Source organism: Amblyraja radiata, chromosome 23 (genome assembly GCF_010909765.2).
Source record: "Amblyraja radiata isolate CabotCenter1 chromosome 23, sAmbRad1.1.pri, whole genome shotgun sequence".
Taxonomy (NCBI): Eukaryota; Metazoa; Chordata; class Chondrichthyes; order Rajiformes; family Rajidae; genus Amblyraja; species Amblyraja radiata.
In genome coordinates, this window is record NC_045978.1 from 17442567 (window position 1) to 17586745 (window position 144179).

The 144179-nt window shown below is 42.4% G+C and overlaps 1 protein-coding gene across 5 annotated transcripts; it reads right to left on the reverse strand.

Annotated features, from left to right (window-relative positions):
* Positions 1-14164: 14164 nt before the first annotated feature.
* LOC116986263 (ankyrin repeat domain-containing protein SOWAHC-like) lies at positions 14165-91591 on the reverse strand. 5 transcript variants are annotated; one of them, XM_033041630.1, is made up of 14 exons: positions 91324-91591; positions 87109-87170; positions 83066-83386; positions 69676-69822; positions 61362-61424; positions 58762-58806; positions 53147-53248; positions 51968-51979; positions 49120-49122; positions 36225-36311; positions 32394-32396; positions 25647-25719; positions 22688-22783; positions 14165-16094 (listed from the first exon to the last, which is right to left on the reverse strand). In XM_033041630.1, the coding sequence occupies exons 1-14, from the start codon at positions 91463-91465 to the stop codon at positions 15910-15912; spliced, it is 1341 nt and encodes a 446-aa protein (XP_032897521.1). In that variant the 5' UTR covers positions 91466-91591; the 3' UTR covers positions 14165-15909. The 5 variants fall into 5 exon arrangements, with proteins under 5 accessions (XP_032897521.1, XP_032897519.1, XP_032897517.1 ...); XM_033041628.1 differs by lacking the exon at positions 49120-49122 and adding an exon at positions 49645-49647; XM_033041626.1 differs by lacking the exon at positions 49120-49122 and adding an exon at positions 41693-41697 and having other exon boundaries at positions 51967-51979.
* Positions 91592-144179: the final 52588 nt, after the last annotated feature.

Consider the following 144179-nt stretch of genomic DNA (forward strand, 5'->3'; position numbering starts at 1 on the left):
CATTGGAAGGGAAACTGAATTGCAAATATATGTGCCTTAAAATCACAATTAAAACACAAAGTACTTGTGCTGTAACACCAGGATAAGCACTCAACCAAGAAAACCAAACCCAAAGCCAAGTACTATCCAAACTGATTATACAAATTTTTGCTAAGGGCAATAACTAACTCCATATGCATTAACCAGCTACCCACATAAGTACATTAAAATAAAAACTGATCTGTCGAACATGATTATGAATAAGTAATAGAGTTAAGTCTTTTGTTTCATTAGAGTGCAGTATTAGAATTAGAATTAGATTCCTTTATTGTCATTCAGACCTTTCGGTCTGAACGAAATTATGTTGCCTGCAGTCATACACAGAACAAATAAAAACAAAACATACAATAAACACAAATTAAACATCCACCACAGTGAGTTCACCAAGCACATCCTCACTGTGATGAAGGCAAAGTCTTAGTCTCCGTCTCTTCCCTCCTTGTTCTCCCTCTGCGCTGAGGCGATCGATCCAGGCCGGAGATGTCGCCCTCCAGTCCAGCGGAACTCCGTGGTGATGTCACCGCCGCCGAAAGCCGGAACGCCGTTTACGCTCCGAGACGGCCCGCCACAGCATCAGCTCCGGGCAGCCGCCCCCGCTCCAGGTCCCGCAGTCTCCGCTCCGGGCAGCCGCCCCAGCACCAGGCCGCCGCCCCAGCTCCGGGTCCCGCAGTCTCCGCTCCAGGCCGCTGCCCCAGCTCCGGGTCCCGCAGTCTCCACTTCAGGCCGCCACCCCAGCTCCGGGTCCCGCAGTCTCCGCTCCGGGCCGCTGCCCCAGCTCCGGGTCCCGCAGTCTCCGCTCCAGGCCGCCACCCCAGCACCGGGTCCCGCAGTCTCAGCTCCGAGCCTCGCTGCATCAGCCCCAGGCCGCCGCCGAAAGCCAGAACGCCGCACCAGCAAGTCGGGCCACCGCTGCCTCAGTCCCGAAGTTTGGCCAGCCTCTCGTTGGTGAGTCCTGGCTGGCTCTGCCTCAGCAGCCTCGGGGTCAGTCGCAGGCTGGAGGCCGCCAGCTCCGCCATTAGGCCTCAGCGCAGACGGAGGCAGAGAAGGGGGATACGACACGAAAAGTCTCATCTCCCTGAAGGAAGAGACAGAGAACATGTTTCAACCCCCCCCCCCTCTAACACAACCCAACAAACTAAAACTTAACCAAAACAAGACAAAAAAAACAACAGAAAAAAGTAAAGACAGACGGACTGCAGGCGAGCCGCAGCTGTTAACAGCGCCGCCACTTCCGGAAGTTGTCTTCAAGTTGTCTAAAAATACAGTATGTTGCATCACATACGGCAACACATAGATACATAGAAAATAGGTGCAGGAGTAGGCCATTCGAGCCAGCACTGCCATTCAATGTGATCATGGCTGATCATTCACAATCAGTAATGATTGGAGAAAGGCTAACTTTGAGGAGATGCGAAAGGATTTAAAAGGAGTAAATTGGGACAGTTTGTTTTATGGGAAAGATGTGGAAGAGAAATGGAGTACATTTAAAGGTGACATTTTAAGAGTACAGAATCTTTATGTCCCTGTTCGGTTGAAAGGAAATCGTAAAAATTGTAAAGAGCCATGGTTTTCAAGGGAAATTGGACACTTGGTTCGGAAAAAGAGGGAGATCTACAATAGTTATAGGCAGCATGGAGTAAATGAGGTGCTTGAGGAGTATAAAGAATGTAAAAAGAATCTTAAGAAAGAAATTAGAAAAGCTAAAAGAAGATATGAGGTTGCTTTGGCAAGTAAGGTAAAAGTAAATCCGAAGGGTTTCTACCGCTATATTAATAGCAAAAGGATAACGAGGGATAAAATTGGTCCATTAGAGAGTCAGAGTGGCCAACTATCTGCAGAGCCAAAAGAGATGGGGGAGATATTGAACAGTTTCTTTTCTTCGGTATTCACCAAGGAGAAGGATATTGAATTATGTGAGGTAAGGGAAACAAGTAGAGTAGCTATGGAAACTATGAGGATCAAAGAAGAGGAAGTACTGACACTTTTGAGAAATATAAAAGTGGATAAGTCTCCAGGTCCGGACAGGATATTCCCTAGGACATTGAGGGAAGTTAGTGTAGAAATAGCAGGGGCTATGGCAGAAATATTTCAAATGTCATTAGAAACGGCAATAGTGCCGGAGGATTGGCATACTGCGCATGTTGTTCCATTGTTTAAAAAGGGGTCTAAGAGTAAACCTAGCAATTATAGACCTGTTAGTTTGACGTCAGTGGTGGGCAAATTAATGGAAAGAATACTTAGAGATAATATATATAAGCATCTGGATAAACAGGGTCTGATTAGGAACAGTCAACATGGATTTGTGCCTGGAAGGTCATGTTTAACTAATCTTCTTGAATTTTTTGAAGATGTTACTCGGGAAATTGATGAGGGTAAAGCAGTGGATGTTGTGTATATGGACTTCAGTAAGGCCTTTGACAAGGTTCCTCATGGAAGGTTGGTTAAGAAGGTTCAATGGTTGGGTATTAATGGTGGAAGTAGCAAGATGGATTCAACAGTGGCTGAATGGGAGATGCCAGAGAGTAATGGTGGATGGTTGTTTGTCAGGTTGGAGGCCAGTGACGAGTGGGGTGCCACAGGGATCTGTGTTGGGTCCACTGTTGTTTGTCATGTACATCAATGATCTGGACGATGGTGTGGTAAATTGGATTAGTAAGTATGCAGATGATACTAAGATAGGTGGGGTTGCGGGTAATGAAGTAGAGTTTCAAAGTCTACAGAGAGATTTATGCCAGTTGGAAGAGTGGGCTGAAAGATGGCAGATGGAGTTTAATGCTGATAAGTGTGAGGTGCTACATCTTGGCAGGACAAATCAAAATAGGACGTACATGGTAAATGGTAGGGAATTGAAGAATGTAGGTGAACAGAGGGATCTGGGAATAACTGTGCACAGTTCCCTGAAAGTGTAATCTCATGTAGATAGGGTGGTAAAGAAAGCTTTTGGTGTGCTGGCCTTTATAAATCAGAACATTGAGTATAGAAGTTGGGATGTAATGTTAAAATTGTACAAGGCATTGGTGAGGCCAATTCTGGAGTATGGTGTACAATTTTGGTCGCCTAATTATAGGAAGGATGTCAACAAAATAGAGAGAGTACAGAGGAGATTTACTAGAATGTTGCCTGGGTTTCAGCAACTAAGTTACAGAGAAAGGTTGAACAAGTTAGGGCTTTATTCTTTGGAGCGCAGAAGGTTAAGGGGGGACTTGATAGAGGTTTTTAAAATGATGAGAGGGATAGACAGAGTTGACGTGGAAAAGCCTTTCCCACTGAGAGTAGGGAAGATTCAAACAAGGTGACATGACTTGAGAATTAAGGGACTGAAGTTTAGGGGTAACATGAGGGGGAACTTCTTTACTCAGAGAGTGGTAGCTGTGTGGAATGAGCTTCCAGTGAAGGTGGTGGAGGCAGGTTCGTTTTTATCATTTAAAAATAAATTGGATAGTTATATGGATGGGAAAGGAATGGAGGGTTATGGTCTGAGAGCAGGTATATGGGACTAGGGGAGATTATGTGTTCGGCACGGACTAGAAGGGTCGAGATGGCCTGTTTCCGTGCTGTAATTGTTATATTATATGGTTAGTACACCGTTCCTCCCCATACCCCTTGATTCCGCTAGCCCTAAGAGCTCTACCTACAGTAACTCTCTTTTGATTGCATCTGGTGAGGCGGCCTCCATTGCCTTCTGAGGCAGAGAATTCCACAAATTCACAACTCACTGGGTGAAAAAGTTTTTTCTCATCTAATTTCTAAATGGCCTACCCCTTATTCATAAATTGTGGCCCCTGGTTCTAGACTCCCCCAACATCGGGAAAATGTTTCCTGCATCCAGCGTGTCTAATCCCTTAATAATTTTATATGTTTCTATAAGATACCCTCTCATCCTTCTAAATTCCAGTGCACACAAGCCCAGTCATTCCATTCTTTCATGATATGACAGTCCCGCCATCCCGGTCATTAACCTCATGAACCAATGCTGCACTCCCTCAATCGCAATAATGTCCTTCCTCAAATTAGACCAAAATGGCACACAATACTCCAGGTGTGGTCTCACCAGGGCCCTGCACAACTGCAGAAGGACCTCTTTGCTCCAATACTCAAATTCTCTCATTATGAAGGCCAACATGCCATTAGCTTTCTTCACTGCCTGCTGTACCTGCATGCTTACTTTCAGTGACTGATGTACAAGGATACCCAGATCTCGTTGCACTTCCCCTTTTCCTAATCTGACATCATTCAGATAATAATCTGCCTTCTTGTTCTTGCCACCAAAGTGGATAACCTCACATTGAAAAGTTAATCTTTTTTTTCAGTGATAATTTCATCACTAGGTGAAGATATCCAAGCATTTAACAACCTTGTATCACTAGTGGGATAGTCTCGAATGAGGGGAAATAGTTACATGATAAGGATTTGGTTATTTAAAATAGAGGTGTGGGGAGCTTTCTGTTTACACAGGCTTGTCAATCTCTGTCATTTTCTATCCTCGGGAGACTGGATCATGAGAAGTGTTTAAGGTGGAAGTAGAAACATTTTTGAAAGAGGGCTATGTGGAAATGACACAGAGGCTAGGGTGGATCTTAGTGATTGGCAGGGCAGGCTTGAGGGGTCAGATAGCCTGATGCTGCTCCTGTTTTCTTGGGGTCTACAATGTGGAGTAATATCTTGAGTAACATTTCAGTTTAGCAAAACACTGTATATTTTCACATTTTGATGGGTATGTCATTACAAATCTTCAGTCATTGTGCCAAATCAACCTAGTTATGAACAGTGTGTCTGGGCAGAACTGTAAGCAAGACAAGCCAAAGTAATTCCCTAATATAACCTCATGTGCTGTCAGTCAGGACTTTCTGACAGATTCAGGGCACTCAATTAGTCACAACACTTTGGCAGTGAAGTTCCTGTAGGATTGAAAAGCATGTCTTAGACTCTTGCCGAACTCTGTTTACACCAATGAATGTGTGGCTAAACACAACTCCAATGCCATCTATAATGGTTGGCTGAATCACCAGTGGTGATGAATTAGAGTATAGGAGAGAGGTACAACACCAGGTTGAGTGGTGGCACTATAAACAATCTCTTGCTCAATATCAATGGGACCAAGAAACAAATCATTGACTTCAGAAAGGGGAAGTCAGGAGGAAAACGCTTGTTTTTGTGGCAGCTTGGTGGATCCTGTCTGTGTCCAAATGTGCCGCTATTTCATCTTTTATAATTGACTCTTCCCCACCACTGATTTTTTTCACACAGAGTGGTGAATCTCTGAATTCTCTGCCACAGAAGGTAGTTGAGGCCAGTTCATTGGCTATATTTAAGAGGGAGTTAGATGTGGCCCTTGTGGCTAAAGGGATCAGGGGGTATGGAGATAAGGCAGGTACAGGATACTGAGTTGGATGATCAGCCATGATCATATTGAATGGCGGTGCAGGCTCGAAGGGCCGAATGGCCTACTCCTGCACCTATTTTCTATATTTCTATATCAGGCTAACTGGTCTATAATTTTGTTTTCTCTCTCCCGCCTTTCTTAAAAAGTGGGATAACATTAGCTACCCTCCAATCCACAGGAACTGATCCTGAATCTATAGAACATTGGAAAATTATCACCAATGCATCCACAATTTCTAGAGCCACTTTCTTAAGTACCCTGGGATGCCGATCATCAGGCCTTGGGGATTTATCAGCCTTCAGTCCCATTAGTCTCCCCAACACCATTTCCTGCCTAATGTGGATTTCCTTCAATTCCTGTCACCCCAGATCCTCTGGCCACTACTATATCAGGAAGATTGTTTGTGTGCTCCTTAGTGAAGACGGATCCAAAGTACCTGTTCAACTCATCTGCCATTTCCTTGTTCCCCATAATAAATTCACCTTTTTCAGACTGCAAGGGTCCAACTTTGGTCTTAACTATTTTTTCCCTCTTCACATACCTAAAGAAGCTTTTACTATCCTCCTTTGTATTCTTGGCTAGCTTACCTTCATATCTTATCTTTTCTCCCCATATTGCCTTTTTAGTTATCTTCTGGTGCTCTTTAAACATTACCCAATCCTCTTGCTTCCTGCTCATCTTTGCTACGTTGTACTTCTTTTATTTTTATACTGTCCCTGATGTCCCGTCAGCCGCCGTCTCCCCTTACTCCCCTTTGAATTTGCGTGCTACGATTTTGTCCACATCCCAAAGGGAGGCATCCTTCAGATGAGGAGGAATCTCATTGAAACCTACCAAATATTCAACACCCACAGCTCATTTGGCTGGATGATCCAACATTTCTCTACCGTCTGGGTGAATAAGTTACTTATTTTCTCTGTCCTGAATGGCTGCCCCTTGTTTGAGACTGGGTGAAAGGAGCAGTCTGTTAACTCTGGAGAGAGGGTGGGCTTCCCTTCTGACTCGTATCTTACTTGAGCTTGGTCCTCTTGGGAATCAAGCAAATCCCATTTTGAGCTTTGGTTCTGGGTACAAAGCACGTCATCCCTGCTCTGAGCATTCTTTTGACAATATACTTTTGTTTGCATGTGGGATTAACATAAAACATATATTTCAGCACACCAATAGATCACTTTTGTTAGTATGAAAACACCCTGTATACCTGCCTGACGAAAGGCTCCAGTTAGCCCTACATCGGTGTCAATTATTAAAGTGGTAATAACGGTGCATTTGGATAGCAGTAAAAGGATTGGTCCAAGTCAGCATGGATTTATGAAGGGGAAATCCTGCTTGACTAATCTTCTGGAATTTTTTGAGGATGTGACAAGTAAAATGGATGAAGAAGAGCCAGTGATCTGGACTTTCAGAAAGCCTTTGATAAAGTCCCACACAGGTGATTAGTGGGAAAAATTAGAGCATATGGTATTGGGGATAGGGTATTGACATGGATAGAGAATTGGTTGGCAGACAGGAAACAAAGAGTAGGAATAAACGGGTCCCTGTCAGAATGGCAGGCAGTGGCGAGTGGAGTGCCGCAAGGCTCGGTGCTGGGGCCACAACTATTTACAACATATATTGATGAGTCTGATGATGGAATTAAAAGTAACACTAGCAAATTGCAGATGACACAAAACTGGGTGGCAGTGTGAACTGCGAAGGGGATGCTAGGAGGATACAGGGTGACTTGGACAGGTTGAGTGAGTGGGCAGATGCAGTACTATGTAGATAAATGTAAGGTTATCCACTTTGGCTACAAGAACAAGGAGGCAGATTATTATCTCAATGGTGTCAGATTAGGAAAAAGGGAAGTGCAATGAGACCAGGTACAGCAGGCAGTGAAGGAAGCTAATGGCATGTTGGCCTTCATAACGAGAGGATTTGAGTATAGGAGTAGAGGTCCTTCCACAATTGTTCCGCAGAACATCGGCTTTGGCGGCGGCGCAGCGCTGGAGCGCTATTGCGGAGCGGGCGATGCCTTTCCTGGGTCGCCGCGCTGGGACTCCAGTATGCTGGGACCGCCGATAAGAACATTGTGGAGCCGCGGTTCTGTGGAGCGGCCAGCTGCGACGTTGAACTTTACATCCCGGAGCCTGGGATCTCTTGCTGAGATTGCCAGTGTGCGGAGCTCCGTCCGGCGCGGTCTGTTGGCTTGGAAGCCGCGGTCTCCGGTGGGAAGGCGGCCGTTCCTGGCACCCCAAGCCGCTGGGGGTTCTCCCGACGCCGAAGCACCATCACCCGGCGAGACCATCGGGCGCCGTGGCGGCGACTGTGGAGGCCTCAATAGGCCCGACTTTGGGTGGACAAGAGGATGGGGACTGGACTTTGTGCCTTCCCCCACAGTGGGAATCACTGTGGGGGGATGTTTTTGTGTTGAACTTCTTTTTGAATCTATGTTGTATTTTTATTAGTGTGCTGCAAGGACATCAGAATTTCCCCTGAATAAGGGGATTAATAAAGTTTAATCTAATCTAATCTAATCTAAATTGTACAGGGCCCTGGTGAGACCACATCTGGCTTATTGTGTGCAGTTTGTCTCCTAATATGAGGAAGGACATCCTTGCTATTGAACCAATAGCAAGGATGTCCTTGCTTGGTTCACGAGGTTAATCCCTGGGATGGCAGGACTGTCATATGAGGAAAGATTGGGCTTGTATTCACTGGAATTTAGAAGGATGAGAGGGAATCTTATAGAAACATATAAAATTATAAAAGGACTGGACCAGCTAGATACAGGAAAAATGTTCCCAATGTTGGGGGAGTCCAGAACCAGGGGCCGCAGTCTAAGAACAAATGTGACGCAATTTAAAACTGAGAGGAGAAAATACTTTTTCACCCAGAGAGTTGTGAATTTGTGGAATCTTCTGCCACAGAAGGCAGTAGAGGCCAATTCACTGGATGAATTTAAAAAGAGTTAGATAGAGCTCTAGGGGGCTAGCGGAATCAAGAGATACGGGGAGAAGGCAGACACGGGTTACTGATTGTGGATGATCAGCCATGATCACAATAAATGGCGGTGCTGGCTCGAAGCCCAAATGGCCTCCTCCTGCACCTATTTTCTATGTCTAACCCAAAACGTTGCTTCTCTGTTCCTTCAACAGATGCTGTCTGACCCACTGAGTTACACCAGCGGTTTGTTTTATCCTGTACACCTCAGCTTTAACAAGACAGTACACATAAATTAGTAAATTTGGGTGTTAGAAATTTGTTTGAAAGCTGTAATTATTTTATGTAGCAAATTAGTAAACAAATTTGGAATTGTGCATAGTGATTTTTTTAAATTACATTTTAACCAGTAATTTCTTTAGGTGAACATGAAGTTTCTTTCCCCATCACCTCAAATACAAACAAAAATCATAGAGGTCTTCAATTGAATAGAACAATCCAGTATATAGAACTGTAATGCCAGATTTACTCTCAAATTCTGGCTTGATTACAAATCAATTGACAAACTGCTGTGAAAATCATGAGTCCACCTGTCCACAACTTAATCCAGCTGGGGAAGAGGCAGTGCAGATGGAAGAGCTGTAAAAATATTCCTGCCAAATAATTAGATCTGATCTCCTATGACCAAAAGGCTTCACAGTATGTTAAATCAGCTTTATGAGCGGAGGAGATTTTCTGGGGGAACTTTCACTGTGCTGACAAATTGAGTTGTAGCCACCTCATCAGGAGCCTGACTTCAGGGACTATGATGGTTGGTCTCTGAGCCACAGAGCGTTCAAAGCTTTTTTTTTGTTTTGGTAGTTGCATAATCATCAATCACAACCAATAAATGTATGTAGTTACAGTTAATTATGAAAGTTAGTGCCTACCCTGAAATGGCAGCATATTCAGAAGAGAATGTAGCACAAAAGTGGTGCTGTGGAAAGTCTCTCGATTACAACCATATAATCAGTTTGATTGAGAGATAAGGTACCAGGAAGAACTCATCGCCAAAGAATGCAGTGTAATTCTAGTCTTGCTTAATCATGGTTCAGGCAGCATGGAAATGGTTTGTTCAGCTAATTCACTGGAGTTGTATTTCACTGAATTAATTTTAATTTCAATTTCACCTTGTAATATAAGAAAAAATGAGAGATACACATTTTGAAAATGAAATTTTCCATTCTGTTCCTTTTTCTTTCTCAAATGAACGATTTTTTTTTCAGTCCCCTTATTTTATCCTACCTGTTGCTTTGCTTGCTTCAGAGTCCAATGGCACAACTTAGACATTTTGTGTAAAGCTACATAAAAATTGTCTGGCATATAATGGTTAAGAAACAAAACAGCTAGTAATTATTATTAAAAGTCTGTTTTCTCTTCCAAATCACTCTTGAAAGTAGCTACGTTTATTGGGTTATCACTGATGTGCATATCTAAACAATAACTGACAGCATCGACAGGTTATGCGACTGTATGGGGCATTTCAACAGAACTTAATACTGACCTAACCCAACGTTGTCTCCTGCTTCCAGAAGGAGTCATAGGATAGCAATAAGAAGTGGGCACCTTGGCTGACATCTCTATCCCATTGCTAAGTGGCACTGAAGCCATTGCAGCTCTCCTATTGGCTCAATTAAATCAGCTAAACCACATCAGACCAGGGATCAGCGTTTTCCTACTGTTTGGATTCGAGACTTACTGGACACACTTGCTGAGCCACCAGGGGAGTTCAGAGAAAATCTGCTTGTAATCACTTTCAAATTGTGTTTAATTTTGCACCATCTGCCAGCCATATAACATTTTCACGAAAATGGCCGGGGGGGGGGGGGGGGGGGGGGGGGGAGATAAAAAAAACTCTTAAATGTACAACCTGTTTAAAGAGATAAACAAAAGTGAGGGAGGCACAGGGGAAAGTTCATGTAACATGCATGAACAGGAGTCATTGCTACAATGAAATATTCAGACTGCAGTACTCCAAGGCGTTTTCTGATATACACTATGCTTATTGCAGACCGTTGAATTAGATGCCTGTTTGTGCTATGGGTGCATGTTTTAACATTGTAAATGTTCCTAAGAGATTACTTAATTTTTGTGCAAGATTAAGTTCAGTCCAATTTGTAGTTTTCATGTTGCATGTTGCTGTAAGTATTCTCATTCAAGATGAGGCAGCACCATTAGACTGAGACAAACACAGGTAGACATTCCTGATTGTCTTCCAGTGATCTGACTGCTCTCAAAATTCAGGCCTCTGACTGACAGAGGACTGAAATGGTAGAAGCCAGTCCAAAAGTTCAAAGGTCTTTTATTGTCACATGTACCAATTAAGATACAGTGATATTCGATTTCACTATGTCATTGTGACAATGGGAAACTATTCTTCCCCAGCTTATTCAAGCTACTAGATGCAAATGACCATTATAATCCATTGAGGGAAAAGGAATTAATTTTTTTACCAATATGTTTATATCACTAACATTATTAATTAACCTATTTGCATCAACACAGAGAGTCTTATTACATGCAAGGAGGTGTTGGACACCCAAAGACGTACGGACATAGATGAAACTCCCAGGCCTGATCAAATATACTAGAGGACTGTGGGAAGCAAGAGAAGAAAATGCAGGAGTCCTGGATGAGAAATATGAATTGTCATTAGACGTGGATGAGGTGCTGGTAGTCTGGAGGATGGCACATATTGTGCCTCTATTTAAGAAGGGCTGCAAAGAAAAACTTGGGAACTAAAGAGCAATAAACCTGACACCAGTGGTAGGAAAGTTTCTGGAGAGGATTCTGATAGGTAAGATAAACATGCATTTGGAAAGACAGGGATGGTCAACATGGTTTTGTATGCGGGAGATTATGTCTCCTGAATTTGATCGAGGTATTTGAAGTAGCAATCAAGATTGATGAGGGCAGGGCTATAGATATAGTTTATATTGATTTCAGCACACTTTGATGAAGTTGCACATGGAAGGTTGCTCAGGAAGGTTAGATTACATGGGATCAGGGGAGAACAAGCTAAAGGGATACAGAATTGGCTTCATGGTAAGAAGCAGGATGATGGTGGAAGGTTTGATTTTTAGACTGGAGGCCTATGACTTGTGTTGTGCCTCAGGAAATGGTGCTGGGCTGATCACTATTCATCATCTATGTCAACAATTTGGATGAGAATGTACAAGGTGTGATTGGTAAATTTTTGGTTGACACTAAAATAGGTGGCATTGTAGACAGCGAAGATGGTTATCAAAAATTACAACAGGATCGTGTTCAGCTGGACAAACAGGCTGAGGAGAGGCAAATGGATTTGAAATCAAATAGATTTGAAACAATACCTGGTTCAGAGGACAAATTAGTTACTTTGTTGAAACCTAGGGCATTAGCTAAAGGGCTGTCCCATCTGCAGATCTATCGCAAAACAGATATTGTGCTGTAAGTAAATATAATCCAAAGTGATTGCGCCGCGATAAAAAAAGTTTTAAGATGCATTAAATACATTTTATTCACGTTTGAAAATATAGATAAAGTTTTAGATAAAAATAATTGCATATGTGCATATTTAAAAAAGTTATGGAGTTTGAAAAGTAAACTGATCTAACAAAATATAGATGAACAAAACGGAAAAGAGCAGGTTTGTAAGGCTTGTTAAACATCTCTGCTTGAAGTCAACATCCATCATCTGTTGAAAAGGACAAATTGCAGTAGCTGTGAACTTAAGAGTACACCCATTACATCACCCATCCAGCTGCCGAGCAAAAGCTATACTTAATGAACAATTTGATTTACTAAGAGATATTATGTGGAAAAATTAATGCTGGTGGGAAATACCAAGGAAAAGAAAAGATGCAGCAGAGCTATTGAAAATGGGAGTCTCTTGGATGTAACGAGTAAGGCAGAAGTGTTTCTGTTGGCAGATGTGGCAGTGAGCAGATGAAGCAAATGGAAAAATGGCTAGACAGAGATAGTTCTAATGCAGCAATTTTCTGAAATGTATTGCTCGAGAATGGAAGCAGACACAAAAGTAGTTTTCTATGGGAAGTGGATATATATTGGAAAAGGTGGGCTATGGGGAAAATGGGAGGATTGGATTAATTAAATTACCATTTCTAAAGTTGCACAGACAAGACCTTCCTGTGTGTCAATAGTTCTGTCTTTAAACAATTTACTGTAGAATGATACCTGACAACCACTTCTCTGTATTCACCAACAATTTCTGTAATCTTTACAAACACATAGCAAGGCATCATCCCCCATTTAACATTTACCTACAAAATAGATCTGGTATTCAGTAGTACCCAAATAGATGGTGTGTTTCTATACTGGAATTCATAATGTAGAGTTACACAGATTGGGAAACTCTACATTACATTTGAAGACACGCTGTTAATGAGGTACACTTTTATCATGCAGTGAAGCACACTGCTTGTTCATCGTGGACTTTCCATTTGCATTTATTAAGAAAACATGAAACGCAATATATTCTACTACGTATACTACTTTACTTTGTCTTTAATACTGATTAGTTGAGTCACTGCATGATAATTTAAGCGCAGTTGAAACAGCGTATCAGTAACCAAATTCACACAGAAATGGCAATAGAGAAATAGGTGTTTGCCAAAACACACTGCTTTTGTATTGTTTTCAACATAACCAATAGCATTATTGCGATGTGGTTTAACTATTCCCATATTCTTTTATCTGCATTAATTTTAACTACATTTAAATCGTTTCTGAAGTGTTAATCCGCTCTCTGCTTAAATCACAAATCTGACAGGGAATGCGCAGTCTCAAACGTTTCTGTAAAAAAAGTTTTGTATTCCGTTTCATGACTGCCGTGCCCTCTTCATTTTATATGCTTCAATCTTTAGAAACAGCTTCTAATTATTCTGTCCCGTCATTCATACTTAGAAACACCTCAAAATATACTTTTGTCTAATAAAAGTGATTTATTATCCACGATACTTTGTTTTTGTATTTTCTCATTTTAGTGAAATTGTTGCTTTAAATTATTATTCAAACAACTATACTTTGAAAACAACACATATTATAGTTTTGATTTAAAAAAAACATACTTTAGATTTATCAAAGCTTTACTCACCTAAGGTGCTTGTTTTTGTACTCAATGAAAACCAAATTTCTGATCTTTTACTTCACAGGATTTTCCAAGTAAAGACATAATATACCTCAAATTCTGGATAAAACCATTGTGCAAGTTGCTTAATCTACATCAGGTCCTCCAAAGGATTTACAGACTGATAATAGAGTCTCTTTGGGGACCATCTAGAATTACATAAATCTCTGCTATTAACATTAAAGAAAAGAGTGCTAAGTGAAGAGTTTAGAGCCAGCCGTGTAGCAGCTTTACTTTCCACAAATTGTTATATCCTGTCTCCTTCAGAGTGCTGTCAGATGTGCGTAACAATTTGCATGATTTTACTTCATAGCAGTATTTTTAGATTCCTCACCTGCTGATAATTGATATTTATTTTAATTTTAATTATACAAGGTATTTTTCAGTTTGTCTAATCCAACCAGCCATTGGTCACGAGGTTCTAGAGCACAATGTCTTTGCATTAAGATATCACATTCACTTGGGAAGTTGGTTGTTGGCCAAGAAAGTGCTCTGTTTTTGTAAAAACCTGATACTTTACTTCACATAATAACATTTGAAAATGATAAAGTAGAAACACTTTCTCTACATAACCCTCTCAAGTAAAAAGGTCACATCAGCATTCAAGGCACTGTTTCAGATACGCGTTGACTAAACACAAAAATTAAAACATATTTTGAATGAATTCAGATTTACTTTATTTCTACATATTTTGTAACTACAGGTACATGGAACAAATGGCAGTTTGCCAGAATCAGACTTGTCCTGTTGAGCTTGCTATTTAGTGCTTTATGATACAAACAGTTGTGCTTTAATATTAATCTAGATACCAAATAGTTTGATTTTCCCCACTAACCCATTCATTCTCAAAAGTTTTAAGTCACACCCTCATAAGTTAAAAAATACTTCAGTCATCTGGCACTTAATTTATGTAGGTATTTTCCACAAAAGATTTGAAATTTAGACCAACCCAAATGATCTCTTTCTAAATTTAGGTTTGCACACCACACACTGCTGCCTGACCAGAAAAATTGTGCCACATAGCAATGTTTTAAGAGTTATTTTAACCTCCAGTACATGCTCATACTGTATTATTGTAAACCTGTAAAAATCCTGCAATCTTACTATTGGGGGTCATAGCTAAGTAACAATATGTTTTAAGTCCATGAATAAAGTGCATGAATAAAGAAATATATATTGTGAGGTTAGATGGAGGAGTTATGCACAAAAGGTTATGCATCATTCCTGTGAAGCTGCAGTTATATAGTCTGCGAATTCACACAATTGAAAAATAATTTCACGATGAAGTATTGAATTGGATTTTCAGAACCTGAGCTGATGGTAATATCATCATGTAACAAGTAACAAGACAGCAAAGCATACTTGTATCTGCACCAACTTCAATAAGTAATCGTACTAGTCTTCTCACATCAAATCATGTGAAACCTACAGTTGCAAATATTCACAGCCTTAACATGACTGTAGAAATAATAGTATTAACTAGGTATATCATAGCTGAAATATATTGATATCAAAAAGAGAAATTAGTTAAGATTATATGATATGGCAGGGTTGCTCGAAAAATTAGTGTTCAAGAATGAGTTGAGTGGAATTCCAAGAATTCATCTCAACATTCTCACAAATTTAGGGCTTGTATGGGATAACTATCACTTTCAATAGAAAAAGTTGCATGACTACAGATTTTATTTGTGTGCAAAAAAATGAATTTAATTTTGTCTTCCAGGTTTTACTTCAGAGAGCTTCGCTTCCCAGTGTCTGATTTTACTTAAGATATTATTCTGTGAATACAAGCAGCTTTCTCGTACTTCCAAAAATGTATTGAACACAGCATGTGTTTGCACTAGAAATCTGCACTAAAGAACCCAATCACAATATCGCACAAGTGGAGTCAACACTTATCCCTCTTATAAGCATATCAACATCAGTTGGATCTTACTGTTTTGTTTACAAGGCTGTTTATTACATGGATGATTATCCTTGTAGACAGTGAACCTCACCGGTTTACCCAAAATGAGCTTCAAACATGTACTTCCAAGATTAATGATTAAGCATTAAAACCTGGCAGAATACAGGAACAAAAATTGTTGTAAAAATGCTACTTCGAAGCCAACAGTAAGTCCAATGCAAAACTTGCAAGGCATGGAAAATTGAAAACCCAGAACCAACCAACAATACAAAACAGATTAAATAATACTTAGTAAGGAAGATTCCTCTTGTTTGTATCTTGAGTAACATTACGCAGTGGGTGAAGTAGGTGCCTAAAATGCAACTTCAATTATTCTTGCTATTAAGTGTTTATATTAATATAATAAACAAATATATGTGCTGCTTGTTTCGAACAAAAGATTGTAATGGGTCCGCAAACTTCAAATCACAACTTCTCGCTTACACACGCATCCTATCTTGAAAACTTGCGTACTGCTTTGTATGAAGTTGGTACAGACAGGAATATGGAACCATCTTTGTCATCTGTTGTCAGGTACTCTACTGAACCCCAATTCTTTTTATTGCTTCCATAGCTCTTTGGCAGGAAGAGTCCAGCAAGCTTCCGGTTCCGTCGTCCTCCCCGAGACTGTTGGAATTCTAAAACACAAAAGAACAAACAGTTATCAACTAAAAATCAAATTCACTGATAGTATTTGTAATTACCTAATACTAATACATCTAACCACAGTGGCTCAAAAGAATAATTATAGTACCAAAGCAGTTTTCTTTCTTTAAGATTCACCAACCTTTGAGCTTCAGATTCACTGCCCTCTGACTGGGAGGAATTTCTTTCATCAGAGGGTGGTGAATCTGTGGAATATATTGCCACAGGCAGCTGTGGAGGTCAAGTCAATGGATATTTTTAAGGCAGAGATTGCTAGAAACTTGATTAGCATGGGTGTCAGGGATTCTGGGGAAAAAGCAGGAGGATGGGATTGAGTGGGAAAGATATACAGTGCATTCTTTAAATATTCAGACCCCTTCACTTTTTCCACATTTTGTTACGTTATAGCTTTATTCTAGAATTGATTAAAAAAAAAATTTAATCATCTATCTACACACAATACCCCATAATAAAAAAGCAAAAACAGGTGTTTAGAAATGTTTGGAAAGTAATTAAAATTAAATAACTGAAATATCACATTTACATAAATATTCACACCCTTTACTCAATAATTTGTTGAGGCAGCTTTGGCAGCGATTATAGCCTCAAGTCTTCTTGGGTCTGATGTTGCAAGCTTGGCACACCTGTATTTAGGTAATTTCTCCCATTCTTCTCTGCAGATACTCTCAAGCTCTGTCAGGTTGGATGGGGAGCGTCGATGCACAGCTATTTTCAGGTCTCTCCAGAGATGTTCGATTGGGTTCAAGTCCAGGCTCTGGCTGGGCCACTCAAGGACATTCACAGACTTGTCATTAAGCCACTCCTGCATTGTCTTGGCTGTGTGTTTAGGGTCGTTGTCCTGTTGGAAGGTAATCCTCCGCCCCAGTCTGAGGTCCAGAATGCTCTGGAGCAGGTTTTCATCAAGGATCTCTCTGTACTTTGGTCCATTCATCTTTCCCTCGATCCTGACTAGTCTCCCAGTTCCTGCCGCTGAAAAACATCCCCACAGCATGATGCTGCCGCCACCATGCTTCACTGTAGGTATGGTATTGGCCAGATGATGTGCGGTGCCTGGTTTCCTCCAGATGTAACACTTGGCATTCAGGCCAAAGAGTTCAATTTTGGTTTCATCAGACCAGAGAATCTTGTTTCTTATGGTCTGAGAGTCCTTTAGGTGCCCTTTGCAAACTCCAAGTAGGCTGTCCTGCACCTATTACTGAGGAGTGGCTTCCGTCTGGCCACTCTACCATAAAGGCCTGATTGGTGGAGTGCTGCAGATATAGTTGTCCTTCTGAAAGGTTCTCCCATCTCCACAGAGGACCTCTGGAGCTCTGTCAGAGTGAACATCAGAGTCACCTCCGTAATAAAGGCCCTTCTTCCCCGATTGCTCAGTTTGGCCAGACGGCCAGCTCTATGAAGAGTCTGGTGGTTCCAAAGTTCTTCCATTTCAGAATGACGGAGGCCATTGTGCTTTTTGGGACCTGCAATGCTGCAGAAATTGTTTTATACCCTTCCCCAGATCTGTGTCTCGACACAATCCTGTCTCGGAGGTCCACGGACAATTCCTTCGTCTTCATGGCTTGGGTTTTGCTCTGACATGCACTGTCAACTGTGGGACCTTGTATAGATAGGTGTGTCCCTTTCCAAATCATGTCCAATCAATTTAATTTACCACTGATGGACTCCAATCAAGTTGTAGAAACATCTCAAGGATAATCAATGGAAACAGGATGAACCCAAGCTCAATTTTGAAGTGTCATATCAAAAGGGTCTGAATACTTACGTAAATGTGATATTTCAGTTATTTATTTTTAATTATTTTGCAAACGTTTCTAAACACCTGTTTTTGCTCTTCATTCTGGGGTATTGTGTGTAGGTTGATGATTAAAAATAAATGAATCTAATCCATTTTAAAATAAGGCTGCAACGTAACAAAATGTGGAAAAAGTGAAGGGGTTTGAATACCTTCCGAATGCACTGTATCAACCATGATTGAATGGCAAGGTATGCTTGATGGGCCAAATAGACTAATTCTTCTCATATCACATTAACCTTTTAAATGGAACCCTTTATTCAGTCAGCTTGTGAACTCAATTATTGAACAGCTCAGTCAAATTCTAGTGCATCTCAAATTAAACATTGGTCACATGATATTGTTTTCAAAAGTTACATAAAATTACCAGCACAGAATGTATCAAATTCTTTAAGATTAACATTTCATCTGGAAATTGATTTTATTATACCGCCATGGAAGATGTTAATCAATGATGTACAGATATTTTATCACATTAATTCCTATTTTATCTTTCACAACGACGCTGTTGGGCAGTGAGTGTCCCTGTTTAGATCCAATGAAGGATTGCTGACATGATTTCAAGAGAGGCTGAAGCACGACTTGAAGGGGAAGCTGCAGGTGGTGGTGTTTCCTTCAGTTGCTACTCTCGTATTTCATGGCAGCACAAGTTAGTGAGGCGCTGTCAGCAGTATCCAGTAGTAGGAATCAGCTACTTTCCTGTCCTCCAGGACCTCGCCTATGGCTAGAGAAGATGCAAAGATCTTCGTCAAGTTTCCCGCTATTTCCTCTTGCCTCTCTCAATAACCTGGAATAAATCCTATCTGCTCCTGGAGCTTCAAGACCCTCAACCCCACCTTATTAATCTCAAGCTACCCCTGGCTGGTTATATTTTTACACCGATCTTACTGTCCTCATCCTTCTCCTTGATGAAAACAGATGAAAAGTATCCATTTAGTACACAGACTACAAGCACAAAACAAAACCATTCCCTCATTTCACTGCACATCCGTTTTCCTATAGTACAGGTAATGAATGTTTATTATATGGGGTACCAATCAAACACGCTCCTTTTCCCAAAATGGTGTGAATGTGATTGCACAGATCTAGCAGGTAGAGAGCATTCCATTACGTTCCTGTCTTAATACACCCGTAAACAGTAGGACCAGGAGCAGGTCACTCGGCCCTTTGAGTCTGCTCCACCATTCTTCTATCACTTTCCTGGTTTTTACTTAATCCTCTTTCTTTACCACTCTACCTGTGCTGCACTTTTAGGGAGTTAGGGGGAACTTGGACCCCAAGATCCATCTCATCAATGATGTTGAGTCATGCCATTAATTGTTTTCCCCTTTCCGACCTCCGAAAGTGCAACATCACACACATGTTAAAATTAAACTACATCTGCCTTTTCTCCACCCATTTCTGTAAATGATCTATATCCCGCTGTATCTTTGACAGCTTTCCTCGCAGCCCGTGACCCTAGTATTTTCGTTGTTATGTGCAAACTTACTAACCTACCCTTCTACGGTTATGACCAAGTCATTTATGTATATTGCTAACAGCAGATATCTCTGCATAACTCAACTGGTGAGGCCTCAGTCTTCTATCAGTACATCAGTTTTGAATCCATATGACCAAGTCATTATTAATCCTATGCATCTTAATTTTCTGGATCAGTTTACCAGTGGGGGACTTTATCAAATGCCTTACTAAAATCCATGTAGCCCCACCCTCATCATCATCTTTGCCATCTCCTTAAAAATCTCAAACAAGTTAGTAAGGCACAACCTGCCATGTACAAAACCATGCTGACTGTCCTTAGTTAACTTCACATTTCTCATTGTACTTTGGTTTTCAATTGTTTTAACCTATTCAACCAACTTATCAATATCTCTCTGTAAATTGTTTGTAACCGCCTTGCAACCTGTCTTACTACATAATTTTTGAGTTACCTACAAACATGGCTACTGTACTTTTGCTTCTTTCTTCCGTCATTAATGCTGTAAATAGCTGCTGTTCTAGTACTGATCACTGCAGCACTTGACTGATGAGGTGGGATATCTGAAAATACCCCCTTTATCCTAACTCACTGATTAGCTGTTCCTCTTTCCATGCTAATGTTACTTCCAACACCACAGACTTTTAAACTCGTGACGTAATCCTTTCTGAGACATTTTGTTGAACACTTTCTGGAAGTCCAAATATAATAAGCGCGGCACGGTGGCGCAGGGGTAGAGTTGCTGCCTTACAGCGCTGGAGATTATCCTTGCAGGCTACGGGTGCTGTCTGTACGGAGTTCATACGTTTTCACCGTGACTGCGTGGGTTTTTTCCAGAGATTTTCAGTTTCCTCCCACACTCCATAAACTTACAGTATGAAGGTTAATTGGCTTTGTATATGTGTAAATTGGCCCTAGTGTGTGTAGGATAGTGTTAATGTGCAGGGATCGTGGTCGGTGTAGACTCGGTGGGCCAAATGACCTGTTTCCACGCTGTATCTCTAAAACTAAATATATCCACTGGTTCTCCTCTATCCAATCTGGTTGAGACATTAGAAACTCCAATTTGTCAGACATTTTACCTTCATGATGTCATATCAACTAATTATGATTATGATTTTCCAAATACCTTGCCATTACTAATTTTACAATTGATTCCAACATTTTTCCAACAGCAGATGTTATGCTAATCGGTCTATTTATCCACTTTTAGCCTCTCTCCCTGTCATTTTGGACGTTTTCCTACTCCCTGGTATTTTTCTAGAATTCAAGGATTTTTTATACAAACAATGCATTAAGCTCTTTTCGGATACCAGAATTCAAGCCATTTAGGCCAGCACTCTTATCAATCTTTATACCATTCTTTGGGCAATATTATTGTATCCTGCAGTAGTGGGAAGCCTTTTGGGGCGCAGGGGGTAGATCATTCACCACTGGAAGCGCAGCCTCAATTTGTTCTTGTTCCCATGCTGTGTGCTCTAACTGCGTTCCCACGTAGTTATGCTTCTGGTCAATTGTAACCTTCAATTATGTTGATGAATGGTGATCCAGAATGGCAGGTTATTTGAGTTGACTTTCACTTGTTGGAGATGGTAATTATGAGTCGAAAATTGCTCAGCATCAGACCACGTTATCATGTTTAAACTGTAATTGTAATGGTGCATCTCATCAAAATAGCTGCCACACCAAACAAATTGACACTACCCTTAACTCTGCAATGCGGGTTATCACAGGAAAGTCAACATCTTTGCAGTAGGTTCCTGTCCTCTCCCATATCGCACCTCCCAGCATACACAGAAGGGAGAGGATGCTGAAAGATTGGCGCACCATCGAGGCTAACCCTTACCTTCCCATCCATGTACAATACTGCTGTAATTTCTACTTGGTGAAATCAAAATGTATAAAAATGGCCTTTATTAAAATCTGACAATGTGCACTTTACCTACATGTGATTTTTTTTCTATTACAAATCTTAAATTGTGGAGTACAGAGGCAAATAAATAAATGATGGGATTTATCCCAAACATTATGGAGGGCACTGTACATGAGCATTGTCACCACATTTTTACTGACTACATTAACAACCCAATGGAATTAATGAGTACTGAGCCTTTGTGCATTACAATTACAAAAAGCTTTATTACTATTTATTTTAGTGATCCCAAAAGATATAAACAAAGTTTAAAGTCATTCAATGTAAATTAAATAAGCGCAGAGATGCACGAGAATAAGTTGACAAGTCTACTCTAGTGAACAAAAAAAGATTGATATAGTCCTTCACGTCCCATTCATTGTGTTCCTAAGCTCTTAATAGTACCAGGTCAAACATTAATTTAACACCAGAAGCACAGCAAAAATGTCCACGAGGTTCCACAAACTCAGATTTCTTTTGGTTATATTATCTGAAGGACAAATATTCTGTTCCTTAAAGTCACATAATGAATTTAGACTTCATTAAAAATGTATATTTTTGGAACATGGAAGGAAACCAACATACAAACTCTGTTCACACAACACTCAAGGTCATACCCAGGTCGCTGGAGCCATGAGGCAGTACCATTTGTTGCACTGCAGCGATATTGGTTGAAAAGTACAATTGGGCCTGGAATGTTGGGGATAATGCCCCACTTTTCTAAGAAATGTCTAAGAAAGAGAAGATTGAGGGGGGATCTTATAGAAACTTACAAAATTCTTACGGGGTTGGACAGGCTAGATGCAGGAAGATTGTTCCCGATGTTGGGGAAGTCCAGAACAAGGGGTCACAGTTTAAGGATAAGGGGGAAATATTTTAGGACCGAGATGAGGAAAACATTTTTCACACCGAGAGTGGTGAATCTCTGGAATTCTCTGCCACAGAAGGTAGTTGAGGCCAGTTCATTGGCTATTTTTAAGAGGGAGTTAGATGTGGCCCTTGTGGCTAAAGGGATCAGGGGGTATGGAGAGAAGGCAGGTATAGGATACTGAGTTGGATGATCAGCCATGATCATATTGAATGACTGTGCAGGCTCGAAGGGCCGAATGGCCTACTCCTGCACCTATTTTCTATGTTTCTACATAGTACCATTAAAAGTTTACATCCATTTACGAGTTCAGGCAGGAACTTAAATTAGCACTACTTCTGACAATACTGTGGCCTCTCAATATTGTAATTACACATCAAATTAAATTTTTGTGCTTAAGTCTTTTGAGTGAAATTTGAACGCCCAGCTTTCTGACTGAGGCAAATGAAATGAAGCACACTCCCAACAAACACAAAGGATCCAGTAATTATCAGCAATATTACAAGTAAAGCTTACTTGAAGATATGTTAGAACAATCTGTAGGATCATCGTTGTCTTTTAGATAGTGGGATGCAAACCGTCCACTATAGTCTCTTACATTTGTTTTTGCACCTGTTGAAAAATCAAGAAATAATTATTATACTGGTCAATTGACCTAGATTATATTTGCATTAGATTCTAGCCGTAGATAGTTATAGCATCAACATATTTTAACATGCTAAACAAATTTGAACCCTCTGATAATGGAAGAAGCCAAGACATGACAGAACAGTAGGACAGATGGCATCTGAAAGAAGAGGAACAGTTAACATTTCAAGTCTGAGATCCTTTATCTGATGTCCTGACACTGGGCACTGTATAATATTTCAGACGTTTTATTTTAACAGGTATAAATGATTTGGAACTGTTCTAATCTTTTAGTTGTGCCTCAGTTGTAATTTGTCCGGGAAAAAGAAGGGAAGTAGGCGGAGCCATATGACTTGTGGGAGAACTGGGAAGCAGAGGAGAAGGGGTGCTGGCTCGAAGGGCCGAATGGCCCCCTCCTGCACCTATTTTCTATGTTATGGGGAGAAGACAGGCACGGATTATTGATAAGGGACGATCAGCCATGATCACAATGAATGGCGATGCTGGCTCAAAGGGCCGAATGGCCTCCTCCTGCACCTATTTTCTATGTTCATATGTTTCTATGAGAAGGAAGGAGAAAGCAAGAGCTATCTAAAATTAGAGATTTCAATGTGCATACCCAAGCTACCCAAGCGAAATATGAGGTGCTATTCCTCCAATTTGAGCTGGGCCTTACTCTGGCAATGGTGGAGGCCCAGACCAGAAAGGTCAGAGTGGGAATGGGAGGGGGAGTTGAAGTGCTGAGCAACCGGGCGATCAGGTTGGTTAAGACGGACTGAGCGGAGGCGTTCAGCGAAGCGATCGCCAAGCCTGCGCTTGATATCTCCGATGTGGAGAAATTGAGACCTGGAACAGCGGATGCAGTAGATGAGGTTGGAGGAGGTCCAGGTGAACCTCTGCCTCACCTGGAAAGAATGATTTGATCCTTGGATGGGGTCGAGGGGGGAGGTAAACCACATTTCCTGTGGTTGCAGGGGAAAGTACCCGGGGAGGGGGTGGTTTTATTTTAATAAAGCAACTGGCTGTACAAAACAGGATCCATCCTCAGCTCGCACTTCATCTCCCGAATAATAGCGGTCTGTATTACCCAATTGTCTGGTTGTTATTAGGGCCATTTCAATTGATTGTAGAGCCCATAGCTCAAGGAGGGGCAAAACGGACAAATACAATTGTTAACTACATCCTTTAAGCTTTGCATGGAGGTTAATCTCAGACTACATTAGAATCAGGTTCAATTTTAACTTTGAACAATATGGTCAATCCCCATACTTACCTCCACTTCTGGATTATGTCTACATAAAACCTACGGGTTGGATCTTCCAGTTAAAAGCTGGTAGTTAGTTACACATGATGCAAAATACATGAATACAAAAATTATTACTTCAGTCTTCCAAAACCAATGCAATCTTGCATTTTATATTTACACTCAATTAGTTTCAAACCCTTCATAAACATCCATTGTTCACAATATATTAAGAACATTATTCTTGCTACTACAGGTGCACAACCTTTTATCCGAAAGCCTTGGGACCAGATACTTGTCGGATTTCGGAATATTTCGGATTTCCGAATTAAGATTTTTAGCGTAGATTAGGTAGGTAGCGCAGGCGGCTTGAAAAGTCTGGAGCGGCTGCCTCCTCCCCGGAGACCGGGGAATCATTGTAAATCATTGCATAAATGTCAGTTAGTTTGGAGGGATTTTATGTGATGGGTTGGGTTGGGGGGGTGTGAAGGGGGAAACTTTAATTCTTAGTCCTCTACCTGGTCGGAGAGGCGGGGAGCGGGCAATGCCTTACCGGGTCGCCGTGCAGTAAGCTCCGGAGCGCTGTGGCCGCCGACTCCCAACATCACGGAGCTGGGGGCTCCGTCCGGCTGCGGGCGGCGCCGGTTGGAGCTCCGACCCCGACAACTCTACCCCTGGCTGCGCGGCGCTCCAAATCCAGCGCCGCCCGCGACCGGACGCCCGCAGCCCAACTCCGCGAATGTTGGGAGTCGGCGGTATCGCAGCGCTGGGATACCAACGGGGAGCGGGCAATGCCTTACCGGGTCGCCGTGCGGTAAGCTCTGGAGCGCTGTGGCCGCCGACACACAACATGTCGGCGGCCACTGCGGTGCTGGGGCTGCGGGCGTCCGGCCGCGGGCGGTGCTGGATTTGGAGCGCCGCGCAGCCAAGGGTAGTTTTGCCGGGGTCGGAGATACAACCGGCGCCGCCCGCGACCGGACGCCCGCAGCCCCAGCTGGGAGTTGGCGGCCACAGCGCTCCGGAGCTTACTGCACGGCGACCCGGTAAGGCATTGACCGCTCCCCGCCTCTCCAACCAGGTAGGGGACTAAGAATTAAAGTTTCCCCCTTCACCCACCCCCCCCCCCCTTCACATAAAAGCCCTCCAAACTAACTGACTACATTTAAGCAATGATTTACAGATGTTTAAGTGTCTCCCCGGTCTCCGGGGAGGAGGCAGCCGCTACAGTAGTACAGACCTGGGTTGACCGTGGGTCGTTTCGGGTCAAGTTTGGCGCCAAACGCGAGCTTTGGTGTGTAGACGACATCCTGGAAAAAATGGCCGGTTTTCGGAGTTTTTCGGTTTCCGGAACTCCGGATAAAAGGTTGTGCACCTGTACTAAACGTATACAGTCCAGCAAAAGATGTCCATACTTTAATTTAAATACTACAAGATTCCAGTTCTTAATCAATAAATGTTGCAACGTTTATTTAACAGCTTTAAAGATTTCTCCACCAGAATTTTGGATAAAATGAACAGTTTATACATGCACATTTTTGAACATCTATCAATGAATACGGCAATGAAATATTACTTCAAAAGCATTCAATTCATCAGGCATCTCACCATAGTTATGAATAAGAAGATCCATGATGTCTAAGTGGGAGTGGAGTGCTGCTATGTGCAAAGGTGTGTACCCCTGAGAAAACAGTTAACCAGTCTTACTTTAAAATAAGATGAAGCTTTGTGGGAAGAAATACCAAAAACTTAATACAACTGTTAAGCAGATCTTTTTGTTTCTTCTATTGAATGTAATGATAAATCAAGTTACAAAATAATTATACCATCTAAAGGCATTATGTTTATTTTATCAACATTTAACAAAAAGTACAGAAAATAGCTAAGAGATATTAATTTCTCAAAAGCAATTGCTTCATCACACAATCAAAAGCATATTGCAATTTCTATACCATCCCATTTCAAATTGACTAAAACCCATTAAGGGTTGTTAGTTTTCAACCACAGATGCTGCCAAACCAAAATAACAATATTTAACTAATTAACTCAGATTTCCAGCATCTGGATTATTTCACGTGTGCTTCAGTGGGACAACAGACTCACTTGTTGCAAAAAAAAAAAATGGCTGATTAAAGAGACTATCTGCACGTATTTTCATAATATCTCTACAAACAGTTAAGAATAAATAAATAGTTCATTTATTTGGGGTAACAAAATAATTTTAAAGATTATCTCTTAGAGAAATGATTACTGATGGAAGAATACACAATTCTACCAACTGAGAATCAAGCTTGCATTTTGTTACTGAAGTGCTAATTGGACTACAAAAGATACATCATCTTTATTGCGATGTTTGGTAATCCTCTCATTTGCTTATGTTACAACAAAGCAGTGTTGATCTGTTAACTTTTAAGCAACACATTAGATATTTTGTCCGTTTTAGCCCACACCCCAAAGTTCTGACATACTTCAGTGCATAATAATAAAGTTAAAGATTGAAAATACAGTGCCCTCCATAATGTTTGGGTCAAAGACTCATCATTTATTTATTTGAGATTTGTAATAGAACAATCACATGTGGTTAAAGTGTACATTGTCAGATTTTATTAAAGGCCATTTTTATACATTTCGGTTTCACCATGTAGAAATTACAGCAGTGTTTGTACATAGTCCCCCTATTTCAGCGCACCATAATGTTTTCGACACATGGCTTCACAGGCATTTGTAATTGCTCAGGTGTTAATTGCCTCCTTAATCTAGGCATAAACCTAGATTAAGGAGGCAATTGGGTAAAAATGAGCTCTCAGCACCTATTCTTTCCTCCAGTCTTTCCATCACCTTTGGAAACTTTTATTGCTGTTTATCAACATGAGGACAAAAGTTGTGCCAATGAAAGTAAAATAAGCCATTATGAGACTGAGAAACAAGCTTAAAACTGTTAGAGACTTCAGCCAAACATTAGGCTTACCAAAATCAAATGTTTGGAACATCATTAAGAAGAAAGAGAGCACAAGAGAGTGACATTGTTAATTCAGAAACAATGGTTCTGAACTTAAAGAAAGGTAACTTTGAGGGTATGAGACGTGAATTGGCCAAGATTGACTGGCAATTAATTCTAAAAGGGTTGACGGTGGATATGCAATGGAAGACATTTAAAGACTGCATGGATGAACTACAAAAATTGTTCATCCCAGTTTGGCAAAAGAATAAATCAGGGAAGGTAGTGCATCCGTGGATAACAAGGGAAATCAGGGATAGTATCAAAGCGAAGGATGATGCGTACAAATTAGCCAGAAAAAGCAGCATACCGGAGGACTGGGAGAAATTCAGAGACCAGCAGAGGAGGACAAAGGGCTTAATTAGGAAAGGAAAAATAGATTATGAAAGAAAACTGGCAGGGAACATAAAAACTGACTGCAAAAGTTTTTATAGATATGTGAAAAGAAAGAGATTAGTTAAAACAAATGTAGGTCCCTTGCAGTCAGAAACGGGTGAGTTGATCATGGGGAACAAGGATATGGCGGACCAATTGAATAACTACTTTGGTTCCGTCTTCACTAAGGAAGACATAAATAATCTGCCGGAAATAGCAGGGGACCGCGGGTCAAAGGAGTTGGAGGAATTGAGTGAAATCCAGGTTAGCCGGGAAGTGGTGTTGGGTAAATTAAATGGATTAAAGGCCGATAAATCCCCAGGGCCAGATAGGCTGCATCCCAGAGTACTTAAGGAAGTAGCTCCAGAAATAGTGGATGCATTAGTAATAATCTTTCAAAACTCTTTAGATTCTGGAGTAGTTCCTGAGGATTGGCGGGTAGCAAACGTAACCCCACTTTTTAAGAAGGGAGGGAGAGAGAAAACGGGGAATTACAGACCAGTTAGTCTAACATCGGTAGTGGGGAAACTGCTAGAGTCAGTTATTAAAGATGGGATAGCAGCACATTTGGAAAGTGGTGAAATCATTGGACAAAGTCAGCATGGATTTACAAAAGGTAAATCATGTCTGACGAATCTTATAGAATTTTTCGAGGATGTAACTAGTAGCGTGGATAGGGGAGAACCAGTGGATGTGGTGTATCTGGACTTCCAGAAGGCTTTCGACAAGGTCCCACATAAGAGATTAGTTTACAAACTTAAAGCACACGGCATTGGGGGTTCAGTATTGATGTGGATAGAGAACTGGCTGGCAAACAGGAAGCAAAGAGTAGGAGTAAACGGGTCCTTTTCACAATGGCAGGCAGTGACTAGTGGGGTACCGCAAGGCTCAGTGCTGGGACCCCAGCTATTTACAATATATATTAATGATCTGGATGAGGGAATTGAAGGCAATATCTGCAAGTTTGCGGATGACACTAAGCTGGGGGGCAGTGTTAGCTGTGAGGAGGATGCTAGGAGACTGCAAGGTGACTTGGATAGGCTGGGTGAGTGGGCAAATGTTTGGCAGATGCAGTATAATGTGGATAAATGTGAGGTTATCCATTTTGGTGGCAAAAACAGGAAAGCAGACTATTATCTAAATGGTGGCCGACTAGGAAAAGGGGAGATGCAGCGAGACCTGGGTGTCATGGTACACCAGTCATTGAAAGTGGGCATGCAGGTGCAGCAGGCAGTGAAGAAAGCGAATGGTATGTTAGCTTTCATAGCAAAAGGATTTGAGTATAGGAGCAGGGAGGTTCTACTGCAGTTGTACAGGGTCTTGGTGAGACCACACCTGGAGTATTGCGTACAGTTTTGGTCTCCAAATCTGAGGAAGGACATTATTGCCATAGAGGGAGTGCAGAGAAGGTTCACCAGACTGATTCCTGGGATGTCAGGACTGTCTTATGAAGAAAGACTGGATAGACTTGGTTTATACTCTCTAGAATTTAGAAGATTGAGAGGGGATCTTATAGAAACTTACAAAATTCTTAAGGGGTTGGACAGGCTAGATGCAGGAAGATTGCTCCCGATGTTGGGGAAGTCCAGGACAAGGGGTCACAGCTTAAGGATAAGGGGGAAATCCTTTAAAACCGAGATGAGAAGAACTTTTTTCACACAGAGAGTGGTGAATCTCTGGAACTCTCTGCCACAGAGGGTAGTCGAGGCCAGTTCATTGGCTATATTTAAGAGGGAGTTAGATGTGGCCCTTGTGGCTAAGGGGATCAGAGGGTATGGCGAGAAGGCAGGTACGGGATACTGAGTTGGATGATCAGCCATGATCATATTGAATGGCGGTGCAGGCTCGAAGGGCCGAATGGCCTACTCCTGCACCTAATTTCTATGTTTCTATGTTTCTATGTTTCTATGGTGAGTTTACTAATCACAAAGGGACTGGCAGGCCAAGGAAGACCTCCACAGCTGATGACAGAAGAATTCTCTATAATAAAGAAAAATCCCCAAACACCTGTCCGAAAGATCAGAAACACTCTTCAGGTGTCAGGTGTGGATTTGTCAATGTCTGCAGAAGACGTCATGAACAGAAGTACAGAGGCTACACTGCAAGATGCAAACCACTGGATTAGCCACAAAAATAGGAAGGCCAGGTTACAGTTTGACAAGAAGTACTTAAAAGAGCAACTACAGTTCTGGAAAAAGGTCTTGTGGATAGATGAGACAAAGATTAACATATATACGAGTGATGGCAAGAGCAAAGTATGGAGGAGAGAAGGAACTGCATAAGATCCAAAGCATACCTCCTCATCTGTGAAACATGGTGGTGGGGGTGTTCTGGCCTGGGCATGTATGGCTGCTGGTGGTACTGGCTCACTTATATTCATTGATGATACAACTGCTGATGGTAGTAGTATAATGAATTCTGAAGTGTATAGACACCTCCCATCTGCTCAAGTTCAAACAAATGCCTCAAAACTCATTGGCCGGCGTTTCATTGTACAGCAAGACAATGATCCCAAACATACTGCTAAAGCAACAAATGAGTTTTTTAAAGCTAAAAAATGGTAAATTCTTGAGTGGTCAAGTCAATCACCCAATCTGAACCTAATTGAGCATGCCTTTTATATGCTCAAGAGAAAACTGAAGGGGAACTAGTCCCCAAAACAAGCATAAGCCAAAGATGGCTGCAATAGAGACCTGGCAGAGCATCACCAGAGAAGACACCCAGCAACTGGTGATGTCCATGAATCACAGACCAAGCAGTCATTGCATGCAAACAATTTGCAACAAAATACTAAACATGACTACTTTCATTTACATGACATTACTGTGTCCCAAGCATTATGGTGTCCTGAAATGGGGGGGGACTATGTACAAACACTGCTGTAATCTCGACATGGTGAAACCAAAATGTATAAAAACGGCCTTTATTAAAATCTGATAATGTGCACTTTACCCACATGTGATTTTTTTTTCTATTACAAATCTCAAATTGTGCAGTACAGAGGCAAATAAATAAATGATGGGTCTTAGTCTCAAACATTATGGAGGGCGCTGTAACTACTTTTTTATCCTAAACAATGTAATTACTTTAAAAAAATCCTGAACAATGTACAGCCTCATTTTTATAGGTAGGTATAAAGCTTTAAGGGTACCGACAGTGTGCGACTTGCACATAGCATCATCAGTATTAGATCAATGATCATGAAAAGCAAATTAAAGCCACAGACCAATGCTTATAATTTATCAGGCAAAGGAAAATAATGAAAAAGACATGCAATACTCACTCCCTGTTGCAGAAGACAATCACCAAAAGCAGAGTGGAAAAAAAAAGTTTAATCAAGCAGTGATTATCCAAGGATTTCATTTACATAAAATATTATTTTTAATTGTCCCACCTCCCAATCTCAGAATTTGCCACCTATCAGAATTATTCCTACTGTACTGACTGATAATCTTCATCTTTACTTGAATTCTGTAATGTTTCTCAATTGACAAAAAATAATATTGATAGAAGATGGATGGAGAAAATGTACACGAATGAATTTAAACAATTTGTTGTACTAATTTTAACAGTAGGGTACCATTTTAAAAATAAATGAAGAATGGTGAAAATTAAGGATAACAGTGTCTGTAGTATCAAACTCTTGCCCCCCCCCCCCAAAAAAAAGTGACTTAATTTCTGATGTCTCTAAACAAACTATTGTCATGTAACTGTTCAAACTGCAGCAATGTGTCCTGGATGTGTAAAATATGCAAGTCCCAAATTTACAGAATGATTTAATGTTACAACTGATAAAAGAGCTGTCATTGGGACTCCAGGATGGATTCCTCAGCATTATACTTGAGCCCAACCACTACGGTGTCCTTGTTGCGGAATCCAAGACTTTAAAAAATATATACGTACTTCACTTAAAAAAAAATCTGTATAGATAGCAATCTTTTAATTTATATTAATCTGTAATTTTTAAACGTCTCCAAACATCAAAAGCATCACAAATATATTAAAGCTTTCGAAGACCACAAGGTTTTATTAGTTGTGAGACCTTTCATGAATGTCGAGAAATATTAAGTGACTGTTAGTAACCAGGAAGTTACAATCTTTCGTGTAGGTATTGTAATATTGCATGATTTTACAATACAAAAAGATTTTTTGATATTTTAATTTTCTTAAAATGTGAAATTGAAATATCCTAAATATTTGAGGCAATTTTGGGGGGAATTTTGATAATTCTTTTTGACTTAAGAACAGGATAAACTTGGGAGAGAGAAATGTAGCTGCCAACAATTATCTCCACAACACTGTCAGTGTTGCTTTATAGGCAAACAGGTGCTTGAGTACAATGGAAAATGCACCTTTACCTATTTTTTTAATTCAAGAATTACCAAAATAGTGATTTGAGGTTTGATTTAATTAAAAAAATCAGAACCATATTTAGCCTACTAAGTTAATAAGTAATCAGCTTGTTTAAACAATATTCCATGCCACCGGTATATTCCGTGCCAGCACTATAACTGTGGTAAAATTTGAGCTGAAGTGGCTGTCGTTGAGTGCTAAATTTAACTCAATTTGCTTGGAGCCAAAAACAAAACAATGTTATTCATTGTAAATTCCAGGGAGTCTTGTTAATACAAATAGTAGATAAGCAAGGTTCCTCATTCAATATTGCCAAAAAGGTTTTTGACTTGCAAAAATAAAATAATGTAGTTGATGAGTGTGTTGACCACAGACAAAGTCATGGTCAACAAGGATCCAATGCTTTTAAGGAGGGGAAGGAAAACCAACAGAAAAATGGCAATTAAAAATATAGTTTTAAATAATAGCATGTCAAGGTTAACAAATTTAAATTTGGAATTAACTAAATTCTGCAAAGTTGTAATCAAATCTCCAGTGGCCACTTGCCTTTTTGCTCCATCATCTGAAATATAGTTTCATCTAACAGAACACAATTGCTCAAAACAAATGATAAAACAGCTTGAACTTACATGCTTTGTTTATCCATCAGTTGGCAGAAAACAGTGAACGAGGAAACAAAAAAATGCTTTAATTACAATTTCACTAAAAATTCATATAGTAAAATGGAAGTAACATAAGGGGTTTGAATATCCAAAGTCAGATGATCAGATCTATATGTTGCACTTATTCAAGAGTTTAGTATGTAATACTGTTGTTCACTCTGTATCAGCCCCCATAAAAGAGGCAATGGTTCAACTAATTAACCATCCTCCTTTGAGTTTGCCATGCCACTTGAATTTTCTTTTTTGGAACATGCAAAGCAGCTATAAAACAAAGGCAGTGGTTCAAACCAGCCAGATATTTGCTAGGCAGTAAGAAAAAAGAATTAAGGATAATTCTCATCAGAATAAATGATGATCTAAAACACAATTTTATCTTTTGTTCTCAGCAAACTTAACTGTGCTCGACAACGAGGAACAATAACAGAAAATATTGTTTCTTAATACAAGAAATAGATTAATCTGTGGATTCACTTTTAGATCTCCTATTCCACCGAGCAGTTTAAGCAGCAATATATCAGCTATTATGTAATGCATGAACAATGAGACAAAACAGATATGTTCATAAGTGTTCAGAGTCATTACCCATGCACTACCATGAGCAACAGTGTGGTCTGGTACAATGTCGGTGAAAGCACGGGCCAATATGTGATCAAAACTAGGGATTTTCCTCATCATTTTGTTACTAGTGTTTATATAGTATGATACACAATTGTGGAATAATGTTTTAAAATGCAGATTCATCATTTATCACATAGGGCTATTATGGTTTTAACAAGATGTTTTTTCTTGCACTCAACTATTTTCCGCACCTGCCTAATTGTCCAAGTATGAATTCTTTGCCTTGTCCATTCTCTTCCTCCAGCTGCCTGTCATGTGCACTGCTATCTAATACCCAAAGGACCACTATATTACTCCAGACTATGACATGCCAGCCACCTAATCGTGACCTCTATAATTAGCTTTGTACATTTGTTAACCTTTATCCACTTCCACCCCTGGTTTTATACTCTGGTGCCTACTCGTGCATTTAGTCGTTTCATGATTGTGTATTCTACAAATGACAACTTTTCCCAGATAATGTGTTTGTGCTACAGAACATATGTAAATGATTAAAATGAATTCCACAATTATATATTATGTAAATAATCATGTCATGTTGGGGATATATAGTAATACTACTTCCCTGAATCAGGTTATTAGGATTGTAATTTGAAACTTTTCAAATATTAAGAATGTAGTAAAGAGATGCAGTTTTCTACAATGGAGAGATTCAAAAGGTTGTAAACTAAAATCATACAGCTTGGAAATGGGCCTTTCGGCCCAACTCGTCCATGTCGACCATGACTCCCATCTAAGCATATCCCTTTTCCCATGCTTGGTCCATATCCCTCTAAACCTTTCCTATCCATGTACCTGTCCAAATGTATTTTAAATACTGTTATAGTACCTGCTTAAACTACCTTCCCTGGCAGCTCGTCCCATACAGTGCCCTCCATAATGTTTGGGACAAAGACCCATCATTTATTTATTTGCCTCTGTACTCCACAATTTGAGATTTGTAATTTAAAAAAAAAATCACATGTGGTTAAAGTGCACATTGTCAGAATTTATTAAAGGGCAATTTTATACATTTTGGTTTCACTATGCAGAAATTAGTGTGTTTATACACAGTCCCCCCATTTCAGGGCACCATAATATTTGGGACACATGGCTTCACAGCTCAGGTGTGTTTAACTGCCTGCTTAATGCAGGTATAAGAGAGCTCTCAGCACCTAGTCTTTCCTCCAGTCTTTCCATCACCGTTGGAAACTTTAATTGCTGTTTATCACATGAGGGCCAAAGTTGTGCCAATGAAAGTCAAAGAAGCCATTATGAGACTGAGAAACACGAATAAAACTGTTAGAGACATCAGCGAAACCTTAGGCTTACCAAAAGCAACTGTTTGGAATATCATTAAGAAGAAAGAGAGCACTGGTGAGCTTACTAATCGCAAAGGGACTGGCAGGTCAAGGAAGACCGCCACAGATGATGACAGACAAATTCTCTCTATAATAAAGAAATACCCCCCAAACACCTGTCCGACAGATCAGAAACACTCTTCAGGAGTCTGGTGTGGATTTGTCAATGACCACTGACCGCAGAAAACTTCATGAACAGAATTACAGAGGCTACACTACACGATGCCACAGGTTTAACCACTGGTTAGCTGCAAAAATAGGATGGCCGGGTTACAGTTTGCCAAGAAGTACTTAAAAGAGCAACCACAGTTCTGGAAAAAACGTCTTGTGGACAGATGAGGCGAAGATTAACATATCAGAGTGATGTCAAGAGCAATGTATGGAGGAGAGAAGGAACTGCACAAGATCCAAAGCATACCATCTCATCTGTGAAACACAGTGGTGGGGGTGTTATGGCCTGGCCATGTATGGCTGCTGAAGTACTTACTCACTTATCTTCATTGATGATACAACTGCTGGTGGTAGTAGCACAATGAATTCTGAAGTGTATAGACACATCCCATCTGCTCAAGTTCAAACAAATGCCTCAAAACTCATTGGCCGGTGGTTCATTCTACAGCAAGATAATGATCCCAAACATACTGCTTAAGCAACAAAGGAGTTTTTTAAAGCTAAAAAATGATCGATTCTTGAGTGGTCAAGTCAATCACCCGATCTGAACCCAATTGAGCATGCCTTTTATATGCTCGAGAAAACTGAGGGAGACTAGTCCCCAAAACAAGCATAAGCAAAAGATGGCTGCAATAGAGACCTGGCAGAGCATCACCAGAGAAGACACCCAGCAACTGGTGATGTCCATGAATCACAGACTTCAAGCAGTCATTGCATACAAAGGATATGCAACAAAATACTAAACATGACATTGCTGTGTCCCAAACATTATAGTGCCCTGAAATGGGAGAACTATGTATAAAACCTGCTGTAATTTCTACATGGTGAAACCAAAATGTATAAAAATGGCCTTTATTAAGATCTGACAATGTGCACTTTATCCACATGTGATTTTTTTTCTATTACATATCTGAAATTGTGGAGTACAGAGGCAAATAAATAAATGATGGGACTTTGTCCCAAACATTATGGAGGGCACTATATACCCACCAGCCTCTGAGTGGAAAAAGTTGCCCCTCAGGTTTGTATTAAATCGTGCCTCTCTCACCATAAATTTTTGTCTTCGTTTTTTTTTAAATTACCCCTACCCTGGGTAAAAGACTCTGTGCATTCACCCTATCTATTCCCCTCATGATTTGAAACGCCTCTATAAGATCACCTCTCAGCCTCCTGCACTCCAAGAAATAAAAGCAAATTTTGGATACTACACGTTTTCACAATGCACGATGCCAACATCCTCGTAAATCTTCCCTGCACTTGTTTCAGCTTAATGACATCCTTCATATATCAAACCAAAACTGAACCGCCTTTTTGGACACATCTTTAAAAAAATAACCTCAGATTCGTGATACACAATTTCCCACATACAAAACCGTGCAGACTATCCCATGTCATCTAAATGCATATGTATCTTATCCCTCAGAATACTCTCTAGTAACTTTGCGACCGTAGATGTTAGGCTCTCTGAACTTTAAACAAAATTACTCCGAAGGAAAATCAAATGCCTCCTTTTCATTATAATTAGCAATGCAGCAAAAAAAAAATCATGTTATCGGCTGCTGTTCCAATGGTATCATCTGCAGATCGTTAACAATGGAAATTTATTTTAAGAGATTTTGGACCTCCTTCTGCAGTATAGTAAATTAAAAAAGGAAAATATGGAACTTACAGCTCTGAGATTGATGTCCACTCCTGCATTTATTAACATTCTTGCCATATTTTCTTTGCCATGTTTTGCTGCCCAGTGTAAAGCAGTCTGGAAGCAAAATAAATTCATTAACTTGATTAACTTAATAATACATTTTACCTTTAAAAATAGTTGTGCATTTCATCTTTTAAGTTTTTAAATACTATTAAATGGGAACATAGAGGCATTGTAAAAACCTGACATCTCTGATAAGAGGATAAAGAAGAACAGATATGCAAAGAGATTATAGAAGGTGCAAAAGCAACAGGGTTGACATAACTTTAACTTCACAAATATTGACTGCATTTGCTCAGTGCAAAAGATTAGATGGAGTAGAACTTGTTAGATGTATCCAAGAGTGTTTCCTGAAACAGTATGTGGATAGTCTAACTTAAGGAGGGGATCATACTGAAATGCGCCTGGTCAGGTGACTAGTGTTTCAATGAAAGAGAACATTTGGAACAGTGATCACAACTCCATATGTTTCAAGATAGTTATGAATAAGTCTGGACATTGGGGAAGGAATTAAATTGGGTTAGGCAGTTTACAACATTATTAGGCAGGAGCCAAGAAGAGTAAATTAGGAGCTGTTGATATTGGGCAAGTCCACATCTGACATGTGAGTCATTTAAAGACCAGCTGATCAGAGTCCAGGGCTGGCATATTCCAGCAAGGAGGGCGGATAAGAATAGCAAGGGAATGTTACATGACCAAAAATGTTTTAAATTTGGTCAAAAAGAAAGCATATGCAAGGTTTGGAAAGATGAAATCAAACAGGTCATTTGAGGAATATAAAGTAAGCATTAAAGAACTCAAGTGGGAAATTAGAAGGGACACTGGCGAATACCACTGGCAAATCTAATTGAATATCTTTTTTAAATAAAAAAGGTTTTATAAACAAGAAGATAATCAAGAATAAATCTTGATTATTCTTGAAAGAAAAAATCCTCAAGGGCGAAGGTGAACATCCGGAAGTGGTAGTGCATGTCGGCACAAACGATGTCGGAAAGAAGGGGATGAATATTCTGCAGCGTGACTTTAGAGAGCTCGGAAAAATGCTGAAAAGCAGGACCTCCAGGGTTGTTATCTCCGGTGTGCTTCCAGTTCCTCGTGCTGGCGAGAGCAGGAACAGGGAGATACGGGACCTGAACGTGTGGCTGAGGAACTGGTGCACAGGGCAGGGATTTAGATTCTTAGATCACAGGGATCTGTTTTGGGGTAAGGGGGAACTGTACAAAAGGGACGGATTGCATCTTAACAGGTGTGGGACCAGCATTCTGGCAGGCAGGTTTGCCACTGCTACACGGGTGGTTTTAAACTGAATAAGGGGGGTGGGGTGTCGAATGGGATAGTGGAGGATGGAGTTAAAGGGAAAGGGTTTCTTAAATGTGTGAGCGTAGAGACAGAGGGGTGTAAAATGAGGGTAGAAGCAATAGGTAGCAAGGTGAAAAGTAAAAGTGGCAGGCAGACAAAACCAGGGCAAAAATCAAAAAGGGCCACTTTTCAACATAATTGTATAAGGGGTAAGAGTGTTGTAAAAACAAGCCTGAAGGCTTTGTGTCTCAATGCAAGGAGCATTCGTAATAAGGTGGATGAGTTGAATGTGCAGATAGCTATTAATGACTATGATATAGTTGGGATCACGGAGACATGGCTCCAGGGTGACCAAGGCTGGGAGCTGAACATCCAGGGATATTCAATATTCAGGAGGGATAGAGAGAAAGGAAAAGGAGGTGGGGTAGCGTTGCTGGTTAGAGAGGAGATTAACGCAATGGAAAGGAAGGACATTAGTTTGGAGGATGTGGAATCGGTATGGGTAGAGCTGCGAAACACTAAGGGGCAGAAAACGCTGGTGGGTGTTGTGTACAGGCCACCTAACAGTAGTAGTGAAGTTGGGGATGGTATCAAACAGGAAATTAGAAATGCGTGCGACAAAGGCAAAACCGTTATAATGGGTGACTTCAATCTACATATAGATTGGGTGAATCAAATTGGCAGGGGTGCTGAGGAAGAGGATTTCTTGGACTGTATGCAGGATAGTTATCTAAATCAACATGTAGAGGAACCAACGAGAGAGCAGGCTATTTTAGACTGGGTATTGAGTAATGAAGAAGGGTTAGTTAGCAGTCTTGTTGTACGTGACCCCTTGGGCAACAGTGACCATAATATGGTTGAGTTCTTCATTAGGATGGAGAGTGACATTGTTAATTCAGAAACAACGGTTCTGAATTTAAAGAAAGGTAACTTTGAGGGTATGAGACGTGAATTGGCCAAGATTGACTGGCAATTAATTCTAAAAGGGTTGACGGTGGATATGCAATGGAAGGCATTTAAGGACTGCATGGATGAACTACCAAAATTGTTCATCCCAGTTTGGCAAAAGAATAAATCAGGGAAGGTAGTACATCCGTGGATAACAAGGGAAATCAGGGATAGTATCAAAGCGAAGGATGATGCGTACAAATTAGCCAGAAAAAGCAGCATACCGGAGGACTGGGAGAAATTCAGAGACCAGCAGAGGAGGACAAAGGGCTTAATTAGGAAAGGAAAAATAGATTATGAAAGAAAACTGGCAGGGAACATAAAAACTGACTGCAAAAGTTTTTATAGATATGTGAAAAGAAAGAGATTAGTTAAAACAAATGTAGGTCCCTTGCAGTCAGAAACAGGTGAGTTGATCATGGGGAACAAGGATATGGCGGACCAATTGAATAACTACTTTGGTTCCGTCTTCACTAAGGAAGACATAAATAATCTGCCGGAAATAGCAGGGGACCGCGGGTCAAAGGAGTTGGAGGAATTGAGTGAAATCCAGGTTAGCCGGGAAGTGGTGTTGGGTAAATTGAATGGATTAAAGGCCGATAAATCCCCAGGGCCAGATAGGCTGCATCCCAGAGTACTTAAGGAAGTAGCTCCAGAAATAGTGGATGCATAAGTAATAATCTTTCAAAATTCTTTAGATTCTGGAGTAGTTCCTGAGGATTGGCGGGTAGCAAACGTATCCCCACTTTTTAAGAAGGGAGGGAGAGAGAAAACGGGGAATTACAGACCAGTTAGTCTACCATCGGTAGTGGGGTAACTGCTAGAGTCAGTTATTAAAGATGGGATAGCAGCACATTTGGAAAGTGGTGAAATCATTGGACAAAGTCAGCATGGATTTACAAAAGGTAAATCATGTCTGACGAATCTTATAGAATTTTTCGAAGATGTAACTAGTAGCGTGGATAGGGGAGAACCAGTGGATGTGGTGTATCTGGACTTCCAGAAGGCTTTCGACAAGGTCCCACATAAGAGATTAGTATACAAACTTAAAGCACACGGCATTGGGGGTTCAGTATTGATGTGGATTGAGAACTGGCTGGCAAACAGGAAGCAAAGAGTAGGAGTAAACGGATCCTTTTCACAATGGCGGGCAGTGACTAGTGAGGTACCGCAAGGCTCAGTGCTGGGACCCCAGCTATTTACAATATATATTAATGATCTGGATGAGGGAATTGAAGGCAATATCTCCAAGTTTGCGGATGACACTAAGCTGGGGGGCAGTGTTAGCTGTGAGGAGTATGCTAGGAGACTGCAAGGTGACTTGGATAGGCTGGGTGAGTGGGCAAATGTTTGGCAGATGCAGTATAATGTGGATAAATGTGAGGTTATCCATTTTGGTGGCAAAAACAGGAAAGCAGACTATTATCTAAATGGTGGCCGGCTAGGAAAAGGGGAGATGCAGCGAGACCTGGGTGTCATGGTACTCCAGTCATTGAAAGTAGGCATGCAAGTGCAGCAGGCAGTGAAGAAAGCCAATGGTATGTTAGCTTTCATAGCAAAAGGATTTGAGTATAGGAGCAGGGAGATTCTACTGCAGTTGTACAGGGTCTTGGTGAGACCACACCTGGAGTATTGCGTACAGTTTTGGTCTCCAAATCTGAGGTAGGACATTATTGCCATAGAGGGAGTGCAGAGAAGGTTCACCAGACTGATTCCTGGGATGTCAGGACTGTCATATGAAGAAAGACTGGATAGACTTGGTTTATACTCTCTAGAATTTAGGTGATTGAGAGGGGATCTTATAGAAACTTATAAAATTCTTAAGGGGTTGGACAGGCTAGATGCAGGAAGATTGCTCCCGATGTTGGGGAAGTCCAGGACAAGGGGTCACAGCTTAAGGATAAGGGGAAAATCCTTTAAAACCGAGATGAGAAGAACTTTTTTCACACAGAGTGGTGAATCTCTGGAACTCTCTGCCACAGAGGGTAGTCGAGGCCAGTTTATTGGCTATATTTAAGAGGGAGTTAGATGTGGCCCTTGTGGCTAAGGGGATCAGAGGGTATGGAGAGAAGGCAGGTACGGGATACTGAGTTGGATGATCAGCCATGATCATATTGAATGGCGGTGCAGGCTCGAAGGGCCGAATGGCCTACTCCTGCACCTAATTTCTATGTTTCTAATAAAGGAGTGAATTTATGCTTGGAGTCAGAGGATATATGGAAGGTACGAAATAAGTTCTAATATATATATATATATATACATTTCATCAAGATGAAGAACATAGAAGACAGTGAGATCAGTGAGGGGCATACCAGTGTGCTTGGGCTACTTGAGATTAAAAAAGTGGTGATATTGGGACTCTAGGAGTATTAAATTCCCAGGCCCTGATGGAATCTATCCCAGGTTATGAAGAGGCAAGAGAGGCGATTATAGTGTTCTTGAGAAAGAACTTTGTATATTTTGTAGCCACAAACAACGTCCCACAGGACTGGACAGTAACCAATGTTGTTTCATCGTTTAAGAAGCAAAACACTCCAGGAAATTTAGGCCGGTGAGCCTCACATCAATGGTTGGGAAACTGTTGGAGAGGATTCTTCAGGATAAGATTTCTTCCCATTTGGAAGTGAATGGGTTCATTTGGTACAGTGTGCCTGGCATTGTCTACATCAAATCATTTCTTACAAACAATTGAATTTTTGAGGTGACCAATGGGAGTAGGACATGTAGGTTGGCTACATGGATTTTAGTAAGGCATATGATAAAAGTCCCTCATGATAAGCTGATCCAGAAGATTAAGATGCATGGGGTCTATGGTGACCTGGTCATTTTTGCCAAATGTGCTGTTAAATAAAAGTTTAAATTGTTTTCATTTTTATATATTAAAATATTTTCCTCATTCTTCAAAAATATATTGCTAAATGTTTATTGGTATAATTTTAGAATATGCCAAAAGTTAAAAACAATTTTAAATGAACGTGTTTTTCAAACATGGATCAAAGATGTCTCTTAAATTAGTCAAAGAAATATGTCAGGCTGTTACTATCTGATGATCATCTTCCCTCTTTGGAGGCCCAGTGTTTGTAGTTCACCGTCTGTTTCATACGGGAAAATTCCTTGAATTTGCCAGCTGCTCACGAGTGTATGTACAACATTTCCTGCCCGCTCGGCCAAGCTAATTACAAAACAACAAACCAAGCGTGCCTCAAATGAAGCCAAGGTGTAAGTGCTTGACAGGGCTGATGATTGATGATGCTTGCTGCAACCCATTGGCTGTGCTGAACAGGGACCTAGTTATGCTCTCACCAACATCCTGCTCACTGGGAATGTCACAACTGAAGCTTAATATTTATGTTAAATTTTAGTGAAAGAAAGAAAACCGGAGTAATTGTAATAGGCTCATTAGACACCTGGGAGAAGAAACTTCCTCCAGAAGTAGATGTATTTTAATGAGACAGTATTATTACCAACTCATTAAAACTGAACAGCTTTGCCGATCGTCTCTTGGTAATCTAAACATTCAATTTGGACAATACACACCTAATTTTAAAGTGTAATTTATAGCAGCACGCACAAAGATTTCATGTGTGTGGCTAAGACATTTCTGCGATTTCACTGACTAATGTATAGATTTGCTTTCTATAGACTTCAATTATCTACATAAAAGGAGTAATCAAATCTGAAAGCAAGCTTCTCTTTTGAGTGGATTATTTAAGGCATACCAAGGACTTTCAGTTACAACCAAACATTCATCAGTCCATTAACCAAAGATGATAGCAGGGACAGTGGTGAGATGGTGATTAAAAAATGAAATTGATCTATCATGGGCCACCTATTGGTTAAATGCACACTAGCCCTTAGAAATATATATAATCTAAAGAGATGACAGGGGCATTGTACTTGCAAGAGTGGGGTTATCCCAGTGGTTCTCAACAATCCATAATGACTGCAAGCAAAGCTTCCCGACTATATGCAATAGCAAGACCAAACACAATATTATTTTTTTCTCCTCTGATCATCGCTCTTCATTAAGTCGAAACAAAAAGACAAGCTAATAAAATTAATATCTACAAATTTAGCAAAAATAAACATTATTTAGCTATATTTCGTAACATGATACAAAAGCGACTTACAAACTATCGTGAAGATCATTTCCGACGTTGAAAAGATAATCCACAATTCAAAGACAAGAAACAAATTGTGAAGAGATAAAGAGAAAAATGTCAATGAGAAAAACTTTCAATAAATCTATTCTACATTCCAAACTATAGAAGGTAGTTTTGTACTGCATAAAACATGGAAAATTCACAACTTATAATTGCATGCAGACCCCAAGTCATAGAGCAATCATAGGCAAGGTTATTTGTATGCACTTTCATTTTTGGTAAGGGATAATTTCAAACATTATTTTATGCAAACAAAAACTTCTTATTTCTCTTAATGAAAGTTTAAAAAAAAAAGCACGTTATCTCTTTTGCATCTTGTTTTTGTAATATATATTGCCATTCATTTTCCCAGAAAATTTGGTGATATTTTGTTATTTATTTCAATTCATTTTCAAGTATTATCTCTCCTTCCATGTTCATTTTCTTGGTAGTTTCTTATCTATAGGTCATCCTCCCATCTGTGCATATCAGTATCAGCCTGTACATTTTCTGCTCAGCCTCCCTGCAAGGTTGATTGACTTTATTCTCATCATACACTATTCTTTCCTAACTTGTATTTGTACCTTTTGAATTTGTTTCACTTTATTTCAACTGTATATTCTGAATGGATGAAGAAAACAGTACATGGTCATCCTGGAGTGGGGATTTGAGTTAAGCTAGTGGCAGGAGGAATGAGTGGTTGGAAGGGAAATTTGGATGCAATTGTGCAGAAAATGTGGAAACAATAAAAGCGCTCTCTAAAGGACTTACTGTAACTGTGCCAGCCGTCTTTGACCTTCCTGTTCATCGGAGCTGTGAATTTCAGACAGCGCTCCCTCGCTTTCCCTGGCCCCCGCCTTTGCGGTGTCTGTGTGTGTCTCTGTGTGTGTGTCTGTATGTGTGTGTGTGTCTCTGTGTGTGTGTGTGTGTGTGTGCGCGCGCAGACAGTCGATCCAGCTCGCGGTTTCATCGCTGACGGTCGATCCAGCTCGAGGTTTTTCAGGAGAGTGTCCTCGAGCTTGAAGTTCGAAGACAGTCGCTGAAAAGTCGCGTTAGTGGGACAGGCCCTTTATGAGGAGTAGATGCCAGTCTCTTGCTCAGAGTAGGTGAATTGAGGATCAGATGATATAGGTTTAAGGTGAAGCGGAAAAGATTTAATAGGAATCTGAGGGATAACTTTTTCACACAAAAGGTGGTGGATGTATGAAACAAGTTATCAGAGGAGGTAGTTGAGGCAGGGACTATCCCAACATTTAAGAAGTAGTTAGACAGGTACATGGATAGGATAGGTTTGGAGGGATATGGACCAAATGCGGACAGGTGGGACCACTGCACCTGGGACATGTTGGCCAGGGTGGGCAAGTTGGGCCTTTTTCCACACTGCATCACTCAATAATTCTATGGAGTGAATGCAAGGTTTGAGCAGCACATCATCAGCTCACAAAACTAAGGGACAACATCAACATAAAATAAAAAGCCAAAAGAAACTCACTTTTTTCAAAAAAGGAAATGAATGCAACAAAATCTCAGCCAGGCCAGTTAAAGGGAAAACAAGGGTCAGCATGGCTGACCTAGAATTATGTGAGCAACTAAAGTGCCTTCTTCTGATTGTTGGAAAGTGTACTTGTGTGAAGCAGGAAGTAAGTTTAGGGTTTGCCCTGACATCCGCAAAGTGAAATTGCCTTTCATTTCGTGCCATTCAAATTCACATAAGAATACTGAAATTATAAAATTAGACTTTTTGAAATGAACCCTGGAAAGATTTATTAAAAAAAGGAATTAACTTGCATAATATAGCCAGAGTAGAATTATGATTCAGAGATGATGTCAGACTTTTCAGAAACATGCCTCTCCCTAAACATTACTGGTATGAGGCTGGTGACCAGAGAATTGTTTTTAAAAATTCACAATTCCTTGGAAATCTGGGTATGGTTCAAAAGGACAGTATTTATAGTTTATCCCGCCTTTCTGAAATGCCAACGCTATTCTGGTGAACGTAACCTCAGTGCATACGCATGGAGATTGCCAAGATTCAGACCCAATCATGATAAAGGACCAGTGTTACATTTTGCAGCCAGGGTAATGAGCAACCACGAAGCAAATATTAAGTTACAAATGCATACCGCATTTGTTCCAAGACAGATGAGTTGATGGCACAAATTGAAGTAAGTTTTGTTTTAAGCTGTTACCAAGATATGACTACATGGTGACCAGAACTGGGAATGATATTTCCTGCTATTTGATGTTCCAAAAGAATATGCAAAAATGGAAAGGAGGAGAAGCATTATTAATCAAGATATCATTGCAGTGATGGGTATTTACATGGGTGCAGTTGTTTGTGATGTGAATCAATTTAGTGCAAATAAGAAATAGCAGAGGAAAGGTTGGTGTTGGGGGGAGGGGATGAGTCTATGGGCCCCAGAGTTGCTTTATAGTAGGACAAAGCATAAATATGGAAACATAAAATGTAGGACAGAATTATCTTGGACGATTTTAATTTATATGCTTGATTAAATTAGTCAAAATAATAATAATAATATTAATAATAATACATTTTATTTATGGGCGCCTTTCAAGAGTCTCAAGGACACCTTACAAAAATTTAGCAGGTAGAGGAAAAACATGTAAGGGGAATGAAATAAATAGTAGAGACATGACTAGTACACAAAGTAAAGACAAAATTCAATACAAAACACAATATGAGGCAATTAATGCACAGATGAAAAGGGAGGGGGACGTGGGGCTAAGGATAGGCAGAGGTGAAGAGATGGGTCTTGAGGCGGGACTGGAAGATGGTGAGGGACACGGAATTGCGGATCAGTTGGGGGAGGGAGTTCCAGAGCCTGGGAGCTGCCCTGGAGAAGGCTCTGTCCCCAAAACTGCGGAGGTTGGACTTGTGGATGGAGAGGAGACCGGCTGATGTGGATCTGAGGGACCGTGAGGGTTGGTAGGGGGAGAGGAGGTCAGTGAGATATGGGGGGGGGGGGGCAGATGGTGGAGGGCTTTGTAGGTGAGGATCAGGATTTTGTAGTTGATCCGGTGGGAGATGGTAAGCCAGTGAAGTTGTTTGAGGACTGGAGTGATGTGATGCCAGGATTTGGTGTGGGTGATGAGTCGGGCGGCTGCGTTCTGGACCAGTTGGAGTCGGTTGATGTAGGTGGAGCTGATGCCAAGGAGAAGTGAGTTGTAGTAGTCCAGTCGGGAGGAGATGAAGGCATGGATGAGTCTTTCAGCAGCGGGAGGTGTGAGAGAGGGTCTGAGTTTGGCGATGTTGCGGAGATGAAAGAAGGAGGTTTTAATGACATGGCGGATGTGAGGCTCAAGGGAGAGGGTGGAATCAAAGATCACGCCAAGGTTGCGGGCCTTGGGAGATGGGGAGACAGTGGTGCCGTCGATGGTGAGAGTGGGGTTATTGATTTTGCTGAGTGTGGCTTTGGGGCCTATGAGGAGGAATTCTGTCTTATCGCTGTTGAGTTTGAGGAAATTATGTTGCATCCAGGTTTTTATAGCTGACAAACAGGAGTTGATATGGGAGAGGGGGGGGTTGTGGGGGGATTTGGTGCCGAGGTAGATCTGGGTGTCATCAGCGTAACAGTGGAAGTCCAGGTTGAAGTGGCGGAGTATCTGACCAAGGGGGAGGATGTAGATGATGAAGAGGAGGGGGCCGAGTACGGAGCCTTGAGTGACTGTGGCTGTAGCAGAAGTGTGGTTGTGGAGAGAGATGAAGTGGGATCTGTTGGAAAGGTAGGAACGGAGCCAGCTGAGTGCAGAGCCTTCAATGCCGAGGTCTTCGAGTCTGGTGAGCAGGATGTTATGGTTCACTGTATCGAAGGCTGCACTCAGGTCGAGGAGGATGAGGATGTTGAGGGAACCAGTGTCAGCAGAGGTGAGGAGGTCGTTGAGGACTTTGAGGAGAGCAGTTTTTGTGCTATGGAGGGGGCGAAAGCCAGATTGGAGGGGTTCAAGTAGGTTATACGCAAGGAGGTGGGAATGAAGTTGTGACGCAACGATACGCTCCAGGGTTTTTGAAAGAAAGGGGAGGTTTGAGATTGGGCGGTAGTTAATGAGAGAGGAGGGATCAAGACCAGGTTTCTTTAAGATTGGTGTAACAGGAGCAGTTTTGAAAGCGGAGGGGACAATGAGGAGTTGAAGAGATTAGTGAGGTAGGGGCAGAGAACGGGGATGCAGGACTTCAGCAGGGGAGTGGGGAGAGGGTCGAGGGAGCAGGTAGTGGGTTTGGAAGAGCTGATGAGTTTGGAGATTTCAATAGGGGTGACCAGGTCAAACTGGGAGAGGAAGCAGTGTGGAGGAGGGGCAATAAAATAGCAAGAATACTGTAAAGGATAAATTTATGGAGTGCATCAGGGATTATTTCTTAGATAATTATGCTACACAAGCCAACCAGAATCAAGCTATTTTACAATTGGTCATACGTAATGAATGGGATTTAACAGATTTTGTAGTTAAGGATCTTCAAGGCAATAGTGATCCCCACATAATAAAATTCCAGATAGTTTAAAGATGAACACCTTTGGTTCAAAAATCAATGTCCTAACTTAAATAGGAACATTAAAAAAAGATTAGTCTAGAAGAGATAGGGAAAATAACCTAAAGGAAAGGTCACATGAGCCATGGCAATTATTGAAGCAGTAAATTAGAGATACCCAAATTAGAGAGATTAATCATCCCTGAGTAACAAAAGATCAAAGACAATCAAAACAAAAACTGAAAACATACAGTGGCAAAATGCACATGGTTGACCACAGGACTGTACTTTTTTCTAGAACCAGCAATGCAGGTCTTAAAAGCTAATAAGAAGTTGGAAAATTGGTTACAAGAGTAAACTGGCAAGTAATTATTAGAAGAAACCACAGGCTTCTGAGGATATTCAAGGGGAAATGGTAGCTAACCATGGCACCCCTGGAGTGAGAGTTTGGTGAATTAGCAAGAGAAATAGTTTAAAGTATGGCAGATAATTTAAATCAATAGTTTGCATTAAGGCAACACAAACATCTCCTGGATAACAGATGACTTGTCTCAAATAAGAGGGAAGAAATTGTAACATCCAATCACAAGGCTCAATGTATTCGAAAATGGGATAAAAGACAGACAAATCCACAAGAACCAATGGTCGGCAACCATGGGTTTTAAAGAAAGTGGATGCAGAGATAGCCGAGCTGTTGGTTAAAACATTCCAAAACTAAACGACCTACAGGAAGGTACATGTAGATTGAAAAGCTGTGCATATGACTGTCTAATTTAAAAACTATAGGTCAGTTAGTTTAACATCTAAAGTCAGAGAGATGCTGGAGCACATAATCAAGTAAAAAACAGCTTGTCCTAAGGAAAAGCTTAATGCAATCAAACCAAGTCGTGGTTTCATGAAATGGAAATCATGTTAAGAAATTTGCACAAGTTCTTCGATATAATAAACAATCGATAGAAGAAAGTGGGGTGATACGACTGAAACATTGGATCCACAGCTGGAATGCTGCTTAAATGTTTCCAAGGGTGGGAATGTTTTGAACAGAGTGAGGAAATCATAGTTCAAAAGACATGGAGGCCATCATTGGAAAAACTGTGGTACACAATAATTTCTCAGATGGTGGTATCACACTGGTAAAGGAAGTTCTCCACCTCAGAGGCCTGTGGAGGCTACATTATAATACTTGAGATATTTAGAGAGAGATATATTTTTGTGCGTTTGAGGAACTGAAGGTCGCATGGAAATTGCAATAAGTTGACGTTTGGTGGAGTTTCAGGCAGATGTGGCATGATTTTATTGAGCTGTGGTGCAGGCTTGATGTGTCTACTTCTTTACCTATTTTCTTGAGTGGAAACCTATGCAAGTCCAAAGCTGACGATGTTCCCCAGCATTTCAGACCATGTTCCTTGGTGGAACTCAGGTTTGGGAGGTTCTTCTGGAGTAGTCATGGGGAGTAAATTTGACACGTTTCTTAAATGGTATATACTATAGCCATTACGTGCCGATGGAGGTGATAAGTGTTGTATGTCTTCAAGCGTACTTATTTAAAATATTATTAATCGAAGTTGCAAAGAGGTAGATGTTAGCAGATAATAATTAGGCAAAGTAATCTCACCCTGATTTTACTAATTGATATCTATGTGGGCAGTTTTCTTCATAGTTTTCTCTTGTCCTAGCATTTTAACAAGTCATTGCTACCACAATTAATTGAACAATTCCGACATGTTAATGACCAGAGGGAATTATTCTTTAAAAATCCAGTTATTCACAAGATGTTGAAGTGTTAGAAATTTAGTTTAGTTTAGAAATACAGTGCGGAAACAGGCTCTTCGGCCTACCGAGTCCGCACCGACCAGCGATCCCCGCATATTAACACTAAACAATTTTATATTTCTACCAAGCCAATTAACCTACAAATTTTTGGAGTGTGGGAGGAAACTGAAGGTCTTGGAGAAAACCCACGCGGTCACGGGGAGAAACTCGAAACAAACTCCATAAAGACAGTACCCGTAGTTGGGATCGAACCCGTAATCGCTGTAAGGCAGCAACTCAACCGCTGCGCCACTGTGCCACCTCAAATGAGAAATTTTACTTATATTCTTCAAGTATTAGTGTCAGGATTGGATAAAAGTATAATTACTACAAAGCGCTACTTTTTTATAAATAAGTTCTATTGTTTGAAAAGGGCCACTCAATGGCATTCTATAGTACGTTTTAAAAAGCATCAACTTCCAATGATAATTCACACATAATCTGAAAGGTGAAATCTCATTATCTTGACCTACAAATCCTGGGGTTAGCAGAATTTGGAAAATTATGAGATAAATAGAGTTGTTATCAATTTATTCCCCCCTTTAGCACATGCCAATTGGAATGCTCTGCCCCCAATAGCTGTGGGGGGATTAATTAACTCACCATACATCATGGACTAAACATAGATCTTCCTTGATCAGTAACAAACAACACACTTTGGCGCATGACCAAAATTATTTCATTGTGGTCATGTACTTACCCCCTATCATCACAGATTGTTTCAAGTTGATTGAATTAATAGGAGTATCAATTACAAAGGAGTTGAGGAGAAAAAAGAAACATTATTTCAGTCTTGAATGGAAACTTCCAAAGTATGAGCAAAATGAATTGAGATCTATTGGCAGATAGTATGTCGTGCAAAATAGTATTTGGTCAATTTGGATTTGTATCTCTTCAATATTTAAAATAATTATAATTGTTAATATTAAAGCAGTTTTACAGGCTATAATTACTGAGTTATGAGAATTAGATATGCATTGCTATTGGAAAAAAGCAAGAGTTTACATGAAATTAACACAATCTTTAACAGTGGTCAGTGTCAAAGGTTAAGATAAATAATTGGGACAGATATTTATAAAAATCCTTAGTAATTTACAAAGCGTTCAGACAGAGGCATATCAACAGTTGTGAATTAATTCCCACATTTCAATGCTGTAAAACCACATGAGTCTTATAAGAACTTGGGATCTTCAAAAGTGTTTTTGCAATTAGGTATTTTAGAAGTTTACTTAGAAAAATCCCCAAAACAGCAATAATATAATGGCTAATTATTTTCTTAACATGCTGTTAGGTTTGAGAGATAAATATTATATAGACATCAGGGATAAATTCAGTTTTTCTTTGTATTAGGGCCATGAAATCGATCTCTTAGGTTGGCATAATTCTCCCATGCCTTTCATCCGCAATGCTTGTAACACGCGAAAGTCTGTGCAGCTGACGTGCCTTCGACACTGCTTAAAGCCGTCAATTTCAAGGCGAGCTGAAGGCAGCTGAAATTCTGCCTTTGCAGCGTGGACTGGGTACTGCGCATGCACAGCAGCCTACAGCGCATGCGCAGCGCAAGTTTCTTGGCGGGTTTGTCAAACATGGATTGTCCTTATCTTAACAGCATTTTAGGAAACAAAAAGAGAAGATTAGGGATCAGGTACAAATAATATGGTAAGTAAATTTATTTGAGCTATATTTTTTTAAATACCGTATTCCCCGGCAGTGAAGACGCTATTTCAAGAACGATGTTGCTGTACTGAGGGATAGCCGAGTCTATCCTTCATTGCTCACAGCTGATGGGAAGCGGCTGTAAAAGGACAGCGCCGCTGGGGGGGGGGGGGGGGGGGGGGGGGGGGGGAAAGAGTCCCTTTCAGTGTGTGGGGAGTCTGGCCCGGGGTTAAGTTGCGGGGAGGGCAGGAGCGTTGAGAAGGAGGGGGTCGGGGATCATGCCGGCAACTCACTTGCCGCGACGCTCCGGTCGCGGAGCCATCGCATTGTGGCCGGGGGGAGAAGTAGCCCGGGTGGCTGCGAGCGGCCGCCACCTCAGCGCCTTCTGCTGGCCGGCTCACCTCTGGCAGTGCTCTCCGGCTGAAAACCTCTCTCCTGCCGCTCGCCGGCCTCGCTCATGTCAGCCGCTTTCCGCAAATCCTTAAATTCCGACAGCACGATCAAGGGACCAATTGAGGTTATTCGGCCAGAGGTGAGCGGGCCGGAGTTGAGCACTGCCAGAAGTTAGTGGGCCGGCAGGCGCTGAGGTACCGGCGGACGGTTCCGCTGTCCGGTCCTGGTGGCCGCTCACAGCCACCCGAGCTGCTTCCCTCCCCGGCCACAATGCGGTGGCTCCACGCCTGGAGCGCCGCGGCCCCCTCCTTCTCAACATTGCTGCCCTCCCCACAACTTTACCGCTGGCCACACTCACCACACGCTGTGAAAGGAACTCTCCCCCCAATTGGTCCCTTGAACTAGTATTGTCATTCAATAAGATCACAACTGATTCAACATCCCGGTGTGCTCCCGTTTTTCCCACCATCTCTCCACCTGCCATCACCCTCCACCCCCCACCCATTCAGTAATTCAGAATGAAGGAGATTTGGGAAAATTGAATTGTTACTTTCCTTATTTTAATTTTTTTGAGTGTGAGAAATTCTATGTCCCACCAGCCTTCTTTCAAAACTTAGCAACTCAAAATGGGGGTGCCTCTTCATTGCCGGGAAATACATTACTTTATTAAGAGATATGGCTTTTGAAGACTTTATAAAATTCGACTGACAGCTTATGGAGAGGAGAACAATCTGCGCATGCGCGGTTTAAGATTTTTTAAAAGCCGACTGACTGCCTACCCTGAGTAATTACTCACGGCACGTGCCTGTTGTCAGCATTGTCAGATCATCTAACTTTTTGTTCAAATGTTATTGATATTGAATAGCCCAATATGGAATGAGCCTAACACGTATTGAACAAGTTTTAAATACTGTACATTTAAATTGTATTCAAAGATAAAAATAAAACCTGGAAGTGACAAGAATGATACTTACAGATGTGAAGTCCTTCAGAATTTCATGGAAGTTTACATAGAAGAGAAAATTTTTTAATGCATTTTCTTGGAGCTTTTACAGAACCGACAAAGAACAGATCTTTAATAACATGAAATTATCTTAACTACATTGCATAATACATCCAATAGATGGTGAATTTGCATGTTAATCCTGATGAGCCAGATTTCCTTTTGAAATTCAGAATTTTTTCAATTCAGAATTTCCATGCTATCTTTCAATCAATAAAAAAAAATCTGCATTTTATTTCCACAAATGCCTCGTCTAGAACCCGTGGAGGTGGACTCCACCAGAAACTGACCGCCAAGGAGTTGGAGCAAACTTTTTTTTTAAGCTTTGAATTAGTTGCGGTCTGATCTGCCACTTCGAGTGAAATTATTTCATTATTTATAAAGGCAATAATTCAGGTATGCACAAGATGAACAGCTCTCACTGGAAACTCCAATCACAGTTCCTGATTACTTGATTAGAATTGATATTTGTGCCAAATGTTACATTAAATACTTAGTAAAACTAATATGCGTGGCAAATAGGTGCAACTCTTAGAGTAAGAAGCCCCGCCTGCTGTTAATATTTGCATACTTACTTGAGTGGCCCAGAATTTTAGCCTTTAACTTTTTTTGATTATTCGGAAATATTTGTAATATAACTGTGATGCCTGAGAGACCCATACCCTTTCAATGGCATAAGTTGTTACCTATCTGTTACTTACGTTACAAGCAACTGCACACTAGGGGCTTAAATTCCTGATACCTGGGGAATTGCCCTGAATATAGAGCAATTACAGGAAACTAGAAACTCCAAGTGTGGAGTAATAACTGAAGGCTGAACACTTCAGTAAGAAAATTTAGTTTCTGCATATATGAATCAGATAACTCAAGTGTGCAGGCCATAGTGTGCAGTTTAAATTTATTTGATCAATATTGATTGGAAAAGTTGGCAGAATACTACTCTCCCAGGTCAGGTCTTAATGCAGCAATTTTAACTTAAAGTCTATGCTAAAAGAATGCTTGAATTAAGCTTCTTTTAAATTAATGCACCAAGAAACTATTGCATTTATCTTCTTTTTTTTTTTTTAACTATTATATTTTGGTTGCATTTATTTCTCCATGTAATTTTTCAGTATCACATGTAAATGAATTAAACTGTGGCAATTGTTACCTTTTTCATTGCCAGAGATGGATCCTGCCTGAGAAGATCACTCAAAGCGGTTAAATGTCCAATGGCAGCACACTTCAGCCACTCCTTCTCCAAAGGATCCAACTTTAAGAAACAGAAGATTGAGAGTTGTCCATTAAACAAATACATTTTCATTTAACAATAGGTTTACTTTCTGTACAGGTTTTCCATTGTTCGGTCCTAAGGGACAATATGTCATGGTCATCCAATTATCAGGTATGGTGATAAAAAACATGGTGTGGTAAAGATATATAATTCCACTTCCAGCACAAATTAGAACTTTGCAAATGAAAAATCTTATGGGATGCAATCGAATAACAACTAGGATATATAGAATCATCCTCTCATCAAAAGGTCACATCTTTTAATATGTTACAATAAATTACTTAGGTTGATAGGAGTTTCTTGCAGCTGGTCTTAACTGATCAGAAACATAACATTTTGTAGAGAGAAATCCTGCAAAGTCTATTCTTGATTCCCATTGTAAATGTAAAGCAAGTTCAGTTACACCCATCTTTTATTACTACCAATAAGTGCAAATTTGAATATACAATTAAAACAAATAATCAATGTCAACACAAAGTTCACAAAATACAACTTCAACTTAAGTATTCACTGTATTTTATCTGCAAGTCCCTTATGATGAATCTAAACAATTACATCCAATTCACAATGACAGTAATTCCACACCACAAACCAGCTTCAATTACATCTACGACATATGGATTGAATGGGGGAGGGATGTGTCTAGGCTGAAAGCAATTACTAACAACATAAAATAAACTGGTTTCTATGTGTGTTTGATATCTTCAGAGAATAAACAGAATCCTGATAAACAGTAACAGAAATGTCAAGGAGCCCTTGGTACGTTCTGAGGCAAACAAACATTTATTACACTGGTAAAAAATTAGCATGCGCTAATGGAAGATGCGCTATTGAAGTCTAAACAAATTGTACTCCGCTTCCAAAATTCAGTTCTATGGAAGTTAGTGGGATGAGCATTGCTGGTTGGAGTTAGTCTGAAACTATGCACTGCCAAGTGAGGAAATCTGAGATTACTGACTGACAGATAGAAATACCTGAAGAAGGGTCTCGACCCGAAACGTCGCCTATTCCTTCTCTCCATAGATGCTGCCTCACCTGTTGAGTTCCTCCAACATTATTGTCTACCTTCGATTTTCCCAGCATCTGCAGTTCTTTCTTAAATGAAATGCATCTGTAATCACATGGAGTCCAGCAACAAGGCAGCCTTGCTGGGATCCAACACTATACTAGGTATATCACCTCTTCAGTCTTAAATTGAATCTAACATTCAAAGTTAATTCCCGGGATGGCGGGACTGTCATATGCTGAGAGAATGGAGCAGCTGGGCATGTACACTCTGGAGTTTAGAAGGATGAGAGGAGATCTCATTGAAACATATAAGATTGTTAAGGGCTTGGACACACTAGAGGCAGGAAACATGTTCCCGATGTTGGGGGAGTCCAGAACCAGGGGCCACAGTTTAAGAATAAGGAGTAAGCGATTTAGAACGGAGACGAGGAAACACTTTTTCTCACAGAGAGTGGTGAGTGTGGAATTCTCTGCCTCAGCGCGGTGGAGGCAGGTTCCCTGGATGCTTTCTAGAAAGAGCTAGATAGGGCTCTTAAAAATAGCGGAGTCAGGGGATATGGGGAGAAGGCAGGAACGGGGTACTGATTGGGGAAGATCAGCCATGATCACATTGAATGGCGGTGCTGGCTCGAAGGGCCAAATGGCCTACTTCTAAGCACCTATTGTCTATTGACATACTTGGCATATATTTATAGACCCATTGATTTTGATCAAAATCTGTCACCTAGAAAGCAAAAGGGTAGGTAGTCTAAAGTCACACAACTTGGTTTATATTTTAATTAATTCCTTAGATGGTTCTGAAGACCCAGGACATTTAAACACTTAAAAACCTTTTAACAGCTTTAACAGGGAGTAGCTCATCTCCAAGTTTCCCTTCAGATAAGTTGATCAGGGGCATTCTGAGCACTTGACATGCACAACCCTACCCAAGGTTTAATTAGGGTCTCGGAGAACAACCGCTCACTTACTCCAGGTCAGACAAGTACAGATAGATAGAAAACATGGACAGTGGCCAGGGCATGTTTACTTCAGGCTGCTATCACCACAACCCAATATTGAGTGCTGGAATAACTTAGCAGGTCAGGCAGCATCTCTGGAGAACATGGCTAGGGTGACGTTTCAGATCAAGACTTTTCCATCGGCGCAGTCTTGGTGGGCCAGAGGACCTGTTTCCGCACTGTATCTCTAAAGTCTAAAGATGATGACCTTGAAAGATAGAAGCTTATGGGGGAAACATGACAGTGCAGATTGTATGAGGAATATTTCACCTTTAGCACAACTTTTAGCACAAGATAAAGTCCAGTAAAGCCAGATTAAGGATAGACCTTGGGTCTATAATGAGATAGATAGTAGCTCAAGACCGCTCTCTAGCTCTAGCTCAGTTGCCTGACGGGGCAAAACTGTCCCTGAATCTGGAGCTATGTTTTCACACTTCTGTACCTCTTGCCTGATGGGAGAGGGGAGAAGAGGAAGTGAGAATCATCCTTGATTATGCAGGTGTCCTTGCAGAGGCAGTATGCCGAGGTTAGACTGGAAGAATTTGATTCTTCAAAATAAAGGCTTATAGGAACGATTTGACCTAAATAGATTTAGAAGTTGTGGCCATTAACACATGTTTCAAGGACCAGAGGTACTGATGCAATATCATTGCCAAAAGACACAAGGAAAAATTATTTAAAAAACACACAGGTTGTTGTAGCTTGTGGAACTCAAGACCTATAGTGATGGTGAAAACAAAATGGGCACTTTCAAAAACAAACTGAATAGACACTTGTTGGGAAAGAGCAGGAAAGAAAATTAAAAGCAGGAACAAATTCAATGCACCAAATGGCATTCTTATGTAAAAACTAATAGTTGGGTAATCAAGGGGTGCAGGCTTCTGTCTGAAAAACTGAGTGATGCCCACAGATTTGACCAGCTATGATCTTAGTGAACGGCTGAGCAGCCACAAGTTCATTGTAAACCTTTTTAAACTAACAGAACAAAAATCTTCATTGAATAATATATCTGTATCAGGAAGGAGAATATAGTAAATAGAATTACATTTGTAGTTTATTACAAATCTTTGTACAAAATCATTTGCAATCATTCAAATCTGTCAACTATTATCTGTCAATATGAATTATTTCATTTGAATTATAGCAAATTGAAACAATGATAAAAACAAGTCTGGAAAATAATAGTTATTAAAATATAGATCTTTGGCAATATCCCAGTCAGATCTAGGCTGTATCTGTCTGATAGATGATTACACAACATTATTACTGGCAGAGTTAAAGTATTAAGGCTAGTTTTTGATGTGCCCAGTAATAAGATCTAATTTGCTGATCATTTTCTGCAATCACAGTTGCTTTAATGTCACCACTTTAGTGTAATTACTTGTTGGAATAATACACAGTGCACATCCATAAGACGGCTTTACACATTCCTAGAATAAAATTCACTTAGTATCAAGGGATTACGCACTGCTTATTCACTGCATCCCTTCCAATGAAGAGTGACCCAAGGCAAATAAAAACAGATCCTGACAGACTATTTAACTGGGCTTAAGCTTTCATGATGGATGATCTCTCAACAACTGCAATCACTCAAATCTGGCATTTACTGTTGGAAATATGCTTCACAATCGATGTAATAAATTAATATTTCCAAAACTACCTTAACACAAGCAACTACAGCAGTCCATTATTTGTATCAAAATTTTGTGATACCACTGTCCATCTGTCTGCATACTTCTATAACTGAGTGAATGGTCTAGATCACCTTTTATAAACATCCCAACATACCCTAACTTGCACTGAAATATCTCCTTCCATTCCTTTTTAAGTGTTCTCAGATGTTTACAATATAGCATACATCACTTGCTTAGTTAGTACATTTATAAAGCTCTGCAGACTGAATAAAATTGCACCTAAATATTTCAGTGGACTTAACACAACATACTGAGGGTAGATGTGTTAAAATTGTAAATTAATGACAGAGATAATTATAGAGGACAAAGGGTTTGTACAGATCATGTATATGCACACAATTTCCAGCTAATGCAGAAAGGTGGCAATCTGTTGAGGCTCCAACAGATCCTTCAAGTGGAAGAGATCACAGGTGGTGCCACTTTCATGTAGCTGGCTACTACCTGATGGGACTGAAGGTTGATAAATCCCCGGGGCCTGGTGATCTGCATCCCAGAGTACTTAAGGAAGTAGCTCTAGAAATCGTGGATGCATTGGTGATAATTTTCCAATGTTCTATAGACTCAGGATCAGTTCCTGTGGATTGGAGGGTAGCTAATGTTATCCCACTTTTTAAGAAAGGCGGGAGAGAGAAAACAGGGAATTATAGACCAGTTAACCTTACATCGGTGGTGGGGAAGATGCTGGAGTCAATTATAAAAGATGAAATAGCCGAACATTTGGTTAGTGGTGGTCTTCTTTGGCATGCCAGTCCCTTTGCGATTAGTAAGCTCACCAGTGCCCTCTTTCTTCTTAACAATGTTCCAAACAGTTGATTTTGGTGAGCCTTAGGTTTGGCTGATGCCTCTAACAGTTTTATTCTTGTTTCTCAGTCTCATAATGGCTTCTGAGCTTCATTGGCACAACTTTGGTCCTCATGTTGATAAACAGCAATAAAAGTTTCCAAAGGTGATGGAAAGATTGGAGGAAAGACTAGGTGCTGAGAACTCTCTTATGCGTGCATTATGGAGGCAATTAAACACACCTGAGCAATTACCAACACCTATGAAGCCATGTGTCCCAAACATTATGGTGCCCTGAAATAGGGGGACTATGTATAAACACTGCTGTAATTTCTACACAGTGAAATCAAAATGTACAAAAATGGCCTTTAATAAAATCTGACAATGTATACTTTAACCATATGTGATTTTTTTCTATTACAAATCTCAAATTGTGGAGTACAGAGGCAAATAAATAAATGATGGGCCTTTGTCCCAAACATTATGGAGGGCACTGTAGCACAATTTGTACACCAGTTGGGTAATAATCCAGTGATTATATCCCCTAAGGTCCTGTTTAAGTTAGCATCATGGCATATATTCCAAATAGGATCTCTAGCCCACTCCATGCTGCATTATTAAATCAAAGTGTGATGCAGGCCTCAATTGTTCGGGATTGCACAGCGCATTGTGCTGTTGCTGAGACATGAGAGGGTGATTGTAGGCCACATAAAATGATGGAATGAAGATGCAGATCAGTTTTGATTTAATGGCAGACATCTGAGATGCTGAGTGGTTTACTCCTGTTGCAATGTTCATACTTTTTTGAAGTAAATTATGAGAGCCACATGAGAGAAAATTGGATTAGAACATGCATCACGAAAGAAAATAGGACAAAAAGCGGATGTGGGGCTGGAGGATCAGAAAAGGCAGCGAAAAGACAAAACACAAAAGACAAAACCATTAGTTAAACCCAATAAGGAATTCAAGAGAAACATCACTATCTAAAGAATACTTAAAATTTGGAACTTACTTCCAATGGGGTGACGGAGACAAACGACAAATGCCCTTGAAATGACTAAATAATTAAAGTAAAAAACAGAAGGATAGTGTAACAAGGCTAGATGAAGAGACAATATGAAACAAACATTAATGAAAATACAATATCATTGCAACGACTGCCAAGTAAAGAAATCTAAGCAACATGGAAAGTATTTAACAGATGAAGATAAAATGAATAAAGAAAAATTCAAACAGATTACATCACCAATGTGAAATAAAAAATCTTGACATAGGATTACTTCATTGAAAACCTCTTCATAATATCAAATTCTTACTGAAGTAACATAGCTTTTCAATATTGGTTTTGTCTATCATTGATAGAAGAGACAATTGCATTAATTGAAAAAACAAATTGTGCAATAGCCTACAGTTCTAATATTGGAGAACACCAAATGTATGTATATATAATTTGAAATATCCAGCAAAGTTTCAAAGCTAAGCAGTTTAAGGCAATGAAAATAGCATTAAAAACTGGTAAATTATGTCACTAATTGGCAGATTAACGAACATAAGCAATATGATCAAATTGCCAACTGCATTCAGCATTACAAATTGGGCCAGATTTTATAGACTAATGCCACTTGTTGTTTTATACTTGTAACTGATGAAGCAATTTCAGGTGAGGAGTCGAAGCAGAATGAAAGAAAATAAACCAGTTCCACGACTGGTTTTGCTGATGTCTGGTGTCGCATTGAGAAATACCAAATACAGGTCAGCAGCTGTGTTTGCAGAGTATGCACAAATCAAACCGGCTGCAGGTATTTAAGGCATGAGCATCCTTTTAACAATGCCATGTGTTAAATATTCTGAATCAATCTTTCTCACATTGGATTCATTTGAATTTTGGGCTGTGGTGGGATGTTCAAATTGTTGTAATTTGACTATTTCTTTCCAGCTTTGATTTTGCCCATTTATTTTTCTCTAAAGGGCCTGTCCCACTTACGTGTCCATGGCACGCAAATTACGCGACCTCGTGGTCACGTTGAGCCGAGACGGTCCTGCGAAGGTCGGGTGCGATTGCATGCGTACGCACAGCCGTCTGGAGCGTGTGACGTCATTTGAAGATGGACACAAAGCTGGAGTAACTCAGTGGGACCGGCAGCATCTCTGGAGAGAAGCAATGGGTGGCGTTTCATGTCGAGACTCTTCTTCAGTATGAAAAGAAGGGTCTTGACCCGAAACATCACCCATTCCTTCTCTCCAGAGATGCTGCCGGTCCCGCTGAGTTACTCCAGCATTTTGTGTCTATCTTCAATTTTCTTGGCGCCGCTCTGGGAGTAGGAGTAGGGGCGAATCCGGATCCGGAACGGCCGTGATCCCCAGGCCGAGTTCGGCGATCGTTTGCCTGCTTCTGCTGCTGTTGAAGGTGAGACGTTGCGTCGCGCCAGGGTCTTGGGCCTGTCTCACTTTGGCTGTCAGTTCCATGACAGGGCATTGGTGCACGAAGATTTCGTTCACTACAAAAATGTCGGAGCCCCGCGTGATATCGCGCACAACTCAATACCCCTCCACTCTTCTAAGTGGGACCGGCCCCGCGCGGCCATAGATGCCCGTGCGCCTCAACGCGACCACGAGGTCGCGTAATTTGCGTGCCAAGGACATGTAAGTGGGACAGGCCCTTAAAGCTTTAACACTGAATGTATTTTCTTTATTTCAACTTGTAGATCAACAGTCTGTGTTTATTTGTCAATCTTTTTAGTCAATTAAAGAGACATCCTACAAGTTCATCTTCTCATTCGGGACCCAAATACCTATTACCATGACTGTAGAATTATCAGTTCATATTTGCAATAGTTTTGTAGGCACTAAATGTTGTAGCAATGAACCAAACTAATAGCAGATGTCATTTGATACAGCAGGATGGCCTTTAATCCCCTGAGATGCAAGTCAAAATCATGAGAAGCACCCATTTGCATTCATAGGTAAACAATCTAAGAATATTTCAGTTTACACTTCACAATTTAACCTATTTTGATACTTCATGACAACTGATAAAAATCTCATATAAAAAGTGAGCAGTCCTTAATTGGTGCCTCAACAACATTTACTGTTTTGAGCCTGACTGAGCAGTGATATTAGTTTCCAATTATTGGAGTGGATTCTTGTGCATTTCAGCACCTTGGTTGTTCCATAAACTTTCAACAGAAAGTGCATAAAAGCTAGATGAGTAAACTGCAATAAAAAAATCAAATTTATAACGTTTTCACCAATTTGAAATCGTCAACTTTTATTTGGTGGTGATGTTATTGTCACATGTGCAAAGTGCAAATGCACAGTGAAATTATTTTCTCACAAACAGTTAGTAGAGTATTATTTGCCATACCCAAGCATATCCCCAATCAGCAAATTGTACAGTAATAGTCCGTTGATCCTGCTTGCAGGAGGCGCCATATTTTGGCGCTTCTTATTCTAACATTAATTTAATCTACAAATATTATTTTGTTCGTGTTACGTTATACAAGTTTTAGTTTTCTGATTTAAATCTAAAAATACAAGTCAGTGACAAATGAAATTATGCAAAAGAATTCAAGTGAAAAGCATTACTAATGTCGTATAAAATTCAATACTTACCGCAACAGATGGTGATCCCATGCTTCCGCTGCCATCCTCAAATACATTTTGTTCCAGTTCCTCCTGAAAAACAAAACATAATACTTCATGGACAAAAGCATAGAACAGTTCAGCAACAGGCCCTTCCGCCCACAATGTTTGTGCCGACCACAATGACATGACCATAACTTATCTGCCTGCATGTAAACCATTCCTTGTAAATCCACGTTCCCATCCAAAAGTCTCTTAGATACCACCATCATAAAGGACTATATCACCCCCAACAGCATGTTATATGTACCGGCCACCCTCTGTGTAATAAAACTTGCTCGACCTTTAAGCTGTGCCCTTTAGTATTTGTTTTTTCCATCCTGGGAAAAAGATTCTGACCATCTATCTTATCTATGCTGGTCACAATTTTATATACTACTATCAGGTCTCCTTGCAATCTTAGGCAATGCAGAGGAAAAAATCCCAATCTGTACAACCTCTTCCAATAGCTAATACATTTCAATCCATGCATCATTCTGGTAAACCTCCTCTGCACCCTTTCCAAAGCCTCCACATCCTTCCTGTAATTAGGCAACGGGAACTGCACATAATACTCCAAATGTGGTCTAACCAAAGTCCAATAAAGCGGTATTTTGACTTCCAGAGAATATTGAAGCAAGCCCCGATCCACAAATGCAAACACATCATATATATTTTCCTTGCTTTAATTTAGCACCTTCCTTCAAGGTCCTGTCTTCTCTCTAATCAAGACGATCTTAAAACGTAATCACTATGCCCAAAATGGGTTTCCAACAAAACACCAGTTGCCTGGCCAGGCTCATTTCCCAACACCTGGTCCAGTATGGTCCCTTTTCAGGTTGGATTATCCACATATTATTTCAGGAAACCCTCTTGGTTATACCTCACAAATTCTACCTCGTCGAAGCCTTTGGCATGAGCAAGCCCCAGGCAATACAGGGAAAGTTAAAAGTCACCCACTGAGACAACCCTGTTGATTCGGCATCTTTCTGTAATCTGTCTACATATCTGTTCCTCTATCTCCTACTTACTATTGGGGGGTTCAATAGTACAATCCCATGAGTGTGCCTGCGCTCTTATTTCTAACCATGCTGCCTCAGTGGCCGAACCCTCCTCTATATCATCTGAGAGCCGTCGTGTCTACCCAATCAGTAATGCAACTCCTCCTCCTCCTTTGCCTGTCCCGATCACATTTGAAACATCAAAACCCCGGAACATCAAGCTGCCAGTTATGTCCCTACTGCAAGCACATTTTCATAATTGCAACAACATTATAGTTCCAACCATCAAGCCAGGCTCCAAGTTCATATACTTTCTCCACAATACGCACATTCAAATAAACATACTTCAGCCCATCAATGTCACCCTATTCCTTCACCTCTCTGTGCTTATCCTTCTTTTGAGACTTACTAGTCCTGATGTCTACCTTCTCATAATCCTTCCAAATTCTGACCAACTACTCTGGTTACCACCCCATGCTTCTCTAGTTTAAACGTTTCTGAGTAGCATGAGCAAATCTCCCTTGAACGATACTGGATCCCCTTCAGTTCAGATGCAACATCTATCTATACTATTACCAAAACTCTCATCTTGACCACTGCGTTGTTGTCTGCGTTGTATTTAAATTTGCGCAAAAACGCTACCCTATATCTGTAGGATTACTCACCACCTTGCACACCGTTCTCCTCTGCTCCAAGCCACCAAGTTTTGTTCCGATCGGTGGAAGATTACAAAAGTTATGAAGGTTTAAAAAATCTAGAGCTCAGCAGATTGGTCTTCTCGCCTGACAGTCACCATGAAGGTAATGCCCCAACGGGTCCCACCTTAGTCTAGTATCTCTTAGGTATACCTGCCCCAGAAGAGATCCCAATAATCTAAAAGTCTGAATACCTGCCCCCCCCCCCCGCACCAACTCCTGGCATATTCATCTGTCCGACTATCCTATCTCTACCCTCACTAGCACGTGGTAGCAGGAATAATCCACATTACTACTCTCAGGATTCTATTTTTTTAAATCTTCACCGGACTCCTTATTTTCACTTTGCAGGATCTCATCCCTTTTCCTACCCATGTCATTTATGCCAATGTGCATAATGACTTCTGGCTGCTTGCAGGTTACACATTACAAATGATTAATTTTCAATATTACTTTTCTCCTTCAAATTATGTCCAATACAATCAATATTAGGCATGTCCAGCTTTAAAACAAAATGATCTAAAAATTCAAGTGTGCAACATAATTTTATTCATTACCAATACATGTGAAACTCTATTAACAGTATTTGCATGGCAATTTGTGCCTCTTCAATAATTTAGTGAGCCACTTCCAGATGCAAATCACACCAATTCCAATGATGTGATTTACGTGTCAGATGGGAATTGACATTACTCGGAGGTGGCACAGTGTCAGCAGTTGGTACTATTGCCTCACAACTTCAGGGATTTGCAATTGATCGTGACCAGAGGTGCTGTCTGTATGGACTTGCACATTCCACCCATGATTGCCTGGGTTTCCACCAGATGTGTCACTTTTATTCTGTTTCTCAAACACATGCTGGGATTATTATGAAACTTTGCTACTGTGAATTGTTAGGAGATGGAAGAATCAGGAGTTGTTTGAGGGCATGTGTAAAGACAACAGTGTGCAGCAAATATGATGAAAGAAAAAATGAAAAATTCAGAATACTTTAATAGTTTTTCTTTCCCTTTCAAATTACAAGGCTCTATAGTTTAAATTCATATTCAAAGACCTCTTAAAAGGTTTACTCTTAAATTACAGGAATATTATATATTCAATGAAAACCTCTCTAAAAGCTGTCATGAAATAATCCACACAAAATTCACACATATTTTAAACAGTTTAATAAAAATGTGGTTATTAAAAGTTAAAATTCAAAAATATGTTCAGTACTGGCTTTTGCCGACTATAAAGATCGAATCATATGGAAGTAGAGTTTGGATTACATTTTCAAACCATAAATTGTTACTATCAATCCATTAATATTTGGGATTATTCATTTATGGGTCGGATAGTAAATTACAGTGCAATGAAAAGCACAAAATTATTCCTTTTGTAGTTTACTAACCTCTGTTGAATCACAGAGCCATACAGCACGGAAACAGACCCCTTGGCCCAACTCGTTCTTGCCGACCAAGATGCCCTATCTAAGCTGGTCCCGATGCCTTCCTTTGGTCCTTCTCCCTCTACTCTTTTCCGATCCATATATCCATCCATGTATTTTCAATGCCTTAATGGTACCTTTCTCAACCACCTTCTCTGGCAGCTCGTTCCATATACCTACCACCCCAAGTGAAAAAGCTGCTTCTCGGGTTCTCCTTCCCCTTTCACCTTAAATCTATGTCGTCTGGTTTAGTTTGGAGATACAGCATGGAAACAGGCCCGCGGCCACAACAACCATCGAACTCCCATTAACACTCGGTCTGTTATCCCACTTTCTCATCCACTCCTTACACGTTCGGGGCAATTTATTAACCTACAAACCTGCATGTCTTTGTGATGTGGGAGGAAACCAGAGCATCCCAGAGGAAACCCACATAGTCATGGGGAGAATGTGCACACTCCACACAGACAGCACCCAAGGTCATGATTGAACTCCTGCTCTGGCATTGTCAAAACTCTCCCTATAGTTCAGCCCATCTAGTTCTGACAACATCCTAGTATATCTTCTCTGCACTCTTTCCAGCTTATGACATCCTTCTTATAGCAGGGCAACCAAAACTAAATGCAATATTCCAAATGTGGCATCACCAAATTCTTCTACAACTTCTATATTCAATATCCTGATTAATGAAAGCCAATGTACTAATAGCCTTCTTGACCACCCTATCTACGTGTGATGACACTTTCAGGGTACTATGGGCTTGCCAGATAAAACTGAATTCATTTTTGTACATTTACCAAAAGAGTGTGAAATGAATTAGAGAAACATTCTAAAATGTTAGATTAGTAAATTGTATTTAATTGTAAATATTTAGGACTGAATAACATCCTTTAAGAATTGAAATCACTCATTCCCTTCTTTCTGCCTCCTTTCACTCTGCCACATTGCTGGAACAAGTGCAAGCAATTTTTTGCTCCTTTCAAGTGACTTATTTCATAAGCAAGTAAATGCATGTCTGCAAGCTGTTCGCGGAGAAATTCTGTCCTTTTCTAGCCACCCAATCAAAAAATGTTAAGACTTTAAAAAGCTGTACCTTGTTTTTGCGAAGGCCAAGGATATTTTCATTACTCATCATGACACTGTAATTTTGCTCCATTAAAACACTTTGTCTCTTTTAATACTGATAAAGCAGTAATAGAACGTTACAAAAATAGATTTAGCAAGGGATACTTTATGATATACTGTAATCGCTTGCCTCAGGGATGCAAATTTCACCAACAATGCCAGCATTTATTCCCTATCCCTAATTGCCACTGAATCATACATAGGCAGCTGAAAATCAGCCACATTGGTGTCACTTATCGCACACAGGACAGATTAATGATGGCACATTCCCTGGATTTTCACAACAATCTTGTAGTGTAATTCTAAAACCAATTCCAGATTTTTAAAATGTAATTACTTACATTTAAAATCCCCAACTGTTATGATGTAATTTAAATGTAATTTAAACTAGGCTGGAGCATGATCCAAAAATCCAATACTACTGTACAAACTGAAAACATCAGATTACCAAATGCCAAAGACTTGCATTATTTTGTAACCTTTTATTTAGTACTCCATGCATCAATAACCCTATTCTGGGGGAAATTAAAAATGGGAAAATATCATAAATTTTAAAAGTAAACTCAAAATCATGTAATATCAAAGATTAAGCATTTTCACAAACATAATTCTGAATCATCTAAATTATGTTTAGAAATTATAATTCTACATTAATTGTGTCAAATAAGTACAAGTTATTGTTGCTGTTGCTGGGACTTTCCTAAAGTTATCACTAAACATCACATTATTAAACTCTTCCATCAAAAACGATAAATATAAATTACTCAAGAAATTATTTAAATGGCTGTGTTATTCTTCATACAGGCTCAATGATGACCACCTATTTACCCATATGCAATGCAGATTAATTTTTACATGAGAGTTTTATAACTCCTTTGCAAGTGAAAAGAAAGTAGGTTTAATATCCATTATTAACTGTCACTCAAAATATCTGGTTATTTAAGTACAATTTTTTTTCCTTCGTCTTGTAGTTCTATTTTGTGAACTGCCAAATTAAAGTAATGTTATGAAAGGAACTTAGTATATCTTTTAAATTCAAGTAGAATGCCATGATTGGTATCAATGCTAGATTTGTACATTAGCTTTACAGCCAAAGTACACATACTGTAAATCAGTCGTTAATATATTATGCTCCTTTGGGAAAAATCACTAAGAGGAAACTTCCACCTACTGTAGACTGAATATTTTTAAAACTTCTCATACTAACTTAGGAATTAACTTTTCATGAACATTGCATATAATGATCAGCATTGTATTTAACTCTCAATGCTTCAGAAAATGACACCAAAACAGCACTTCCCAATGTAGTGCCAAACCTCAGAGCTGAAATTCTAATCACCACAGTAATAACGCCAATGCATTGCTAGCTTTTTCCTCAGAATTGAGGTATGATATTTTTGTGTCATATGGTCCTCATTTGTCATGAAATTTAACCAACTCGACCCTGAGTGGTTCATCAGGCAGGATGAAGTATAAAAATAACCCAACCTCTTCGAAAAATGTTTAAGTTGAAAATAAACAAAATCTTAAAAATTAAAAGGTGTCACCTTTGTTAGAGCAAATGTTAATACTTGCAGGTGAACTCTGTCAGGAACACAGAATTACAATGAAATAAGAAATAAGAAAAGAACAAAATGATGAAGAAGTATAAATGAGAGAAGGCAGTGATTTCATCATCTTCTTCTGTTAAACTACAGGTTATATGACTGATAGAGCTGGTCCAGAGTCAGAGAAAGCACAAATAACAGAAATAGTAGGGTGAGATGGGTCATGTAAAAACATGGAAAGCTTACAAACAGAAGATGCCCCAATTAGAACCCCTAATTATACCCCTAACTTTATTTTCAGACTGAGGTGATGTATGGCCTGGCAATCAAATAGAAGCCAGGTATTCTGCAGGTGTCTGAAACTTTTATGTTGAATTATTTTGCTCTCCTCTTCTTTGATCCTTGGCAATGTTATCCAAAGATATGACATCGGGTCCCCTATGTTTTCTAATAATGTCAACAAATATGTCTCCAATTCACATGTTGTCTCATTGCCGCACAATCATAGTCCTGGATTTTACTCAGTTAAACATCTAGGGGTAGGCAAATAATGGGCCCTTACAATAAATTCTGCTCATTAGCATTAATCCTATTCTGCTCCCTGATCAGTCTCTAATTGCAGCAGGCTATGTACAACCATGACACGTTTGACTCCATGCCAAGCTTCAAATCCAATGTCTTCTCCATCACAAGAACAACACTGCTCTACCTTAAAACTGGAATGGACAGATACCTCCAAATGTGCTGTTTGGCTAGATGTAATCACTGAATAACTAGAGAAAAGAATATCTGTATCAAACATGACTAGGTCCACTTGTCACCATCTCCATAGCTGTAGAGATTTATTATCTGAGTTCACAAAATAACAGGTCATTTTGGCAAGATCGAGGAGGGAAAAAGGCACTTGAAAAAACATACTTCAGTAAGGATTAACCTTCAAATCTGGTGGGGATATACAGGTTTTATACAATGATTGCAGATTTTGAAAAGTGTGGAGCAACATTATGTCGTAGACTATTGATCGTGGCACCAATGGTGGTGTTCAACTCACAGTATACTTTGAGAATTATGAAACAAAAAAAACTATCATGAGTAACAGTGAATGACAATGACAAATTACCATTTTCACAGCAACAAGCCATAACTCAGCATTATCTGCTTTCTACAACCTGGGAACTGTTCAAGCAAAATACAATTACAATTCATGAAATTCAGGGGCTCTCCACACCCCACCCGCACTACTGCAATTTTCACAAAGCATGGAGAACTTATGTTAATTACAAAAATAACCAGATGGTAGAAATTGGAAGACTTTTATGGTGAGGAATGAATAATTAACATTTATAAATAAAATTAGTTGTCCTATTAGTCTTTCTGACAAGTGAGATAGTTAAGTTGTTCCATACAGTAGTATCTGTAATAGTGTAACAAAGGTAAAACAATCTGATTGCAATTAGCTTTGAAACTATGTTGTAATAAATGGCAATTTCCATGTCAGTTTTATCAGACAGAATTGACTTTGCTTCAAATGTTATAATTCTGACCCGCAGTCAAGCATAACTTACCTTTGAAAAAAAAGTGGTCAGATCTGAAATTATTCTGGGCTACATAAACAAACCTCTGCCAAAATGCTAAATCCTGAAGCAATTATCATTCCTTCTAATTCGCTGCAATTTTATACAATTTCATTTAATGTTTGACTATTACAGATTCTTTACCAAATTGAAGTAGTTTCCATGATCCAGTTTTGAAATGTGTATCCACTGATCCGTACGAAAAAACAGCATCACCATACAATTTGTCAATTCAAACAAATTGTTTTTCTCTTCAAAACCTACTCCAATTTAAAACTTTTTCTGTGATCTTTCCCAAATCATTTATATTCTTCCGTGATGATAATGAACTTGATGCTATCTTTAAACAGTCACTTTTTATAGTGCATTCAAAAGTGACAATTTAAATCTACTTCACAATAAGACAATCTTTGGCTATTCTTTGCAACTCAGCTAGAAGGCACCTGCTTTCCATCATACAACAGCTGCAAAAACAAATACTGGGGAAATTCAAGAAACATTAAGGGTCAACAGAATGTTTCTTTGTCCGTAACACTACCTTCAACATTGTAACACCTTTCTTTTACTGCCTATCTCTTCTCTCCCCAAAACAGTCGCCATTCTCTATCATGTAATATGTAGTCCAGAAATATACAATCTAAATGAAATATGAACAAAATATACAATGAATACAATATACAATGGATGTAAAATATACATTTGGAAAGTCATCCTTAAATTATGTTTCAATTTACTATTCATTTTTTTGCTAAACTTTTAATGGCAATTCATACTACTTGTAATTCGGGTACATACTTTCCCTCAGTTTTAGCATTTTTTGGTAAGTTGAACTCTACATTATCAAATAGCCTTTACATTTTTGTATGAAGTACATTATTCCCTCAGGATGATGTCTAACTTCCCCAATTATTGGAGGGACATAGATTTATAAGAATACCTTGAACACAGAGTCAAATTCTTCCTCTTGAGCTTCTTCCACCTTTATTTCAATATTCACTGAATTTGCTGCATTGTTTTTAGACACATCAAACCTTTCATCTTGCCTTTCTTCAGTTGCTTCATTGGAGCCAAGCCTGGGATTTCCCTGCAATTTAAATCAATAAAAAATATCAACAGCCTGTGCAAGCCAGATGTGGGTGGCTTCAGTTTAATGTACCATCTGATGCATGTTGGCTGTGCCCCAACAGCATTTTGCCAGTATTACAATGAATGGATGAAGTTTAACATGTGGACAAAAGAAGATATGAAATTTAATACAATGCAACATACACCAGGGAGGCAAAAAAAAAAAAAAGAAGAATAACAGTCATGAGATATGCAAAACTCCATATAGCTAAAACAAAATAATTTATGAGACGTCACCAACTTTCAACTAAAAATATAACAGTGATTTTTTTAACTGGGGAAACACATGTTGAAATGTTCCTATAGATATCTGCTTCAGAGCTTGAAAATATTGAATTGCAATGGTGATATTTGGGGGCACAGGTTAGAACAAAAATGTTAATTAACTTCAAATTTATCTGCAGAGTAATTTATACATCTCATTGGACGACTTATTGGACATTTTCTATCCAAACAGAGGCCCAAACACCTTTGAACGTTGCTACACAACCAAATATGCATATTGCTACTTCCCCATATCAGACTTTGGTAAATTTGGCCACCTGGCTGCGCTTCTACTACCTGCTAACAAGCAGTAGCTGAGGCATGAGGATCCAGTACAGAGAGTTGAGCAGTGTTGCTCTGAGGAAACAGATTAGATTATTTGTGACTACTTTGAGTCAGTGAACTGGTCCATATCCAAGGACTCTGCAGCAAACCTCGATGAGTACACAGACTTCATCAGCACGTGTGTAGAGGAATATATACCAAAGGCATTTTCCATGTATCAACAGCAAAGACCACTTTCAGGTGAAGTCCAAGTCTGTAACATTCAAATCAAACAATCCCAAAATCTATCCAATCCCAATCTAACTTGATCCAAGAAATCTATCTACAACCTAAATCTATCTAAATCCATTAAGGATGTTAACTGGGAGTCCAGAGGCAATGCCAAGGACTCCGTCGATTGTGGGAGTGCTTGCATATTATAACGGTTACAAAGTCGGGCAGTATTGCTGAAATAACGGGTCCTAACATAAACTCAATGCATTCTATGCTCATTCTGAACAGAAGGTTGGCGGGATAACATCACCTGCCCCGTCAGCCTCGGGTGTGCCTGTACTAACAATCGCTGTGGCAGATTGCAAGATCAACTTTCTTGAGAGTGAATACGCAGTAAGCAACTATCCAGATGGAGTCCCTGGCCTCATCCTCAGGACCAGTGGCAGAGATATTCAGAGCCATCTTTAACCACCCACCATTCTTATGACTCCACCTGCTTTAAGACAATCCAGATGCCAAAGAAAATCAAGATCTTAATGACTACCGTCCAGTGGCTTCGACATTCGCCATCATGAAGTGCTTTGAGAGACAGATGATGGTGCACATTCATTCCTGCCTCCCGGACAGTTTTGATCCACTGCTTTTGCCTACTGTTGCAACAGGTCCACAGCAGATCTAATCTCCCTGGTCTTCAACTCACCTCTGGATCACTGAAGCGACAGCCAAAAATTACACCAGTGTCTCTACTTCTTCAGGAGACCGAGGAAAATCAGCATGTCTCCAAAGACTCTAACTAACTTTTATAGATGAACCGTGGAAAGCATATTGTTAGGTTGCATCATAGCTTGGTTTGGAAACAGCTCTGCCCAAAACAGCAAGCAATCGCAGAGTTGTGGATGTAGTCAAGTCCATCACACAGACCAGGCTCCCCACCATTGACTCTATTTACACTTTGCGCTGCTTCAGGAAAACAGCCAACATAATTAAGGACCTCTCCCACCCCAGATATTCCTTCTTCTCCCAGCTACTGTCAGGCAGAATGTACAGAAGTTTGAATACACGAACCACTAGACACAAGAACAGCTTCTACCCCTCTGTTATTAATCTTCTGAACAGCCCATTCATAAGCTAGGTTGAAGTCCCTTCTCCAACCTACCTTAATGTGGACATTGGACTTTATATCTGGAAATGTAGGTTATAATGCTGAGAAATATATTCTGCACTCTGGAATCTTTCTCTTCATTCTACCTTTTGTACTTGTGTTTGGCATGATTGTATTCATTTGGAGTATTATCTGATTTGATTATATACAGAGCCCTACATAATGTTTGGGACAAAGACCCATCGTTTATTTATTTGCCTTCTTGGCAAACTGTAACCTGGCCATCCTATTTTTGCAGCAAACCAGTGGTTTGCATCTTGCAGCGAGCCTCTGTATTTCTGTTCACGAATTCTTCTGCGGACAGTGGTCATTGACAAATCCACACCTGACTCTTGAAGAGTGTTTCTGATCTGTCAGACAGATGTTTGGAGATTTATTTTTATTATAGAGAGATATTTTCTGTCTTCAGCTGTTGAGGTCTTCCTTGGCCTGCCAGCCCATTTGCGATTAGTAAAGGGCCTGTCCCACGAGCATGCGACTTGCATGCGGCAAGCGCGACCAAACCGGAAATGGGGGCCGCGCGGAGGTCGAGTGATCCCCGTGCAGGGCCGGTCCCACCAGCATGCGCCTACATGCGGTGAGTGCGACCAAACCGAAAGCGGGGGCCTCGCGGAGGTCGAGTGAATGACGTGAAGTTCGAGGGAAGTCCGCGAGAAGTTTGCGCGTGACGTATGGCGTCAAGACGCTGCATACTACGTCGAGACGCTGCGCACGTCCGTCGAGGCGGTGCATATGGCATTGAGGCGGCTGCGGGCCGGCAGGCCGTTGCCGCGCGGAATTTTTGAACACGGTCACTTTTTCGGAGCCCCGCGTGATGTTGGGACCAGCTCCGCACAACTCCATACGGCTCCGGCGATCGAAGTAGGACCGGCCCCGTGAGGCCCTACAGCTCAAGCGACCACGTTAGGTCGCGCTTGCCGCATGGAGTCGCATGCTCATGGGACAGCCTCTTAAGCTCTCCAGTGCTCTCTTTCTTCTTAATTATGTTCAAAACAGTTGATTTTGGTAAGTCTAAGGTCTGGCTGACGTCTCTAACAGTTTTATTCTTGTTTCTCAGTCTCATAATGGCTTATTCGTCTTTCATTGGTACAACTTTGGTCCTCATGTTGACAGCAATAAAAGTTTCCAAAGGTGATGGAAAGATTAGGTGTTGAGAACTCTTGTACCTGCGTTAATGAGTCAATTAAACACACCTGAGCAATTACAAACGCCTGTGAAGCCATGTGTCCCAAACATTATGGTGCAGTGAAATGGGGGGGCGGGACCATGTACAGTGCATTCAGAAAGTATTCATACCCCTTCACTTTTTCCTTATTTTGTTACGTTACAGCCTTATTCTAAGATGGAAATTCATTTTTTTTATCATCAATCTACACACAATAGCCCATAATAAAAAAGGGAAAATAGGTGTTTAGAAAATTTTGCAAAGTAATTAAAAAGAAAGAAATAAAAAAAGTATTCAGACCCTTTACTCAGTACTTTATTAAGGCACCTTTGGCAGCAATTACAGCCTCAAGCCTTCTTGGGTATGATACTTGGCTTGGCACACCTGTATTTGGGTAATTTCTCCCATTCTTCTCTGCAGATCCTCTCCAGCTCTGTCAGGTTGGATTGAGAGCGTCGATGCAAAACTATTTTCAAGTCCCTCCAGAGATGTTCGTTCAGGTTCAAGTCCAGGCTCTGGCTGGGCCACTCAAGGACATTCACAGACTTGTCGCGAAGCCACTCCTGCGTTGCCTTGGCAGTGTGCTTCGGGTTGTTGTTCAAAGGTGAACCTCCGCCCCAGTCTGAGGTCCTGAACGCTCTGGAGCAGGTTTTTAATCAAGGATCTCTCTGTATTTTGCTCCGTTCATCTTTACCTCGATCTTGACTATTCTCCCAGTTCCTGTCGCTGAAAAACATCCCCACAGCATGATGCTGCCACCACCATGCTTCACCGTAGGTATGGTATTGGCCAGGTGATGAGCGGTGTCTGGTTTCCTCCAGACATGATGCTTGGCATTCAGGCCAAAGAGTTCAATCTTGGTTTCATCAGGCCAGAGAAACTTGTTTCTCATGGTCCCAGAATCCTTTAGGTGCCTTTTGGCAAACTCCAAGCGGGCTGCCATGTGACTTTTACTGAGGAGTGGCTTCCGTCTGGCCACTCGACCATAAAGGCCTGATTGGTGGAATGCTGCAGATATAGTTGTCCTTCTGAAAGATACTCCCATCTCCACAGAGGAACACTGGAGCTCTGTCAGAGTGACCATCGGGTTCTTGGTTACCTCCCTGACCAAGGACCTTCTCCCCCAATTGCTCAGTTTGGCCAGGCGGCCAGCTCTATGAAGAGTCCTGGTGGTTCCAAACTTCTTCCATTTAAGAATGACGGAGGCCACTGTGCTCTTCGGGACCTGCATTGCTGCAGAAATTATACCCTTCCCCAGATCTGTGTCTCGACACAATCGTGTCTCGGAGGTCTACGGACAATTCCTTCGTCTTCATGGCTTGCTTTTTGCTCTGACGTGCACTGTCAACTGTGGGACCTTATATTGACAAGTGTGTCCCTTTCCAAATCATGTCCAATCAATTTAATTTACCACTGGTGGACTCCAATCAAGTTGTAGAAACATCTCAAGGATAATCAATGGAAACAGGATGAAGCTAAGCTCAATTTTGAGTGTCATAGCAAAGGGACTGAATACTTACGTATATGTGATATTTCAGTTATTTCTTTTTAATTACTTTGCAAACATTTCTAAACACCTGTTTTTGATTCTTCATTCTGGGGGTCGGGGATCATGCCAGCAACCAGCTCAAGAGGGTCAGCGGGCAATGAATAACAGGACAGCGGGCGGTGGGATTTACTCCTGTGTCAGCGCGAGTAACCTCAATTGGTCCCTTGTTTGCACTGACACAGGAGTAAGCTCCACCACACATTGTCCTGTTATCCATCGCCCGCTGACCCGCTCTAAGATCTTTGCTCTTGAGCTGGTCCCCTCACTGTCCGGTCTACATTGAAAGACACAGACCGGGCAGTAAATGCCATGCAAGTGTCACCCAGCGCAGCAAATGAGGCCATGTCCTGCTCCCAGCAGCAGTCGGAATTTAAGGATTTGCGGGAAGCGGCTGACATGAGCGAGGCCGGCAAGCGGCAGGAGAGAGGTGTTCAGACGGAGAGCACTGCCAGAGGTGAGCGGGCCGGCAGAAAGCGCTGAGGTCTCGGCGGCCGCTCGCAGCCACCCAAGCTACTTTCCTCCCTGGCCACAATGCGGTGGTTCCTTGCCCGATGCGCGCGGCAGCGATGAGTGAGTGGGTTACTGGTATGATCTCCGACCCCTTCCTTCTCAACGTTCCTGCCCTCCCCGCAACTTTAGACAATAGACAATAGGTGCAGGAGGATGCCATTCAATGTGATAATAGCTGATCATCCCCAATCAGTACCCCATTCCTGCCTTCTCCCCATATCCCCTGACTCCGCTAATTTTAAGAGCCGTATCTAGCTCTCTCTTGACAGCATCCAGAGAACCTGCCTCCACCACCCTCTGTGGCAGAGAATTCCACAGACTCACCACTCTCTGTGAGGAAAAAGTGCTGTCTTCAGCTCTCCTTGTCATTTACCCCTGACCAGACTTCCCACACGCTGTAAAAGTAACTCTCCCCCCTATTGGTCCCTTGAACTAGTATTGTCATTCAATAAGATCACAACTGATTCAACTTGTCCTGGTGTGCTCCCGTTTTCCCCACCATCTCCCCACCTGCCGTCACCCGCCACCCCCTACCCACTCAGTAATTCAGAATGAAGGAGACTTGGAAGCCTTGAGCAAATTGAATTGTTACTTTGAGAAATTCCATGGCCCGCCAGCCTTCTTTCAAAATTTAGCGACTCAAAATGGGGGTGCGTCTTCGACGCAGGTGCGTCTTCATTGCCGGGAAATACGGTACTTTATTAAGAGATATGGCCATTGAAGACTTTATAAAAGTCGATTGACAGCTTACGGAGAGGAGAACAATCTGCGCATGCGCGGTTTAAGAATTTTTCAAAGCCAACAGCCTACCCTGAGTAATTACTCACGGCACGTGCCTGCCTATAAGTTAACCTATCAACCTCCTACTCTACAAGAAACCAGTCCTAGTCTATATAGCTTCTACTTATACCTCACACCCTTGAGACACAAATCTTTTCTGCAACCTTTCCAGCTTACTAACATTCTTATTAGAGGCCAGAGACCGAAAACGCACAGAACGCTCTAAGTGTATTCTCATGACTAACTTGTTCAGTTGTAACATGAAGGCATGTTACAACTGTGCAAGTTATTACTCAGTATCTTGATGATGTGCACGTGCTACTTCGCGACTCGGTATACTCATGTCGCCGCTACTTTCAGAGAACTATGTGTCCCTAACCCTGAGTTTCTCTGTTCTACCATTTATGGTGCAAGACCTGCCTTGGTTTAACTTACCATAATACCACACCTCACATTTGTCAAGAGTTAAATTCTATCTACCATTTCTTAGCTCACTTCCCCAGCAAGTTCATAGAGATTTTGTTATCTCAGTTAATCTCCTTCACTACACCACCAATGTCAGAGTAATCTGCAAACTTACTACCCTTCTAACAATATTACCTTCCAAATTGTTAATATAGATGACAAAACTGTGGATCCCGTATTAATGTATGTGACACACAACTGGTCACAGGCCACCAATCTGAATAACAATCCTCCATTACCACCCTCTGACTCCTTGCACCTCCAAGTTTGTGTTTGATTGGCTAGTTTACCTTCGATTTTATGTATTTATGTTTTTTACACAAGATGTACCAACATTTACTAACTAACTAAAAATGTACTAACATATAACATAAATCATATACCATGTGGGACCTCATTAAATCCTTGCTAATGTGCACGTCGGTAACATCTAATACCCTGCCCTCGTCAATCCTCATGATGAACTCTTTAAAAAGATCAAATTTGCTAGATATGATTTCCCATGCACAAAGCGTGCGGACAATCCAAAATCAGTCCTTGCCTTTCCAAATGCTGGTAGATCCTGTCCCTCAGAATGCCCACCAGTAACTTTCTCACTTTGATCTTAGATTTTCCAACCTGTAGTTCTATGGTTTCTAATTTCTCTTCTTAAAAAAAAAAGCCAAAACTTTAACCACTCTATAACCTTCTGGTGCTTCACTCATGGCTAAAGCTGATACAAATATCTCTGCCAGGGCACCTGTAATTTTTTCCCCTAGCTTCCCACCATGTTCATGATATGTCATCTTTTTGCCCACCTGTTTTCTCTCAGAACTGTACTTCAACATTTATTTTACTCCAAGGGATTTGCTTGATTCCCGCTGTCTCTACCAGACATACACCTCCTCCGATTTCCTGCTTCAAAATCCAAAGATAATAAAAAGCTGGATTTAAATTTGGATTCAAATAGGTTTTATATGTTTTGGTTTTCATTAAACTTTCAAAAACTAGTAATTAATGACACAATAACAACAGTTGCTACTGCTGCTACACATCTTCAGCATACCAATTCTGATGTGCTGATTGTACATTTGCCCTGTAACAACATGGATTTCCCCCAGGTATTCCCATCTTCCCAAATCTCAAAGATTTGCTGGTGAGCCAACTGGCTACTGTAAGTTGTCCATACTGTAACAAGGGTGCAGGAGAATCAGTATCATATAGTTCTACAGTGTAGAAACAGGCCTTTCTGCCCACGGTGCCAATGTAAACCATCATGTCTCCGAAAGGAAACTTTGCAGTTGTATTTCTCAGTGTCTGTTCCACCACACTCCCCGGGGCCCAGCCATTCAGTGGATGCCCTGTACTTGTTTGACTTCGCAAAATGTATCACATTGAACTTCTGAATTAAATTCCATCCGCTATTTGTTTGTCCACTTTACTAGTTGATCAATGTCCTGTTGTAATATTAAACATGATTGTAACATTAAATTTATCTTTTTCACTGTCCATAGTAACACCAATTGTTATGTCATCTGCAAATTTACTAATTATGTCACCTATATTATCATCGAATTCATTATCATAAATGACAAGCAATAGAGAACTCAGCACATGCTCTGTGGCACAAGATTGCCACAATTCATTTTTGAGTGTCTCGAAACTGAAAAACAACTCTCCACCACCTGCTACCAAGCTGATTTTATATTCTGGCAGGCTCACCCAAGATCTCACATCTTCTAACGTTTGGAAATAACCCAAATATGGGATCTTGTCAAAGCCATAGACAATGCTCTTCAAATGCTTCAAAAACCTTCATTATATTTGCGAGATACGATTTCCTACACAAAAAGCCATGCAGTCTATCCCTAAACAAATGCAAATGGATCCCATCTCTCAGAATCCCTTCGAATAACATCCCAACATTGATACAAGGAAGCGTTGATGGTTACCAAAGAGAACAGCATACAGGGGGAAAGGGGAGGGGGGGGGGGGGGTGGAACAAGACCAATTGGAATGCTCAGAGCCAACATAGAAAGTACGAGGAATTTTATTTTAAATGAGAAAACATTACAAACATTTATGGTTCAGACAGAGCTTTTATATTCTGAATACTGAATAATCTGAATTTTGCATCAGATTAAAGTCAGACGTGCTAGACAACTGACATGTGAAATAATATTTGTAGTGGTGTTGTCCCTTGTCACATCCTGGCCACAGATGTGAAGTAATACTGATATTGACACATTATTACGAGGTACATTCATTGTTCTCTGTGTTTATTAACTCACACAGTCACAGATTCCATCTTGGCTTACACAGCCCCACCCGATCTGATCTCCAGGTCATCTGATACAGAGGTCATCTTATTTACATATCATCATCATGAGTCATCGTCATGACATTCCTCCTTTACCAGACCTAAACTTTAAATTAACATGTATTCTTCCTAACATACTTCCCAATTAAATTCTTACAAGACATATTTGTGCTTTCATTTGTGTTCCAATAACTTATAAACTGGATGCATTACAACTACAAAACATTTTACACTCTCGTACCGTTAATAACCTCCTTGCTCATAATAAACAATATTATAATAAACAGCTTCATAATAACAGTATTATAATCTACAACACAAAATCGTCGTATCGCTTGGGAATTCTCCTTTCACGTTTTGGTCTACCAGTTGGTACAGAAGCATCAGTCTCTGCTCACCACCTGCATTGCAGCGTGCTGCCTCTGGAACTCTGGTCACCACCTCAGAAATGTTGTCTTGCCACTCTGGATCCGTAACTCTTGGTGAAATTTGGGCTAACTCATTTTGAGAGTCCCCGGACACGTATTTTTTAATGCTCGATACATTCCTCTTGTAGATAACACCTTTTGGAGACTTGACTGTCACCATGCTCCGGCTCCTCGGTACAACATTGTATGGTTGGCAATGGTAAGGAATGTCTATCTTACCACCATCATCTCGCCACACAAGCACATCATCCCCAGGCATTATTTCAGAGTGCCTGGCTCCTCGTTTCGTCGGAATACCATTTTGCCGCACCTTTCTTTTCGGCATCAGTCTCTCATCCCTTGGTCTTCCATAATCTCTCGCTCCTCTGGTATTTTAGTGCAAATTTTCCTTCCAAATAAAGCTTCTGCTGGACTTTTCCCTGTCGTTGAGCGAGTGATCGCCCGATATACAGCTACATATGCTAACAGTGCCTCCTTCCAGTTTTTCCCTTCGGCATGGCCGATTCGGATCCTCTTCTCTATGGATTGGTTTTGTCTCTCTACTTCTCCGTTAGCTTGTGGCCATTTCGGAGTCACCTTGTGATGATGGATACCTGTGATTCTCATGATAGCAAATGTCTCAGAAACAAACTGTGGTCCATTGTTGGAATACAATTTAACAGACAATCCGTGGCTGGCAAAAATTTCTGCTAATGCCTGTACAGTTTTTTCTGCTGTAGTTGACCATCACTGCATACTCGTAGTACCTACTATAGTAGTCTACCACTACCATAATTGATTCACCTGTTGGAAGTGGTCCAAGAAAGTCAACAGCTATGTCAACCCATGGTCCCGTTGGCAACTTTGTACTTCTAGTTGGTTCTGGTCGGTTGCTCCTGCTTGTGATTTGGCATCCATGACATGTCTTAACAGATTTTTGAGCATCTTTCTCACAACCTGGCCACCACACTTTGCTCCGCAAATTCTGTTTAGTACCGACAATGCCTAAATGTCCTTCATGAGCTAATGATGCGGGATCACCAATCTGCTACCTCTCAGCACACACTGACCAATTACACAAAGTTCATATTTTATGGGAACATATGCTTTGTAAGGACATTGATCCCATTGCCCCCTCTGTATACGCTCTCTGATATCTTTGAGTTCAGGATCATGTTCTGATTCCCTTTCAACTTCTTTCGTTGTCACAGCTCCTGGGGTTGACTGAATTGCAACAAATCGCACAAAGTTCTCTGCTTCCCTCTCTAGCGTGGATGTTGTTTCCAGCTGTTCATCTTTCGACAGTCTCGACAGCGGGTCCGCGATGTTTGCTTTCCTGCCAATGTGGGCTACTTTGTACTTGTACTGTTGGAGTCTTAGCACCCAACGTTCTATTCTAGCACATGGCTTAGACCTTGTCGAATAGATAACTTCCAGCGGCTTGTGATCTGTAACAAGTTCAAATTCAATGCCGTACAAGTATGCATGGAACCTTTCACAGGCCCACTAGTCCCAGTGCTTCTTTCTCTGTTTGAGAATACCTTCTCTCCACGCTGGTTAACGATCTACTGGCATATGCTATGATTCTGGGTCCATCTGCATGTGTCTGTACCAACACTGCTCCTAACCCGACCGGACTAGCATCTGCTATGACTTTTGTTGGTGCAGCAGGATCATAATTTCCAAGGATATCTGCACTCATTAGACCCCGTTTCAGTGATTTGAACGTCTGTCTATGTTCACTACCAAACTTGAAAGGTACATCTTTCCTGGTCAACTTTCTCAGTTGATCTGCCAATGTAACAAAAATTGGAATGAATTTTGCACAATAATTGACAAGTCCTAGAAAACTCCTCATCTCGGTTGCATTCTGAGGTTCATGTGCATTTGCAATAGCTTTCACTTTAGCTTTGGCTGGGTTCAGCCCTTCACTTGTGAATCTGTGTCCCATGAAATCGATCTCAGAAACGCCAAATTTGTACTTGTCTTCATTCGCAGTGAGACCTGCTTCATGTAGTTTAGTCAACACTAGCTTCAACCTCCTGTCATGCTCTTCCCAACTTGATGCATGGACAATGATGTCGTCTGATGTTTGCTACTCCTGGTACAGCTTGAATCACTCTGTGGATTTCGTATTGATAGATCTCAGGAGCAGCATTGATTCCAAACATCAGTCTTTTGTATCGGTACAATCCACAATGAGTGACGAATGTTGTCACCTCCCTTGACTCTGGATGTAATTCCAACTGATGATATCCCCACTCGAGATCAATTTTGGAAAACACTTTATTGGTAGCTCTAGCCGCACCTCATCAACCGTAGGAATTGGGTGTCTTTCTCTGATTATTGCCTCATTTGCTCTCCTCATGTCAACGCACAGTCTAATGTCATCATTGGGTTTCGGCACAATCACAACTGGACTCACCCATGGTGTCGAACATTTAACTGTTTCAATAATGTCCTGATAAATCAACTCTTTGGTTTTAGCTTCTACTTGTCCAAATGGTGTTCTCCGCTCCAGTTGAGCTATTTGCTTGACATTTTCATCAATGGCTAACTTCACTTGCCGGCCTTTCAATTTTCCAATCCCTTGGAATACTGAATGAAATTCCTGCCCCGTGTCATATGATTGCACTGAATTGACATGCACTCCGATGTGAAGCACACCCAACTCTCAAGCTGTATTTCTACTCAGCAGAGGTTCTCCCTCCTCTATCACCACAAATTCTGCTTCAGTTTCTCTATCTCCGACTTCTACTTTAACCGTGAAACATCTAATGGTCTGCAATGGTTTAGTTGCGGTGTATGGATATAACTTCCTACTACACCTCCTTGATGTGCACTTGATTTTCTGCAGTTTCAAGCATTCCCAAAGTGATCTGTCAATTACGTTGCTGTCGCTACTAGAATCTACAATCACTGGCACTATAACACCTCTAACAACTTTCTCGTGATGGCTATCATTCAATGCAAACTGATAATTCCTTTTAACAGCATGCATACCAGCTTCATCACTGTCTTCATCACTTCCGACATCACCTTCTACATGACAGACATGAACCTTATTTTTCTGCCAGCACAACAACCTGGCTCTCAATATCAGCAAAACCAAAGAACTGATTGTGGACTTTGAAAGAGGAAGGTTGAGGACCCACAATCCTGTTTACATCAGTGGAGAGAATCGAAAACTTCAAATTCCTGGGCGTGCATATATCCGACGATCTTTCCTGGACCCAGCACACTGATGCAATCATAAAGAAAGCACATCAGCACCTCTATTTCCTGAGAAGATTACGGAGATTTGGTATGTCAAAGAGGATTCTCTTGAACTTCTACAGCTGCACAGTAGAGAGCATACTGACGGGTTGCATCGTGGCCTGGTTCGGCAACTTGAACGTCCAGGAGCAGAAAAGACTGCAAAAAGTTGTAAACACTACCCAGGCCATCACCGGGTCTGACCTCGCCACCATCGAAGGGATCTATCGTACTCGCTGCCTCAAAACGGCAGCCATCATCATCAAAGACCCACACCATCCTGTCCACACACTCATCTCACCACTGCCATCGGGAAAAAAGTACAGGAGCCTGAGAACACGTCCAGGTTCAGGAACAGCTTCTACCCTACAGCCATCAGGCTATTAAACACAACAACCTCATAAGCTATGAACCACAATAGACTATTATTATTATTATTATTATTATTGCACTGTTACTGTTTGTTCATTTTTCTCTCTGAGTTTTTGTTATATTACTTATTATGATTACATATTCTGTTGTGCTGCAGCAAGTAAGAATTTCATTGTTCTATCTGGGACATATGACAATAAACCACTCTTCACTTGACGTTTTCAGTTTCAAAGTTACTGTGAGAAAGATCATTCAAGTTTCTATCAATGCTTTTCATCTCTTGGAATTGTGCATATGGATCTGCACCACAGTGTGCAAGAATTGTCCAGATTTGTTAACGGAAAATGATTAAGAAGGCACAGTACTCCAGGCTCTCTGGATGCTTAGAGTCAAATCTCAGTTAGAACTCTTTGTCTTAAGGGAGGTGGACAAAAGAACAAGAAAGATGGCCAAAACTAAGATAGTGCATACCATACCTGGCTGTCATTCGTTATTTCCAAAGGTACTTTAGATATTGTATCGGATGTTGGTACATCTTGTGTAATCCATTCACATAAATTCACATTTGATGATGTTGAGATTTCTGATGTTTCATTTTGAGACTTTTGCATAAATTGATGGACATCTGAGAAAGAGCTAGTTTGCTTATCTTTTCCAAAATACACAGGTTGGTCACTCTCTAGCATTTTTTCAAATGTTGCTTGCACAGATGTATTCTTTTCTTTGTTGCTGCTGCTGCTATCTTTTTCATGCACAAGATGCCGATATTTCTTTTTAAGAACAATGTATTTTTCACCCTGAAAATGTAAACAAAACAAGTGGATTACTAATAGTTATTATATAACAATTTTTTAAAAATATCAACAATATTTACAGGACCAAAGAAAGATATCCAGAAACCCAGACTGAAACAAAATCTTGGACTGATCGAATAAAGGTTCCCTGCATCTATATTTTCAAACATCTAGTGGTGATTAATAATACACATCATTCTGGCTCTCTTTCGCTTTCAGATTGTATTCTTCTAAGAGGTAAGCACGGATATGGATGCAATTATTGCTGCAAAGGCTATTGAGAGTAGTCAGGGAGCAAGGTTGCTTAACTTTATGATTCGTGAGAGTAGGAAATGTTTTCACTTGGTTTTTTTTTTAATTCAGCTTGACTTTAGTTGCTTCTTTTAGAATTTAACTCATATTCTAATCATACATACTTTGAGGGCTGCAGTGGTTCAAAAAGAAAAAATGAACTAGAGTACATTATATATATGACTGTTTTAGACAGGATACAGAACAATTTGTGTGTAACCTCACTCTGGCAATAGGGGAGGCCCAGGACAAAAATATTAGTATGGGTATGGGAAGGGGAGTTAAAATTGCTAACAACGGGGTGATCCAGTAGGCCTTGGCGGACCAAGCACAAGCAAAACTCCTTCCTGCGAAACTCCTCCAATTTGCAGATACCCACAGCACCTCATATTTCACTTTGGCCGTTTACAAAAGTACCTCACATTTTGCTTGCGTAGCTTACAGCCATGATCATTAAATGACAGAGCCCTTTCCTTTTTCTTATACCCTTCAAAGTATTTGCTTTTTCCACTAGTCCAATCAGACGAACAAAATCTATTTGAATATACTGATAATCACATTGGAACAATGCACTCTACAACACTGACATAATGTTTCAGTTTTCTGGTGTCTATACTAAAATTGTGACTGCAGATTTGCCGGGTCATGGTTCAAATGGCTTGTAAAAAAAATGCGACAGTACATTGTAAAAATACAACTAATGGTCCATGTTTTCAGTCAAAAAATAGCAGAGGTTAAAGCAAAGAAGTGTCTTATCCAGTTTGCGACGCTGCAATATTAAGCAGATATAGGTAATTTGGAAACAGAGTAGAAACAAAGAACCTCAGATGCTGGTTTATACCAAAATTAGACACAAAGTGCTGGAGTAACTCAGCAGGTCAGCATCTCTGGATAAAAGGATGGAGGTGATAAAAGACCAGCACAAATCAGGGCCAGCCACATATTACCTCAGGCAGGTTGTTGCTAGTAGGCCAATTGTTGGCGAGGGAAGATGTTCCAAAGTTCCCTTGGAAGATTCAAGATAAATAATGTGGAAGACTGTGGAACTGTTAAGACCACTCGGGAGGAGGAAGGGAGCAAAGAGGGAGGGGGAGGGGAGGGTGAGAGGAAGTTTCTTTAAATTAGAGAATTTAATGTTCATATCGCTGGGTTGTTAGCTACCCAAGCAAAATATGATGTGCTGTTCCTCCAATTTGCATGTGGCCTCACTCTTGTAATGGAGGAGATTCAGGACAGAGAGGTCAGTATTTAAATGGGAAGGGGAGTTGAAATGATTGGCAACTGGGAGATCCCATAGGTCTAGACCAAGCGTAAGTGTTCAACGAAATGGTCGCCAAGTCTACGCTTGGTCTTGCCGATGTACAGGAGCCCACATTGAGAAAACCGGATGCTGTAGATGAGGTTAGAGGAGGTACATGTGAACATGCAGCTCTTACAATTAATCACACTTGGCTTGGGACAAAAAGTCTAAGTGTTGCATTGCAACAGCAACAATTTGCAAAACTAAATTCAAAGCAACATCTTATGTCCAAAGGTTTTGGACTCAAACTTAGGTTGATAACATGACTGTGACTAGCAAATTCAAGTTCAAGTGAGTTTATTGTCATGTGTCCCTGTATAGGACAATGAAATTCTTGCTTTGCTTCAGCACACAGAACATAGTAGGCATTTACTACAGAACAGATAAGTGTATCCATATACCATGATATAAATATATACACACATGAATAAATAAACTGATAAAGTGCAAATAACAGAAAATGGGTTATTAACAATCAGAGTTTTGTCCGAGCCAGGTTTAATAGCCTGATGGCTGTGGGGAAGTAGCTATTCCTGAACCTGGTTGTTGCAGTCTTCAGGCTCCTGTACCTTCTACCTGAAGGTAGCAGGGAGATGAGTGTGTGGCCAGGATGGTAAGGGTCTTTGATGATACTGCCAGCAATGGAACATTTTATGATATTGGAAATATGCACTAACATTATTGTAAATCTATCAGCAGTGGAGGTAGAGAAGCCCATGGCAATAAAACTATATTAAAAAAAGTTGACCAACAATTCAAAACAATTACTGTGTCAAAGCTGATAGGAATCGGTACGAATTTAGACAGTTTTCTAACTGAGTTCAGTAGAGGAGACAAGGTTGGTTAGAAGAGTACTGCAATAGGCAAGTTGAAATAGAATCCAAGGTTCTTGCTTCTACCTGTTAAAATTATCTAGCATTATAGATGAGAAGTGAAATCTCCAATAGTCAGTTTTAAGGTCTCAGTAGTGAACTTAGTAGTAAACTCAGACGAAAATTTCATACTTTGAAAGGTATACTTTGTGGAAGGCGGCGCGACTCTCGTCAGCAGCGGCCTCTGCAGTCCGTCTGCGTTTTTATTATTTTATGTCTATGTTTTTATGTAGTTTTTGTTATTTTTGTTGGGGTATGTGTGTGGGGGGTGGGGTGGTGGGGGGTTGGGGGTAACTTTTAAATCTCTCCCTGCACGGGAGACCCGACCTTTTCTTTGTCGGGTCTCCGTTGTCGTTGGGGCTGCAACGAGGAGCGGCCTCCAACAGGAAGACCGGGGGCTGTGGTGCCGACTACTCACCTCACCGTCGCGGAGCTGGCCGAGTCCAGAGCGGGTGGAGCTGTGGTGGACGCTGCTGCGACCCGACCCCCGGAGATTCGGTGGCTGCAACTGCGGGTTTGGTGGACGGTAACACCGGGAGCCCGCGGGTCCCTGGAGGGAGACCGCTTTTCGGGGCTTCCGCAGCGGCGACTTCTCCCGCCCGAGTTGCGGGGTTGAAGAGCTCCTGGAGCGGGGCCTTACAGCACCGCCCCGCGCGGCTTGGAATGGCGGCGGGTCTCTGCGAGCGCACGCCGGGGGCTCTAACACCAAGACCCGGTGTGCGACCTTGCATCACCCGGCGTGGCTTTAATGGCCACGGGACAATCGCCATCGCCCGCCGGGGGCTTTGACTTTGACTCTGACATCGGGGGGGGAGAGTGCAGTGGAGAGAGAAGTTTTTTTGGCCTTCCATCACAGCAATGTGATGGATGTTTATGTAAATTATGTTGCGTCTTGGGTCTATTTGTTTGTAATGTATGGCTGCAGAAACGGCATTTCGTTTGGACCTCAAGGGGTCCAAATGACAATAAATTGAATTGAATAACCACTTTTGAAATTAGATTAAAAAGGAATAAATGTAGAGCATAGTGGCTTGCCAGCAACAACTAATCAAAAATTGCAGTGATTTTTGTTTGGTAGTGCCTGCTACCCTTCACAATGACATAATGACACACACTGAATATTTTAATTGGCTCCTCTGTACTGTTATCTCATAATTGATCACCTAGGATTAACAGAAAAATTCAGTTACAAAGCATAAGCAAGCTGTATAACTGGGAAAGGAGACCATGGAAGAGAAGTATAAAATATAGTCAATACTCACATCTTCATGTTTAACCACTGCAATTCGGTTGACAATATCTTTGAAGATGTCACGATATTTAGCTGCGGAAAATAAAATTTTAGTCGTTTTACATATTAACACCACTCTCTGGGACTGTATTTTCTGTATAATTAAATTTGAATAAAATAAATACAATACATGCATCATGCAAATGACATATCATGCAACAATATTTCTACAGTATTTACAGGATATCCCTTTGTTCTGAACAGACATCTCATGGACACGGTACATATGAACAAGCTCCCATAATATTAATAAATTCATGTCCTAGTTTCCATTCTCTCTCCAATATGGTAATTGTTCTTTATCATTATCATAGGTCAGATTTGGAATGGGAGGGGGGAGTTGAAGTGCTGAGCCACCGGGAGATCATGTAGGTTAAGACATTGCGGAAAGTAGAAAGGGGTGGGGATGGGAAGATGTGGCAAGTAGTGGGAACCCGTTGGCGGTTGGGAAAATGTTGGAGCATTTTATAAAACAGCATATAAAAATTATATGCTGTATGCGACAGCTGATGGTGTGAAAGGTGAGGACAAGGGGGACTCTGTCCTTGTTACGAATGGGGGGAGGGGGAGTAAAAGCGGAGCTGCGGGATATAGAGAGCCAAGTGAGAGCCTCATCTATAATGGAAGAGGGGAAACCCCCGTTAAACCCCCGTTAAACCTCCGTCTATGCCGCATCTGCGCCTAGGATGAGGTGTTCCATAATAGGGCATCGGAGATATCTTCATTTTTTAAGAAACGGGGGTTCCCCTCTTCCATTATAGATGAGGTCTCACTAGGGTCTCTTCGATATCCCGCAGCTCCTTTGACCTTTTTGACTATCTACACTGCCCCAATTGGCTTAGTGCTTAACACATTTGCTTTCCCTTATCTTTAACTATATTCTTTCCTCAGGTATCAGAGTGCAATTCTGCAAACAATGATCCCTCAGATTTGACAAAACCAATCCAATGTGAATTAATAATTAATATTTTTTGCAACTGAATACTGAGAAAGTCAGTGTTGTTTTCAATCCCACCCATAAATTGCATTTATACCTCTGTAACATCACCCCACGCTGGCATTGATTCTACTGGTGATCTGTAGACTTGACTATTCCAATACACTTATACTTAGTCTTCCAAGTTTCACAAACGCAAGTCACCCAAATGTCACAGACGATGCCATACCAAGTCATATTGAATCAATTTCACCGTTGCCATGCTCACCAACTACCAATGAAGAATTTATTATAAAACAAGAGACTGTATTAAAATGACATCCATAATACCAATGCCCAAGAAGAGCAAAGTGACATGATTCGATAACTACAAACCGGTGGTACTTACATCCATTGTTGTGATGAAGTGCTTTGAGTTTGGCTATGTCATATCAACTCCTGAAAAATCTTGACAAAATAAGAGAACTGGATTCATGCTCATCCCCATGCAATTGGTTCATCTCTATCAGTGCAAACTGATATTAGAATCTGAAGTTCAAAATACTACAGGAACTCGAGAGCGTATCTCTATCAGTATAAACTGACAACACTTCCTCCTCGATGCCCATCAGCAAAGGGGCATCTCAAGGGGAGTGTGCTCAGTCCCCTGCTCTGCCCCCTCTATACCAATGATTGGGCAGCCAGACATCACCCCAGTGCTAAGCTTAAATTCACTGACAATACCACAGTAGTTGGACAAATAATGGGGAAAATGAGTCAGAGTCAGAGTACAGGTAGATTGTACATTTGATTAAATTGTGCCAGAACAACAATTTTTCTCTCAACATTAGCAAGACTAGGAAGCTAATTGTTGACATCAGGAAGGAAAAGCTGAGGATCCATGAACCTGTCTTCATCAATGGAGCAGAGGTGGAGAGAGTAAACAGCTTCGAGTTCCTGGGCAGGCACATTTCAGAAGATTTGGTAGACACAAATGCTGGAGAAACTCAGCGGGTGAGGCAGCATTTATGGTGCGAAGGAAATAGGCAATGTTTCGGTTCGAAACCCTTCTTCAGACTGATGTGAGGGTGGGGGGGGGGGGGGAAGAAGAAAGGAAGAGGTGGAGCCAGAGGGCTGAGGGAGAGCTGAGGAGGAGAAAGTAAGGACTACCTGAAATTAGACAAGTCAATGTTCATACCACTGGGGTGCAAACTGCCCAAGCGAAATATGAGGTGCCGCTCCTCCAATTTACGGTGGTCCTCACTCTGGCCATGGAGGAGGCCCAGGACAGAAAGGTCGGATTCGGAATGGGAGGGGGAGTTGAAGTGCTGAGCCACCGGGAGATCAGGTTGGTTATTGTGAACCGAGCGGAGGTGTTCGGCGAAACGATCGCCAAGCCTACACTTGGTCTCACTGAGCAGCTAGAGCAGCAGATGCAATAGATTCGACCTGGGATCAGCACATTCATGCAAGCATATAGAAATCAATGTCACTACTTCATTATGATTCAGTATGTAGCAAACTACTCTATCAGCATAGTCTGGTTGCATCACATTCTGGTTCAGTAACTCGAATATCTAAGAACCAAGAAGGCTGCAGAAAGTGGTGACATACGCCATCCTGGCCATGTTCTCAACTTGCTGCTACCATTGGGACAAGGGTTCCAGAACTCAAATACCATGACCTCCAAGTACAATGAACCCATGACTCATTTACATGATTTGTTTTATACAAGTACAACATATTCAATGTCAGAATACTTTAATGGTCATCCTGACAAACCCCAATCAGAACCATAATGAAATTATCAGCATTGGATAGTAGCTACAACTAGAAAACAATGGATTCGTAAACACACTATAATGAAGCCAGCCAAGTAAAACTTCATTGTGATCTGGATTTCTTTTGACCCTTGGCAGCAGCACTCATCCAGTGGCCAGCATGTCTTTCTTCAAATAGCCAATATTATGAGTGCACCAATGAGTTTATATGCCCTAGTATAAGGCTGTAGGATCTTAACCAAATCACATTGGTCCTTTTCAGAAATCTACAAGTCATTGCACTTTCGCTGAGTATGTTGATAACAGAGTAATTATTTTTATTGTGGACACAAAATTCTGGAGTAACTTAGGGGGCAGGCAGCATCTTTGGGGATGACGTTTCAGGTCAAGACCCTTCTTCAGCCTGTGAGTCAGGAGAGAGGGAGTCTAGAAATATGAAAGAGTAAGGCATAGTAAGAGTGGATGCGGAAAGGATGTTTCCATTGGTGGGTGAGTCTAGGACCAGAGGTCATAGCCTCAGAATTAAAGAGCGCTCTTTTAGAAAGGGGGTGACGAGGAACTTCTTTAGTCAGAGGGTAGTTAATCTGTGGAACTCATTGCCACAGAGGCCTATGGAGGCCATGTCAGTGGATATTTTTAAGGCAGAAATAGACACATTCGTGATTAAAATAGGAGGCAGGGGTCATGGGGAGAAGGCAGAAAAATGGGATTAGGAGACAAGGTCAGCCATGATTGAAAGATGGAGATGACTCAATGGGCCGAATCGCCCAATTCTACCCCTACAACTTGTGAACTTATGCAGGCATGAAAAGGACAGATCAAATCAGACGACGACAAGGAAATGTAGAATGTTTAAGAAAGAACTGCAGATGCCGGAAAAATCAAAGGTAGACAAGCTGGAGAAACTCAGCGGATGAGGCAGCAAAGTCCTTCGCTCCATAGATGATGCCTCACCCGCTGAGTTTCTCCAGCGGTTTTGTCTACCTAGGACATGTAGAATGGTTCATTGTCAGATATGGGGAAGATGACAAGGAGGCATACAATCAGTAAAATTAATCAGGACAATGATTACTGATCTTGCCACACACACATGGCCATGTCTGTCACGCCCCTCCTCCCCGTTACCTTCCACTTCACCCCACACCTACTGGAGTAAACCTGACGCGCCCCCAGGACCAAAGATTACAGAGCGGCCCAGGACCACCCACGCCCAGGACATCCTCCTGTGACTGGCACTTGGGATGACGATTCACACCGCCATCAACCCAGACATGCGCGGCATAAACTCCGCCACAATAACCATCGAGGAGTTGGGTTGGAGGAAACTACAGATGCTGTTTACACCGAAGGCAGACACAAAATGCTGGAGTAACTCAGTGGGGCTGGAAGCATCTCAGGAGAGAAGGAGCGGGTGACGTTTCGGGTGTCCAGCATTTTCTTGTCTAACCAGGTGCTTGACCAGCGGACGGACGCTCGGCCGCTCGCTCACCTTTCAGCTGCGGCTCGGGGTCGTTGATAAACGTTTTGAACCTCTCCACCAGCTCCTTGTTTTGGACACGGCCGCCGTTCTTTGCCAAGAAGTCGACCAAAGCATCTTCTCGCAGCTGCTGGCCAGACCCGCACGCTGCCATCGCTTGTGTGTGAGGCGAGTAGACGCCGCCCGCTCGCTCGCTCGCTGCTAACGGACTCGCCCCGCGCTCGGGTGGGACTCGCGCCGCCCGCGTCCTGGCTTCAAACCGCAGCTGCCTTACTCACCGCGCATGCGCACTCTGCAGCCACGCATGCCTATCGGCGCCTGCGCAGAAGCATATATTACCATGCTCATCCCACACTGTTGAGCAAAGACTATAGAGCAGCTCCTCTAGGATCTTTGCTGTTGAGTTCTCACCCAGGGATATTATAGAGTGAAGGTAGACAAAAATGCTGGAGAAACTCAGCGAGCGAGGCAGCATCTATGGAGCGAAGGAAATAGGCAACGTTTCAGGTCGAGACCCCTTCTTCAGACTGATGTGAGGGTGGGAAGAAGAAAGGAAGACCTCTTCCTTTCCAGTGGTCTGTGGGAGAGCTGAGAAGGGGAGGCGAAAGTAGGGACTACCTGAAATTAGAGAAGTCAATGTAAATATCGCTGGGGTGTAAACTGCCCAAGCGAAATATGAGGTGCTGCGTATCCAATTTTCGGTGGGCCCCACTCTGGCCATGGAGGAGGCCCAGGACAGAATGGTCAGATTCGGAATGGGAGGGGGAGTTGAAGTGCTGAGCCACCAGGAGATCAGGTTGGTTAGTGCGAACCGAGTGGAGGTGTTCGGCGAAGCGATCGCCAAGCCTACGTTTGGTCTCACTGATGTAGAGCAGCTGACATCTAGAGCAGCGGATGCAATAGATGAGGTTGGAGGAGGTGCAGGTGAACCTCTGCCGCACCTAGAACAACTGCTTGGGTCCTTGAATGGAGTCAAGGGTGGAGGTAATGCGACAAGTGTAGCATTTCCTGCGGTTGCCAGGGAAAGTGCCCGGAGAGGGGGTGGTACGTGTGGGAAGGGACAAATTGACCAGGGAGTTACGGAGGGAACGTTCTCTGCGGAAAGCAGACGGCAGGAGATGGGAAGATGTGGCAAGTGGTGGCATCACGTTGGAGGTGGCGAAAATGTTAGAGGATTATTTGTTGTATGTGACGGCTGGTAGGGTGGAAGGTGAGGATGAGTGGGGGGGGATGGGGAGTGAGAGCAGAGTCACGGGGTATAGAAGAGACCCTGATGAGAGCCTCATCTATAGTAGAAGAGGGGAAACCCCGTTCCCTGAAGAATAAGGATATCTCCGATGCCCTGGTATGGAACCTCATCCTGGGTGCAAATGCGGTGTAGACGGAGGAATTGGGAGTACAGGATGGAGTCCTTACAGGAAGCAGGGTGGGAAGAAGTGTAGTCCGGATAGCCATGGGAGTTAGTGGGTTTATAGTGGATGTCGGTCAGTAGTCTATCACCTGCGATGGAGATAGTGAGGAGAAGAAATGGTAGGGAAATGTCGGAAATGGTCCAATGTATTTGAATGCCGGATGGAAGTTAGTGGTGAAATGGATGAAGTCAATGAGTTGTGTGTGGGTGCAGGAGGTAGCACCAATGCAGTTGTCGATGTAGCGGAGGTAGAGTTCGGGGATAGGGCCACGGTACGCTTCAATCAAGGATTGTTTGACGTACCCTACAAAGGTACAGGTGCGTCAGAGGTTCACCTGCACCTCCTCCAACCTCATCTATTGCCTTCCTCCACTCGGTTCGCAATAACCAAACTGATCTCCCGGTGGCTCAGCACTTCAACTCCCCCTCCCATTACGAATCCGACCTTTCTGTCCTGGGCCTCCTCCATGGCCAGAGTGAGGACCACCGTAAATTGGAGGAGCAGCACCTCATATTTCGCTTGGGCAGTTTGCACCCCAGCGGTATGAACATTGACCTCTAATTTCACCACTTTCTCCTTCCCTTCTCAGCTCTCCCTCAGCCCACTGACTCCACCTCTTTCTTTCTTCTTCCCACCCCCCACCCTCACATCAGTCTGAAGAAGGGTTTCGACCCAAAACTTTGCCTATTTCCTTTGCTCCATAGATACTGCCTCATCTGCTGAGTTTCTCCAGCATTTTTGTCTACCTTCGATTTTCCAGCATCTGCAGTTCCTTCTTAAACATATTATAGAGTGATACAGCGAGGAAACAGGCCGCTTGCCCACACCGGCCAACATTACCCAGCTACACTAGTCCTACCTGCCCGAGTTTGGTCCATATCCCTCCAAACCTGTCATACCCATGTACCTGTCTAACTGTTCCTTAAACATTGGGGATAGTCCCTGCCTCAACTACCTCCTCTGGCAGCTTGTTCCATACACCCACCACCTTTTGTGTGAAAAAGTTCTGATCAAATCTTTTTTCCTTCACCTTAAACCTACATCCTCTGGTCCTCAATTCACCTAGTCTGGGCAGGTGACTGTTCATTTACCTGATCTATTCCTCTCATGATTTTATGCACCTCTATAAGATCACCCCTCATCCTCCTGCATTTGAAGTAATAGAGTCCCAGCCTACCCAACTTCTCCCTTTAGTTAGTGAGTTCCTCCCCCCCCCCCCCCCATCCAGTTCCTTCCAACCAACATCCACGACACCTCACACACCCTTCAACTCTTCAATGACTTTTATTTTTAAGCTCCCATTGCATCATCTTTACCATGGACGTCCACTCCCTTTGCATTTCCATTCCCCACCAGGAAGGTTTCAAGACCCTCCAGTTCTTCCTTGCACGGAGACCTAAACAATCTCAAATACAAATACTCTCCTCAGCCTGGCAGAACTTGTCCTCACCCTCAACAACATCTCTTGATTCCTGTCAATTTCTCAATTTCTGCGGTATCTATTCCTAAGATAAGGCTTTGTATTCTTGGACATCTGAGATGTCGTATTTTGATAGTAAATGTGGTTTCCCCCCAGCTGTCATCGATGGATCCCTCATCTCCTTTGTGTCCCGTAGTTCTACCCTCACACTCCTTCCGTAAATCCTTGGTTCACTCATCTAACACTCATACCACTTCCTCTCTGGGTACTTTCCCGTGCAACCTCAGGATATGTAATTCCTATTCCTCCTCCCTAACCATCCAGGGACCCCAGCAGTCCTTCCAGGTGAGATAGAGGTTCACGTGCACCCAGTGGCGTAGGGTGGGTTTTGCGCGCCCGGGGCAGTTTAAAATATTGCGCCTCATTAGCGGTTTTTGGTCTCTTCCTTCGGGGGATGCGACTTCTTTTGTCGTATCCCCCGTCTCCGCCTGCGCCGAGGCCACGGGCCCAGTGGACGACAGCGGCGGCTGGGACAGTGGCAGTGGCCTCGGCGCAGAGATCGCTGGTTGGTTAAAATTTGGTTAAAGTTGTTGGATAAATTTTTAGGGGCGCAAAAAAATTGTTAGATAAAAAAAATTATAAAATGGCAAAATAAATTACATTTTATTACAATAATTCAGGGGGAGGCTGCTAAAGAGGTGCAGCGTGCCTTTAGAACAATTTTTTTTGCCATTTTATAAAAAAAAATTTATCCAACTATTTTTTGCGCCCCTAAAAATTTAGCGCCCGGGGCAACTGCCCCTCTGCCCCCCCCCCCCCCCCCCCACGCTACGCCACTGCGTGCACCTCTTCTAACCTCAGCTACTGCATCTGGTGTTCCCAATGTGAGAGAGACCAAAAACTCCCCAAATTCCACCAACATGTCTCCTTCCCCACTAGAGTAGACAAGACACTGGACAAAGTCTACACCAACATGGCTGAAGCTTACAAAGCCATCCCCCTCCCCCACCTTGGTCAGTCTGATCACGTCTCATTGTTCCTGCTCCCTAAGTACTCCCCACTCATCAGACGGGTTAAACCAACTGTGAGGACAGTTAAAGTCTGGTCAGAGGAAGCGGACTTCACACTTCAGCAGTGTTTTGGAAACACTGACTGGAAGGCGTTTGCAGCCCAGGCCACCCTTGACTCCCACACGGACATTGATTCCTACACATCCTCTGTTCTGGACTTTATAAACTCCACCATCAATAGTGTCACCTCCCTCAAACAGGTGACCATATTCCCGAATCAGAAGCCATGGATGAACAGCGAGGTCAGGCTACTGCTGAAAGCACGGGACACCGCTTTCAGGTCAGGCGATGCTCGAGCCTACAGTTCAGCCAGGGCTAACCTGAAGAGGGGCATCAAGAAGGCCAAGCACTGCCATAAGCTCAGGATTGAGGAGCACTTCAACAACAACTCCGACCCCCGACGCATGTGGCAAGGCATCCAGGCCATCACGGACTACAGACCCTCCAACACCACCCCCACATCCAGCGACGCCTCCTTCCTTGAGGAGCTTAACCACTTCTATGGCCGCTTTGACAGGGACAATCTAGAGACAGCCATCAAGGCTGTGCTACCTGCCGATCACCAACCCCTCACACTCACCCCCTACGACGTATTCGTGGCACTGAGTAGGACTAATGCACGTAAAGCTGCTGGCCCTGACGGCATCCCCGGGCGCGTGCTCAGGGCCTGTGCTGCGCAGCTGACAGACGTCTGGACTGACATCTTCAACCTGTCACTTGCCCAAGCAGTTGTCCCCACGTGCCTTAAAACCACCTCCATCGTGCCAGTGCCAAAACACTCCACTGCGGCAAGCCTCAACGACTTCCGCCCAGTTGCACTTACCCCCATCATCACCAAGTGCTTCGAGAGGCTGGTCCTGGCACACCTCAAAAGCTGCCTACCCCCCACACTGGATCCCTATCAGTTTGCCTACCGCAAGAACAGGAGTACGGAGGATGCCATCTCAACGGCACTTCACTCCGCCCTCTCCCACCTCGACAACAGAGACACTTACGTAAGAATGCTGTTCATCGATTACAGCTCAGCATTCAACACCATTATACCATCAAAACTGATCACCAAACTCGGTAACCTGGGCATCGACCCCTCCCTCTGCAACTGGATACTGGACTTTCTAACCAACAGACCCCAGTCTGTTAGGTTAGACAAGCACACCTCTTCAACCCTCACCCTGAACACCGGCGTTCCACAGGGCTGTGTGCTGAGCCCCCTCCTCTACTCCCTCTTCACCTATGACTGCACACCTGTACATGGTACTAACACCATCATCAAGTATGCAGATGATACAACGGTGATTGGCCTCATCAGCAACAACGATGAGTCGGCCTACAGGGAGGAGGTCCAGCACTTAGCAGCATGGTGCACTGACAACAACCTGGCCCTTAACTCCAAGAAGACCAAGGAGCTCATTGTAGACTTCAGGAAGTCCAGGGGCGGCACGCACACCCCCATCCACATTAACGGGACGGAGGTGGAACGTGTTTCTAGCTTCAGGTTCCTGGGAGTCAACATCTCCGATGACCTCTCTTGGACCCACAATACCTCAACTCTGATCAAGAAGGCTCACCAGCGTCTCTTCTTCCTGAGGAGACTGAAGAAGGTCCATCTGTCTCCTCAGATCCTGGTGAACTTCTACCGCTGCACCATCGAGAGCATCCTTACCAACTGCATCACAGTATGGTATGGCAACTGCTCTGTCTCCGACCGGAAGGCATTGCAGAGGGTGGTGAAAATTGCCCAACGCATCACCGGTTCCTCGCTCCCCTCCATTGAGTCTGTCCAAAGCAAGCGTTGTCTGCGGAGGGCGCTCAGCATCGCCAAGGACTGCTCTCACCCCAACCATGGACTGTTTACCCTCCTACCATCCGGGAGGCGCTACAGGTCTCTCCGTTGCCGAACCAGCAGGTCCAGGAACAGCTTCTTCCCGGCGGCTGTCACTCTACTCAACAACGTACCTCGGTGACTGCCAATCACCCCCCCACCCCCCGGACACTTATTATCACTTATTATTATTTATTTAAATCATTTGCTATGTCGCTCTTCCAGGGAGATGCTAAATGCATTTCGTTGTCTCTGTATTGTACACTGACAATGACAATTAAAATTGAATCTGAATCTGAATCTGATGTGGCCTCTTGTACATTGGTGAGACCAAAAGTTGGCTCTGTGACCATTTCACCCAATGCACAGTACGCCAGGTCCTACTAGATCTCCCGGTTGCAAATCATTTTAACCCCTCTTCCCATTCCCATATTTACCTTGCTGTCCTCCATTGCCAGAGTGAGGCCACATGCAATTCACAACTCTTCTATCCTCTTGTCTGACCACTCGAGAACCAGAAGACATAGATTTGAGGGGAAAGATTTTGTAGGAACTTGAGGGGAAACTCTTTTATAACTCATTTTAAATAAGTGGATAACAACATGGCAGATGGCGAAACATGTCAAGATGGAGAGTGTCATGTGTACTTACAATGGAACAAAGAAATTCTTACTTGCAGCAGCATAACAGGCCTGTAAAGACAGTACATAGAGATAACATAACAAACAAGAAATATCAATAAATTAAAAAGCCCAATATTAGGGAAAGCGGGAGGAGCGCTGCCTGAGTGAAATTCACACAGTGCAAAGCGAATATGATACAGACACACACACCGCGATGAACAGGAAGGTTGGCGCTGCAATTAAGACGGTGAAAGCACAGTGTATGAGAAGGGTCACCTAAGTCCTTTAAAAGAGGGGGGGGAGAAGGAATGGAGACACCTTTTAAGAAGCCAGAGATACACGCTGTGTGGCTCGCAGACATTAACATTACCGGTCGGTTATCCTTGGTTCAGAAAACTACTGCTTACGTTTTTTTTCCCAATGAGCCAAGAGATTCACGGTCAGCACCGGCTACAACCTACGAGAACCTATGACACTCTTCGACCTCCTGGCAACCCACTACCACTGCACCTACGGCATGAGAATTATCGCAACTCCATGACGGCTTCATTATGGTCGATGCAAATTTTTCAACACGTTGAAAAATTAGTGGCGACCAGAATGAGGCCTCGACTAGTTCCCAAAATGCAGGAACTCCTCACGACTATGAAGGCAACTACCTGGCAACCACCCACGAACATGTGGCGACCGCATAGTCTCCTGCAGTCGCCTAAAAAGTTGCATAAGTGGGACAGGTCCATTAATAGTTTATTAGTGTTTGGTAGTGTTCAAGAGCCTGATGGTTGTTGGGAAGAAGCTATGAAACTGGAACTTACGTTTTTTTTACTCGTAAACCTTCTTCCCGATGGTACGAGTGAAATATGACCATGGCCTGGGTGGTGCGCTTCTTTGATGATGCCGGGTGCCTTTTGGGGCAGCTCCTCCTATAGATTCCTACGAAGATGGGGAAATTAGTACTCCTGATTGACTGGGTGGTGTCCACCACTTTTTGATATCACTTTCACTACAGGACCATATCATTCAGTGTGAAGGTCCTGCCCCAGTTAGACTTTTCAAAACATACCATTCACATTTATCTGAAGTAAACTCCATTAACCATTCCTCGGCCTACTTGCCCAGCTGTAGTTTTTGATCATCATCTTCACTGTCTATCATACCACTTACTGTAGTGTCATCTGCAAACTGACTAATCATGCCTTGTAAATTCTCCTCAAAATTGTTGATATAGATGACAAACAGCACCAGGCCTCGCACCAATTCCTGAGGCACAGCAATAATTGTAGGCCTCTAGTCCGAAAAACAACCTTCCACCACTATCCATTGCTTCCTATCATGAAGCCAAATCTGTTTTGAGCTAGATCTCCCGAGAACTGATATGACCTAATCTTCCAGAACAGCTTGTCATGCCAAATGTCAAGATGAAGTTCATGTAAACCAGTCTTCCAGCATCTCACCCTTGTCTAACTATGATTCATATGGTTACATGTGAGGCAAAATGTATCTGCAGAAGGTGGGGTGGGGGGGGGTGAAGGAATGGTTGTCAGTTTACATCGTGATCAAAATGGCGGTGATGATGACATTTATCTAAGGACTATATCTTCAATGCTGCGATCTGTTCTTATCAGTTTGCTGAGAGAGGTGGATCCATGCTGGTTTGTGATCAAACCTAATGCCTTTTTTGCAGACAGAGTTGAAACACTTGCTCGTGCACACTCAATGATCATTGCTTATCATTCTGGCTGCACACAGCATTCATATAAAACATGTAGCATGACATGGACAGATAAAGTGAAGAAGGTTGACTGAATATCTATTTATAAAAGGAGTATTAGGATCTGGGGACACTTTCAAGTATAAACAGTTTGAATATTCTGCGTTGAATTTAATAATACTTTGCTTCAGGGGCGGCACAGTGACCCAGTGGTTGAGTTGCTGTCTTACAGTGCCAGAAATTAGACAGATTTATTTTCTTGGAAATGTTTACACTTTTTTGCTTTCCTTCATCACTGCCCGCTTCTTTCCATCATTTTTAAATGAAACAATCTACAGCAAGAAAATGCATATATTATCAACTCTACCCAAAATAGCTATTGTCTATTACCCTCCACAGATGTTTCCTGACCCGCTGAGTTCCTCCAACAGTTTCATTTTTGCACTGGATTTCAGCATTGCAGTCTTTTGTGTCTCCAACAATGTGTATTCAACTTGTCAGAGTTACCTTTCTTTTGTTAGATTCTTAATTGTGCCAATTTAGCTGCAGTGATGTTACATAGTCATAAAGTCATGCAGCACAGAAACTTGCCCAACTTGTCCAACAAGTCCCACCTGCCTGCATTTGGCCCATTTCCCTCTAAACCTTTCCTGTACCTGTCCAAATGCCTTTTAAATGTTTTTATAGTATTAGGTTTAACAATTCATTCCATATACCCATCACACTCTGTGTCAAAAAGTTGCCCTTAAGGTTCCTATTAAATTTTTCCCTTCTCACCTTAAACCTATGTCCCCTGGTTCTTGATTCCCCTATTCTGATTAAAAGACATTCTGGCAACATTCTCGTAAATCTTCTCTGCACTCTCCTCAGCTTAACAACATCCTTCCTATGGTGTCCAAAACTTAACACAATTCTCCAAATTTGGCCCCTCCAACGTCTTATACAACCTTATCTCAGGTCCTCTGGAGAATTGCTGTCCAAGATCCTAGTCCCAGTTAAATCTGACTTTACTACTACCTCCTAACAGTGCATTTCAAAATCCAACAATTATTGTGCAAAAAACCCATCCCAATGGCACTTTTAGTTCTTATGCAAATCACCATTGTTCCATGTCTCCTAGTTTTCGACTCCTTTGCCAATGAGATAAATTATTCCCAATCTACTGTCTATTGCATTAATGGGTTTAAATATTCATAGAAAATGGTAGAAGCAATCAACAATTCAGGTAACATCAGCAGGAAGAAAACAGAGTTGATGTTTTAGGTTAAAAACTTTTTGACTTTTCTGATGAAGGGTCTTCGACCTGAAATGTTTATTTTGTGCCCCTTTCCGTAATGCTAAGTAGTGTTTCCAGTCAATTCTATTTTTATATATCAGATTTTCAGATTATTTTTTTCTCTCACAATTAATGTGTTGACAGGAAGAATGCTGTTATCAAGACAACAGTTATCATGGGTAAATATTGTTATCGACAATTTGCAACTTCTGTTCCAGGGAGAATATTTCCAGCTTTTTCATTCTATCCAGATAACTAATATCTCTCAAGCCTGGAATTACTTTTGTGTATCCCTGCTGCACCTCCTTCAAAAGCTTTCACATTTTGTTTTAAAGTGTATCACCCCGTACTTTGGTTACTGCTGTATTATGAGGTCTATCATATTTAGGTGTCCTTGAGACTCTTGAAAGGTGCCCATAAATAAAATAAATTTATTATTATCATGAATTCCTTGTTTTTGTGCACTATGCTTTATAATGCCCAGGATCTTGTATGCTTTTAAAAAATTATATTCACAACCTACCATATTACTTCAAAAATAAACTATGCACATATACCCTCAGATATCTGTCTATCCCTTTTGAAAATTAGTTCGTTTTGTTTATTGTCACGTGTACCGAGGTACAGGTAAAAGCTATGTGGCATGCTAACCAGTCAGTGGAAAGAGTGCAATGATTATAATTGAGCCATCTACAGAGTACAGATACATGATAAAGGGACACATGAATAATGTTCAGTGCAAAATAAAGTCCAGTAAAGTCTGATCAAAGATAGTCCAAGGCTTTCCAATGAGGTAGATAGTAGCTCATTACTGCTCTCTAGTTGTTGGTCGGATGGTTCATGGTGCCTTCTGTTTATATTCTATCATCTCATTCTTCCTGCCAATACATTACACTTCACATTTCTCACCTGCTCCCTAAACCTGGACTAAATCGCTGCATAAATAAATATGTTTGTGCAGCCTATCAATACGTCCTTGAAAATTATCATTATCCTCCTCTGGGTTTACCATGCCTCCATGCATGCGTCATCTGCATATTTAGAAATCATGCCTTGGACACTCGGTGCTAATCATTATTAATTATTAGAGGAGAAAAAAAAGTTGTTCTGGAACTGATTTAAGGGAATGCCAGTGTGCCTCCTCCAGATGGAGCTACCACTCTCCATGAAATAGTTATCCCGAAAAAATCAGACTTCCACTTCCAGGAAAGGTGGGTTTTCAAAATCAACAAATTTTTATTTTCTGCCACATGATTAGTTTTTGATGAATTGTGTCACGGGATTTCACAAATATATTTCCATGGGTCATTGCGTATGAGTCATGTTCCCTTGTCTCATGTCCCTGGATGTAAATGTCCTTTCTGAAACAGAAAAGAAAGACTTGCATTAATATACAGGTAATACATTTTCTGTCCTTTGATTGTTCCAAAGGTTTTTGTAGACAAAGATTACTTTTGAAATATTAGGAACTTTAACAAGGCATTTCCCATTTCCCCCCATGACCCACTTTCTCATTCCTCTACAAACTACCCAGTTTGTTCACCTTCCCAGTTCACCTTCAAAAGCTGTAATGCTCTGGTGGGAGGAGACTTACCAATGTCATGGACCTATTGTGATGTAATGTATGTGTAATGCTCCTGATGTAGGTTCTTGGTAAAGTGATTCCTTCACAAACAATAACAATTTAAACAAACATGGAAAAGTGTCATTTCTGAAAAGGACATTCTCTTTCTATTTTGGATATCCATTGTTAAAATCTTTAAATGGGACAATGTTCAAATCACCTTTGCTCAAGTAGAAATGTTCAAGGAAAATAAAACAGAATTGGAAAGGTGCTGGAAGGGATGTCGAGTGTTTCGGATAAAATATTGTGAAAGAATATATAGTTCATTTTGTTGTTGGATCAAAGATAATTTCAAAGTAAAAAGAGAGAAGTGTTGAAAGTTGAAATGTTTTAAATTCTCTAGTTAAAGCCTCATATTTTTACAGAAATAGACACAAATATAAACTTATACCAGGCAAACAAAAATATGCCAAGTCAGTATTGCACATTGATGTTGTTTCCTTTCACTGGAGATATTGTGAAGGCTCCAGGAAACACTCTTCCAGGTTGTTAATCTAGTGCCAAACAATACAGGAAGCAAAATGTCAGTATAACATTAGATGGTTTTGTAATGGAGGGCTGCATGGAAACATTAGCACAGTTGTTTGCCAATGTTTATAAAAGTTTCCTAACAGACCATGGTCCAAAGACTGTGCACAATGCCAAAATCTTGCTTTCAGAATTGAAGCTGGGAACTTGGCTTAGGCTCAAGAGCTTTGTGACACAATTAAACATTTTAAAGGGCCACTGTCGTTAAGAGCTTCTGGCTTGTAATACTCCTTTTTAGCTTTGGCAACCTAATTGAAAGAATCAGTGATTCGAAACGCATCAGAAATCAGAACCCTGGCGGCTAGGTTTACAAATCCTCGGGGATTGTCCTGGAATCTCCAGGAATTAAATATTAATCTCCTGAGAACTGCTGTGATCAACACAGGAAAAATAAAGGTCCACAGGAACGGGCTAGGAATTTGTAATGTGCATTGGCCCATGCCTGTTGGAACCAGGCCTGTTGGAGTTCACATGTGGAATACATCTTTAAACCTAATTTTATGATTGCAATGGTGTGCTAGCACTATATACGTGCAACTCAATGTCTGAAGAGGCTAGCAGCAACTGGGCTGGATTGATATAATGGAATCCAAGCCAGCACCCCCCAAAGAGAATATGCATTGTGACTAATGAGCACATTTGGAAAAACTGCAGGAAGATATATAGAAAACGCTGACTCTTTCTTATTAATTACGCTCTGGTGAGCGAGTTGGAGGAGGGATGCACTACCACAAGATGAGAGGAAATCATCAAGGCAAATCGTTAAGCATCAGTGGGAGTAGGTCAGAGGAAGTTTGTGTCAGGAGTCTAACCTGAAGGACCTCGTTCCAGCACTGAAAGAAGACAAAATACCATTGTACCAGTTGAACTTAGTAAACACATCCACATCCTCCTCATCATCAAACCCTTGCACACATTGTTCATAACATAAACTCTTAACTTGCCTAACAACAATCTATTAAACAGGATTTGGAAAGTAACATTCCCTCACATTCTTAACTCCGACAATACCCCTAATTTCCTGCTATTCAACCGTAGGAGAAATATTGCTAGTGTACACGTTAGCACAATTTTCCATCCCTTGTGCCTTTCAAGCCTTTCTTGACCGTCCTCTGAGGGAGGGCTATATGTATGTATGTACTTAATCTATGAACCAATGTTGTATAACGTTAATACCTCCACCAATGTAAAGCACTTTGGTCAACGAAAGTTGTTTTTTAAATGTGCTATAGAAATAAAAGTGACTTGACTTGACTTGAAGTGACTTGTGGGAGAAGATGCCACATAATCACAGATAAGGACAGAAGTGAGGGCTGGACACGGAAACCTGTATCACTCTTAGCCACAAGCTCAACAATCAAAGCTGGGCCTTATATGAATGTTGGATTATAACGGGGATCTGCATGTGGGAGTTGTAGCATCAGATTTGTATATCGTTCAAGAGATTACTCCCTCTAGCCACTAAGTGGACTACATGATTAAGGAGAGCTTTCCGTCAAAGACCTTCAGAGTTTCTTCACAGATAAATCTTCATAACAGTGTTTTGATTAATAGATTATTTATTGTACAGCCAAACCTCTTCCGACTTGTACACTATAATCTTGATCGAACTCTAGCTTATCGCTTTAAAGGTTAGAAAACTCCTCGTGTTGCCGCTACGCTTCGCATGATCAAAGGGCATGCCTTCCTCATGCTGGTCCAAAACTAAACTAAGAAACTAAGAAACTCTGCGCAAGAAACTTAGCTCCAAACACGCCCTAGAGTACGTCATAAATCCCACCCACAATGTAACGGGCAGTCTAAAATTTAAAGACACATGCCATAATTAATGACACATAAAACAAGCCAAATGGCCACTACAGGAGTCGTCAGACATGTTTGAACTGGAGGAAAGGTGAACTTTGGTGTCAGCTTCATAATGCATTGTTCTGCTGTAGGATGCTCAAATAAGAGCTCTGATGAGCAAGGCTACAGTAGAAGTGTATGTAATTTGCCCAATTTTCAAAGTTTTATGTGCAATTTTAGATTATGAAGGCTTTACAAGATAGATCCAGCTTTTACCGGACCTGCTTGCTCATAAACGACTTCAGAATTAGGTCATTAATCAATGTCAAAAATCCTGTATAATTTACTCCTTTCTGCAGCCTACAGTTTTGGGAATGATTATAGTACCATAACAATAAAAGAAGTAGGAAAATGTTATTCAGCTCTGCGCTGCCTCTGCCATGAATTGAGAACATTACTGACCTATTACCTCAACGTTATTCACAATCTCTTAATTCTTTACACATCTGTCACTTCAACTCGTTGAATCTGACGTTCATTCTGGGATGACGTGGTCAGAATTAAAACTAACTCCAATCTAATATTCAGCTGTCGCTTCGTAGTGGTACTCTTGCTATTGAGTCAAAAGGTCATGAGTTCGGACCCTCAAGCACAGAATTTGGACTCAAAATCCAAAAGTAGCTTGTCACGAATTCTGTCTTTGAAATTAAGATTCTATTGTTTTCTTTAAAATGAAAACTCTGGTGTCCCTCAAGCAACGGAATTAAAATTGATTATCTGCTTAATTTTCCATTCTGTTTGTAACATCTTACTGTGTGGAAATTAGCTGCTACACTTTTCTATATTGGAACACTTCTCCATATACTTTATTGGTTGTTAAGTATTTTGGAAGAGTCCTCTTCCTTCGGAAAAGTTCAGTTTAGATGCAGTCACAGGGAGAATGTGCAAACTTCACACATACAGCACCCAAGTATCGAACCCAGGGTTGCGGCGCTGTGAGGGAGCAGATGCGCCAGTTGCACCTTTTGATGTCTCGGCTGAGAGGTGGCTCCCAAGATAAAGCTCCCGATAATCCAGTCACGTCTTTATTGTCAGAATTCTGTGTGGTGCAATGGATTAGGTTGGTAGACAATGTTGGTCTTAAGTGTGAGATCCTTCCTCTCTGGTACTTCATTGATCATGTTGACTATTTAGTCGAGCTGCGATACATTGATAATTCTTACATTTATTCATGCTCATATGTCTCCCCTTCCAACTTCATTCCACTCCCTAATTTACCACCTACCACTCCCTAATTGTACAATAGTGGGGGACTATAGAAGGATGCACGGAACTCTTGCACAATTGAATATATGGTGCATCCAGAGTGCTACCTTGGCTGATCACGATTTACCATAATTGTCTAAGTATATCTATTTTGAACAGGGATCTTTGCCTTGAGAACAAATTTTATAAAGGGATGAACTTTATTTGTCAAATCCAATCACCCTTCTTTCCCAGCAGGCTATACAACTGTGGCAGCAGCACACTTGCTTCTGAATGTGTACACAGATGGGCGGGTGGGACGATGTGAGTGTTGATAGTGGCTGCACCCAAATCTGCTCTGCCAGATTATTGCTCAAGTCATGAAGATGAAAGTTTCCTGCACGTTATTTTAAACGAAATATATAATTAGCTGCAGGTGCAAATGCACTGAAAATGTCAACCAAAGATGAGAGGTATCTGCTATAACAACAAAATATAGGGCATCCTCATGTCCTTTTTATTCATTACTAGACTGTGGGACCCATTGGGTTATGAATAGATAGATAATTTAATAGTTATATGACACTACAAACAGCAACGTGATTTTCCTTCTGTGCATCAGTATTGCAGCAGGTATGGGGATCTGCAATAATGAAATATTTAGTGATAAATCATTTGTAACTGCAGACACGATATGCAACAGTTGATTTTACAATAAAGTCTTGAAAATGGGAAAATCTGTCCCACATGCTACACGGAAATATAACGGGACAATGATGTTTATATAAGATATATTGGCATACTTAACAAATGTAATATATAAAAGACATGGATTGAAGCAGGCATTGACAAACCAGAACCAATGGCACCTCTACAGGGCATTTAAAAAAATACTTTGTTGAGGTATGGTCACCCATGATACTTTGGCCCAGCCCTTTTGCTCGAAGAAGGTGGAAATATCGAGGAATGCTTTCTTGAGCCATTTCAGGGCAAAATTAGTAGTCAACTGTATTTAGAACAGAAGTGAAATGCAGGCCAGACTTATTAGGATTAATTGAAAGGATGCTTGATGGTTGGGGATGATCTTAATGGGGTGAAAGGCGTGTGTCCATGTGAAAGAAGGAACTGCAGATGCTGGTTTAAACCATAAATAGACACAAAAAGCTGGTGTAACTCAGCGGGACAGGCAGCACCTCTGGAGAGAAGGAATGAGTGACGTTCGGAAGAAGGGTCTCGACCCTTCCGAAACGCTGAGTTACTCCAGTTTTTTGTGTCTACGGCTTGTGTCCATGCTGTGTGAAGGTGACCAGCAGAGAATACACGGTATCTATTTCTCAAATGTTAATGAAACCATTGCATCTTTAAAACAATTATACCTCTTCAAGGTCACTTTTAACCAATCTCAGAATGGGCAAAAAGGGAGGCCAAAGGGATAGCTTTACTTTCTGACATGCAGGAAGCTTAGACACTTGGGGATCTGGACACAAATCAACCCACTGTTTGAGATCTGTGGAATCACTTTCATTGCAACCAGGCAGTAAAATAGAAAGGATTTAAAGAAATTAAAAAGAAAGATCCATTGTTTAACTTTTCTACAAACTGTTGGCGTTCTGCCTGCACCAGGGGGTAGCCATTCACAGGCTCGTGTTAAAAGCTGACCTTCAGACAACAAAACTCAATTTGCACTGTTTACCATCAGTACATTGGATTTAAAATTCCAAAGAAAATTTAATCAAGGAAGCCAACGATTTTGGGGCAGGTTTCCAAATGAGGATTAGCCCTTTCAATCCTATCGTGGAACACTGCAGCTCCACTGGCAAAGTGCAGTGCTACCCAGCACAAAGAAAAACTCAAAATGGCACCACCTAAATCAGGAAAAAATGTATCTACATAGGAGTTGCAACTACAATACAATACAATACCATTTATTGTCATTTGAGCCTCAGTGAGGCTCAAACGAAATTCCGTTTCCACAGCCATACAAACAAAGACAATTTCTACAGACATACACACAATTTAATTCACACAAACATCCATCACAGTGAACCCACTGTGATGGAAGGCAAAGTCTTTTCTCTCCCCTGTTCTCCATTTCTCTCCCGATGTCCAAGCCCCAGGCGGGCGATGCTAAGTCCCACGGCCATTTTAGGCCGTGCCGGGCGATTTACGGCCCCGCTCCCGGTCTAAATGTCACAATGTTGGAGCCCCCGGCGGGCGCTGGAATGTCCCACGGCCATGAAGCCGTGCCGGGCGATGTACGTCCCCACTCCGGGTCGTTCCTACCCCGCGACACGGGCTTCATGAACTATCTTCATGAACAAGCACAAAGTTCAATTCAGTAGGTTATTGGCCCCATAGCAAAAGCGTCCACGTCGCGGGGCTGGAAACTGGAAATATTCTGTGCTAATTCTGCTACCACCATCATCTATTGCGACAAGTGATGGCTTCCACTGACTGTCGCCGGAACCAAGAGTCATTTTCAGGATGCACGATGACAGCGAGGTCAACAAGATGGACACGAAAAGAAGACGAAATAGGTTAATACCAGAACACTAAATACAATACAATACAATACCTTTTATTTGTCATTTGAACCTCACATGAGGTTCAAACGAAATTTGGTTTCTGCAGCCATACAAGAAAAGAACCAAGACACACACCAACACAATTTACACAAACATCCATCACAGTGAGTCTCCTCCTCACTGTGATGGAAGGCAAAGTCTTGTCTCTCCCCTGCTCTCCATTCCTCTCCCGAAGTCGAGGTCAAAGCCCCCAGCGGGCGCTAGCAAGTCCGCGGCTACTCAAAGCCACGCCGGGCGATGTAAGGCCCTGCCCCGGGTCTTAGGTGTTGGAGTCCCCGGCGGGCGCTAGCAGTCCGCGGCAAATTAAAGCCCCGTTGTAAGGTCCCGCTCCAGGTCACTCTCAACCCCGCAATTCGGGCGAGAGAAGTCGCCGTTGCCGGTGCCCCGCAAAGCAGTCTCCCGCGAGCTCCCGGTGTCACCATCCACCGGAGTCGGGTCGCAGCAGCGCGCCACCGCAGCTCTCCACGCTCCGAAGCTGGCCAGCTCCACGGAGGTAGGTCTGCAGCTCCGCAGCTCCACAGCTCCACAGCTCCACAGGCTCCGTGACTTGAGCCTCCAGGTCGTTCCGGTTGGAGGCCGCTCCACGGCGCTAGGCCCCTTGGCAACGGAGACCCGACAGGGAAAAGGTCGGGTCTCCATGCAGGGAAGAGATTTAAAAGTTTCCCCCACCCACCCCCCACCCCCCACATATACACATTTAAAAACCCGCTACAAACCCTCAACAGGACAAAAAAATAAAAAATAAAATACTCAAGACAGACTGCAGAGACCGCTGCGACGTCGGTCGCGCCGCCCAACTAGCCATGAGACGTCCATATTGATTACAGTCCCATAGTTTTGCGGTTGACACAGTGCACTCTGAAGTGCCTGTGGTCTCCATGCGACTGAACCATGGACAATTGATTCAAGAAGATTCACAACCATTTTCTCAGAATAACAAAGATGGCCAATAAGGTGTTCATGCTAAAAAATAAAAAATACAATATATACTTGTATAAAGAAAATGACCCACAAACCTACATATTGTAGCAGCGCCTGCTGGCGCACACAGATATTGAACCCGGCGTTCGGAAGCCGCGGTCACGTGACTCGGGAGGAGCTGCTGTTTTCGAGCAGTTTCGTTTTCGCACAACAGTTGTTTTGCTCTCCCCCGTTGTGATTAGACATGTATGCAGAGATCTGTTTGCTAAGGAGCGAGTGTTCAATAAAAAACGTTCAGAAAAGTTGGTCGTTGTTTCTGCATCCGCTAAAATATGTTTAAATATGAGGTTGTTTTAAGCTAGAGTCATACAGCATGGAAACTGGCCATTCAGCCCAACTCGTCCATGCTGACCAAAATGCTTCATCTAAGCTAGTTTCATTTGCCTTGGTTTGGTCCTTCTCTAAACCTTTATTTTCTCTGTACCAGTCCAAATATCTTTTAAATGTTGATATTTGACCTGCCTCAGCTACTTCTTCTGCATGCTCGTTTCATATACCCATGACCCTCTGTGTGAAAATGTTACCCCTCAGGTTAGTCTTAAATCTTTTCCCTCTCACGTTAAACCCATATCCTCCAATTCATGATTCTCTTACCTTGGGAAAAAGTGCATTCACCCCATCTATTCTTCTTACGATTTTATACACCTCTATTAGATAATCTCGCAGCCTCCTGCGTTCAAAGGAATAAATCCTAGCCTGCCCAATCCTTCCATATTGTTTAGGTCCTAGAATTTTAGCAACATCCTCGTAAATCTTCTCAAGTACTCTTTCCAGCTTAATGGCATTTTTCCTATAGCAGGGTGACAAAAACTGCACACAATACTTCAAGTGCAGCCTCACCAACTTGTACAGTTGTAATGTAACGTCCCAATATTAATACTTAATTACCTGACAGATGAAGACCAACATGCCAAAGCCTTCATCACCACCTTATCTACCTGTGATATACAGGGAATGATGTACTTGTGCTCCTAGATCCCTCTTCTCTACAGGATACCCTAGGGCCCTAAGATTCATTAGATAGTCTGCCTTGGTTAAACTTCCCAAAAGATCAAGAGCCTGCTGTGATTCTTGATAGCCATCTTCATTATATATGATACAACCTATTTTAAGGTCATAAGGAATAGGAGTAGAATTAGGCCATTCTGCCAATTAAATCGATTCCTGCCTTCTCCCCTTAACCTCTGACACTTGTACTAACCAAGAATCTATCTATCTCTGCCTTAAAAAATATCCACTGACATAGCTTCCACAGCTTTCTGTGGCAAAGAATTCCACAGTCCATAAAATAACTTCCCACCACCGACTTCTGCTTCCTACCATGAAGTCAGTTATGTACCATGAGGTTAGTTAGCTGTTCCTATGGACTACATCTGTGGCCCTGCCCTCATCAACCTTTTTGGTTATTTCTTTAAACTCAATCAAATTCGTGAAACGGGATCTCCCATCCAAAATCATGCTGACTATCCCAAATCAACCCATGTCTTTCCAAATGGATGCATATCTCTCTCAGAATCTTCTCCAGTAACTTGCCCACCACAGATGTTAAGTTTATTTATCTACAGTTTCGAGGTTTTTCTTTGTAGCCTAGCAAAGAATTCATATTGAAAATGCCACAAAAGTATTTGTGGGATGATTTAAAATTAATTTTCTACTCTCCAATTCATGATTCTACATCAGTTGAATTTCAAATAACTTTCAGTGATGCTAAGGTGACAAGTTCAAGTTCAAGTTCAAGTGAGTTTATTGTCATGTGTCCCTGATAGGACAATGAAATTCTTGCTTTGCTTCAGCACACAGACCATAGTAGGCATTTACTACAAAACAGATCAATGTGTCCATATACTAGAATATAAATATATACACACATGAATAAATAAAATGATAAAGTGCAAATAACAGATAATTGGTTATTAATAATCAAAGTTTTGTCCGAGCCAGGTTTAATAGCCTGATGGCTGTGGGGAAGTAGCTATTCCTGAACCTGGTTGTTGCAATCTTCAGACTCCTGTACCTTCTACCTGAAGGTAGCAGGGAGATGAGTGTGTGGCCAGGATGGTGTGCGTCTTTGATGATACTGCCAGCCTTTTTGAGGCAGCGACTGCGATAAATCCCCTCGATGGAAGGAAGGTCAGAGCCGATGATGGACTGGGCAGTGTTTACAACTTTTTGTAGTCTTTTCCTTTCCAGGGCGCTCAAGTTGCCAAACCAAGCCACGATGCAACCGGTCAGCATGCTCTCTACTGTGCACCTGTAGAAGTTAGAGAGAGTCCTCCTTGACAAACCGACTCTTCGTAGTCTTCTCAGGAAGTAGAGGCGCTGATGAGCTTTCTTGATAATTGCATTAGTGTTCTCGGACCAGGAAAGATCTTCAGAGATGTGCACGCCCAGGAATTTGAAGCTCTTGACCCATTCAACCATATATATCACCACCGGCGTTAGTGCCACTGGTCGATAGTCATTGAGGCACGTCACCTTACTCTTCTTGGGCACCGGTATAATTGATGCCCTTTTAAAGCAGGTGGGGACAACCAGGCAAAGGTAAAATGAATAGACAAGGTAATCATTTATGTGAGATTTGAATGGGATATGGAAAAAGTGGCTAATTTATTAGCGTATGAAAGAAAGTGCAACAGATATCTATCTGTTTATACTTACATTTACATACAAAGTGCAGGAGTAACACAGCAGGTTAGGCAGCATTTGTGGATGAAATGGATTGGCGACGTTTCGGTTTGGAAAACATCGTCTGTCCATTCCTTCCATTCCCTCCAAAGATGCTGCCTGACCTGTGGAGTTACTCCAGTTCTGTGATTATTTTTGTAAACCAGTATCTACAGTTTCTTGTGTCTATATGTCTATATTTATTGTAATTGTTGTAAATCTAATATTTTCTAGTTTAGAGATACAGCATGAACACAGGCCTATCGGCCCACCGATTCCTCACTGACCTTCGATCACCCGTTCAGTCTACTTCTATCGATTCCCTACACAATAGGAACAATTTACAGAGGTCAATTAACCTACAAACCTGATCATCTTTACATTGCGGAAGGAAACCGGAGCACCCAAAAGAAACCTGCGTGGTCACAGGGAGAACATGCAAACTCTGCATAGACAGCACCTAAGGTCAGGATTGAACGCACCGTGAAGCAGCAGTTCCACCTGCTGTGGCACCCTTGCGCCATTTTGCTGTCCTATTTAGAGAGTTAAAATGATCAGAGAATATAAGAATTATTTAACTTGGATGATAAAGTGATTTAAATATTTATAATAATAATAAATTTTATTTATGGGCGCCTTTCAAGAGTCTCAAGGACACCTTACAAAAATTTAGCAGGTAGAGGAAAAACATGTAAGGGGAATGAAATAAATAGTAGAGACATGACTAGTACACAAAGTAAAGACAGAATTCAATACAAAACACAATATGAGGCAATTAATGCACAGATGAAAAGGGAGGGGGACGTGGGGCTAAGAATAGGCAGAGGTGAAGAGATGAGTCTTGAGGCGGGACTGGAAGATGGTGAGGGACACAGACTTGCGGATCAGTTGGGGGAGGGAGTTCCAGAGCCTGGGAGCTGCCCTGGAGAATGCTCTGTCCCCAAAACTGCGGAGGTTGGACTTGTGGATGGAGAGGAGACCGGCTGATGTGGATCTGAGGGACCGTGAGGGTTGGTAGGGGGAGAGGAGGTCAGTGAGATATGGGGGGGCCAGATGGTGGAGGGCTTTGTAGGTGAGGATCAGGATTTTGTAGTTGATCCGGTGGGAGATGGGAAGCCAGTGAAGTTGTTTGAGGACTGGAGTGATGTGATGCCAGGATTTGGTGAGGGTAATGAGTCGGGCGGCTGCGTTCTGGACCAGTTGGAGTCGGTTGATGTAGGTGGAGCTGATGCCAAGGAGAAGTGAGTTGCAGTAGTCCAGTCGGGAGGAGATGAAAGCATGGATGAGTCTTTCAGCAGCGGGAGGTGTGAGAGAGGGTCTGAGTTTGGCGATGTTGCGGAGATGAAAGATTTATAAAATCTTTATACTTTATACTTTAAAATCTTTATATAAAAAAATTTATACTCCAAATTTCAGTCATGAGGCAACATGTGTAAAACCTCTCACTGATTTTTGAGGGTGATTGAGTGGACACTGGTTTAAAATACTTCTTTCAGTGATGTCATGTCTAGACAGTGATGAATTACAGCTATTAATGTCATTTTCTCAAATGTTATTTTTGATCAAGCAAATGCCATCAATGGGTAGACATTTTTCAGGTGTTTGTATTTTAAATGTTCATTGATATAATTTTTTTTTAGGCATTGTTAAAGTAGGATTAATTCTGTAAATCATGGTTAAGGTTGACCAACGAATTTAGTGCGATTCTATTATTGTGCAAAAAGTTTCACTATGCTGAATGTGCAACAAAATCTATCATGGGGGCTCCCCTGACAACTCGTACAAAAACTAGGTTTGATTCCTGGTCTCTTTTGTGTTAGTTGATCACCGCTACACCAGGTCAGTTTTATTGACCCAGAGAGAGAAAGGACAAGAAAATCAGCCATGCTGACATTGAAAGCAAATTGTTTGTCGTCCTGGACTAGAACATACCTGATGGGCCGAAGGGACCAAAAAAAAAATCAGTGAAATCTCAGTGAAAGGCACTTTTTGTGGACTTTTTCTGGCCTGGCACTGGCCTTTTGGGCCAAAATGCTCCTCCTGGGATAATACAGCCATTTTTGGCAAAAGGGACTGGTTTCTGGGCTAATAGGGGCCTTGTGGACCAAAATGAGTGGTTTCAGTTAGGCCAAAGGTGTGCTGGCAATTCACTCACTCACTCACGGCTGGTGGGCTGGCTGTCCACTCACTCACTCATGGCTGGTGGGCTGGCTGTTCACTCACTCACGGCTGGTGGGCTGGCAGTTCACTCACTCACAGCTGGTGAGCTGGCAGTTCATTCACTCACGGTTGGTGGGCTGGCAGTTGACTGACTCACGGTTGTTGGGCTGGCAGTTGATTGACTCACGGCTGGTGGGCTGGCAGTTCACTCACGGGTATTCCTTGAAATTCCATTTCAAGCAGAGTGCAGGCCACCAAATGCAATTTCATACCATTTCAAGCAGAGTGCAGGCCACCAAATGCAATTTCATGCCATTTCAAGCAGAGTGCAGGCCACCAAATTCAAAATGCAATTTCATATAATTTCAAGCAGAGCGCAGGGCACCAAATTCAAATGCAATTTCATACCATTTCAAGCAGAGTGCAGGCTACCAAATGCAATTTCATACCATTTCAAGCAGAGTGCAGGCCACCAAATTCAAATGCAATTTCATACCATTTCAAGCAGAGTGCAGGCCACCAAATTCAAATGCAATTTCAGACTATTTCAAGCAGAGTGCAGGCCACCAAATTCAAATGCAATTTCAGACCATTTCAAGCAGAGTGCAGGCCACCAAATTCAAATGCAATTTCAGGCCATTTCAAGCAGAGTACAGGCTACCAAATTCAAATGCAATTTCATACCATTTCAAGCAGAGTGCAGGCCACCAAATTCAAATGCAATTTCATACCGTTTCAAGCAGAGTGCAGGCCACCAAATTCAAATGCAATTTCAGACCATTTCAAGGTGAGTGCAGGCCACCAAATTCAAATGCAATTTCAGACCATTTCAAGCAGAGTGCAGGACACCAAATTCAAATGCAATTTCAGACCATTTCAAGCAGAGTGCAGTCCACCAAATTCAAATGCAACTTCATACCATTTCAAGCAGAGTGCAGGCCACCAAATTTAAATGCAATGTCATACCATTTGAAGCAGAGTGCAGGCCACCAAATTCAAATGCAATTTCATACCATTTGAAGCAGAGTGTAGTCCACCAAATTCAAATGCAACTTCATACCATTTCAAGCAGAGTGCAGGCCACCAAATTCAAATGCAATTTCATACCATTTCAAGCAGAGTGCAGGCCACCAAATTCAAATGCAATTTCATACCATTTCAAGGTGAGTGCAGGCCACCAAATTCAAATGCAATTTCATGCCATTTCAAGCAGAGTGCAGGCCACCAAATTCAAATGCAATTTCATACCATTTCAAGCAGAGTGCAGGCCACCAAATTCAAATGCAATTTCATACCATTTCAAGGTGAGTGCAGGCCACCAAATTCAAATGCAATTTCATGCCATTTCAAACAGAGTGCAGGGCACCAAATTCAAATGCAATTTCATACCATTTGAAGCAGAGTGCAGGCCACCAAATTCAAATGCAATTTCATACCATTTCAAGGTGAGTGCAGGCCACCAAATTCAAATGCAATTTCATGCCATTTCAAGCAGAGTGCAGGCCACCAAATTCAAATGCAATTTCATACCATTTCAAGCAGAGTGCAGGCCACCAAATTCAAATGCAATTTCATACCATTTCAAGGTGAGTGCAGGCCACCAAATTCAAATGCAATTTCATGCCATTTCAAACAGAGTGCAGGGCACCAAATTCAAATGCAATTTCATACCATTTGAAGCAGAGTGCAGGCCACCAAATTCAAATGCAATTTCATACCATTTGGGCTTTATACTTCTGGCCCCCCGGAAGGGGCGTTACCTTCATGATGGTGATTGATGGTGATCCTGGCATAGGAGGGAAGCCTTTTGCACTACCTCGCAAGCCTGTTTGGGTTACAGTCTGTGAAAAGGGAGAGATTTCCCTCCTCTCCAATGCTTCCTTTGCAGATATTTAATAACTATCAAAACAGCCCAAGCAGCAGCTTCACCTCCCAGCAGCACTGTGTTTAGTTTAGTTTTAGTTTAGAGATATAGTGCGGAAACAGGCCCTTTGGCCCACCGAGTCTGCACCGACCTGCGATCCCCGCACATTAACGCTATCCTACACACACTAGGGAAATTTACATTTATACCAAGTCAATTAACCTATAAACCTGTACATCTTGGAGTGTGGATGGAAACTGAAGACCTCGGAGAAAATCCAAGCGGTCACGGGAGAATGTACAAACTCCTTACAGACAGCACCCGCAGTCGGGTTCGAACCCAGGTCTCAGGTGCTGCAAGCGCTGTAAGGTAGGAATTCTATCACTGCGTCACCAAATGGAAGTCCTCTTTAAGCCCTATAAGCCCAGATTTTAGTCAGTACATGAATGTGTTGACAGGTCCACTAAAGTGACGTAACTATAGTTGGGACAAAAGTGAGCCGATGCTCACTCCCAATACACTTACATATGAGCACAACGTTTGCGATTGAGACTCTTATCCAGGGTACACTGGTTGAAATACAGTATACTATTAATCACATAACACAGGATTAGCTCCCTGAATTAGCAGGAATCCAATTTCTAGCACTTGCTTCCCCCTACAGCAATATGACCAAGTTTCAGTATGTGGGATTAAAACTGTGTGTGTGATTGATGCTCCTGTGTACGAAAAAATAGAACTTTGACCAGAAGAATGATTCTTCACTAGAAACAACCAAAATTAGCCTTTGCAATAAACATACACCTTTCAACTTGTAAAATCGTCAGTTCATTGCTTCAGTTCTTGTTTAGCAGATGCCTGTTGCTAGAACAATGCATAATATTCTTCCTCACATCCATGTTACACTTCCTATATAAGTATCTGTTTCAGAAACATAGAAAATAGGTGCAGGACTAGGCCATTCGGCCCTTTGAGCCAGCGCAACCATTCAATATGATCATGGCTGATCATCCAAAATCAGTACCTCGTTCCGGCTTTTTCCCCATATCCGTGATTCCCTCAGCCCGCAGAGCTAAATCTAACACTCTCTCGAAAACATCCAGTGAATTGATCTCAACTGCATTCGGTTGCAGAGAGTTCCACAGATTCACAACTCTCTGGGTGAAAAAGTTTTTCCTCATCTCAGTCCGAAATGGCCTATCCCTTATTATTAAACTGTGATCCCTGGTTCTGGTCTCCCCCAACATCGGGAACATTTTTCCTGCATCTACCCTGTCCAATCCTTGAAGAATTTTATATGCTTCTATAAGATATCATCTCATCCTTCTAAATAATTTAACATAGTAGTTGGCCTCTTAATGTTTAAAGAATAAAGCAGGAACGCGATGCTAGTAGTTTCCAAGAAAAATGACAATCTAGCGGTGAATTTATTGTCCAGATTATTCATGTCTCTGTTGAAAAAAACCCTTGGGCTTGCTCATTGGTTTTCTCAACAAGTTCATGCTAGTCATTTTTAGTGGTTAGAACTGCAGTGGAGGGGGAGGTGAAGTAGGTTGGGACAATTATATTGTGATGAAAAAATATGTTCAACTTAAATCCTGCAAAAGGTTGGAAATGAACATGGGGTGTCTTCATATTTAGAAGCAACCTGACAATGCAAAAAAATGATAATGGCCATGTGTTAAATGGTGCGGGGATAGACCTGAGAGGGTTAATAAGGTATTGGGCCAGTGTGTCGGCATAAATGAGATATCTGCTTCAATTCGTCAAATCTCAACGAATCTTATAAAAATGCAATGACCTGTGAAAATGGGGTATTTGAACAGATTAATGAAATCCCACAGTCGATATATGCAAACAAGGTCGGAAAAGAAGAGCAAACGTGGCTTTAACCGTGTGCCATTCCCAGGGTCCAAGTCTGTGGGCTTTGCTCCTTTTTTTGTCACAGCTAGAGAAAGCTAAACCACAGTCCTTTTCCCTGGCTTTAATCACTTTAATAAAAAGCCTGTATGCTCTTTTATCAGACTGATATCTTATAAATTCAATACCAGGCAACAGCTTTCTTTCCAACCTGTCTCATATGCACATTAAAACACAGCCTCTCTTTATCCTGCCCATCAGTGTTGACATTTCTGCTACAGTTTCCATGGACAAGGTCAGAGTTCATAAAAACACTGAGGATATGCCAAAAAGGAGACATAAAGACTCTTTTTTTGTCGATAAATCTGTGTAAAGGTTATTTATTGCAGAGTAAATGTTGTTTAGACTTTAGTTTCTGGCATGGGGAGGATTATAAATGAAAGGAGCTAGTTTAAGCTGATTTTTGAAAGTCTTTGCATGGGAACGCTATCCTCCCCATCTGCACATTAGTAATGCCCTTGTGTGTCATGTTTTTTTTCTCAGCAGTACATGCTAATACATTGTCACACAATCTGTAGGCAGTCACAGCTAGCAGGAGTGATTACTGGGGAACTTGATGGTTTATAATGGCTGTTTACTGCATTAATACTTACTGCTTAAAGAGGCTACATCCATTTTTAACCCTGCACCCAGCCCATGCAAATAGGAAGGCTGGAGATTCTCTTTGTGCAAGTATCCACCGTTTTGAAAACTATTTGATGGACATACCGTATAAATTCACCACATTGCAACCCACCTTTAGTTTTGCCTCTCTTCTGCACAGATTGCCTGTTGCCTGGAATTTGATTTTACCGGTTCATTTACAGTTACTCATATTAGTGTTATTAGACAGGTGCTCCAGCATGAAAGTACCACACAAACTCCTATTTCACCTGATATCCACAATTGTTAGCAAGATTCACTGAGTAGAATTAGCAGCGAGAAAGTTCTTTCTTATGTCCACAGGATACCCAAAGCTGCTTGACAGTGTAAGCCTGTAATTAAATGGATAGCGGTGTCAAAATTAGCTCCTTGAGTAAAGTGATTGTTTCATAGACATAGTGCATTGAACAGTACAGCACAGGCACAAGCTTTGACTCACTCTGTCTGTCCTGACCACAATCCCAATCTACCTAATCTCATATGACTGCACATGGTCCATATCCCTCTATTCCCAGCCTGTTCTTGTGTCTATTAAAATGCCTCTTTACGTTGCTATTTTATCTGCTTCCACCACCTTCTCTGGTAGCATATGACAGGCCCCTATCATTCTCTGTATATAAAAAAACCCTGCCTCACACATCTCCTTTAACCCTTTTCCTGCTCACATTAAATCTAGCCATTCAATATTTGACATTTACATCCTGGGTGAAAGATTCTGACTGTATACCCTATATATGCTTCCCATTATATTACTTACATCTACCAGGTCTCTCTCAGCCCTTGACACTCCAGAGAAAGCAATCCAGTAACCTCTTCAATGTATTATCCTATATTGCAATTGGATTTGAGACTGAGAGTATACCTCACTGAAATTATATAGAGACCTGGGGAGACCACACCAGAAAGATATTATGGAGAAGGTCTTGCCAGCCAGTCTAAGTTACGACTGTGATAGAAGGAGTGCAACAAGATTCATTGGATCAATTCTTGGGATGGATAGTTTCCTATGAGGAAACATTAAACAGCCAGGACTGATACAGTCAACAGTTTAGGAGTGATCACATTGAAATGATACAAACTTCTTCTGCACTTAACAGGCTAATAATAGAAATAATATTTTAAAACCTGTGGTAGTTTGAACCAGGAGTAACTGTCTCAAAATAATAGGTGGGTCATTCAGTGCTGAGAAGAGAAAAAAACCCAGAGGATAATTAGTCTTTCCAATTCTCCACCAAAGGGGTCTGTGGAGGTTCATTCACTGAGTCTATTCAAGGCAGAGAGAGCAATAGAATTTTGAATATTAAGGGAATCGAGGGTTATGGTGAAGTAGAGATAAAATCTCAGCCACTGACTTGCTGAGTGGCAGAGCAGAAAGAACATGCCTTAATCCTATTTTGTATTTGATGCATTGGCCATTTTTGAATAATTGTGAGGATGTTCAGGCTGTCGGAGAGGCGTCTGAAGCTTTATTGCGTCGCTCAATGAGTGAAGGTGCGGTGGGTCCAGTGCTTGAAATTGTTGGCAGTTAAGTGATGGGTGTGTGGTGCCGGTGGTAAATGGTGCAGTTGGAGAAATGAAGCTGTGTGCAGTGAATTCACTGAACATCCAGTGGCACTGAATTTAGATCTTCTGGTACTGAATCCCATGTCTTGTCACTTCTACAGCTTCAGAGGCCTCCACATCTTCTTCATCAAGCCTTCTAATCAGACAGTGGACACCTTTGGAGCTTGATACCTTATGTTTTGATAATCTTCCCAATTTTTCCAGGCTGGCACAATGCTGCAGCTAGCAGAGCTATTGCTTCACAGCTCCAGTGACCCAGGTTACATCGCTGTACTGTCAGTAGGGAGTTTGCACACCTAGCATGTAATCACGTGGGTTTCCCCCAGGTGCTCCACTTTCTTCCCACATCCCAAAGACATGTTCAGCGGTAGATTAATTAGCCACTGTAAATTGCCCCCAGTGTATAGGCAAGGGGAGGGGTTGATGAAAATGTGGGACTCCGTGAGCAAATGTCCTGTTTCTGAGCTCTGAGACTCAGCTGAAATTCCAGAACATCTGAGAGATCCTTTGGGAGCCAGCATGCAGTTTTCTCTATAAGAGTTACATGTTGGCTTAATGAACATGAACAAAATCTAAAGGGTGTTAGTGATTCATAGCCTCATGCTGAGCTGTGCCAGACACTGAACACCAGGGCTAACACTCAGCGCTTGCACTCAGTAGTGACCAAAATGAGATGAATTGCCTATATTGATGGATCGCCATGATCCTTGTGCCCATTTTTAGTGGAATCTAATTTAGTTCTGGGGATCTCATTTCTATTTTCTGAACTCTCCTAATTTGACTGAATCTCACACATCTCAACACCTCTGTAGCAGTACTGAAATGAGGAGAAATACCTTGGACTTTCTTTGTATCCATGTGTATGTAGCCCTCTGTAACACTGAAATTCCTCTGTACACATATGATCAATTTCTGCCTGCGAAGAACATTGGGAGAGGTTAAAGCCAAATGACCCCTTGTGTTAATCCTTTACTTCAACACCTTCCTGCCTCTAATCAGGTCCAGGAATTTGTTTGCAAAGTTCCAAAAGGTGCTATTGCAGTTACAAATTGCTTCAGTCAGTGGAGGGCCATTTTGCTACTGTTTTTGGGTGTCGAACATCTGATAGGAAATTCATCCCTTAACTTCTGAGCAGGAATTTTGTTTTCACCGGTGCATTTTCTTCGGCACAGAGCTCTTCCAAGCACCATTCATCCCTTGATGACTAAGGCGAGGCAGCACCAACAGCCTGCTGCAACTGGTGGCAGTTCATTTTCATCTTGTACTGCAAGGGTTGGCGGCCTGTGTTAGTGAGCTTTGTACATCGTATTGTGCTGTTATAATTGCATGGCTGTCAATATTTGGAACCTGCGTGGGTTGCAGATGTGCTGGGTATGTATAGTGCATTCAGAAAGTATTCAGACCTCTTCACTTCTCCCACATTTTGTTACATTACAGCCTTATTCTGAAATGGATTAAATTCTTTTTTTTTTTATCATCAATCTACACACAATACCCCATAATAAAAAATGGAAAACAGGTGTTTAGAAATTTTTGCAAAGTAATTAAAAGGAAATAACTGACATATCATATTTACACAAGTATTCAGACCCTTTACTCAGTACTTTGTTGAGGCACCTTTGGCAGCGATTACAGCCTCAAGTCTTCTTGGGTATGACGCTACAAGCTTGGCACATCTTTATTTGGGTTATTTCTCCCATTCTTCTCTGTAGATCCTCTCAAGCTCTGTCAGGTTGGATGGGGAGCGTCGATGCACAGCTATTTTAAGGTCCCTCCAGAGATGTTCGAACGGGTTCAAATCTGGGCTCTGGCTGGGCCACTCGTACTTTGCTCCGTTCATATTTCCCTCGATCCTGACTAATCTCCCGGTTCCTACCGCTGGAAAACATCCCCACAGCATGATGCTGCCACCACCATGCTTTACCGTAGGTATGGTATTGGTGCCTGGTTTCCTCCAGACTTGATGCTTGGCATTCAGGCCAAAGAGATCAAACCTGGTTTCATCAGATCAGAGAATTTTGTTTCTCAAGCCTTTTGATAAACTCCAAGTGGGCTGTCATGTGCCTTTTACTGAAGAGAGGCTTCCGTCTGGCCACTCTACCATAAAGGCCTGATTAGTAGAGTGCTGCAAATATAGTTGGCCTGCTGAAAGGTCCTCCCATCTCCACAGAGGAACTCTGGAGCTCTGTCAGAGTGACCATCGGGTTCTTGGTCACCTCCCTGACCAAGGCCCTTCTCCCCCGATTGCTCAGTTTGGCCGAACGGCCAGCTCTATGAAGGTGGTTCCAAAGTTCTTCCATTTAAGAATGACGGAGGCCACTGTGCTCTTCGGGACGTGCAATGCTGCAGAAATTGTTTTATACCCTTCCCCAGATCTGTGTCTCGACACAATCAGGTCTCGGAGGTCTACGGACAATTCCTTTGTCTTCATGGCTTGGGTTTTGCTCTGACATGCACTGTCAACTTTGGGACCTTATATAGACAGGTGTGTGCCTTTTCAAATCATGTCCAATCAATTTAATTTACCACTGGTGGAGTCCAATCAAGTTGTAAAAACATCTCAAAGATAATCATTGGAAACAGGATGGATCTAAGCTCAATTTTGAATGTCATAGCAAAGGGACTGAATACTTATGTAAATGTGATATTTCAGTTGTTTCTTTTTTAATAACTTTGGAAAAACTTCTAAACACCTGTTTTCGCTTCTTCATTCTGGGGTACTGTGTGTAGGTTGATGAGAAAAAAATTAATTTAATCCATTTTAAAATAAGGCTGTAACGTAACAAATGTGGAAAACGTGAAGGGGTCTGAATACTTTCTGAATGCACTGTACAAGGTGTGTTGGAGAAAATGAATGTTTGATTGAAGTTCTGAGTGATGGAGCTACTTGGATTATGAATGGTGGCCCAGTATGCAATCAATGTGTGAGCCCAGCAGTGTCGTTTTTGGGTTGTGGCAACTGAAGATGGTTTTAGTGACCGTCGTCAGGCTTCTGAGGCCATTCATCTTTTTGCAGCACCTCATCTGTGTCTGGGGCACATGACTTTTGGCATTCAACTTTTGCAGCTCCCTGCTCCCTCTTCCTTATCAGCTTGTGCTGGGGAGTATTCTGTGGGTAAAAAACCTCCTCTGCTGCCGCAGCTGAGACATCTTCTTCTCTCACTCTTGTATTATGTCTTCTGCAAAGCTGCAATCATCGACACATCATCTATATACTGCCAACCCATAGCCGTTCTCAATGCCATCCTCAATGTTCCATCTCTGTTTTGTGCAGTGATGGGTCAGGAGGCCTTTACTCAAGGAGACTTTGAGAACATCCTCGTTGTTCCCCACTGTTCACTAAGAGTCAAGTTTACTGTCATATGCACAAGTACGGTGATGTATAGGTACAATGAAATCTTGCAGTAGCCTCACAGGCACATAGGCTCAGGCAAACATAAATTATACAGATTACACACAATTCTTCAAGTTAATGAAAATAAAATAAAGACTGCAAAAATACAGGACATTAGTGCAAACCACAATTATAAAAAACAAGTCATGGTGGAAAAAGAAGTGGTACATAGTGTGTTGTCAAGATTGGATTAGGTTTGGTTTGAGAACCAGATAGTTGTAGGAAAGTAGCTGATCCTGAACCTGGTGGTACATGGCTTCAGGCTTTTAAGGAGAGGGCATAGTCTGGATAATGGGGATCCTTGATGATAGATGTTGCATTATTTAGAATGTACCTTGTATAGGGTGATTTCACGAAAGGTCACTGGAGCGTAGATCCGCACCCACGTGACCGCAAAATTTAACTGGAGTACATGCGTCACTTCCGGTACATGTTAGTGAATGGGAAAACACGCACTTTCACACCCGTTAAAAACATCGAAGCCGGCCAGTTTTTGAGCTGCAATTTACTGTGCCAGTCGGGGTGACCGTGAAGCACAGCTACCTAAATTTACAGTCCAAAAGAAAGATAGAAACTAAGGTAAATTCAAGAGGGAGTTGAAGGTGCAAAAACAGCGGAAAAGCTTAGCGGACATTTGCTGTGGAGATTTAAAGATCGAAAATATCGGAAATTATCGCGTTTGCTCGCTGCATTTCATCAAAAGTAAGCCATTATTGACTTTTTATCTTTATTCATTTGTTATATGAAAAGTTTTAAAAGTGAAAAATCCGTCAGTAAAATTGCAAAATCGCCCATGGTTCTCAGGTGGGTTTTAACATGCAAAATTAAGTTCAGCATCAACTTGCAGAGCTATAGATGCTTGAGCTGCAACCAAATCTGCTTTAATACTCTCTTCTTGTTGCACGTGCATGGCGTTCTTGTGCACATTGTCTATCCTGCTCACAGTGGGTGCCCAATCAGGATTGTTGACATCATTCCATGCTGCAGGCTTGTCTGTTATTAGATGATAAATAAATAAATAAATAAATAATGTTTGGGTGATTGTGCAGGCTTTAAACAAGAAACATTGAGAAATATATTTTGGAAAATAATAAAATGTCCTAATTTTGTCCAACTAACAGCTGACAATTATCCCATTCCTTAGCTTGCATCTGAGTTAAATTTATTTCAAAACGCATTGATAGTTTACGATTATTTAAATGGTAAATGGAGCTTCAGAAGCATTTTCATTTTGCATGTTAAAACCCACCTGAGAACCATGGGCGATTTTGCAATTTTACTGATGGATTTTTCACTTTTAAAACTTTTCATATAACAAATGAATAAAGATAAAAAGTCAATAATGCCTTACTTTTGATGAAATGCAGCGAGCAAACACGATAATTCCCGATATTTTCGATCTTTATATCTCCACGGCAAATATCGCTAACCACTTCCGCTGTTTTTGCACCTTCAGCTCCCTCTTGAATTTACCTTAGTTTCTATCTTTCTTTTGGACTGTAAATGTAGGTAGCTGTGCCTCACGGTCACCCCGACTGGCACAGTAAATTACAGCTCAAAAACTGGCCGGTTTCGATGTTTTTAACGGGTGAGAAAGTGCGTGTTTCCCCATTCACTAACATGTACCGGAAGTGACGCATGTACTCCAGTTAAATTTTGCGGTCACGTGGGTGCGGATCTACGCTCCAGTGACCTTTCGTGAAATCACCCTATAAACTACAGCTGTGAAGGACCAGACTGTCCACCACTTGTGTTCCTGTACATTGCAACAAGTCAGGATATTTTTACAGTGTTTCTTCTACCTATAAAAGTCAGTTAGTGCATTGGGTGACATAAATCTTTTAAGCTTCGAAGAGGCACTGGCACAGCTTCTTATTAATTACACCAATGTGTTGGGTGCAGGAATTTAAAGGGACAACTCTCCCCACCATCTATCCAGTATCAGTGGGTGGTCACTCCTCTTGTCTTTCCGAAATCAATAATTTTGATAAATCAAGATAATCAACACTGCAGGTACACACAAATGCTGGAGAAACTCAGCGGGTGCAACAGCATCTATGGAGCGAAGGAAATAGGCAACGTTTCGGGCCGAAACCCTTCTTACTAATCAGCACTGCAGTTAGTGTTCGCTGGATGCTCAGATCAATAATGAACTTCACAAATTTGCCTCGGGATCAAACCGGTGCAAGTCAATAACACTCTTCACTGCTGCTATGCAATGCGGCATCATGCAATGGACAGCAACTGGCCTATTATGCTTGGTGGGCGGGATGTTCAATCCGCTCAATCCCCACCGCACAGTCCGATCTGTGCTCCTGGAGAATCAGTCCGATAATGTTTGTAAAAACGCACCTTTAGTTATTTGTTGTGACAATATTCCTTACATTTGGTGTATATAATCTGCCTACCTCATTATTGCGAAGAACAACAAAACAAGTTTGGAAAAGTCGCTACAATTTTCAGCGACAACATTGAAGGACAGGGTTAAAGGGCGAGTTGGAGGACAACAGGTATTTGAATATGCAGAAGAGATCAGTGAAATGCAAATACCAGCCAGATTACAACGTTAACACTGATTAAAACCTGCTCGGCGCAGATGTGCTCATCAATTGGGCTTCCGAAACACGGAATCATGAGAGCTTTCCGTTCACACAATCCGAATGTGTGTAATATCGTAATTATCTGTTACACTTATACACAAACACTCAACACTAAGCTTACCAATGAAGATAGATTCTGTTTTTAGCCGAACATTAGAAGCAGCAGCTTATACCAGTATTTGCGACTTAGAGCCACATCAACAAATCTACTTAACATTTCAACAAACTAAATGCTGCTTTCATTAAAACGGGCTTTTGTGGTCACAGAAATAATCCACAGCGGTGGATATCGTGTCAGATATTTTGTTTCTCTCCAAATCATATTATTCAAATATATTAATCAAATCACAATATTAATCATATAAGTAGTTCTCCAAAAAGAGTTATAACAAATATATTTTATTTTGGGGTCTTAAACGCAGCGAGGGATGCACGCTGTCCATTTTAGTGGATCGAGGAGCATCAGCCGAGAGCGGGACGCACCTTCTAACATTGGCCGGAGGTACACAAATATGCTGGAGAAACTCAGCGGGTGCAGCAGCATCTTTGGAGCGAAGGAAATAGGCAACGTTTCGGGCCGAAACCCTTCTTCAAACCCAGTCTGAAGAAGGGTTTCGGCCCGAAACGTTGCCTATTTCCTTCGTTCTATAGATGCTGAGTTTCTCCAGCATTTTTGTGTACCTTCGATTTTCCAGCATCTGCAGTTCCTTCTTAAACACTTCTAACATTGGCCGCTGCTTTCCTTACGTGTTGGAGTAATTCTGGATTTCGTATAAACAATGAATCTGTTTGCTTTGTTGTTACCTTCTCCAAGTTAACTACATTTTCCTTGATCCACGTCTCTTTTGATGTCTCGTTTTCACACACCTTACATTTCCTCATCTCTGTGTCTCCCTCTCCCCTGACTCTCAGAAGGTTCTCGACCCGAAATGTCACCCATTCCTTCTATCCAGAGACGCTGCCTGCCCCGCTGAGTTACTCCAGCATTTTGATTCTATCTTCGGTGTAATCCACCATCAGCAGTTCCTTCCTACACACTGCAGATGCTGGTTTATACCAAAGATAGACACAAAGTGCTGGAGTAACTCAGCGGGTCAGGCAGCATCTCTGGAGAAAAAGGACGTGTGACGTTTATTTTAGCCTCACAGACAATCTGAGTGAAAAGGCGACCGAAAAGGCTATGCTGGGCACAAGATAGACGCAAAATGCTGGAGTAACCCAGCGGGACAGGCAGCATCCCTGGACAGAAGGAATGGGTGACATTTCGTGTCGAGAACCTTCCTCAGACTTCGATTTAAACCAGGAGGAGCTATAGGATATTAGATTTAAAATAGCACCTGCAGTTCTGTATTACACAATTGTCATACATATTGCTTGAAAAAAATGTTTTGTATAACTGTTTACACTTTGGTTTATTCTTTATGTCTCCAAAGACTCTTTCGACGTACAATTCTCAACGATCTGCACGTTTTTGGTTTCCACTGGAGCTATTTGCTGAGCCCTCTTTTTGTGTGCTGCATGCGCGGCGCATATAACGCTGAAGTCTGCTTTCTTCCCTGAAACCCAAATCTCATGAAATTGGGCAAAAAAATACCTGTTAAAAGTCTGAAGAATGGTCTCGACCCGAAACGTCGCCTATTCCTTCTCTCCATAGATGCTGTTCACCCGCTGAGTTTCTCCAGTACCTTTGTCTACCTTTGCTGTTAAAAGTAAGGTAATTGTGTTATGCACAGTGGTGTCAAGTGTACGGGGGGGGGGGGGGGGGGGGGAGTGAGGGGTCCTTGGGGGGGGGGGGGGGGGGGGGACGGACGGGACGGACGAGGCGCTAGTATCTTTGCCTCTAATATCTCGCTAGAATTTAGAAGATTGAGGGGGGATCTTATAGAAACTTACCCAATTCTTAAAGGGTTGGACAGGCTAGATGCAGGAAGATTGTTCCCGATGTTGGTAGAGTCCAGAACAAGGGGGTCACAGTTTAAGGATAAAGGGGAAATCTTTTAGGACTGAGAAAAACATTTTTTACACAGAGTGGTGAATCTCTGGAATTCTCTGCCACAGAATGTAGTTGAGGCTAGTTCATTGGCTATATTTAAGAGGGAGTTAGATGGGGCCCTTGTGGCTAAAGGGATCAGGTGGTATGGAGAGAAGGCAGGTACAGGATACTGAGTTGGATGATCAGCCATGATCATATTGAATGGCGGTGCAGGCTCGAAGGGCCGAATGGCCTACTCCTGCACCTATTTTCTATGTTTCTATCTTTGGGCGCTACCCAGTGTCTGAGGAGCCCTTGGTGCGTTGAATGGTCCTGAGAGATAGCTGTGTCCCAGGTCAGTGCTAGCCGTGAACAGATACAGAGGCCAGTGGTGGCAGCATGCAGCCCAGCATTGATTGGTCTGCTGCAATCAACGACCGACGTTCCAGTGGACTCCGTCTGGGACACGTTGTGCTTTTCTCAGGACATTGACGCGACGATTAACAACCTACAGCTGGCACTTCACTCCCAAACCTGCACATGTGCTCCAAGGAGTTTGTGTCCAAATATCCAGTTTTTGGCGGCAGTGAAGGAAGCGGCCCTGTTCACTGAACGATTGACACGGCAAATTTCAGGAAAGCTCAGGGGCAGTTTAGCAACCGTTGAACCAGAAACCATCTCGGGCACAGTGCAACACGTGCAAAAAATGCTTTCACGCGGGAATTGTACATGTCAAATGTGTGCGAAAGGTCCAATTTTTAAGTAATTAACTTTTGCTCTGTTAACGCTCCGGTGGCATGAGGTACCTTTCTTAAATAAAGACAGGAAATGCTGCAATCAGTCAACATCTGTGGGACAGAAGATACACACCAAAAGCTGGAGTAACGCGGCGGGTCAGGCAGCATCTCTGGAGAAAAGGAAGAGGTCACGTTTCGGGTGGAGACCCTTCTTCAGAGTGAGAGTCTTATAGAAACATAATTATTTCTTAAGGGATTGGCCAGACTAGATGCAGGAACAATGTTCCTCATGTTTGGGAAGTCCAGAACCAGGTGTCACAGTTTGAAAATAAGGGGTAGCCCATTTAGGACTGAGATGAGGAAAAACTTTTTCAACCAGAGTTGTGAATCTGTGGAATTCTCTGCCAAAGAAGGCAGTGGAGGCCAATTTACTGGATGTTTTCAAGAGAGTTAGATTTAGCTCCTGGGCTAACAGAGTCAATGGATATCGGAAGAAAGCATGAATGAGGTACTGATTTTGGATTATCACCCATGATCATATTGAATGGCGGTGCTGGTTCGAAGGACCGAATGGCCTACTCCTGCACCTACTTTCTATGTTTCTATGAGAGTCAGGGGAAAGGAAAACGAGAGATATAGTCGGTGATATAGTGAGATATAGAACAAATGAATGAAAGATATGAAAAAAAAGTCAGAGGGGTTGCAGCGGGAGAGGGTATTTCAGAACGCTTAGACAATTGATTCGATCATCCACAATCAGTACCCCGTTCCTGCCTTCTCGTCATATCCCCTGACTCCGCTATCTTTAAGAGCTCTATCTAACTCTCTCTTGAAAGCATCCAGAGAATTGGCCTCCACTGCCTTCTGTGGCAGAAAATTCCACAATTCACAACTCTCTGGAAGAAGAGAATTACTATCTTTCATCAGAATTGTGATCGGCTTGAAGCTCTCTCCACAGTGCTGCTTGGCCAAGCATTACAGTATCTTTGCTTTTAACCATTCTTCAGTATGTGTGGACACGCTTTTCAGTTGTTGACCTTGACACAAACAAGTCCGATTTCCTCTCTGCTATTACCCCATAAGCTCCTGGTAATCAACCTGGAGGATGAGCAGTGGACAATTTCCCTCTTCCTTAATCTAGGACACCAATCGTAGCAGCTTTGCTGAAACTGACACTCAACATAAATCATTCTTTGAAGGAAAGACGTTTCTTATTTGTTTAAATTTAGCTCCATTAATCAACTGGTTGAATAATAAAACGTAAACCAAATGTCTACCTTTGAAACCTTCATGACACTTTAATACCAGGTCTTGAACACGGACCCATTACACACACATCTGCCATCTGCAGCAGTTAAGACGTGTTGGGTTGATATTGAAAATGGAGTGTTTTTTTTAATCCTGTAGACTGATCAATTTGATGGGGAACGCAAGGAGGTTGAATCATCCTCGAGATCATTGTAGCCAACTCTTAGACAGACGGATAATGTGGTAACCTATTGCACCATCTAGTGGCGCACGGAGATGCTTTAGCGAGTTTTTGCCTGAAATTGGTCAGCACCCCTGAAGAAACATTAAAAAAGGAAGTTCCTGTCAGCCACATAGTTTCATTTTTCACTGAAATTCAAACAGCAAACAAAACTGTGATCTTACTTGAAGGTGAGAAAGGGGATTCCAAGGAAATTGGAGTAAACTGTTGGAAAAGTGTCCGCTAATCAGAGAGGCCATTACAACTGGGGCTGTTTGAGCTCAGAGTTCGAGATGCTGGGCGAGATTGCTAAAAAAGAGAGCAGCGAGACAGGAGATGGATTTGAAAACAAAGATGGGAGATGATGCCTGAGCTGCTGAGTTACTCCAGCACTTTTTTTGTGGAGAATTTTAACCTTGAGATGTTTCTTAACAGGGGATTCAGCAAGAGGAGAACAATGGGTGAATATGTCATTAAGCTTGGACGTGAACATTAGAGATGTTGGGGGACGTCAAGTTTTGAAGGGGTAGATCAGGAGTTAGTGGAATGGTCAATGACCAAAGACATAGAAGAGGTAGCAGCTGTACGAGTTGTTGAGTTCCAGCAGCTACAAGCCGAGCGTGTCCAATTTTTCCTCATAATTCAATCCACCCATTGGAGGCATAAGGTCAGTCAATCCTTTATGTATTCCCCACGCAATATCAATATTAAGGAGACAAATACAATAAACACTCATTATTACGGACTATAGGTGGGTTAGAGTTAGGGTTAGTTAGGTTAAGGTGTTAGTTATTGCCCTTTGTCCGCTGTAACCGAGTATGGTATTGTCATTGAAGATAGACACAAAATGCTGGAGTAACTCAGCAGGACAGGCAACATCTCTGGAGAGAAGGAATGGGTGACCCTTCTTCTGACTCACGTCAACCCATTCCTTCTCTCCAGAGATGCTGCCTGTCCCGCTGAGTTACTCCAGAGTTTTGTGTCGATCTATCAAAAGTACAAAAAGTGCTGGAGTTACTCAGCATCGCTGGGACCATGAATTGGTGATATTTCATGTCAGGACCCTTCTTCAATCTCTTGGTCCGGAACTGGGCCTGGATTCCAGAATCCAGGTGAGTTGACAGCCCCGGTCTGCTTGTGGAGAGGTGAGGATCAGCAAAGTCAATGATCATAGCCTGCGGGCAACCTGAGTGCAGGTCATGTGGCGCGGTGGCGACAGCAGCAGGTACAGCCGGGGTGGCGGTAGCGTTAGTAGGTCAGTTCGCTATAACTGAAATTCATTATAAAGAAGTCCATTAAAACGAGGGTTACTGTACTGTATACAGTACTCCAGATTATAGTCTCACCAATGCCCTATGTAACTTCCCTACTTTTGTATTAAATTCACATAGCAATAAATGGAGGCATTAATTTAGCTTTCCTCATTGCTTGTATAGTTCCTCACTAGTTTGGCTGTCTCATAGATATGTTCCCTTTGTAGTTACTGTCCAATAACTAACTTAATTAACAACACGGACAGAAAATGCTAGAAACACTTAGCAGGGAGACAGCTTCTGCAGAAAGAGAAATGGTTATTTTCAGGTCGAAGACCCATCAACAGAAGGCCCATACCTTGGAAAGTGAACCAAAATGCCACACACGCGACCAGATGGCATTACAAAATAATACATAAAAAGATTGTAGATTAATCTTGCTGGGCGATAAGGGGAAATGAGCTGCCCCTGCGCAGTTGTGGGCTATGGGTGAGTGATGGAATATTGCGTTGGGGGAACGGTTTGCATTGGGGGAACGGTTTGCATTGGGGGACCAGGCCTCGCGTAGGGGCTATGTGTGAGTGGTGCAAAGTTGCGTTGGGGGAACGGGGCCCAACGGGTCAGAAGGTAGGGACGGAGTGAGGTTATGGAGGGAGGGAGTGACTGAGGGTAGGCGAAAGGAGAGGGAGTGTGGAAGAGGGTGATGAGGGGAAATAAGCCGTGCCTGCGCAGTTGGGGGCTATGGACGAGTGGTGGAAACGGGTTGCGTTGGGGGAATGGGTGAGTGGTGGAATATTACTTTGGGGGAACAGGGTCCAACGGGTCCCATATGATCTAGTATCTTCTATATTACTAAAAGTCTGTTCTTGACCGTTTTTTGCCATCTGTGCTGCGATTTCCGGGAGAACGCCGCCACCTACGGCCGTCATTTTTGGCCACCTTGCTCAGAGCCCCCCTCCGCCGCATGTGTGCCGAGGATTTTTTCCGGTCGATTAAAAATGACAGATATATTAATGTTTTTACAAAATTCCCCATCTCTCTGCTGCCCCCGCTGGCAGCAGGGGGGAGGGACTATAAAACCAGGAAGTGGTGTGCCTCACTCACTCTTAAAGATGGAGGAAGGCAGAGGGTCACGTTTCTCTGAACTGTGAATAACACTGAACACATGTCTACTCAAATGTAAGTGCCCTTAGTGGTTTTAAAATGCTTGCAGAATGTATCTATTGGTTCTAAAGCTTGCAAAAAAAGTGTCTATTGGTTCTAAAGCTTGCAAAAAAATGTCTGTTGGTTCTAAAGCTTGCAAAAAAATGTCTGTTGGTTCTAAAGCTTGCAAAAAAATGTCTATTGGTTCTAAAGCTTTCAAAAAATGTCTATTGGTTCAAAAGCTTGCAAAAAGTGTCTCTATTGGTTCTAAAGCTTGCAAAAAATGTCTATTGGTTCTAAAGCTTGCAAAAAAAGTGTCTATTGGTTCTAAAGCTTGCAAAATATGTCTATTGGTTCTAAAGCTTGCAAAATGTGTCTCTATTGGTTCTAAAGCTTGCAAAAAATGTCTATTGGTTCTAAAGCTAGCAAAAAGTGTCTATTGGTTCTAAAGCTTGCAAAACGTGTCTCTATTGGTTCTAAAGCTTGCAGAAAAACGTCTATTGGTTCTAAAGCTTGCAAAATAATGTCTATTGGTTCTAAAGCTTGCATACAAAATGACTATTGGTTCTAAAGCTTGCAAAAAAATGTCTATTGGTTCTAAAATGGTTCATACTAGCGCTCCAGAAAGCCCCCCCCCCTGGTTGGCTTGGCTTGGGTGTGGCTTGAAGTTGAAAGACACCACTTACTGCAAATGGTGGCATGAAGTTGAAAGGCACTATTGATTGATTGATTATACCTTTAATAATCCTTTACAAGAAATTACAGTGCCACGACAGCTTCAAGACAGACATAACACCACACATTTCCTCAAATAGCTTCCATACTTAACAAGTTAAAATACAAGTTAAAATACAAGTTAAAATACAATTAATGAAAAAAAGTGCAGTTATTTATGCGCATTATATAACCTTATAGCAGCTGGTAAACAGGACTTTCTATGTCTCTCAGTTTTGCACATTGGTGCAATCAGTCTCTGACTGAAGATGCTGCTCTTGATCACCTTCAGGGCATGGAGTGGGTGAGTGGGGTTGGTCATTATTGAACCCAGTTTGTTCATGAGCCGGCCTTCCTGATCAGCTTGTCCAGTCTGTTTTTGTCCGCTATGCGGGCGCCATCTCCCCAACAGGCCACAGCAAAAAACAGAGCACTGGCCACCACTGAATGGTAGACACTGCACAGTAGGGGTTGGCAGATGTTAAATGACCTCAGCCTCCTTAAAAAATACAGTCGGCTTTGTCCCTTCCTGTACACCGCCTCCATATGACACTTCCAGTCCAGCTCACTGTCAAGCTGCACACCAAGGTACCTGTGGTTAGCGATCACCTCCACCTCAGTGCCCTTAATGGTGATTGGTGTTGCTTGAGTCCTCCTCCTCCCCCTCCTGAAGTCCACAACTATCTCCTTGGTTTTTGTGGTGTTAAGATGGAGGTTATTGTGTGCACTCCACTCCACAAAGTTACTTATTATGTCTCTATACTCCTCCTCATTGCCCCCTTTAATGAGGCCGACAACAGCTGTGTCATCCGAAAATTTCTGCAAAAAGCAGCTGTTGGTGTTATATTGGAGATCCGCTGTGTAGATGGTAAACAGGAATGGAACCAGCACAGTTCCTTGTGGAGCCCCTGTGCTGCTCAAGATGGTGCTTGAGACATTGTTCTGTAGGCGCACGTACTGTGGTCTGAGGGAAAGGTAATCCAAACACCACAGTACCAGTGATGGATCCACTTTCATCTTCTCCATCTTCTCCCCTAGCAGTCGGGGCTGAATTGTGTTGAAGGCGCTTGAGAAGTCAAAATAATGTAATCCTTACAGATGCATCAGTAGTGTCCAAATGTGTGTACACCCTCTGCAGCATGTAAATGAGGGCATCATCGACACTGATGTTAGGCTGATATGCAAACTGTAAAGGATCCATTTGATTTGACACACTAGTCCTGATGTAGGAAAGGACAAGTCTCTCAAATGTCTTCATAATATGTGAAGTGAGCACTACTGGTCTGTAGTCATTGTGGTGAGTGGGATGGGTCTTCTTTGGGACAGGTACCAGGCAAGATGTTTTCCACAGCCTTGGAACCTTCTGTAGACGCAAGCTCAGGTTGAACAGGTGTGTTAGAATACCACACAGCTCTGAAGAGCAGGTCTTCAGTAGCCTTGGGCTGGTGTCATCAGGCCCCACTGCTTTCCCTGGCTTCAGTCTGTCCAGCATCATCTTGACCTGAGCAGTATGAAGAGTCATAGGTGGGGCTGCTGGTGGAGTGGGAGGTGGAAAGAGGGGACTCCGTACAGGTGACATCTCAGGAGTGATGGAGATGATGGAGAGAGGGAGGGGAGGTGGAGAGGAAGCAGCAATGGTCAGCAGACCAGGTGGGGGAGGCTGAGGTGGTGTGGGGCAGTCAAATCTGTTGAAAAATCTGTTCAGATCATCAGCCAGACTCTGTTCGCCATCAGGCAGTGTACCACCTTTCTGCTTCATGCCCGTGATCTTCCGCATTCCAGCCCATACCTGCTTCACACCATCTTGCTGCAGCTGTCGTTCTAATTTGAACCTATAGGCTTCTTTCCCCTCCTTAATCCTCACCTTCAGTTCCTTTTGAAGTTCTTTGATTTTATTCCTGTCGCCCTCCCTGAAAGCCTTTTTCTTCTCATTTAGTAAGGCCTTCAGGCTGCTGGTAATCCAAGGTTTGTTATTAGGGTAGCAACGAATTACCCTGGATGGCATGATGTCATCATAACAGAAATTGATGTAATGGGTAATGCATTCTGTTAGTCCGTCAATGTCTTCCCCATACTCCCCACAGAACACATCCCAATCTGTTGTCTCAAAACAGTACCTCAGGGCTTCATCTGCCTCAGGATACCAGTCTCTTGATGTTCTGGTGGTGACAGGCAGCCTCTTGGCAGCTGGGGTGTAGGAGGGAGAGAGATGTAGCATGTCGTGGTCTGATCGACCAAGAGGGGGCAGTGCAGTACATTTGTATGCATTTTTCACATTTGCATACAAAAGATCCAGCGTTTTATCACCTCTGGTTGTACAGTCAATAAACTGTTTAAAAGTGGGCAAAGTCTTAGAGAGACAGACATGGTTGTAATCTCCAGACACAACAATGAACGCCTCTGGGTACTTGGACTGGAGTCCCGCTATAGTGGTGTGCAGCACGTCACACGCGACTTCCGCCTTGGCAGATGGAGGAATATAAACAACAATGGCTACCACCACAGTGAACTCCCTGGGTAGGTAATATGGTCTTAAACTAACCGCTAAAAGTTCAATGTCCTTGTTGCATATCCGTTCTTTGATAGTAGCGTGATTAGGGTTACACCACTTGTTGTTGACGAGCAGTAAAAGCCCCCCACCTTTCTGCTTACCGCTCGCTCCGGTGTCCCTGTCCGCTCGTATCGTCCTGAAGCCGGTGAAACTGATCAAAGAATCGGGCGTGTGTTCCGTCAGCCATGTCTCTGTCAGGCTAACAATGCTGCTCTCCCGGTACACTTTCTGGTACCTGACCAGGGTTTCTAATTCGTCTAATTTGTTCGTTAGACAGCGAACATTTCCCATGGTGATAGATGGAAGGGCTGGTTTGAAAGTCTCTCTCCATGTTCTCGTCAACCTCCTCTTGTTTCTCTTCACCCCTGCACGCGTTCCCCGATGTCTCCTCTGTAAGAGTTCCCTCGATATGTCATGTCGAATCCCGAATATTGAGCCACGTACCAGGCTTAGCAGTTCCTGACGGGTATATACCACGGCAGTTTGCTCCGCCCGTCTGGCCGATATCAGGCACATATTACCGCTCCACTCCCGTTCCCCAGATAGTATGGTTAAGTCTTGATTAAGAACTCAACAACACGCAATAGTTGTAGCTATAACACTTATATGTAGTCTACTAAAATACTAACTAAGCATACACACTAATAATCCTATATAATACTAAATAAATATACACTACACACAGCTGCACGCGACAGGCTGCCGTCTTACCGGTGCCATTTTCCGATTTGCACTACTTCCTGCAAATGATGGCTTGGGTGTGGCTTGATGTTGAAAGGCACTACTTACTGCAAATGGGGTGCGTGAGTGCATTGGCCTGAAGTTGAAAGGCACTACTTACTGCAAATTGTGGCTTGAAGTTGAAAGGCACTACTTACTGCAAATGGTGGCATGAAGTTGAAAGACACTACTTACTGCAAATGGTGCCTTGGGAGCTTTGAAGTTGAAGGGCACTACTTACTGCAAATGATGGCGGGTGTGGCTTGAGTTGAAAGACACCACTTACTGCTTGTTTTGGCTTGAAGTTGAAAGGCACTATTACTGCAAATGGTGGCTTGGGTGCTTTGGCTTGAAGTTGAAAGGCACTATTACTGCAAATGGTGGCTTGGTTGCTTTGGCTTGAAGTTGAAAGGCACTACTTACTGCAAATGGTGGCTTGAAGTTGAAAGGCACTACTTACTGCAAATGATGGTGTGGCTTGAAGTTGAAAGACACCACTTACTGCAAATGGTGGCTTGGGTGTGGCTTGAAGTTGAAAGACACCACTTACTGCAAATGGTGCCTTGGGAGCTTTGAAGTTGAAAGGCACTACTTACTGCAAATGATGGCGGGTGTGGCTTGAAGTTGAAAGGCACCACTTACTGCAAATTGTGGCTTGAAGTTGAAAGGCACTACATACTGCAAATGGGGGCGTGGGTGCATTGGCTTGAAGTTGAAAGGCACCACTTACTGCAAATTGTGGCTTGAAGTGGAAAGGCACTACTTCCTGCAAATGATGGCTTGGGTGTGGCTTGAAGTTGAAAGCCACTACTTACTGCAAATGGTGGCTTGGATGCAATGGCTTGAAGTTGAAAGGCACCACTTACTGCAAATGGTGGCATGACGTTGAAATGCATTACTTACTGCAAATGGTGGCTTGGGTGCTTTGTCTTGAAGTGAAAAGGCACTACTGTAAATGCACTTACTTCCTGTTTGCACTGTATATTGTTTTTAGATAAAATCGCTACCACATACGGCTGTGATTTTTGGCCTCTTACTCAGTCCCCCTCTGCTGAGCAGGTGCAGAGAATTCTTCCCATCAATGAAAAATAAAAGTGTTATTAGTTTTTTTTTTAAATGTTGAGAATCTCTCTCCTGTCAATCACTCCATGAAAGCCACACCTTTTCCGGTGGGGGGGGAGGGGTTATAAAACCCGGAAATGTGGGTGTGGCTCAGTCTCTGCAAGATGGAGGAGGGAGAGGTCACGACTCGCTGTCTTTAGTGGCTTTGCACCCTACTTCAAATGGTATGAAACTGCACTTGAATTTGGTGGCCTTGCACCCTGCTAGAAGTGGTAAGAAACTGCACTTGAATTTGGTGGCCTTATACCCTGTTTGAAATAGAATTTCAAGGATTAGCCGTGAGTCAACTACCAGCCCACCAGCCGTGAGTGAGTGAGTTGCCAGCACAACAGGCTTGATTGACTGAGACGCCAGCCCAAGAATCCATTTGGCGCACAATTTGCATACTAGCCCTCTGGAAACCAGTCCCTTCAGCCCATAACACCCATACTAGCGCTCCAGAAAGCCCCCCCCCCCCCGCTAACTGGCCACCAATATTTGAATTGGTGGAGAGGTGGAATATTGTGTTGGATGACCAGCCCTCCTGTGTGATGCTGGGACCCAACGGGTCCCACTTAGTCTGTCTGTCTGTCTGTCTGTCTGTCTGTCTGTCTGTCTGTCTGTCTGTCTGTCTGTCTGTCTGTCTGTCTGTCTGTCTATCTATCTATCTATCTATCTATCTATAAAACTCTCGCCCCATCCGTCCGACATCCGTCCGGCTGCCTTTCTGCCTTTCGATTCGTTCCCGATGTGCGATGTCACAATGCCCGATGCTCGCAGACGTCCAATCGCGATGCCCGACGCTCGCAGACGTCCAATCTGAATGGATCCATTTACATGTACGGCTTCCGGCCGCATTTCTTCCATTGATTCCCTGCAACTCCGAAACCGGACGCAGAATCGCCGACGTCTTTTCCATTTCGGTAGAGATTTCACTTTTCTTTCTAAGTATCCGCTTCTCATTACATGCCGTCGTGTTTAAGTACACGTTTTTAATCAAATCCTTCCCCCCCCCCCCCCCATTATTTCAAAACTAAACTGGCTTCACACCCACAGAAGCTTCACCAGCCCCAGCCCCTGCTGAACGTTCCATCGTGTGATGTCACAATGCCCGATGCTCACAGATGTCCAATCGGAATGGATTCATTTACATATGCCTATGCAGGAGTCCCAGCCAATGGTGAACGTTCCATCGTATGATGTCACAATGCCCAATGCTCAAATACATCGTTGCGGGGTGCTCTTGAGGCTGGTCGTTGTTGCTGCTTTCGGCTTTGGGATAATGACTAGGATTCTTTGACTTGGCTCTCAGGCGTCGTCTTGTAGAATTTAGTCTGCTGGGAGGATCATTGGCTTCCCCAGGCGAGCCTGGGTACTGACGGGGGGCGCGACGAGAACGCTGATCCATTGCCCCCCATAGTGACAGTACAGAGTACAAACTGGCTTCTCACCTATACAAGCCGCCATTTCGGTAGACATTTCACTTTCCCTTCCAGCTATCCACTCCTCATTACATTTCGTTATGTTTATGTCCATTTTTTTCATTAAAACCTTCACCCCCCCCCCACTCACTCATTTTGTCGCCTCCTGCTGGCCAGCGACCATAACGGCTGCTGGCGCCCGCAGCACAACCTCAAGCGACGCCATTTAAAAACGGCCTTTCGGGAACGGCTCTACTTCGAGGACCACGTCTCCCGTGGGGGCTGCGGGTAGGCAACGGCTGCGTTGGGGCATTACACTTTTAAGGCTCTGTGTGTGGGGATGCTTCGTGTGTGTGATGCCGCCCCGCCACCCCTCCCCCCCCCGCGTTGCCGAGACGGACCCGACTTCGACGACTTCAAGATACGCTATTTTAAGACAGCCGGGACACGACTTCGACGACCACGTATCCGCTGGGGGCTACAGGTAGGGAACAGTGTTTATACACTTTTCCAACTCTGTGTGTGGGGGTGGTTAGTGTGTGTGATGCCGCCCCCCCCCCCCCCCAGTGGGGGCTACGGGTAGAGAACGGCTGCGTTGGCTAAAGGGATCAAGGGGTATGGAGAGAAGGCAGGTACATCACTCTCCCTACCCCTCCCTCCCTCCCTCCCCACTCTTCCACTTCTCTCCCCCTTCCCCTCCACTCTCCCTCCCCACTCTTTCCCCTCTCTCCCCCACCCCTCTCCCTCCTCCCCATCTTCCCCATCCCCCCTCCCCGACATCTCTCTCCCATCTCTCACCCCCTACCCCGCTCTCCTTTCCCTCCCAAATCTATCCCGTTTCCTCCTCCTCCTCTCCCCTCCCTCCCCCCTTCTCAACCCCCCCCCCCCCCCCCCCCAGCAAACGCCGTTGGGGAAACAGACCCAACGGGCCTGCACTTGGTCTAGTTAATATATAAAGCTCTCGCCCCATCCGTCCGGCTGGCGTCCGGATCCCTCCCTGCCTTTCGATTCGTTCCCGCCGTGCGATGTCATAATGCCCGATGCACGCAGACGTCCAATCGCGATGCCCGACGCTCGCAGACGTCCAATCGGAATGGATGCATTTACATGTACGGCTTCCGGCCGCATTTCTCCCTTTCATTCCCTGCAACTCCGAACCCAGACGCAGATTCGCCGACATCTTTTCCATTTCGGTAGCGATTTCACTTTTCTTTCTAAGTATCTGCTCCATATTACATTTCGTCGTGTTTAAGTACACGTTTTTAATCAAATCCTTCCCCCCCCCCCCCCCCCGCTGCCCCAATATTTCAAAAATGAACTGGCTTCTCACCCACGGAATCAGCACCAGCCCCAGCCCATGGTGAACGTTCCATCGTGTGATGTCACAATGCCCAATGTTCACATATGTCCAATCGGAATGGATTCATTTACATATGCCTATGCAGGAGCCCCAGCCCATGGTGAACGTTCCATTGTGTGATGTCACAATGCCCAATGCTCAAATACATCGTTGCCATAGTGACAGTACAGAGAAAGTTCACCAGACTGATTCCTGGAATGTCAGGACTTTCATATGAAGAAAGACTGGATAGACTCGCCTTGTACTCGCTAGATTTAAGAAGATTAAGGGGGTATCTTATAGAAACGTATAAAATTCTTAAGTGGTTGGACGGGCTAGATGCAGAAAGATTGTTCCGGATGTTGGGGAAGACCAGAACAAGGGGTCAAAGTTTAAGGATAAGGGGGAAAGCTGAATCGCCGACATCTTTTCCATTTCGGTAGAGATTTCACTTTTCTTTCAAAGTATCCGCTCCTCATTACATTTCGTCGTGTTTAAGTGCACGTTTTTAATCAAATCCTTCTCCCCCCCCCCCAATATTTCAAAAATAAACTGGCTTCTCACCCATAGAATCAGCACCAGCACCAGCCCCTGGCCTACTCCTGCACTTAATTTCTATGCTTCTATGTTTCCCTCTCCTCACCCCTCTCCCTCTCCCAACCATCCCTCTCTCCCGCACACCCCTTCCCTCTCTTCCACCACCCCCTTCCCCCTACCCCTCTGTCCCTCTTTCACCACTCCCCCTACCCCTCCCTCCCCACTCTTCCACTTTCGGTAGAGATTTCACTTTTCTTTCTAAGTATCTGCTCCTCATTACATTTCGTTGTGTTTAAGTACAAGTTTTTAATCAAATCCTTCCCCCCCCCCCCCCCCCCCCACAATATTTCAAAAATAAACTGGCTTCTCACCCATAGAAGCAGCACCAGCCCCAGCCCCTGGTGAACGTTCCATTGTGTGATGTCACAATGCCCGATGCTCACATATGTCCAATCGGAATCGATCCATTTACATATGCCTTTGCAGGAGCCCCAGCCCATGATGAACGTTTCATTGTGTGATGTCACAATGCCCAATGCTCAAATACATTGTTGCCATAGAGGGAGTACAGAGAAGGTTAACCAGACTGATTCCTGGGATGTCAGGACTTTCATATGACGAAAGACTGGATAGACTCGGCTTGTACATGCTAGAATTTAGAAGATTGAGGGGGTATCTTATAGAAGCGTACAAAATTCTTAAGGGGTTGGACAGGCTAGATGCAGGAAGATTGTTCCAGATGTTGGGGAAGTCCAGAACAAGGGGTCACAGTTTAAGGATAAGGGGTAAATCTTTTACGACCGAGATGAGAAAAACATTTTTCACACAGAGAGTGGTGAGTCTCTGGAATTCTCTGCCACAGAAGGTAGTTGAGGCCAGTTCATTGGCTATATTTAAGAGGGAGTTAGATGTGGCCCTTGTGACTAAAGGGATCAGGGGGTATGGAGAGAAGGCAGGTACAGGATACTGAGTTGGATGATCAGCCATGATCATATAGAATGGTGGTGCAGGCTCGAATGGCCTACTCCTGCACTTAATTTCTATGCTTCTATGTTTCCCTCTCCTCACCCCTCTCCCACTCCCACCCATCCCTCTCTCCCCCAACCCCCTTCCCTCTCTACCACCACCCCCTTCCCCCTACCCCTCTGTCCCTCTTTCAGCACACCCCTACCCCTCCCTCCCCACTCTTCCACTTCTATCCCCTTACCCCACCCCTCTCCCTCCCCCCACCCCTCTTCCCCTCCCTTCCCCTCTCTCCCCCACCACTTCCCCTACCCCTCTGTCCCTCTTCCACCACTCCCCCGTCTCTCTTCCACCACTCCCGCTACCCCTCTACCCCTCCCTCCCTCCCCACTCTTCCACTTCTCTCCCCCTTCTTTCCTCCCCCTCTCCTTACCCCTCTCCCATCCCTCTTTCCCCCAACCCCCTTCCCACTCTACCCTACCCCCTTCCCTCTCCCCCCCACCCCTTCCCCCTATCCCTCTGTCCCTCTACCATCACTCCCCCTACCCTTCTCCTCGTCCCACCCCACTCTTCCACTTCTCTCCCCTTTCCCCTCCACTCTCCCTCCCCACTCTTTCCCATCTCATCCCCACCACTCTCCCCCTCCCTCCCTCCTCCCCATCTTCCCCATCCCCCCTCCCCCACATCTCTCTCCCCTTCTCTCAACCCCTACCCCGCTCACCTTTCCCTCCCAAATCTATCCCGTTTCCTCCTCCTCCTCTCCCCTCTTCTCCCCCCCCCCCCCCCCCACCCCCGCAAACGCCGTTGGGGAAACAGACCCAACGGGTCTGCACTTGGTCTAGTTAATATATAAAACTCTCGTCCCATCCTTCCGGCTGCCGTCCGGCTGCCTTTCTGCCTTTTGATTCATTCCCATCGTGTGATGTCACAATGCCCAATGCTCACAGATGTCCAATCAGCATGGATCCATTTACATGGACGGCTGCCGGCTGCATTTCTTCCTTTGATTCACTGCAACTCCGAAACCAGACGCAGAATCGCCGACATCTTTTCAATTTCGGTAGAGATTTCAGTTTTCTTTCTAAGTATCCGCTCCTCATTACATTTCGTCGTGTTTAAGTACATGTTTTTAATCAACTCCTTCCCCCCCCCCCCCCCCCCAATATTTCAAAAATAAACTGGCTTCTCACCCATAGAAGCAGCACCAGCCACAGCCCCTGGTGAACGTTCCATCGTGTGATGTCACAATGCCCAATGCTCACATATGTCCAATCGGAATGGAGCCATTTACATATGCCTTTGCAGGAGCCCCAGCCCCTGGTGAACGTTCCATCGTGTGATGTCACAATGCCCAATGATCAAAGACATTGTTGACATAGATGGAGTACAGAGAAGGTTCACCAGACTGATTCCTGGGATGTCAGGACTTTCATATAAATAAAGACTGGATAGACTCGGCTTGTACTCGCTAGATTTTAGAAGATTGAGGGGGTATCTTATAGAAACTTACAAAATTCTTCAGGGGTTGGACAGGCTACATGCAGGAAGATTGTTCCAGATGTTGGGGAAGTCCAGAACAAGGGGTCACAGTTTAAGGATAAGGGGTAAATCTTTTAGGACCGAGATGAGAAAAACATTTTTCACACATAGAGTGGTGAATCTCTGGAATTCACTGGCACAGAAGGTAGTTGAGGCCTGTTCATTGGCTGTATTTAAGAGTGAGTTAGATGTGGCCCCTGTGGCTAAAAGGATCAGGGGGTATGGAGAGAAGGCAGGTACAGGATACTGAGTTGGATGATCAGCCATGATCATATTGAATGGTGGTGCAGGCTAGAAGGGCCGAATGGCCTACTCCTGCACTTAATTTCTATGTTTCCCTCTCATCACCCCTCTCCCTCTCCCACCCATCACTCTCTCCCCCACCCCCCTTCCCTCTCTACCCCACCTCCTTCCCTCTATACCCCACCCCCTTCCCTCTCTCCCCCCGCCCCCTTCCCCTCTGTCCCTCTTCCACCACTCCCTCTACCCCTCCCTCCCCACTCTGCCACTTCTCTCCCCTT

What these genes read in the sequence shown, in the direction of transcription:
- LOC116986263 (XM_033041626.1), bottom strand. Translation starts at nt 91,465, where the DNA reads ATGGCAGCGTGCGGGTCTGGCCAGCAGCTGCGAGAAGATGCTTTGGTC. An exon ending in AAATAACGAATGACAGCCAG is followed by an intron (nt 69,823 to 83,065) that starts GTATGGTATGCA and finishes TTTAAATTGCAG; the next exon opens with GGAAATCCCAGGCTTGGCTC. An exon ending in TCTTCTTATTCATAACTATG is followed by an intron (nt 22,784 to 25,646) that starts GTGAGATGCCTG and finishes ATTTTTCAACAG; the next exon opens with GTGCAAAAACAAATGTAAGA.